Source organism: Macaca fascicularis, chromosome 17 (assembly GCF_037993035.2).
Source record: "Macaca fascicularis isolate 582-1 chromosome 17, T2T-MFA8v1.1".
Taxonomy (NCBI): Eukaryota; Metazoa; Chordata; class Mammalia; order Primates; family Cercopithecidae; genus Macaca; species Macaca fascicularis.
The window spans coordinates 29,764,263-29,908,441 of NC_088391.1; the positions used below are offsets into that span (position 1 = coordinate 29,764,263).

At 39.9% G+C, this 144,179-nt stretch overlaps 1 long non-coding RNA gene across 1 annotated transcript; it reads left to right on the plus strand.

Annotated features, from left to right (window-relative positions):
* Positions 1–66,552: 66,552 nt before the first annotated feature.
* On the plus strand, positions 66,553–111,503 carry LOC102134526 (uncharacterized). Its single transcript, XR_001486425.4, has 4 exons — positions 66,553–66,930; positions 95,592–95,697; positions 97,805–97,920; positions 101,211–111,503. It is a non-coding gene; the product is annotated as an uncharacterized lncRNA (long non-coding RNA).
* The last annotated feature ends 32,676 nt before the right edge of the window (positions 111,504–144,179 follow it).

Genomic DNA, 144,179 nt, shown 5'->3' on the forward strand with positions numbered 1-144,179 from the left:
GGTGGGTCCTGGTGAGTTAACTCCCAGCCAACAGCAGAGCTTTGCCAGCAGCTGTCAAAGTCAGTCTGGGGATAGGCTTTAACAAAAACTATCCTTTTGACCTTTCCCCCCACAGAACTCACATCCAACTTGAATAATTCATCATGGACTTTTTAATGGCAGTTTTGAGAGTTTCTGAGGTTGCTTTAAAAATCTTGTCATTCCCTTTTATTTAAGTGTCTTTGCTTTTCTTCAGAGTCAGTTTGATGATACTTCTTTTATTTTTTGCATCTTGGTTTTATTATTTATGATTAAGAAGCTTTATAGCAAAATCGACAGTGCTGGAATCATTTGATAATTTAGTTAGATACGCTTTGATTATTATTCGGTTTTCTACTACTTCTGGATGGACACCCTTCCTTAGGTTCTCTTCCCCATTTGGAAGAGCACAAGCTGACTTAGGTGTCCACTAGCGAAGAGGCACAAAGATGAACATTACCTAGAAACTGGTGAACAAGAAATGTCAAAGCTTTAGTAGAGCTTCCAGTGGGCACATTTTTTCCACCTAAGGTGTCCAAATTAAATGTTTGCAGGTGACATGCTGTTCTTAAGAGTAGATAATCCCCATTCCAAACCCTGTGAAATCTGACAGCTGCATCATGGTTTCTACAAATGTCTGAAGCTCCTATATCCTCGTGGTCACATTTGGCTCCATCTTCCAGTCTTCATTGCATCCGCTTCTCTGCTGTGTCTCAGAGCAGTTGCTTAGTCTTCTGCCTTTGCCACTGGTTCATGGAATATAGCCCTTTCCCATGATTTCCTCACATACAAACAACAACAACAAAACCCACAAATGAACATATTTATGCCAGACTTTACTGAAGGTTTGGGGAACTGGAGGGGGGTTATATTGCAACAGTGCCCAAAATTCCTGGTGTTAAAAGAGCTCTGGTTCTTTTGCTCTCTCTTTATCTCTCAGGAACATCCGCCCTACTGCTGCTCACCAACTTCCGCCATTTTCTTATGCAGAGCAATTGGCTCCCTCCAATTCTTCCCCCTAATAGTGCTGGGCCAGGTGCATTTCTCTGCCCATTCAAGGACTTTACTATAGCTTTGATATTTCTTGTACAACGGTTTCTAGATAATGTTCATCTTTGTCCCCATGTTCTCTGGAGAAAGGAGTGAATATTGATGACAAGGACAGAAGCTCTAATCTTAATCAGGAATGTGACTCTCACATTTCATGAGAATCACATTGAAGACCTGCTAGGTATTCTCCCCACAAAGTGTTGCTTTTCAGAATTCCTGTCTCCATCCCTCCTCGTCTGCCACCTTGCTCTTCCATTAGGTTAGTCCCTCATAGATAACAATTTCTTAAAAAATTGTATGTCTTTCCAGATTTCTAGGTGTATCTTCAGCAGATACATTGGAGACTGAGTTGGAAACACTGATGTGGAGTAAATCACCACTCAGCCCCTCAGTCGGGGATCTCATCAGTTAGGTTACAAAATGATTGATGAAGTTGGACACGAAACATGTGTTTCTGCTGTCTAGCAAAATAATACATAAAAATACATCACTTTTTAATGGATGTAGGAGAGGTGAATTATTTAATCTGGTTAACACATGAAACAGCAAATCTTACATGCAGTCATGAAGTTATTGCTTTTGGAAATGATCTATTGGCCTGCTATTATCACCAAAATAGAAAGGAATAAAGACAAGGTCTGTAAACTGTTGCTGGAGTTTGGGAGGAGAGGAAAGAGGAGGAAATTAAAATGAGGGGAGAAATCTCACCTGTAGAAAAAGCCCAGCAGTCCTGTTTAGCATATCTCTAATCATTGTTGACAACATCTACTGGCACTTACTATGCGCTTCACACATATTATCTCATTTAATCTCAAATCAGCCCACAAGGGAGGCTGTGTATTTATCTACCACTAAGGTACAGAGAGGTTGGGTAGCTTGCCCAGGGTCATTCAGTCAGTAAGGGCAGAGTCTGACTCTGGAGCTTATGCCCTTCACCTTTGCATTACATTGCCCTCCAGGGAAGTCCAGGAGGAGATTTTCTTTCCCCATATGAATGCATATAAGGATTCCAATGGCTGTAACCATTAGGATATCTTTTTCAGAATGCAAAGCATCATCTTGCTTACAGAAGATATACGCAGACATGCTGTGAAAAGGGTGAAGCATTAGATAACTATTATTGCTGTTAGTGTTGTTACCCCTGTGCATGTCCTTTTACTGTTAAGAAAACTACTTGCTTTGTCTTGAAACACTTCACTCCTATTAGATATTATTCAGTCTATTTTACAAATGATGAAAGTGAACCTGCCCAAGGCTTTTGCTTAATTAAAATTGCTTTGGAGTAATTCAGACCTCTATTCCCATACTGGCTCCACCATTTCTTAGCTGTGGTACCTTGGGCAAATCTTGTACTCTTGCTGGGGCTTATTTTTTCATATGTAAAGGAATAATATTAATACCTTCCTACAAGACTTTTGCGAACATTAGATATCATGAATCTGAAGCCACTGTCTCAGTGTCAGGCACATAGTGGGCCTGTTCTTTGTGCCCAAAAGGTGCAGTGTTATCTTCTTCCTGTGTTGGAAGGAAAGCAGGATCCCTATTTCCTCTTCCAGTCCATTGAACATAACCCTGATTCTTAGGCATGTGGCTATGTGGGACAGCATGCTAGAGAGAAATGGTGGCATCTCTGAGACAACCACTGAAAATAAGTTCCTAAGAAAACCCACGTCAAATGGAAGCCCCAAAAGTCATCATGTGTCCTGTGGCAGCCCTGGATCCTAAGATACCAGCAACAACAGCATCTTGCCTTCAAAGAGCAGATTGTCTTTTGCAAAGCATTTTCCAACACAGCATCTCGCTTGACGGTCAAAGCAAACCTGTGCACTACATCAAGCAGGTGACAGTATGCCCACCCGATGGAGACAAAAAAGGAGTAAGAATAAGTGGAATTCTATCCACAGTGCTGAATGCCTTGGTAAATACTGCTAAGTCATCCAGTAGGTTGAAAATTGGCACAGCTATCATAAAATAGCTCAGAGTTGAAAATGAGATTGAGGAACTAGATGATTTAAATGCAAACATGAATACATCAAATGTACATGTTGGCTATTTTTATGAATTCAATATTAAACAAGTATTTTTGAAATTGTGAAGTCAATTCAAAAATATTTATTGGACATCTTTGTGAAAGACACTTTCAGTGCCTGGGCTTCCATGGGCTCCCTGTCACATGGGGGCTGCCCACAGGCCGGTCAATGCTGTGCGATCTTTATCATCCAGGAGGGAGTGGCCAGAGCTGCCTGAGAGGTCGGGAAAAGCCTCCCTCAGAAGCTAACCCATAAAATGGACCTTGAGGGAAAGGAGAGGGGTCAGGAAGGGGCATAGGTAAGAAACTGGCCCTGGCTCTTCCAGGACCACCTATGCCTGACCTGCGTGTTGCCACCTTCTAACATGCATCAACTCGATGAGCAGTGGGGCTCTCCATCACTTGTCCCCATGTGTCCCAAATAAGAGGAAGAACCATTAGATCCCTGCCATTGTGTGATAATGCCTGGGGCACCCCTCATTCCACTGGACCTGGGTTCCTGCTCCTCCTTCTGCCAAGAATGTTCTTTCCTACCCCTATCCATCCTTTCAAGTGACCTCTAACTTCCTATTCCTTACAAGCCAAGCTGAAAGGTGAGCCATGAGGTGACTCATTTGGTGACTTTTTCATGCATTGATGATCCAGTGCAGGCTTCGCTGCTCCCTCCTGTGTCCACGTGGTGGTGTGGGGTCTGGGCCTTAGGTACAGCACTGTGTGTGTGTGGCTCCTTCCACAAGACCACAGACTCCCTGGGGTCAGGGTTATATTCATGCCTGTTTTCACAGTGCCTAGGACAGTGCTGGCACAGAGGAAGTACTCAACAGAAGCCCATGAAAAGCAGAAATTATTACTAATACGATATTGAGGTTTCCTGCCTGCTCAGAACATAGGCAGCCTCAAAATATTGATTGGGAGATGATTTTCACTGGCCTAGGGGCCTGCTGCCACACTTAGACCCCTGTGCAAAATTTAAAACTAGGATAATTTGTTTCACATGTCTTTCTATGAGCCTTTTTATCCCCCTTCGTTGGCTTTCTAGAAGCAGCTGAGGTTCAAAAATATGGTTTGACTTGCCCAGTGTCACTTTGCACAAGCTCAGCCAGGTACTTGAGGTACTCACTAACTCCCAGGGAGCTGTAGCTGACCAGGGGTTGCCACCTGACCCTGCCTGCCTCAGAGGTTTTCCTTCTAAAGGCTTGCTACCCGCTACTGTAAAGTATAGGTGCACATTTTCTAGCTGCACCGTCTAGCACTTGAAATGTATGTAGTCCAAATGTAAAATACACAAGTGTAAAATACACACCAGATTTTGAAAACTTAGTATATAAAATGAGTGTAAAATAACTCTTTGGTATTTCTATATTTTTATACATTAAATGACAATGCTGTGGATGTGTTCAATTAAATAAAATACATGATTAAAGTTTGCTTCACCTTTTTTGCTTTTGTGATGTGAATACTAGAAAATGTAATATGGCATATGTGACTCACATCCTATTTTATTGGAACAATGCCACTTTACAATATTCAGCATAAGCATGCTTATTCTTCCTTATAGAAGCAACAAACACATTTTCCAAAATATGATCGTATCTAATTTTAGCGGACAAAAAAGCTGTAAGTTAGAAAATAATCATAATGATGATATTAATAATAAATAACAACAGCCAATACTTACTGAGAGCTTCTGAGCACCTCTCATTGCATCAAACACTGTGTGTATGAACATGCTTAACATTCACAGCAGCCTATGGAATGAGTACTGCCATTATCCCCATTACACAGACAAAGAAACTGACATACAGGGAGAAATGATAAGTTACCGCACAGGGTGTGGAAGAACTAGGATTCAAACCAACATTGTCATTTGGCTCCATAGTCCAGGTCCTTAACTCCCCTGGTGTTGTTCTTTCTGGGAGTCACCCTGTGGCTCACATGGCTCTGAAAACATTGCTGGTGACAGAGACTCTCACTTTGAAGGAGGATTTGTCTTGTGTGACATCATTCTGGCTGGCCCACAAAGCTTTTTTGGCCCACAGATGAGAAAAGTCAGTGTTCGCTGTTAATATCATTGACGTCAGGGCCAACTATGACAGCTTCCAACAGGTCAGAAAAGGAGCCAGGCATTTACCCAGGTCCAGTTCCCACCCATCACTCAGGAAAGAGGGGAGGAGAGAAAATGGAGAAGACAAAGGGGATATTTCTCCAACCAGGTTGTTGGAAAAACTTAGATAATACATGTGAAGGAAAGCCCTGAGCACGATGCCTGAAATAAATTAAGGATTTAATGAATATCTGTTCTTTTCCTCCCTGTTTTCCTCACTAAAATCTAAAGTTTAGGATCAGCTATTAACTTTGTTAAACATTGCATGACTCAAATGCATCCATTCTCAAATGCAAACAGACTATTTAGGCATATGCTAAAAATTAAGCCAAATGTCTACAAAATCAGGTAAGGAGCCATGCACTCTGACTCTCTTAGAATTTCCATGCCTTTTCTCAAATACACTATTGCTGTGAGAAATGCCATCATCTTCACAGTTTCCCACATTGAAAATTATTTTTATGTTTTTCTCTCCTAATTTCTACCTCCTATTTTTTTTCTGGAGTAGTTTAAAGCAAATCTCAGGCATATATAATTTAACTTATAAATAGTTCACTGTGTATTGCTAACAGATAAGAAGTTAAAAAAATAATCACAGTACCATTATCCCACCTAGAAAATTAATAACAATTCGTTACTATAATCAATTATAGTACTCATTTTCCAGTTTTCTCAATTGTCTTAAAAATGTCTCATTTGGCTGGGTGTGGTGGCTCCTACCTATAATCCCAGTGCTTTGGGAGGCCTGAGGCATGAAGCTTGTTTGAGGCCCAGAGTTAGAGGCCAGCGTGGGCAACATAGTGAGATTCTCTCTCTTAAAAAAAAGGAAAATCAGCCAGGCGTGGTGGCACATGCCTGTAGTGCCATCAGGGAGCTACTCAGGAGGCTGAGGGAGGAGATTGCTTGAGCCCAGGAGTTTGAGGCTGCAGTGAGCTAATGGCACCACTGCATTCTAGCCTGGGCAACAGAGCAAGACCCTGTCTCTGAAACAAACAAACAAATAAATAAATATACGTCTTCTTAGAGTTGGTTTGCTTGAATCATGTTTCTTGTTTTAAAATTTCATTTCTCTTATCCTCTCTCTCTCTCTCCCTTCCGTCTTCTAGAAATATTTAAAGTATCTTTCAAAGATAACATATGAGAGCTGGGTGCAGTGGCTCATGCCTAAATCCCAGCACTTTGGGAGGCCGAGGCAGGAAGATCGCTTGAGCTCAGGAATTTGAGACCAGCCTGAGCAACATAGTGGAACCTCGTCTCTACTGAAAACCAAATAAATTAGCCAGATGTGATGGTGCCTGCTTGTAGTCCTAGCTGCTTGGGAGATGGAGGCAGGAGGATTGCTTGAGCCTAAGAGCTCAAGACTGCTGTGAGCTATGATCACACCACTGCACTCCAGCCTGGGTGACAGAGGGAGACCCTGTCTTTAAAAAAAAAATACATATGGCATGGTAAAATGAGTTAATTCCAAAATAAATGAAAAAATATGGCAAAAAGTGAGTACAAGAAGAAAAGACAGATGGAGCCAAGATTGTGGTGAGGACACAAAGGCCAGCTATAAAATTGCGTGTCCCTTTTCCGCAGAAGTCATGCATTTCCTTCTGAGCTTCCTAGGAGGAACTACAAAGAGGGCCCATGTGCACCTGTGGGACTCAGAATTGATAACATGCCGTAAAACTGCTCAGGAGCAGCACGACCTCAGAGATATTTTCCCGTGGATCCTGACAAAGGAAACACTGAGTAATTGGCTATACCATATTCTCCATGGTAGCCTTGAACTCTATGTTGGTTGACCCAGCTCACTTCCCTGCCCTCTCTGCCATAAAATATATCTCACCCATAAAGAACAGTCCACATAAAACATTGAGTAATCTCATAAAAAGATGAGTAATAATACAAAAGAAGTTTGCATGGAACATACTGAAAATATATTGCAAGAAAAATAAATGAGAAACATGACAAAAGGCAGACTAACATTCCAGAGAATTATGCCATAATATAGATAAAAATTGTAGAGAAACATTTTTTCCATTAAGAAGGTATAAAAATGGCTTTTCTGAAACAATAATTCAAAGAACAGCTATGTTGGCTCAAGTAAAAGGTAATTACAGAAGTGAAAGTTAACATTAGAAGAAGAAAAAAAGATACTGCTTAAAATAGGGCATGGATAAAGAGAATATATTTGAAAATAAAAAGGAAAATGAAAAGAACCAAATATTTAAAATGAATGAGAAAAGGATAGATATTGAAGACAGGAAAAGGAATTGCAGCTCCCTTATGAATGGCATTCCTAGTAGAGGAAACAGCACAAATATTCAGAAATAACACATAAAATATTTCCTCAAATAAGACTGTAGTTTGAAATGAACCCAGCTGTTTCAGAAAAAAAAAAAAAATCAACACTAAAATATGGCTTAGTAAAGTTACTGAACTTAGAGTAAAAAATCTGGGCTTACAAAAAATATCAAACAGTTATAAGAGGAAAAATTTGTTTGATCTCAGACTTTTTTACAGCAATATTAACTGCTAGAAGATGGAGAAAAATGTGTTCATGTCCTCAGAAAATGTGTGGCCCAAGAATTTTCTACCTAGCCAAATTATTGTTTGATATTTCCAAGCATGTAATAACTCGGGGAAAAATAACTTATGCGTTCTTTCTTTAAAAACAAACAAAACTTGAAGCTGCCAATCAAGTGATCAAGGGAGGAGCCATGGAGTAATGAGGATTTACAAATAGGTGAAGTAAATGGAGGAATTATGATTACAGAATAGAATAAAACACAGAAACAATCATAGAAAAAGGAGCCAAAAATGAGAGGTAGAGAAAAGGAAAAAAGGCAGCGTAAGCATGAGTTCCTTGTTTTTTGTAGTAATGTCTTAGATTTTCAAATCTACTGTGTAATTGAAAAACCAAGGAATAGAGGTATTAATGTATTATTCAAAAGTATAAAGGTAAAAGCTAGAAGCATTAATGATAATATAGTAAGCCAAAATTGGTCAGTGTAGGACAAGCAAGACGGAATAAGTGCAAGTGTAGTAATTTTCTCATCTTTCATTATGACAGGTCATCACTTACTACATAAGAAATTTTAAAATATGGTAAAATAGTACATAAAATTACAAAGATAACCACTAAAAGATCCTAGAATAGACTATAAACCTTTGGAACTCTCAGAATAAAAGCACACAATAAAGAAAACAAATACCATATGGGAAAATAATTTTGTGTGTATATTTGTGTCTTTGTGTGTGTCTTTAATTTGTGTGTGTATAACATGAAGGAAAAACATAACTAAGCATAATCCATATGATTAAATATTTCTCCTATATCCAGAAATGTAAATTTATTGAAAGAAAAAAATTCTGGCGGCCGGGCGCGGTGGCTCAAGCCTGTAATCCCAGCACTTTGGGAGGCCGAGACGGGCGGATCACGAGGTCAGGAGATCGAGACCATCCTGGCTAATACGGTGAAACCCCGTCTCTACTAAAAATACAAAAAACTAGCCGGGCGAGGTGGCGGGCGCCTGTGGTCCCAGCTACTCGGGAGGCTGAGGCAGGAGAATGGCGGGAACCCGGGAGGCGGAGCTTGCAGTGAGCTGAGGTCCGGCCACTGCACTCCAACCCGGGCGACAGAGCGAGACTCCGTCTCAAAAAAAAAAAAAAAAAAATTCTAAGCTTGTATTGCCAAACACAATCCAAATATATGCTATATACACTGGCACAGATGGCTAAAAGCATGCCAGGAAAATGCAGCAAAAAGAATTAGTTCTCTTGATATTAATATTAGTTGCTATGATTGAATGCTTGTGTCTCCACAGAATGCATGTTTAAACTGAACCTCGAAGGTGAGGATATTAAGAGGTGGAGCTTTTAGGAGGTGATTAGGTCATGAGGGATCCACCTGCATGAATGGAACTAATGTGCTTATAAAAGTGACTTGAAGGAGCTTTTTGTCCTTCTACCACCTGAGGATACATAAAAGGTGCCGTCTATGAGGAACAGGCCCTCAGTAGACCCCAAATCCACTGACACCTTGATCTTGGCCTTCCCAGTTTCCAGGACTGGGCAGAATACATGTCTGTTGTTTATACATTACCCAGTCTAAAGTATTTTGTTGTAGTAGCTTGAACAGATTGGGACATTAGTTCAAGGTGAATTAAAGACAAAGTATTAAAGAGAAAGAAGGAAATTTTTATAATAAAAAGGATATAATACATAATGAAACTCTAATTTTCATGAATATGTGTCAAATATAAGGCTAAAGTTATTGGAAATATAAAGAAGACTAAGGAGGAACTTGCTGGTTGAAATGTCTTTAATTCACTTCTCTCATCCCATGATAGCAAGAAAAAAAAGTAAGAATAACCCTAAATAACATAATTAATAAGATAGATCTACTCGAAGCACACACACACGCACACATACACACACACACACATCTATTTTTTCTAATTATGTCACTAAAATGAAGAAAACATCTTCTTAAACTAGGCAACATTTAAAAACTGCAACAAAAGAATCCTCAATAGATCTCATAAGTTGAAAAGATGCCAAACATATTTTCTGAGCCCAGTGAAAAAAAGAAAACCTGTAAGTCATGACAAAAATAGACCAAAAAAAAAAAAGCTCTACCCTCAGATATTAGAAAGCCAAACACAAAGAGTGGAACGTCCTGTGGAAAAAGCATGGAAGGAAGGTATTATTTATCTCACGCCAGTGAGTTGTCACATCTCTTGCCGGGCTGTCTACTTGATTTTCTAAGATTCCCTTATCCCTCCCCAGAAAGGGGAGAATGAAATTCATTTCTTCAGCATGCTGTATCTACACTGGGAATTTCCTAATACACATGTACAGCTAATCTACTGTGTTCATCTCAATTCTTTATATATATATAGATGTGTAAAATTTATTTGGGATTGAATTCCATTTGCCATGTAGTATAAGAGAATAAGCTATTTTAAAATTCTTTATTTGAATGTATGCATTGGTTTATTTGAAGCCACATATTCGTGTACTGCAGAGAGCCGATAGGAGCAGGCTGACTGAGAGGTAGATGAGGTAAGGCTGTCATCAGGGTGGTCCTGCCATTGTACTGTCTTTGGAACCTGAGGACAGAGCTCGTGGGCGAGCCTGCCACCATTTTCATTTGTACTTGGCTTGCCTTCTTGGTGCGCTGATGAAATTTCTGCTCTCCCTTCCATGCCCTATAACTGCAAGGACATTCTTTTCACCTCTAAGGTGCATTCTACTTTGCCCGCTCCTGTGATGCGGAGGCCTTGGGTGCTTAGAAAATACATAATAGCCCACTCTCACATTTGGGTTGGATACGTAGCAGCTGGCTCACACCACCAGCCCCCGGAGAGGTGCCAGGTGTGATGAGTCTGTGTTTTTCTGATTTACTCGAGGCCTTGTCCACTCACTCCCTGGAAGGGGCTCTCCCATGGGCAGAGCTAAAGTCCATGACCCAGAAACATTGCTGAGATGATTTTCTTCAGGGACTGTCATCTAACATTTAATAATGATCCTCTCCTCCTGCAGCCTGATTTGTGCATGTACTATTCAGTTGTTATATTAATCTTTCACCTTCATTTATATGTAAACAGTTGTTTAAAAAATAACATTTGGTTGAGAAAAAGATCAAGTCAGCACATGGCCATTGAAAGCCACCTTGTTTCTGTATAATGTGGTTGATCCTGATTTCTTTGTCCAAAAAACACATCCTCTGACACAATGTACTGTATTCACTACAGTATTCAAGACAGGCATCAATATTTTGGGGAAGTTCTTTGCTACAGAAGCATCCTGGTAGAATATTATGTGTGATAGTGATAAGAGGATCAACTTTCTTATAAAGCCATTGATCTTGAACTTAGTGTATCAGGGGCAGCATCAGTGCAAATTGATTCACATATGTCAAGCATTAACTTACACTTTCAAAGAAAAGCAGTCACTGCAGGACTGAACTCATCAATTCCTTTGTAGTTGTTTGCGATGGTTCACAGAGTAAGAATTCTTTGATCTATTTCTCCTTTAAGTACATCATAAACATGGGACGCTCACCAGAGCCATCAACCTCAGATGGTTCCGCTGAATACCCACATTGAGAGGGCTGGTGTGGATCACATCATTTTCTCAATAATTTACTGACGGTTCTTTTCTGAATCTCCCAATGTTATTTTTTGAGAATCCCTTTCAATGCATGAGTTTTCACTAATTTTTCAACTATTCGAAGAGACTTCTGTCCCTTGCCATACAAGACAAACTTACAACAAATATGGACATCTCAGGTGTCAAACCCAAACATTTCAAGGCATTTCTAGAAACAGTCTTATGTTCAGCTGCATAGCCTTGTGTAGTTGAAGGTTGGACAGCTTTGATGGTTTGAATTTTGAAGTTTGAAAATAATGAATGGCACAAAACACATTGCAGTCTGTAGCTATTGTACAGCAACTCCTAAAGAATACATTCCTGTTCCCATTTGTGTTTCTTTAACATGGTTTACCCCCAAATGTGTGAATATTTCCCTGAGTGATGGAGTTTTGCTGCGTGAATGAGCCCTGGCACTGGCCATATTGCCTGTGGGAGTTTTGTAATAGCAGCTAATCTTTAATGAGCAGTTTCGATGTTCCAGGCACTGTGCTAAGAGCTTTGCAAGTGTTTTTGCATATAAACCCTCACAACAAGCCAGTGTGTATGGATTATTACTATCATCATTTTACAGAAGCAGAAATTGATGGCTAGAAGAGGTTAGAAGATTGGGTTCTTCAAATCTCATTTCCCACTAAAAGGAACCATCTATTATTGAGAAATGTCTAACTTCAAGTTTGGAGCAGAAAATGTACATGATGAGCCTATAATACCTCATCTTACCAGATGGCAGTGGAGCTAGTAAAGGCTAATAAGCTTAGGATGACCAACTTGTCCTGATTTGTCCAGTACTTTCCCTCTTTTAAAATGGGAAGTCGCATGTCACAGGAACCCCCTCATTCTCAGGCAAACTGGGACAGTGGTCATGTTAAATAATAATAAGCTCATTTCAAAAGGACTCAGGAGCCAACTTCAATAGGCTCCCATGGGACAAAAATAAATTGAAATACATCAAATATGTAGACATCCACGAGTTGATGATGACACTAGAAAACGAAACAAATCATGACTAATTGGTCACCACCGGAGAGAACAGACTCTATTGTGAACATCAATCATTCTTCTAGCCTTTCCTAAATAAACAGTACTATTGGGTATCCCGATTGTAGGTGAGGGGAAGTTTGTTTTATAGATATATTCCAGCTAAAACACGAAGAAGGAATACAAAATTAGAATATCACCATTTTGTAGCCCCTAATGAATGTAGACATTGAACATAAACAGCTGCTAATTTCACCAAGAGAGACAAATGAATATGCATTACCTGTTGGAAGAACTAATGCCATGTAATTTATGAAGAATTTTTGTCCAAAAAAGGCCCCCTGAAAAAGCAAAAAATCACCCTGAATCGGCATCTGATCGATTTTTGATCCAAATACAGGAAACCCAAAAGACAAAGGAACATATTAAACACCCAAGAATGCAATCAGCAAAATACAGTCTGTGGAAAACTCTATAGGACAAACTATTTCTTCAGCCAATAATTGCATAGACAAAATATGAAAGTAGAATGCACAGATTAAAAGAGACAAGACAAGATATATCAACCAATTACAGTTTGTGAACATTATTTGCAAAATGATTCAAACAAACTATAAAAATGGGAAATTAATGATAATTGTAAGTTTAAACACTGATTGTATATTTTATGATGTTAAAGAATTATTTTAATTTTTAAAGTGTGATAATGGTACTGTAGTTTTATTTGTTTGAAGAGAATCCTTGTGTTTTAAAGATATATACTGAAATTTTATGAATAAAATGATATATTGCGCATCAAAATAATATATGGTATGTGCTTCAAAGTAATGTATGGTGGAGCCTGGGGAGTGGACAAGATCAGCTGAGTTAATAATTGTTGAAGTTGGGTGATAGGTACATGGGGACCCTGTACTACTGTGACTATTCATGTTCATTGAAAAAATTCCTCTTAGTAAAAGAGAGAGAGAATTCGACTAAGTTTTAAATATCACATTGCTAGAAAATGACTGAGCCAGGATTTTAAAAAAGACAATTTTAGTCTATAATTGATTTCCTAGATTTTCTATACTACCTCAAAAAAATATTGAAATGTCGGTATTAAACACTGACAGAATTGCTGAACAAAAGCAACTTCCCACTTCTCACCTCTCCAATGCTAGTCATTTCAGAGTCCAAGATGGCAGATACAGTGAATTGACTTTTAGAAAACTGAGTTTGCTCTGCAGGCTCTGGTTGAACTGCAATAGTGCCTCTTTATTTACTTTTCTCCCACCCTCTCCTTTCTGAGTTTCCAAAGTCCATTATAGGTATACCCATACTTATAGCTCCCACTTGTAAGTGAGAACATATGGTATTTGGTTGTCCCTTCCTGAGTTACTTCACTTAGAATAATAGCCTCCAGCTCCATCCAAGTTGCTGCAAAAGACATTATTCTGTTCTTTTTTATGGATGAGTAGTACTCCATGGTATATATATATACCACATTTTGTTTATCCACTCATGGGTCGATGGGGATTTAGGTAGGTCATTACCTTTGCAATGGTGAATTGTGTGGCAATAAACATACATGTGCAGGTATCTTGTTGATATAATGACTTCTTTTCCTTTGGGCAGATACCCAGTAGTGGGACTGCTAGATTGAATGGTAGATCTATTTTTAATTCTCTAAGAAATCTTTATACTGTTTTCTGTAGAGGTTGTATTATTTTACATTCCCATCAGCAGTGTATAAGCATTTCTTTTTCACAACATCCACACCAACATCTGTTGTTTTTTGACTTTTTAATAATGACCATTCCTGCAGTGGTAAGGTGTTATCTCACTATGGTTTTAATTTGCATTTCCATGATAATTAGTGATGTTGAGTATTTCTTCATGTTTGTTGGCCATTTGTATATCTTATTTTGATAAATGTCTATTTGTGTCATCTGCCCACTTTTTGGTAGAATTATTTGTTTTTTTCTTGCTGATTTGTTTGAGTTCCTTTTAGATTCCAGATATTAGTCCTTTGTCAAATGCATAGTTTGCAAATATTTTTTCCCATTCTGTGGGTTGTGTGTTTACCCTGATGATTATTTCTTTTGCTGTACAGAAGCTTTTTAGTTTAATTAGGTCTCACTTATTTATTTTTGTTTTTGTTGCATTTGCCTTTGGGGTCTTAGTCATAATTTTTTAGGCCAACATCAGAATAGTTTTCCTGGTTTTCTTTTAGAATTTTCGGGGTTCCAGGTCTTATTTATTTTCAGTCTTTGATCCATCTTAAGTTGATTTTTGTATAAGTTTTATTTTTCTACTTGTGGCTATCCAGTTTTCCTAGTACCAATAACTAAATAGGGTATCCCCTCTCCCTCTCCAGTTTATGTTTTTGTATGCTTTGTCAAAGATCAGTTGGTTTTAAGTATTTGGCTTTATTTCTGGGTTCCCTATTCTGTTCCACTGATCTGTGTATCTACCATGCTGTCTTGGTGACCACAGCCGTGTAGTATAACTTGAAGTCAGGCAATATGCTCCAGATGTATTCTTTTTACATAAGATTGCTTTGGCTATTTGGGCCCTTTTTTGGTTCCATATGAATTTTAGGATGCCAAAATCCTCAACAAAATTCTAGCAAACTGGATCCAACAGCACGTGAAAAAGATAATACAAGTGTGTTTCATCCCAGGGATGCAGAGATGATTTAACATATGTGAGTCAATCAATGTGATACATGACATAAAGAGAATTAAAAATAAAAACCATATGATCATCAATAGATGCAGAAAAAGCATCTGATAAACTCCAACATCCCTTTATGATAAAAACCCTCAACAAACTAGGCATAGAAGGAACATACCTCAAAATAATAAAAGCCATATACGACAAACCCATAGCCAACATCGTACTGAATAGGGAAAAGTTGAAAGCATTCCCCCTGAGAACTAGAACAAGACAGGATGTCCACTTCTATTCAACATAGCACTGGAAGTTCTAGTAAGAGTAATCAGGCAAGAGAAATAAATAAAGGGCATCCAAATAGGAAAAGATGAAGTCAAAATATCGTTGTTCACTGATTATATGATCATTTATCTAGAAAACCCTAAAGACTCCTCTAAAAGATATCTAGATTTGATGAAAGAATTTAGTAAACCTCAGGTTACAAAACCAATGTAGAGAAATTAGTAGCAGTGCTATTCACCAACAACAACCAAGCTGAGAATCAAATCAAGAACTCAGTCCCTTTTACAATAGCTGCAAAAAATAAAAATAAAAATAAAAGATCTAGGAATATACTTAACCAAGGAGGTGAAGGATCACTACAAGGAGAACTACAAAACACTCCTGAAAGAAATCATAGATGACACACACAAATGGAAACACATCCCAAGCTCATGGATTGGATGAATCAATATCCTGAAAATGACCGCATTGCCCAAAGCAATCTATAGATTCAATGCAATTCCTATAAAAATACCAACATCATTTTTCACAAAATTAGAAAAAACAAACCCATATTAGCTCGTAATTTTTGAGGTTCAGGAATCCAGAAGATATTTAGCTGGATAGGTCTGACTCATGGTCTCTAAGGAGCTTACAGTCAAGATTTTGGTCAGAGCTTCAGGCATGGAAGCTGGCTTCCCGCAGACTGAGTGATGCAAGAGCGAACAAGAGACAGTGATCTGAGACAGTGCTGAGGTTGTTTATAATCTAATCTTGGACGTGTCATCCCATCACTTCTCTCTCTCTCTTTTTTTGTTAGAAGGAAGTCATGAGATCCAGTCCTACTCAATGGGAATTACACAAGGGCATGAATGCCAGGAGGTGGGGATCACTGAGTACCATCTTGGAAGCTACCTACTAAACATGGATATGCCCAACACTGCCTGGGCCCCCCAGAAAAGGCTGGACCTGAATGAAACCCTTGCTCCATGACAGGGCTGCTTGGGGAGTTTTCTGATGACATGGAGAGTTCCAGTAAAGAGAGCACATTTCAAAAAGAGAACCATAAGAAGTAGATCTAACACCAAACTGCTATAGTCAATCTGACACAGATAATGAGCAGAAAAAGTTAGTAAGGGAGCTATCCTTATGCCCATGATCAGCATAGCTCTGGCTTGCTTAAACTCAGTGATCCCTCAGCAAATGATGCTAAGTTTTCAGATACTTTTGTTTAGAAAACAGCCCCCCCACCAAAAGACAATGAGGTGGGATATCCATAGAGACTATGCATGTTTCCATGTTTTATGGATTTCTCACAGAGAGACAGCTATCACAGAAAATATAAACCTGCATCACACTGTGGTCAGCTGCCTCTGCATTCACTGGGAATTTCTTAGTAAGTATGTGAAAAAGATTTTGTTTTTAAAACTTTATGGCCTTCTCAAACTATCTGTACAGTAGTGCTTATATTTATTGTAAGACCATTAACAGAAGATACTTTGAAAAGAACACTTCTGCCTTCTGAAGTCTTTAAACTCATGACCAAAACTGACAATACACAAAAAAGAAATACAGGTGGCTGGTACTACCTAGGGTCAGTGGGCAGCAGGTCTGCCTTACCTGCAAGGGCCTTGGAAAGGAATGGTAAATAAAGTTTCCCATTGGGAAAGAACAGGCACTCTCACACATTGCTGGTAGGAGGGTACATTTACAACCTCCATGGAGGTCAATTTGGCAATACACATAAAAATTACAACATACTTTCATCCTTTGACCCAAACATTCTGCTTGTAGGAATTTATCTTAAGAATACATTTTCACACATGTGAAAGGTTGTAGGCACAAGGTTGTTCAATGCAACACTACTTGTAGTGGCAAAAGACTTGGAATAATCTAAATATCAGTGGAGGAATGGTACAAAAATTATGGTGTATCTTCATAGTATAAAATTATACAGCTGTAAAAATGTATGAAGCTGTCCACACAAAAACCTGCACACAAATATTTTTAACAGCTTTATTCATAATTGCCACAACTTGGAAGAACCAAAATGTTCCACAGTAGGTGAACAGGTCAATAAACTGTGGTACATCAGATGATATTATTCAGCACCAAAAAGAAATAAGCTATCAAAACACAGAGGAAACCTAAATGCATTTTGCTAAGTGAAAGAAGCCAATTTGAAAAGGCCATATACTGTATGACTACAACTATGAGACATTCTGGAAAAGGTAAAACTATGGACATAGCAAAAAGATTAGTTAAAGGAGAGGGGTTAAAGGAGAGGAAGGGATGAATAGGCAGACCACAGAAAGGTTTTAGGGCAGTGAAGCTGTCTTGCATGATACCATAATGGTGGATGAATGCCATTATACATTAGTCCCAACCCACACATGTACAACACCAAGAGGCAATGCTAATGCTAACTATGGACTATGGGGGATAAGGAAGAGTCAATGTAGGTTCACAAATTGTAACAAATGTACCACCCTGGTGGGGGATGTTGATGGTGGGAGGGGTTGTTACTGTGAGGGAGCAGGGCATCTGAGAGCTTTCTGCTCAATTTTGTTTTGTGAACCTAAAACTGTTCTAAAATATAAAGTCTATTTTTAAAAAAAGTATGAGAAATATTTCTGTGTAGTAACATGGAATATCTCCAAAATAGGTTGTTAAGTAACAGAAACAAGGTCTCTCCTGTGAGATTATTCAGTGGAAAGAGAATTTCGCAAAGCAGTGTACCAACCTTTTTCAGGTGGCTCAGTAGTATGAGGAAGTATTGGACTAATTTCCCTTTCCTAGTATTCTAAAGGATTTGAGGGGAAAGACTGGCACTCACAGTACAACTGCGTATTTTAATTTTTATTATTTATGTATTATTGAGACAGAGTCCCACTCTGTCAGCAGGCTGGAATGCAGTGGCATGATCACGGCTCACTGCAGCCTCAAACTCCCAGGCTTAAGTGATCCTCCCACCTCAGCCTCCCAAGGATCTGGGACTATGAGCACCACCATGCCCACCTAATCTTTTATTTTTTGTAGAGATGGGGTCTTGCTATGTGTCCAGGATGGTCTCAAACTCCTGGGCTCAAGTGCTCCTCCAGCATCAGCCTCCCAAAGTGCTGGATTACAGGCATGAACCTCTATGCCCAGCCTTAGTTTTAAAATATTGCTTGGCTCCCAGGAATATCAGTGGCAGCATCTGGTGAGGAGTGCAGATGTCACAATTTTAGAGGGTGTCCGTGGGTTGCCCAGAATCAGGTTGCAGTCCCAAAGTACATCCAAATTGGCCAGTTTATCTTGACTCCAAAGCAAACAGTTCATTAATCATAGTGTAACCCCTTCTCACCCTGTCTCTCTATTGCCTGCCTGTAAGGAAAGTTACGTATTTATTTATTGTACAAAACAAAACTCCTGCTTCCAGCCAGTGGGAGAAAAGGTCAAATTGCCAAGCCATGATGTCATTAAAGGGCTAATGGTAAATAACTTGGAGGTCATGTCTATGGTATAGCACGATTTGGAAGAACAGTGGAGTGTTAAGCAGTTAGAATGCCTTTGATGACATTGAGATGGAAAGAATGTGAGCATATTGGCAAAGTTCACTGTATAGGGGCTCCTTTTGGCCATCACCTCAGAGGGTCCAAATAGGCCTGAAATCGATAGGAACTCAGATCTGCTGCCCTTTAAGGAAAGGAAAAAAGGGAAAAGAGGGGGAGGTAGAAGAATGAATCTGTTGTTTCTGGAAGGCATGGGCAGAAACTGCCAAATTCTGATCCTTGGTTTTAGGAGTGAAATTATAAGAAGCTGAAGCAACCTAACCCAGGAGGCAAAGAACATAGTGCCACTGGCTCTGATGCCCTGCAAAATTCTTTCTAGATGCCTGACTTCATGGAAGGGGGAAGAAGAAAGCGGGAAGGAAACATAGGGAGTGACAGCAATAGAAATTCATGGGGGAAAGCACTTTATACTTCCTCAGAAGAAATCATGTTATTTCAGTTCTCACCAAAATTTTATCAGAGACTACTTATTTTTCCGAGACAATATATACAACTTTTAATGATGTGTGATTGCACATCAGAGTAGTGAAAACAATTCATTCACTTTTTACTGATTTCCCTACATCAGGTGCTGAGGTGCAAAGATACAAAAGACAAACCCACACAGAGGACCAGCAGCAAAGCCCCTATAAAATATGGTTTCTCTGAGCATATCCAAGCTGGCCAGGCATGGGTCTGCCAGGACCTCATCTGTTCAAGGCCAGGACCAGCCACTTGGGATATAGAGACTGGATGTACCAGGGCCAACCAGGGGCCAGAGTAGCCAGGTGTCTGGCCTTGGACCAGACAGTCTGGTATTTGAGCTAATTTTCCCTGGAAGAAAAATGGGAAAATACTAGCCATGTTAATGTTGAATATTTTTACACTGGTCAGCTTTATTTTTATCATGTTATGAAATGCTTGTCCCTAAGAATTCTTCTTCATTCTTCAGGTGTGTGGTATGCGCTGCTGCTGCACCAATTTGATATCCTCATGCCAAGAAGCCTGCATTTTGATTTTCATGGGCCTTAGGCACTTTTACCTTGGTGGACCCCTTTAAAAAATTTAAAATTAAATTTCAGAATACTTCAAAATTTTACTTTCTAGAATTGTATTTTATGACAGTATTGCTATATAGATGAATATAAAACCTTTCTTTGACCTAATAGTTCGTTTTCTCCTTCTGATTTTAAAAGAAGTTAGGACATTTTTGTAGGCTCCTAAAGGATGGTGGCCCTAGTACTATGCTTGTGGGGCCTCATGGATGAATTGGACCCAGATGCTACTTAAGCCTCACTGTCAAAGTGACACCTTCCCTAGAGAAGGCAGTAGACGGGCAGAGCTCTGAGTCCACTGTGGCATCATATGCTGACCAGCTGGCATTAGAGATGCCAAGTTATCTTTTTTGTAGACATGTATTCATGGCAGTTTTGTTTCTTATTTCTTGTAGCAGCTCAGGTCTTGTCAACCCACTGCTTGCTCTGTGTTCCACACTGGTATTCAAAGAGGTGAAAGCAAGAAGGCTAGGATGAGCAACACAACAGAATAACTCAAGCAACAGAGCAATTCTGAAACACAAGGAAGAAGGACTTACTCATACTTCCCTCATGGATTATCTGAGAATTGAATGAAAACAATCAGTAATGTATTCAATTAATAACAAATGTCGCCAGTGAAAAGAACAGAGAACTAACAAAAGCTAAAACTATACAAAGTGAGATTTGCTCATGCACAAATGTAAACAGGAAAAAATAAAATCCTGAAGAATTTTAGATCTGCAAAATTTGATACAAGAAAGTTGGATTTTGTAAGAGTAAAATAAAAAGATACAGAACAAAATTCACACTGGCAAAATTCTACAAATTATGATAAATCAGTAATCTAAATCTTGAAAAGGTGTTTAAAAGATGAAATGACAAATCATACTAATTCAAATAACTTTTTGAACACAAATACAAGATAGAAAAGCATAACCAGGCCAGATGTGGTGGCTCAGGCCTGTAATCCCAGCACTTTGGGAGGCCAAGGCAGAAGGATCACCTGAGGTCAGGAGTTCAAGACCAGCCTGGCCAACATGGTGAAACCCTATCTCTACTAAAAATGCAAAAATTAGCCAGGTGTGGTGGTGATTGCCTGTAATCTCAGCTGCTTGGGAGGCTGAGGCAAGAGAATAACCTGAACCCGGGAGACAGAGGTTGCAGTGAGCCAAGATTGTGCCACTGCATTGTAGCCTGGGTGACAGAGTGAGACTCCATCCCAGGAAAAAACAAACCAAAACAAAACAAAAAACATAACCACATCATATAGAAAATGGGCCATATAATTAAAATATGGGTAGTAGAATTCACTTTGAAAAATTAATCAATGTGCATAAAATCCTAATGAAAATGTTGGTGTCATAACATGTACCTAGTATATCCTTATAATTAAAATGATAGAATTAATAAAAATTCTGAGTTAAAATTGTATAAAGAGATATTGCATGTCCTGAAAGTCTTAGTGCAGTTACAAGTTATTAAAGTAATTTATTTTTAAAGTCTAGTTTCCTGAAATATAGGTTTAAAATGTTAATTTAGGTATCCATGTACATTTACTATCACTACTGCATAGGTATAGTCTCAAAGAATAGCCCCTAACAGATACCAGAGGTTGCCTCTGGGGAGGGATGTAGACCCACATGAGATAAAGGTTATGAAGGAAGAATTTTTGTTTTATATTCTGTATAAGGTATTATTCATCCCAGCAGACAGCTAGGACCAAAAAGAGGCATATTCTGTCTTTTTAATCAGTCTCTTGTTGCCCTGCACATGGCTGTTCCCGCTTGTCTACCCAGCAGTATCTTGTGTCTTCATCACTTCCCTTCAATGCTTTACAAACTTACTCTCCTTCATTTTCTGAAGTTGCAGTCAGCTTCCTATTGGTGCTTTCTTTCCCCTTCCTCATATGAGAGCATCCATTTTGATTTACAGCTACAATAATATATACATCTCTGTGTAATAAATAGGACAAGAATTATCCCAACTTACAGATGAGCGAGTGCTTCAGATAGGCAACTTCCTAAGTGGGCAAGTTTAGAAATACGTCTCTCAATGTTATCCAAAGTTATCCAAGTAAATTCACAACCACATTCCCAGCTCAGAGGTCCCTCTATGGAGATTACACTTCTGAGCCTTTAACCTCGTAGGCATAGCACAATGTTCTACTTAAAAGAAGACAGATGCTAGGTCTACCCCTAGATCAAACACCTGTAATAGGTTTCCATTGCCTCATTAAAACAGTCCGACTACAGATATGCAGGGAAAATGGGGACTTACAATCAGAAGAATTTGAAGAAAATTATTCATGTTGCAAAACTCATTGTTTTCTAAAGAATTCCTTTACATATTCAACTCCCTGTTGGAGCTATGTGATTACTTTGTGTTTCACTAATTATAAAAGTATAGTGTAGTCAGAGATGACAGAGAGTAAAGAGAACACAATCCTTTCCCATTTTTAATATTTGAAGTGTGTGTGTGTGTGTGTGTGTGTGTGTGTGTATGTGAAATAGATATAGGTTCTTGCTATGTGCTCAGGGTGGTCTCAAACTCCCGGCCTCAAGCGAATCTCCTGCCTCAGCCTCCTGAGCATCTGGGATTACAGGTGTAAGACACAAAGACACAGCGCCTGGCTTCCTTTCCCATTTCTGAAGATTATATGGAAGAAGGCAGCCTCTAAATAAAATGAAACGCCAATGCTCTAAGACTTAAGACTGCCAGGAATTCTCATAGCTCTGCAGTCTAGAGACCAGCTGGCCCAGCACCCACTCTGCCTTGGTGGAAGGAAAGGGAAGATCTAGAAAATCTTTGGCATACACAGTTATCTCTGCATACTTCCTCATGGGTCACATGTTGCAAATTTGGGAGACATTAGTGTGAAACATGCAGTGGAAATTCGGGTTGTGACATCAGCAAGCTCGTTCTGCACTGACTCCAGTTGGCCATATTGGTTCCAACTGATTTCAGCTCGGTTTGTTATGTTGCAAGCAGAGGGAGTTTCCACATTTCAGCAAGTTTTTCCTTTTCTTATCTGCCATCCTACAAATTTAATAATTTCTGTTAGTCACTGGTTTCTTTAACTGTTTGGGTCACAGTTTCAATACTACAAAATGGTTAAGTTTCTAGCATGAGAGAGGAACCAGAGACACAGCAGTGAAGAGGCCAGATGGCTCATGGAATTTTCCTTCTAGACTATGACATCTCCAAAGTGTCTATAATTTTCCATTCATTTCCCTATGTTCGCTGTAATGCTTTGCTAAAGATACAAAAGGGTATGGATTCTTCACTCCATTTCCTCTTATCTCTATCTCTCTGTAACATGTCTTCTTCTGTAAAGGGAACAGATTGGAATTGACAGACTCTAAGGATCTTTTCAGGGCAGAAGTCTTGTTGTAGGAATGTTATGGTAATTGAAAAGACACCTGGAGGAGAGTCAAATGAAAACTGAACTCAGACGGAGAGCCCTAGGTGGAGGACAGTGGGGAACTGGAATTTCTTTGCCCTCATTTCAGAAGCTTCCAGTTGTTTATGAGATAGCTCTTGAAAAGCTGGTGTTAACCTGGTACTCTCTAGTCATAAACATGCTCAGACTTAGTAAGTAGAATCATGGATGAGGTTCCACAGAATTACAGCGATGCAGGATAGGATACAGGCGTTTCAAGACAATGTGACTTTGAAAAGATGATAAGGCCTTTAAGGCCTGGAAGCACCTGGTGTGACCGGATCAGATGGTAATCTTTGGAAATTGAATCCTATCTTATATATCTGGGTTTCACCCCCATTGCTTTTCCTTGAGAATTAATTAAATTCTGAGAGTGCTCTCAGCCTATCACAGCTATGCTAAAGGGAGCCAATGATATTATTTCTACTCAGATTAACTGGGGCATACAATTTTATATTTTGAGGTAAAAACAAAGCTCTCCACCCCACAGTATCCTAAAGTGCCAGAGTCAGCCTCTGCACTCCTGCTAGAGTTTACTCTATACTCTCCAGACCAGGGGTCCCCAACCCCAGGGCCACAGACTGGTGCTGGTCCGTGGCCTGTTATGAACTGGGCCACACAGCAAGAGGTGAGGACAGGTAAGTGAGAGAAGCTTCATCTGTATTTACAGCTGCTCCTCACAGCTCGCATTACCACCTGAGCTCCAACTCCTGTCAGATCAGCAGGCGGCATTAGATTCTCATAGGAGTGCAAACCCTATTGTGAACCGCGTATGCGAGGGATCTCAGTTGTATGCTCCTTATGAGAGCCTAATGCCTGATGATCTGTCACTATCTCCCATCACCCCGAGACGGGACCATCTAGTTGCAGGAAAACAAGCTCAGGGCTCCCACTGATTCTACATTATGTCAGATTGAATAATTGTTTCATTATGTATTACAATGTAATAATAATGGAAATAAAGTACACAATAAACCAGAATGCACTTCAATCATCCTGAAACCATCTCCCCACCCCAGGTCCATGGAAAAATTGCCTTCCGCGAAACTGGTCCCTGGTGCCAAAAAGGTTGGGGACTGCTGCTCTAGATACTCTCTCTCTCCTGAATGTACAAAATTCGCAGATGGGGCAACTCTGTTCTACCAGAACAGGTTTCTCAAACTCCAAATGCAGAGAAGGAAGGGCTGGGCAAGCAATATGTGCTTACCTTGCACTTGCTCAACTGAGAAGGTTCAGCCGAGGGACTCATGAAGAACAGAAGGTATCTAACCCAAAGTGGCTTTTGACTTTCCCTAGACTGAAAGGAGCTGGCAACGTCACCAGCTAAACATGGATTTAGGCACAGACTCATCACCCAGCGTTCTGTCACCCACTCTGGGACCTGACCAGTGCACTTAAGGAGGTTCCATGGAAGTGACCAGGGTGTGGAGAAAAAGCACAGTGGAAGGCACTGTTAATCTCAGAATCTGCTCCTAAACCTTTTCTAATAAAAATAATGCCTTAAAGTCAGCACAAGGAGACAGATTTGAGCTGAACTTCTGTCCCCATGTTGGTCGACCTACAATAAAAACTTTTATTTTCTCAAATCCCCAGTGTCATAGTATTGGTTTCTAGCACATCAGGCAGCAAGGCCTTTTGCTTGGTAACAATACGAATAAATGACAAACTTTCTTTAAGTAAATTACCTACATAGATACCTAATTGAGGAGACAAGCAGATGAGTATGTAAATAACCCTGGCCTGAGAGCTTCCTGTAGGTTGCCTGGCAACCAAGGTAGCCTGAAAGTCCCACCTCTCCTAGGAGAGGCTACAAGCTCCCACAGGACCAGGGACATTCCTTTCTCCAGTGGAGGGGGCTGTCTCAAACTAACTTCCAGCAGGTTTAGGACCCCTAAGGCCTCCAGGTGTGGGCCTCTGGCATTTCCTAGCAATCCCCTAAACAGCTAGAACCTAAGCTGAGGCAGCTTGGTAGCTGAGCCCAAAATACTGATTTTCTCAGAGCAAGACTGCTCTCACCCTAAGAGGCTGTGATTCAGACACAGATCCCACTCCCATAACAATGGAAAACAGCAGGAAGTGGGATGACTCCCTTGGTTCACGGCCCCTCCGTGTGTCTGTCCCTGCTCTGGCCATAGTCTGACTCTCTGGGGATGCCAACACAAGAAAGGACACATCACCTGCAGACCTGTGAGTTTCAGCCTGCTCGCTGCTGATTACCCGCCCCCTGCCCCAATTCACAACACCACGAATTAAAATACGGTCATTGTCATGTTTAGAACCTGAAGCTATTCTCATTGTACCAATGTGGTAACTGAGGGCCAAATAAATTGAGTGCTGGTCGTAAGTCACATGGTAACAAATGACAATCAGGAGTATAACCCAAGCCTCCTGGGTGCTTCCTCAAATCGGTTATTTGGTCACTTAGGGTAAAAAAGGGTGATTAATGCATGTATTAGGGCTTATGGGATGGAAGACGCTAGACATAAGTTTTGGAACTGCAGTAGCCCTCCCATAGATCATGGGAAGTCCAATACCCTCCCAAGGATTTCTGCAAATTCCTTATGGGCTGTATTTTAAAAATAATCTTCAGTATCCATTTCTGCTGATTAGATCTGTTTCTGCTGATTAGAGAACTCAGTCTTCAAATTTCCAGTGTTCTCATAAATATAATTTTTAAAGTTCAGTTTCTTTGAAATGGGATTCAAATAAACCAAACTTTAAAAATTATATTTATGAGATCACTGGAAATCTTGTGACTAGTGGATATGTTCCTAAATCATTATTAATTAATACGTTCTACTTCCACCTCTTGTTATGTAGTACTTTCAGTTTATCTATTGAATAAACCAGGTTTGTCCTGTAAAGTTTCCCACAGTTTGGATTTTGTCAATTGTATCCTTGTGGCGTTAATTAACATGTTTCTCTGTTAATTCATTAGGGATTTTTAAAATGGTGTTAGTCTATGTTACTTCTTCATTTATTAGCCAGAATAATAACTTCTATAGAGAGAAACTTTCCCTTATTGATATTCAGAACTGTTTCTTATGGGGAAGGCAGGATAGGTGCTTGATTCTCTCCCTTAATTTATCTGTTTTCAATAATGAAAAATCTTTGAAGATGACTAATGAGTTTTTTTAAAAAAAAATCATTATGAAGTCATGAATTTAAATATATTTTGCATCTTTTAGCTAATTGCAGTCTTTATTCTTTTGAATGCATCAATTTCACATCTTTGGCCAGTGGGAGCCTATTTGAGTTGGCTCGTGAATCATTTGGTTCATCTTGTGTATTTCAGATCTGGAATCATCATTTCTCTTGAGAATCTTGGTTTCTTTTACTGAAAAATGGTATCTTGGGGCCACAGTTCAGAAACTAAGAACATTCATTGTTACTAGGTTGTTCATTGTTTCTTGGGATTTTTTTTAGCATGAAGTATATTGAGAGTTCATATTGAGACTTCCAAAGGAAATTTAGTTCTGTAGAGTCTTATTTTTTTGATCTTCCAGCTATGTCTCCTTTCTCTTTGCTAAGTATCTAAGTTTTCCATGACAGTGGGGTTGATGATTAGAGTATCATATAATTACCCACCCATTTTTTTCTATTTTACCATGTCTCTGAAACAGCTGAAATGGCTTAAGAATAACAACACCAAAACGACTACCAACACTGTGATTTCTGAAAACAATGTAAGATTTTCTCTTTTTTTGTAGTTGTTTTGGTTGTAGGGTATATCCCAATTACTGATTTTTTTTTTTTTTTCAGAGACAAAGGCTTACTGTCATCCAGGCTGGAGTGCAGTGGCAAGAACATACCAATTACCGAATTTAAAAATCACTTGCAATAGTTCTTTTATTTTGAGTCAAGCTGGCAACCAAGGTAGGCTTGACCACAAATAAAAGAATTAGTGACATTTAGATTTAAGCTCAGAGGCTCCATTTTATTTTCTATGCTTTGGGATTGCTTTTTATAAAATTTTTACTTTGCTTTATAGAATTATCAGAAATTAATGGATAAAAATCTTTACATGTAGAAATGCTAAGTTACTCCTGTGATATCCAAAAGTCTGAGAACACCCAAAAGGATGATTACATGCTAGAAAGTTCTTCCTATTCTAAGAACACATGTTGAACATATGATGGATGCAAAGATCCAGTTGATTATTTCTCTTTGTGGACATGATGTTGCCCTGATTGCTCTCAAATTGTTTTACACTAGAGAAATTATTTTTCTATAACAGACATAGCAAATCCCTTGAAGGGGTAGGGTGTCGTTGATGTTGTGCCATCAAAAGACATACGCCTAATGGGGAAGAGATTGAATGAGGGCACACAGTGGTGAGAACCTGTCATGCATGCTAGATATCATTAAAGTCTCACAATTGAATCTTTTAAAAAAGTAAATACTGCATTCTGCTCCATAATAATATGCATATTATATAAAGATACAAAATTGCTTTTTAAATAACTTGCCATCACCAAAGTTGGCACATCAGGAAGCTGTATCGTGTTTGAGGTGCAGTTTTCAGTCCTTTATGACATAGTGCTTAATATCCCTCAGTTAGGAGACATATGCAGTGGGCTATCAGGACGGCTTCATCCCATAGTGCTGTAACATATTTCTAGAATCAATTGAAAGTGTTTCTGAATAAATTAAATTGTCTTTCATTTTCAAATTGATTCAGAAGGTCTCCTTTTTCCTGTCATTTGGAAACATCTTGAATTTGGAATCTTGTGTCAAGTTTGATAGGGGGCTGGGTGGGAGAAGGGCAGACAAGAGGAAGAAAGTGTGTCTTTCCTGCCCTCAACCTTCCTGGAAGTTTTTCTTGGTCTGTTTATTGCTGTCTTGGAGTTCAGGCAGCCCTGACCTTATGAACATAGTTAGAACCTGTAGCCTCAGTCATCCATGGTGTCATTTTTGGCAGAAAAAATATAGGATGACTTGCCTTTACAATTTAATAATAATGGCTGCTAGCTTTCTGCTTACTTTTTAAAATGTTCTCTACCTCCCATGTCCTCAAATCACACATTCCTTTCCTGATCCTCTATTCTTTTATCCAAAATTATTTTTTCTCTTGAAATTGGAACTTATTTTTTCAATACCTTCCTGCTTAACCTATGTGATTTCTTTTCTTTCCAAACCACCTATTATCTGGGTGGAGGAGCTTCTTGAGGTCAGATTCCATTTCACAGGTAAACACATATCCAAGCTCTGTTAGCTCAGTTTGAGTAGAATCCCAGCTTTTGAAGCTGAAAGAAACATGGCTATCTTCTAGGCCAGTGGTCTCCTGGCTGCATTTCGAGCTACAGGTCTCCTCGGAGAAAGCAGAGGACACCACAGAAAGAAAAAAGGAAGTTGAATAGGCTTCTTTTTACCTCTTACAGGGCAGTTCTGATTTTATCTGCCTTAAATTTGGAGATCCTTTCCTCCATACTTAATCTTTTTTTTCTTAAAATTTCACAATAATAGACAGTTTGACGATTACTGATTCTAGACCAATTATCTAATTTTCAGACGAGAAACATGAAGCTCAATTTACCAAATTGTCCAGCTCACACAGTTGGTCAATTATAGAATCCAGACTTGACCAAGATCTTTTGACTTCCCCACTTACTATGCCTTCTATGACTTCCTATTTCTATAAGATAACAGAAATCAACATCAACATTGAAAAGCTTTTTATTTATTTTAAAAATCTATTGTTCTTTTTTCTTGTTGCTTGAAGGGCACAATAAATGTCAGGCAGAATTGAGACAAGCAGGAGAAAATTGCCTCAAGATTTTCTGAAATACAACTTGACAAATATTTTTATGTTTGTACTAAATTAAAATATTTTCCAATGAAGAGAAAAAATTCTAGGCAAACTTGTCTGGTTGTGGTAAAAAAAAAAAAAAGAATACAGATGACTAAATCATCATAATTTTTATTCCAAATGCAGAGAATGGTGAATAGGAAGAATATCAAATAGATAATTCATGTTTTTAAAATTAATGTCCCTATTGAAAGCCAGCCATACAGATTTATGACAGATGACAAATACCTTCCAAAAGAAAGAATGGTCCTAGTGATGTTTTTTCCATAATAAATAGACTCAAAATAGAAAAATGGGGAATAACTAATACTTAAGAAGGTATTTTAATGTCTTTATTTTCTTTTTCAACTTTTACTTTAGATTTAGCATTTAGCTACATGGGTAGCTTTGTTACCTGGGTATATTGCATGATACTGAGGCTTGGAGTATGAATCATCTCATCACCTGGTACTGAGCATAGTACCCAATAGTTGGTTTTTCAAGCCTTGCCCACTTCCCTCCCTTCTCCTTCTAGAAGTCCCCAGTGTCTATTGTTGCTGTCTTGTGGGTACCCAATATTTAGCTCCCAGCTATAAGTAAGAACACGTGGTATTTGTTTTCTGTTCCTGTATTAATTTGCTTAGGATAATGGCCTCCAGCTGCACTCATATTGTGGCAGAGGACATGATTTCCTTCTTTTTTATGGCTATGTAACATTCCATGGTGTATATGTACCACATTTTCTTTTTCCAATCCACCACTGATGGGCACCTTAGGTGTTGACTCCATTACTTTGCTATTGTGAATAGTGCTGCAATGAACATTCAAGTGCATGTGTCTTTTTGGTAGAACAATTTGTTTTCTTCTGGATATATATCCTAATGGGATTGCTGGGTCGAATATTAGTTCTGTTTAAATTCTTTGAGAAGTCTCCAAACTGCTTTCCATAGTAGCTGAACTAATCTACATTCCCACCAACAGTGTGTAACTGTTCCCTTTCCTCTGCAGACTTGCAACAACTGTTGTTTTTGAGAAAAGTTTGTTTTTCAAATGATTATTAAGAATCCTTTGTGGAAAAAATCTGCCACATCTAAAGGCCGTGCGTGTGTGTGTGTGTGTGTGTGTGTGTTTGGTCGCAGGTGAGGGTGGCGGAGGCTGGTGGTGCTGGGTATGGGTGAATATGGGTATTTGCAGGGAAACCTTGGGTGGGCTGGGGTAATAGTAGCATTATCTTGCATTCTATAAAATATTCATCTGAAATTCAAATCCCTCCTTTCTCTAAGGAGCTCAGCTTCCTCTATAAGCTAAGCTTTCCCAGGTAGGAAGGAGGAGGCTCTGAGCTGGCTGACTACAGATGAGCTTATCCACATCACTGAATTCCATTATGAAAAAAAGTGTTAGGCTAACTTTCCAATAGAACTCCTGGGTAGAAAGTCCCAGATATCAGGCCTGCCAAAATTGTAGAAATGTAGATCCCAGGAAATGCGACTCCAGGCAACTGGCTCTACCCTGGAAACCAAGATAAGAGTGAGGAGGAACAGAGGAAGCCAACATTGACTGGTGGTGCAGGAAGTTTGAGCCCCCATGCAGATTCCAGAGGGTGGTGGTAGAGATGTCAATGGAGATGAGTACCTATAAATCCAAGAACAGCTACGTGCATTTGCTCACCGTGGAACTCACCAGGGTTTAATACATTCAGTTATTGAATTACTGCCTCCAACCTTTGATTTATCTGCTATGAGGGCAGAGAGAACACATCTGTCTTATTCCCTGTAGTAACCACATTGCTCAGTATACATTTAAGTGTACATGTCTCAACTCACCTGTGTCTGTATTCTGCCCTTCTTCCTGCTACCAGAGGATGAACTGATCCTGCCCCTCTCTCTAGATAGCTCAGTTGGCACACTGGATCTCATCGTCCCTGTCCTGTGCAAGAACTTTGATCCTGCAATTCTTCCCTTTTTCTTTGCATCATAATTTCTCCTTCTATACCGAATTATTCTTATCAGTATCCAATCCCAGTGTAATATTTCCCATTTTAAAATAAAAAAACCAAAACTCTCTTAGATATTGCGTACCCCACACCAACAACTGTTCCATTGCTATGGTCTTCTTAGTAACCAAAATCTTCAAGAGTTGTCTCTACTCACTGCTTTCATCTCACATTCTGCCCTCACCCACTGGTTCTCTGCAACTGTGTGTTGTGGGTCGAATTGTGTCCCCCGAAACGACATGTTGGACCTTATTTGGGAATGGAGTTATCACAGTTGTAAATAGTGAAGATGAGGTCACACTGGAGCAGGGTGGGCCTTTAATTCAGTATGACTTGTGTCCTCATTGGGAGAGGAGAGAAATACATGAGGGGAGAGTGCCATGTGACAATGGAGGCAGAGATTGGAGTGACATGTCTACAAGCCAAAGAGCCCCTAGCATTGGCAGTCCACGCCAGAAACTAAGAAGAAGCAAGGCAGGGTTCTTTCCTAGATCCTTCAGAGAGAGCATGGCCCTGCTGACACCTTGATTTTGGAATTCTGGCTTTGGAGAAAGCTGTGAGAGAATGAATTTCTGTTGTTTTAAGTCACCAATTTGTGGTACTTGGTTACAATAGCCTTAGCAAACAAATGCACTGTGCATATGCGAGTCACCAAGGATCTTCATGTAACCAAATCAAATGATCACTTCTAATACCTTATCTTATGGACCTCTTAGCAGCAGTGGAAACAGCTGACCACTTCCTCCTTGACACCGTTCTCTTGTATCCTGGAACTCTCCATTGGCCTGGTATCCCTCCTACCTCACTGTCCCCACCTTCTCAGGCTGCATTGCCAGCTTTTTCTCCATTTCTCAGCTTCTAAAAGTTTGAGTGGCCCCCAAATTAGTCCTCATACTTGTCTTTCCTATTTGCACTTTGTTTTGCAGTTTCGTGGCTTTACATGCTGTCTGAGGTCAAGAACCGCACGATTTATGTCTCTAGTCAGAGCCTCCCCACTGAACTCCAGGTGCATGTATTTCTGCTGATGTGATATTTCCTCTTGAATGTCTGAGAGAAGCATGAACATTTAACCTGTTGTCTTAGTCCATTTTCTGTAGCTTGCAACAGAATACCTGAAACCGGATAAGTTATAAGGAAAAGAAATCTGTTTCTTATAGTCATGGAGGCTGAGTAGTCTAAGGCTGAGGCACCACATCTGGTGAGGACCCTCTTGCTCGTGGGGACTCTCTGCAGAGTTCTGGGGCAGCACAGGGCATGACATGGTGAGGGGGCTGAGCATCCTAGCTGAGGTCTCACTTCCTCTTATAAAGCCAGAGTCCCACTCCTGCGATAACACACTAATCCATTAACCCATTAATTCATTAATCCATTAACCCTCTGACCCAAAGTCCTCTTAAAAGCGCCACATTGGGGATTAAGTTTCAACACCAGTTCCAGAGGAAACAAACATTCAAACCAAGGCATCTGTCCAAACCTAAACTCTTAATTCCCACTCCCAAAACCTGCTCCTGTCTCAATCAGTAAATTGCGCCCAATTGCTCCAGCCAAAATCCTAGAATTCATCCTTGTTCCTTTTTTTCTTACATCCCAAATCCAGTGCACTAGCTTGTTGTGTTGGTTTTATTTTCAAAATATATCCTGGAGCCAAAATAATGCTCTATAGCTTGGTAATCAATTTATTCAGCAAATATTTATTGAATACCTACTATGTGCCAGACACTGCTCTGGGCACCAGAGTAAATAGCAATGAGTTACAGAGCCAAGTGGAACATATATCCTAGTGGAGAATGTGAGATTGTGAACTGAATAAATATGTAAACATATTTAAGGAAGTGATGATGTAGAGGGAAGAAATAAACCAAGATAACTGGGTGGGAGTAGGGGAGACAGGGACAGAGAAAAACACATACCCCAAATCTGACAATTTCTCACCATCTTCATCATCATCACCCCAGTCTAAGTCAACATTGCTTTAGATTAATGAGGCCAATAACTTATCTTGCCCCAAGCAATGTGAGAGCCTTCATACCAGTCTGTGCTTCCGTGTTTGTTCCTCTGCAATTTAACCTTTACCCTGCAACCAGCATAATCTTTTAAAAATGTTAGTCACATCAAGTCACTATTCCGTCAAAGCCCTCCAGAATAAAATCTGACTTCCTTCCAGTGGCCTGCAGGCCAGTAACAATCTCCTCTAAACTGCAGCTTGCTCAGGCTACCTCAGCCACACCTGCCTTCCGGCTGTGCTTTCTGCACACCAGTCTGGTCCTGCCCCGACCTTGCTGCTTGCTGTTTCCTCTGCCTTCTCCAGGGTTCCCACATCTTCACCTGACTTGTTTCCTCATCCCATTCATGCCTCTGCTGTATGTCAGTGCTTCAGGGGATTGCTCCTGGCCACCTTATTTAAAGTAATACCTGTCCACCACTATTCCTTTAGCTTGGCTCGCACCTCTATAACATCTATTCCTTACCGTTAGATTGTTTGCTCATTATTGTATTACAAACTAGAATGGACACACCTGGAAGGCAAGAATTTTTCTTTGGTCACCACTCTGCTCACAGGACAGTGCCTGACCAAAAGTCAGAATTTAATAATATTTGTAAAAGAATGAATGAGCCTTGACTTCAACATTTCTTTTGAGACATTGCAGTGACCTGCATTTAACCTTTAAGGAAATAAGACTATTCCTCCTTGGCTGCATACTTGTCGTAATTGTCAGACTTTGTTCTCTGAGGATCGTCCAAGTCACTGTTGTTTGTGGAAAATTGTGGGGATCCTAGACTAATACCTTCACACAAGATCGCCCAGTCTAGTCCTTGACTTAAGACAGATGCCCTATCGAGTTGCCATCTTTAACTTACAGTTGGAATTCTCATTCGATTCTACCTGAATTAATTTTCTTTCTGATGGAATCTTGTTGATGCCCTCATGGTCTCCACACTGTCGTTTTTTTTTTTTTTTCCACCACTGGTCCCTCTCAGTGAGGGACCACCAGCAGGTAGAGACTTAGAGACTTTCACCTGTGACAATTAACACCCTCTTGACTTTGCATAAGTATCTTTAACCACCAAATCAGATTACTATTCCTCTGAAGAGGTAGTTAGGATGCTTGGATTTTTTTTTCTAATAGTTGATTTTCACCTGACTTTCTGGAATTCGAAAGAGAAAATCTTGCATGAGGGGAAGGTGGTCCAGTTCTTGCCTGAAGAGAAAGTGAACGACCCCTTTTGGGCTTCCTTCCATTTTCACACTCCTATGAAAACCAATTGGCATTTGTCCCTTAGGATTTTCTCCATACTCATACAAGAATACTTAAATATAGGATTGTTGTTTGATTAATTTTTTTAAAACTTCATATCATCCTACATATGTGACTCTACCTTGCTTTTCTCAATTTATGTTACCTTATGGATAACCCTCTAGTGAAAACAGGTAAGAGCTGTGTTACTGTTTTTAAAAGTTGCATGAGATTCCATCGTACACATATTGCTACAGTTTATTCACCCATTTTTCTATGGAAAGACAGAATTTCACCCTCTGTTCACTGTTGGTTGACATCACCCATTCCATGACTGTAGTTCTATTGAGCATTTTAGATAACTTGATTTGCTGTTGAGTGTTTTTGCAGAAATTCTGACTCATCATCAGAAAATGGAGATTTGCTTGAAAAGGTTTTCTGTGCTTTTCCTTAATGCCCTGAGCTTCCCTTCTCCCTTGACTTTGGTCTCATGAAATAATGTGGTTAGGCAGTGTGAGGTGGTGTGAAGTGTGTTCCATCGGACATAGACTTCTCATGTGTCGTGAGCAGAAAATAGGCACACAGCAAAAGCCTGGCGTCCAATGACTGCAGGCAAATTCCAGCTGTGTTTCCAATTAACTGTATGATCTTGGTTAAGTAATTTTCCCTTTTAGAGCCTAAGTTGCTTCAGATTTGATTAGGGAGTTGGGTAAGATAAAACTTTTCAGTTTAGGGAAACTATGCTCCTGGGTACAGAGCAGCTAAGGATTCTCTAGGCTACAAGAAACAGGGAGCATGTTTCTATGACATGTAATTTCATAAACTTTTAAACATTCATGGACATATTATGACATACAATGAAAAATCTATATGGATAAAACTAAGATATGAGAACCCAAAGAAAATCCCCAGTCATGGAGGGGTATTGTGATGCTCGTTTTTTTTCTCTCATCGTTATTTACAAAGCGCTGAGCAGAAACATCCTACCAGGTCCTTCTAGCTCCAAAAATGATGAGGCCAGGACAGTATTCATTCCAAATGCACCTGCCTCTCAAGTGAGACAGTACCTATGTTTCTCAAAAGGAATGAGAAGTTCAAAATATGCAAGTCAATGAGTATAATTTTTAGTAGGTCAGACCCCAAAAACAGTGATGCTCTTTCCCCCACCATAATGTATTCTTTAGAATAATTCATTCATTTTCTTAAGGTTTTCTTTGTTTTTACTTTAAGTTCCGGGATACATATGCAGGATGTGCAGGTTTGTTACATAGGTATACATGTGTTATGGTGGTTTGCTACACCCATCAACCCGTCATCTAGGTTTTAAGCCCTGCATGTGTTAGGTATTTGTGCTAACGCTCTCCCTTCCCTTGCCCCCTGCCCCCTGACAGGCCCTGGTGTGTGTTGTTCCCCTCCCTGTGTCCATGTGTTCTCATTGTTCAACTCAGGATAGTTCATTTATTTAATAGATGTTTACGAGCGTCAGCTCAAAGAGGAGGCATGCAAGAAGAAAGGCGTGTGAGAGACCAGAGTGAAGCCTCAAAAGGCCAGGAGGGAGACCATGGCACCTGTGGTGAGAGGGGAGGGCAGTAGGAGACGCTGCTGCACAGGGAGCAGAGCCTGCCTGGGCCCCAGCCTGACTAACCCAAACCTAAATGGTGGGACTGGGCCCAGTCATATGTGTTATTTAAAGCTTGTAGATGACCTTGATGCCCAGTGGGAACTGTGAAGCACTGATGTGCGGCCTGATTGGGTCTTACTCTGAGTGAGATAGAAAGCCATCAGTAATTTTTTCCCCATTTTTTATTGTGATAAAATACCCATCACATACAATTTGCCATCATAACTAGTTTTAAGTACATAGTTCAATGGTAATAAATACATTCACATGGTTGTGTAACCATCACCACCATTCATCTCCAGAACTATTTCATCTTCCCAAACTGAAACTCTGTCCTATTAAACCGCAACTTCCCATTTCTCCCTCCCCTGGCTCCTGGTTAGCAGCATTCAACTCTGTGACTCTAGGAATTTGACTCCTTTAGTTACCTCATATAAGTGAATTTGTACAAATTGGTCACTTTGTGACTGGCCTGTTTCACTTAGCACAATGTCTCAAGATCCATTCATGACATTGCATGTGTCAGAACGTTCACTTTTTAAGGCTGAATAATATTCCACTGTATTGATAGACCATGATTTGTTTATCCATTTTTTCAATCAGTTGAACACTTGGGCTACTTCCACCTTTTGGCTGTTGTGGATAATGCTGCTATGAACTTGGGTGTACGCATACCTCTTTCAGTCCTTGCTTTCAAATCTTTTGGCCGTATACCTAGGAGTAGAATTGCTGGGTCATATCTGACTTGGTAACTGTTTGTAAACTGAGTTAATGTGGAGAAACTTACAGAATGTGTTCACTGGGACCTTACTAGTAATTTTGTATTGCAAATAATATGTCACAGTTTTAGGGTGAGTTGAGAGAATGTCCTGGAAAAACAAGATCATATTTGGGTTAGTTTCAAATCTCCTTTACCATGTATTAAATACATTTTGAATTCTAATCATGGATTAAAATTATATACATACTGATATGGTTTGGTTCTGTGTCCCTACCCAATCTCGTCTTGAATTGTACTCTCATAATTCCCATGTGTTGTGAGAGGGACCCGGTGGGAGACAATTGAAACATGGGGGCGGTTTTTCCCATACTGTTCTCATGGTAGTGAATAAATCTTAAGAGATCTGATGGTTTTATAAGGAGCAACACCTTTCATTTGGTTCTCATTTTCTCTCTTGCCACCACCGTGTAAGAAGTGCCTTTCACCTTCTGCCGTGATTGTGAGGCCTCGCTAGCCACATGGAACTGTAAGTCCATTAAACCTCTTTCTTTTGTAAATTGCGTAGTCTTGGGTATATCTTTATTAGCAGTGTCAAAACCAATAATATACATATATACATAATATTTTACATATTTATGGGATAAATGTGATATTTTGTTCCATGCGTAGAGTGTGTAATGATCAAGGCAGGATATTTGGGGTATTCATCACCCTGATTATTTATCATTTCTATGTGTTGGGAAAATTTCAAGTTCTCTTTTCTAATTACTTTGAAATATACAGTATGTTGTTGCTAATTATAGTCACCCCACTCTGCTGTTGAACATTAGAACTCAGTATCAGTGTATTTTTGAACAGATCCTCACCAAGGTTATGGATCACTGTGGACACTACCTTAAGAACTGACCTCAGGGAGGCAAGGGTGGCTGCGGGATAGGAGGCTCTCCTGATAGGAGGCTGCTCCAATAATCCAAGTAAGATTTGATGTGCTTCATTGCCATAGGGTTGTGTTACTGGAAAGGGGTCCCAATCCAGACCCCAAGAGAGAGTTCTTGAACCTCATGCAAGAAAGAATTTGGGGCAAGCCCACAGAGTAAAGTGAAAGCAAGTTTATTAGGAAAGTAAAGGAATAAAGAATGGCTACTCCATAGGCAGAGCAGTGGCTTAGGCTGCTCGACTGAGTATACTTATAGTTATTACTTGATTATACGCTAAGCAAGGGGTGGATTATTCATGAAGTTTCTGGGGAAGGGGTGGGTAATTCCTGGAACCGAGGGTTTCTCCCCTTTTTAGACCATATAGGGTAACTTCCTGACATTGGCATGGCATTTATAAGCTGTCATGGTGCTGGTGGAAGTGTCTTTTAACATGCTAATGAATTGTAACTAGCATATAATGAGCAATGAGGATGACCAGAGGTCACTTTCATCACCATGTTGGTTTTGTTGGATTTTGGCCCGTTTCTTTACTGCCTCCTGTTTCATCAGTAGGGTCTTTGTGACCTGTAAGTTGCACCAATTTCCTATCTTATCCTGTGACTGAGAATGCCTGACCTCCTGGGAATGCAGCCCAGTAGGTCTCAGCCTTATTTTACCCAGCCCTTATTCAAGATGGAGTTGCTATGGCTCAAACACCTCTATCAGTTGTAGTGGCGATAAATATTGCAATCTGGACACATCTGTGAAGGTGAAGCCACCAGGATTTACTGCTGACTGAGAAACAAAAAGCAACAAGTTTATGAAAAAAGTGAACATAGAAAATGTTTTATTTTTGAAATGAACAAAAAATACTCTCTGAAATATCCCAAGAAGCCACAAAGAGCATTAGCTTTTGACCATTGGCGATGTTCCCTGTCTTCTTTATGATGAGAATTCTCATCACCATTTTTGGCCATGGCCACTGGTATTGCAGACTCAGCCCTTCCTCTCCTCTGAGCTGCATTGGCATGATTTGGTCTTACCAGCAGGTAAAGCCTGAAACTACCTTGTTCAATGGGCCTGGAAACTTCCACTTTGGCTGTGAAGATGAAAGCCATGTGCTGCTTCTCAACTGAGAGCTGCTCTGTGATGTTATAGATGTTTTGCAGCAATGGTATTCTCTGGACATGCACAATACCACTTAGAAGACTAAGTTCTGCCCCTTGTCCTTCGGTGGCTCTCCTGAACTACTTTGCTAGCATCAGATCCTCCAGAATTATAGCAAGTGTTTCAGTGTTTTAAATTGTGTTATTCTGCAATGAGTATGTCTTTCCAAAAAGGATTTGACCTACACCTTCAAGCCTGTGACAGTGAAAGCACTGACGCATCTGCTTTTCCCATCTGCGGTCTTGGTATCCGGGCTTTATTTAGGGGTTATCCTTGAGAATCAAGAAATAGCCTTGAAGTCCTTCAAATAAATGAAAAGCAGATTGGGGTTGGGGTGTCCCTTGCATGTGACAGGCATTTTAGGGCATGTAGTTATAATTAATCTTGCTTTCAGACTTCTGAAAGTGAAGCTTAGTAAACAGCGTGAATCACAGAATACTCTCTTTGGCCAGCCCCCTTTCGAGGGTGTTAAATGTCTGGCTTGGCACTTTGTTTTATTTAACTAACTTTTCAGCCTGTTTTAACACGTGGAACCTCCTGAAACCTGAGCCAGAGAGCCTACAGATCTAGCTCCATTTCGTTCTGGTCTGTCACTTTAGTGTTAGCATTTTCCTCACTCTTGTTTCCAGTTTGAGTTATGAAACCATTTCAGTTCAGTTTTAATAACCTCCCTGGCATGGCAAGTGCTGCAAGAACTGCCAAACTTAATGCGTTGACTCCCTGTGATGAGGGCAGCAGCTCTGGCCTGGGGACAGGGAGGTAGACTTTCTATAAACGCATCCGTTTTCCATTACAGCCCTTTCTGACTTGGTAGCAGGCTGCCAGGTGCAGCTGGTTTCCTCTTCTACACGCAATCACTTTTGACTTCGGTTTCTGAATTTCCCTGTCTCCTGACTCATGATTCCTTAACTAAATAAACTACCTCGTGATGGACCTTCCTGCCTGAGGAGTGCATCCCAGGGCTCAGCAGCCTTGAGAGGACTGAACTGCACCCTGAAGGACAAAATTCAAGCTGGTGACTTCCACATGTGTTTTGTGAAGGCTTCATGACCACCACAGAGAAACAGCTGCCCTGGTGCAGAGATAAAGCTGCCTTTGTAGAATAAAAGCAGGATTCTATCCTAAAATGGATTTACATGTGAGCTGCAGGCATGCTACTGAAGAAAGCTCTCTGAATCTCCCCCCGTGACAACTTCCCCCAGCCACTCCTATGCCACAGAACGAAGGCCAGGGTAGGAGTTCAGATCTCTCTTGTTCAGCCTCATCCTTTTCTCAGAATCTGTGTTTATATAAGACACTGGCACACTCATCTCATTGAATAAAAGACACAAATATTTCATTTCTTATGAAATGTTCAATAGACCATAGATTTCATGGACTGGATTACAATATAGAGACACCCTACTTTAACCTGATAAAATACATGAAATGCCAAATTCATAGTTAAGGCAATATACAACACAATTACTTGCTTTATAAAAAAAAGTGGGCCGAGCGCGGTGGCTCAAGCCTGTAATCCCAGCACTTTGGGAGGCCGAGACGGGCGGATCATGAGGTCAGGAGATCGAGACCATCCTGGCTAACCCGGTGAAACCCCGTCTCTACTAAAAACTACAAAAAACTAGCAGGGCAAGGTGGCGGGCGCCTGTAGTCCCAGCTACTCGGGAGGCTGAGGCAGGAGAATGGCGTGAACCCGGGAGGCGGAGCTTGCAGTGAGCTGAGATCTGGCCACTGCACTCCAGCATGGGCGACAGAGCAAGACTCCGTCTCCAAAAAAAAAAAAAAAAAAAAAAAAAAGTCGCCATAAAACACTTTAACTATGTATACTCTAGTAGAGCAATAAAATACTACAATTTCTTTATTCAAATAAGTTGAGCCATTCCCATGATGAAAATAGAAAAATAGGCCGGGAACAGAGCCAAGGAGCTGCCCAAAACAGGTGTATACATTCTCATTTGGGAATGTGGACACCTCTAATTTCCTTTGGAACCTCAGCTTAATCTTATTAAATTTCCACTAAAATTCTCTAGGGGAATTCAATGATGGGGTTAAAGGGTCAAGTTTCCTCTGGGTTTTGCTGCTCCTTAGTGAACATGTGTTTGTGGCCTCTGGAAGTGGAGGGAGCAAAACCTCAGAGAGTGCAGAGTCCCTGTGTGCAGAGAGGGCAGCAGCTGGGTGTCTCATCACCTTGCAATTCTCAACCTTATGTAGTGGGGGATGCCCCCGGGTGGCTTATTCCTGTGGGCCAAGACTGCTGGCTGCTGCATGAATAAAATAGACCGTGAGTGAAGTCTAATTCTGCAGGTGCTGACTGAAAGCCCACCACTTTCTCCCCTGCTCAGGAAAGTGAATTAGAATGTTAATGAACAAAGGAGGTGTTATCATAGGGATGTCCTCTTATTGGAATCTACACTCAGAGTTTTTATGTTTGTTACCTAAAAACTTTGGTATCCTCTAACTGTTTGCAGTGATAACTTACGCATTCCAAACTCCCCCCACTCCCTGAGATCTGTTGGTGCAACCTGTCATCGTAAGAGCATGGGATGGAGGCCATGGAGGCATTTCCTTGTCCCCTCTCATCCAGAGTGAGCTAGGCAGGGGTAGCCTTCCCTCTGGACAGTTTCAGGACCCAGCAGGGTTCCAGGGAGGATGGGAGCAGCAGGAGGGAATATGCCGGGAAGATTGTTGCAGAATCTGGAAAACTGCTCTCAGCTTTCATATTTTTTTGAGCCAGATCCTCTTGCCTCAGGCTGCCCTTGTGCAGGTAAATACCCATCACTCTGACCCTATCACGTTTTGTTTTTGTCTGTTTTTTTTTTTTTTAATTCTGTTGCCAATGGTCTTCAAAGCATAAGACTTTTCATATTTCTGAAACATCACAGAACCTTCTAATTAACAATATCTGACCACAGGGAGTTGCAGCTTCTTCTATATGTCCCCAAAATAGCTAGACTTTTGCAAGTTTTTAAAACCCAAATTTGTGGACATATCCTTTATTTGCACTAAGTTACAGTAAGCACAAATTCTTTTGTAATATTGAGAATTATTTCTAAGTTGACCAAAACTATTCACTGAACAAATATTTCCCTTAAGAAGAAAAGAAAATATTGTGGCAACAACAACAAAAAAAGGGTCTTGAAAGATTAAAAATCTGCTTCTATTCCAGCTTTACTCCTCTCCCCTCCCCTGGCTCCTGGGGCCACCTACAGAATTCTGGCTCCTTCAGTGGGAACTATTCTGGAACATGGAGTGTGGGGTGGGGATTGGGGGCTGCTTTGGTACAGCAAAGCTATGCGTCTATTTGAACAAAGGGAAAAAAATGATTTCATTGTCCAGGAAGTGTCTTCAAGAAAAATAAATCAAGGGGAGGTCTGGGACAGGAGTTTCCAAACCTGGTTTTGCAGAGTCCCTTTGGGGACAAGAAGTGGGGAAGGAGAAGAGAGGAGAAAGGGGGGCAAGAAAAGGTTGGCTGGGGCAACTTCAGTGTCCCTCTTCCGACCAGAGAAACTCCAGTTTCAGGAAAACAGGAATTATTTATTTTTATTCAAACATCTGTGTGTATAGGTGTATAGATATTTTCCAGGCTCATTATTGGATATCAGTGCTCTAAGTATTGTCATCTAATGCCAAATGCAATGCAAAGTTTTTGGGAAAAATCAATTGCATTTCTAAGAAATTGGCAAAATGACCATTCTCCTATCTCCTAATATTAGTTACTGCAGAGAACAGAGCAAAGTCTAGATTATTTAAAAATTGAAAGTAATACAATAATTTTTTTCTAAGTATGGGTAACTGCACTGGCTATTGAGAGCTCAAATGATATGCCCCTTCGGGAACTCTTCAGCAAGAGCTACTCAGTGAGGAGACATTCATCATTAGCACATTCAGAAATTACAGCTCTGGCGTGTTTTCTGTGTGGCCAGATGCAAAGCATCATCCATAGTTATGAAAACTCAAGAACAGGGAAGTCAATTAGTGTATTTATAAATGTGTATTCCTCTCCTGTCAAAGAATCTCCCTGTATATGAATGATAGCTATGTCCTTGATTTGAGTAACTCTTTTTCCTAATCAAAAGAAACTCAAGTGAATAGACCCATATATCTTATCAAAACAAACTATCCTATAATAAACTGGAAAGAGGTTTGGAAAACTTGATTGTTAGTGTGCATTAATATCTTTCAAGTAGGTACATGGTATAGCAGGTAATTATAAATACAGATTATAATGGCAGGCAGTATTATTCTTTAGAAAAGAGAGAATGCGGGCCAGGCGCAGTGGCTCATGCCTGTAATCCCAGCACTTTGGGAGGCCGAGGAGGGCGGATCACAAGGTCAGGAGATCGAGACCATCCTGGCTAACACAGTGAAACCCCATCTCTACTTAAAATACAAAAAATAAAAAAATAAAAAAAATTAGCCTAGTGTGGTGGCGGGCACCTGTAGTCCCAGCTACTCAGGAGGCTGAGGCAGGAGAATGGTGTGAACTCAGGAGGCAGAGCTTGCAGTGACCTGAGATGGCACCACTGCACTTCAGCCTGGGCTACAGAGCAAGATTCCATCAAAAATAAAATAAAATAAAATAAAATAAGAGGGAATGAAACTAAGGAATTCCCTTCTCTGTACTAGACACTTGTTGAAGCAAAGTCTACTACAATCTGAACTCCTCAAAAGTGCATATGGTCTACTAAGGGTGTCTGGCTTTTACAATAGAAAAGGTAGCTTATGATGTAAAACCTGTGCTCAGTAGTCTTTTATTTCTGGTGATTAGGAGAGGCACCAGTGGTAAGAGGCTCAGAGGAATGGCAGAAGGAACATGGGTTTGGAATTTGACTAGTCTAGATTCAAATTCCAACTCTTAACAGAGTTATCTTGGTAAGGTATGAAGCCAAGATTTCATAAGTCTTACTTTCCTCATCTGTTAAATGAGAACAAAACTCCTCATCTCATAACGTCAAATGAAATAGGGAAATCATCAAGTTGAGACTTGATGCCTTGCCTACAGCAGATACTCAAATATATGAGGTTAACTTCTGTCCTCTTCTTCTTACAGGCAGATTAAGAAAGGATGTGTTAACTTATCCAGTGGTTAAGGTTAGGAATCTTGAAAATTCAGCAAGTCTCCCTTTTCGTATTTTTCTGCATGGTCCAGAATTCAAGGCTAGTATGTGGAGAGTGCTTGGGCATTCCCAGGTAGAATATTGATGATAGGGGCTGCATCAGGCCGTTGATCCAAATATCACCTGTTCACTAACAACAATTTGAGCTTCCCATCTTCTGGTTCTGCTGAAATGTGTGAGGTCCCTGGGTGTTAACCTGCCTGGGTGATGGAACTGTCCATCAGCAGTGATGGAGCCTGTAGTAGTGGAAGCAGCTTTTAGAAGATCTTTGAGTTTCATTTCTTTTGGAGATGAAGTAGGGAAAAATCAGTTTGCTTGGAAACTCTTGCCATTTGGCAGGTATTTTGAAAATTGAGGGAAGCATTGAAATTGGCCTAGAATTATCAAGCAGCTCCAGTGTGTTTTAAATATTAGGCTTCCTCATGCAATTTCATTGAAAAAAGATTTCTGTGACCCCAAAGAATTTGCAAATTAGCAGCATACTACAAGAGAGCTGTATGGAGTCTGAGAGTAAAGGGTGAACTGCCCTGGGTCTACCCTGCGTTCTGCCAGTAATTTGCTGTGGGATACTACTGCTCTGTGTTAGTTTCTTCAGCGTCAGAAAAAGAAAAAGAAAATACACCTTAGGGCATCAAAGAACATTTTAAAGTCCTAAAGCAATATATACATCATAGACATCATTAGAGACCAAGTTCATTTTGTCCCCAACAGAAAGATTTTTTATTGTAGTTTTTATTTAAATTATCTCAATATCATAATTACTTTGATGGCCCAATCTCAAAACATAGCTAAAATTAATTAGGTCAGAGTAGAAGAAGCGGAACATCATTTTACTGCTTTTTTTTTTTTTAAATAAGCATTTAGAACATCCCTACTTCTTTCAGTTAAGGAAAGGACATATATTTGTATATAAATTTGCTTTCTTGTCAATTCCAAAAAATATCTTCATGAACCAAATCCCAAAAATAATTAGGAAAAAAGTCGTTTTCATTTCCAGCTAATGAATGTTTCCTGTGAGTTCATTGATTCAATTCAATTGAAGGTGTAAGCTGCCTCTGTTCATTAGGCTACTTGGGATACCGCCTTTACTTAGACCTGTTTTTCTATCAAACACAATGTGCAAACATTAGACAATACAGGCATTGCAAACTTATACTGTGAGACAAGTATCTAAATATTAATGTTCTCACAAAAACTATTTGCCATAGCACTGCTTTATAATTGGGATGCTTGTAAACGTTCATAAGAACATTGTGCAATAAACATAAATATTTTATTACTTTAAAAATGTAAATGTAATGCATAACGCAGGTAACATACACTGATTTAAAAGCTAATATTAATTGCCAACAGAAACTTAATCATGAGCTATTAACTACCGTAGCATCTAGGAATCCTGATTAAAATTCCAGTTATTCAAACAATGATAACCTACTACACTTAATTTGACCATCCTAATTCTGGGCTTTCGTCTTGCTCATAATGCACAGCTCTTCCCAAATACAATCATAGCATGAGGTACCTTTCCTATTCTCAAAAAATGGTAGGTAGAATACAGTTTATTGCCGATATCTCTATAGAAGCCAGATTTGGAGCTGAAGGGGTTGTGGTAAATTCTAGCTTTATGTTTGTTATAAGGGTACAATTTGTGACATTTACATTTTTATTGAAATGAAGATTTGGTTCAGGAAAAAATTGAACCACTTGGGCTGAAGAATCCAGTCATGGGGGACTCTGAAATGGGTTGGATTCTTTGTCAGAAAGAGAAGATAAGGAGGAACATCCTTTTCCTCTGTCCTTCATGTCCCACCTTTATTCCCCAGCCCATAAAGGAGAGCTCTACCCCAGGTGGGAACTCTCTTCATCCCCTCTGATACAGGCAGAGTCGCTAATCTGATTGGTCAGAGAAATTTATGGGACCACATTTGCAGGGAGCAGGGCAAACTACCTGTTGTTCTACCTGTGCCCAGGAGCCCTACAGATGCAGACATAGTTTCTCTCCTCTCCATAGGACACCTCCCCGTAAAGAATTCAAAATTTAGATTCAAGGTAGGAGGTCTCACATTTGCCTAGGTTCTAAGTCATCTCCTACCAGGTTTACCTGAAGTCTTGCCCTTCCTAGTTTTCAGCTACTTACCTAAATTAGTACATTATCTCATTTCTCATCTATCTAGTCATCGCTATTTGCTTCATCAGAACCTGTTGGGGGATGAGGAACAAGTAATTGCCAGGATGTATTTTGAAGGAGAAGGGTTATAGAAAGACTTACTTAATTCTCAAGGAAAGGAAACCTAAGGAAAGCAAGGCCAGAGCATGCCAAGGTGGCTGGTCCTGGAAAGATCTTTTCTCCTCCCTCCTCCCATCTCTCCATCTCTGCCATCTGTGAGAATACTCTTTCTGGAGGTGGCAATTGACAGAATCAGAGCTGTGCCTGACCCAATTACATTTTGCTCAGAGACAAAAAAGAAGTGACCAAAAGAATGAATATCTGGGAAAAATAAATTGAATGCAATCTTTTGTTTTTCAAAATAACATTTTGCCCTATTTTATGAGTAAATATACACTCATATGTGCAAAATGTGGAAAGGAGAGAACAGCATAAAAAGGCTAACATACGTCATTTGTATCCTACCAACCAGGAAGAGCGATTTCTCTTCCTCCCTCCGGCCACCTCCAAGCTGTTGGCACACCCCCACCTGGTTCTGCTTAGACTCAGCTGCTGGTTGGAGTACAGGTGTTAAAGACCTCGTTAGCACAGTTTTGCTACTCACTTGGAAAACTAAATAACCCTCCAGTGACTCTTAAGTTCTCCCAGCACAATCCCTTTCTCCAGCTGGTGAGTTCAGAGTTTTAGAAGTTTGTGTATTACTGCTACCTTCCTCTTGAGTTGTTCCAATTTGCCTTTCAAAAGGGACATCTATAACTGCCCTGTGTTAGGCCCGGGTGTTCCCAAGTTCCTAGCCCCGCTTACTTCGACACAGAGTGTTACAGGGTTCATTTATTTGTGGGGCAGGGAGGCACTATCATTCTTCTTTCTTTCCCACAGTCGAATGTAAACAAAACATGTGAAGCAATGAGTTTAACCCATCTCTTCATAACGTCATCCTAAGTGGTCCCAAGAAATTAGGCTCTCACGCAATACAGAGTTGTTCAACTTCTGATTTCATATTGCTGACTGACGTGGAGAACATCGCTTTTCTAACTGTTGACTATTAGAATGCGGAAAAGCCAGACTCCTAGGCATGGTGTTGGCCTAGTGTGCTCCATTGTACATGTACTCACAGACGTGGTCACCATGTTGTCTCTTAATAAAATCAGAGTTAAGTGCTGAATAACACAGTTTAAACAACAGAGAGTAATTACTTAATGGGCTCAATGTATGTTATTTGGGTGATGGATACCTTAAAGCCCTGAGTTGACTACTGTGCAATGTATGTGTGTAAGAAAATTGCACTTGTATCCCATATGTTTATACAAATTTAAAAAACTATAAAACAAAAACACAAGCAACAGAAAGTGTTTTCTACAAATGTATTTTCTCCCAACATTAGAGTTTTCTTCCAAGCCTTCTCTTCCCCCTCCTACCTGAAGTATCCATATTTCCAAGGTTCTATCCTTGCTTCATCTTTCTCTTTTAAAAATTCCGTCTCAGGGATGTTCCATTTCTCCTCGTCTTCAGTTATCATCGCTCTGTTGAGGATTCCCAGATCCTCCCTGAACTTTCCCGAAAGGCAATTTAGCGAAGCTATGAAGATTGTGCATTTTCAAGCCCAGAGCTACACTTCATTGCCATGTGCCTTTGGGAGAGATTTTCAGCCTCTGGGTCTCAGTTTCCTTATCCATAGAATGGTGAGCAGTGCATGAGACAGTACCTGAAGGCATTTCAATATTAGCAAAGATGTGCTGGCAATAAATGATATTAGGAGCATTTGCTTGTTAGAAAAATGTTTTTATTTTGTTTTGATTAAAATGAATTTAGTTTTCCATTACCTTTTGAATAGGTAATAGATGTACATGTAAAATTTCAAAACGTACAACAGGCTATGTGTGAAAAGTAAGTCTCTATTAATCTTTATCCTTCAATCAACCTTCCAGAAGCAACCACTTTTTTGGACCTCGCTCTTTCTAATTGCTAAGTAAGATGGTAAGTCCTCACTTAACATCATCTGTAAGTTCTTGGAAACTGCAGCTTTAAGCAAAATGATATATAATGAAACCAACCTTTTCTTATCAATGTTATAATGAAACAAGGAAATGATATTATTTGAGGACCTGAGGTATGTTGTTTTGCTTAAAAATCACAGTTTCCAAGAACTTATCAGTAATGTTAAGTCAGGACTTACTGTGTTCTATTGTATGGATATACAATAATTTATTCATTTTCCTATTTGAGAATATCAGGTTATATCCTACTTTATTATTAAAATCAATGGTGAACATGTTTGGATATAACTGAGGATAGATTTCCAGAATTAATATTGGCGGGTCAAAGGATAATAGCATATTTTGCAGTTAGGTTTTTTTGAGCTATAATTTACATACAGTAAAATTCACCCTTTCAGTGTATAGATCTACAGGTTTGGACCAGTGAATACAGTTGCATAACACCAACACAATCAAGATATGAAACACTTCCATCATCTCAAAAACTTCCCCCATGTCTAGAGATGTATTATAGCCAATATGTACTAGCTTGAGAGAGCTGATTGTTAAAGTCTTAGGAATTCTCCAAGCCTGTTAGTAAAAACTTAATTTAAAATTAAATTATATAAACTTCAAATTAATATGTTGTCCTAAAACAAATATGGTACTATATCAATATATTACAACAAAACCAAAAGTGTTACATGCTAAAAACTCGTTACTTCTAATTGTTTTATATTTTGCTATTATCTATACTCATGAAGCTATTTATATCTATTGTATCTGTATGGTGAAAATACTGTACAATATTGTGCTACTGTGCATCTCTTCCCAACTGTACCTTCAGTGTCATCACTTTAGTAGCTTAAAATTGGCCATGTTGAGAATATTTACACTATGGTAATTGGCAGTGAGTTTTGATTTAGAGAACTTGTTAAACATGTACCAATATACCAATGTTCATACCTTTTTATAGTCAACCCTTCCCCCCAGCCCCAGGCCCTGGCAATGACTGATCCGTCTTCTGCCTTTGTAGTATTACCTTTTCCTGAGTAAATGAAATCATACACAGTGTAGCCTTTTGAATCTGCTTCTTTCACTTAACATAATTGATTTGACATCCATGCTGTTGTGAGTATCAGTTGTTCCTTCTTATTGCTAAGTAATATTCCATTGTATGGATGCACACCATGTGTCTGTTCACTTGTTGATTGACACTTGGGTGGTTTCCAGCTCTTGGTGACTATGAATGAAACCATTATAAATATTAACATAGATGTTTTTATGTGAATATTAGTTTTAATTTGCTTGAGTATTAATACCTAGGACTGTTGGGTTGTATGATAAGTGTATATTTAACCTTATAAGAAACTGTCAGTTTTCCAAAGTGACTGTATCATTTTGCGTTTTGACAAGTAATGTGTAAGAGTTCTAGTTGAGTTGCTTTACATCTTTGCTAACACTTCATTTGGTCAGTTTTTAATTTTTAGACATTCTAATAGGTGTATAGTGGAATCTTACTGTTGCAGCAAGAGCATTGGTCTGCTATAATCTATTACAAATTCTTGGAAGTGAAATCCTTTCCCTTTATTCCTGAAGAGCATTTGCACAAAATACATAATTTATAGGCTGGCTATTATTTCCTTTAAGCACTTTGAAGATATTACTTTTCTTTGGCTTTTAGCTTTCAACTTTTTCCTTCAAGAAGACAACTGTCATTCTTATTGTTGTTCCATTGAGGGTAATGTGTCTTATTTCTTGTATCTCTCTAAATTTTTTGTGGACTTTTTTTGTCTTAAGTTTTCAGGTGCTTTACTATTATATGCTTAAGTGTGATACTCTGTGTATTTATCCTATTTGGAGTTTGTGAAATTTCTTGTATCAATGGCTTTCATCATTTAAAAAAGAATTCATAGCCATTATCTTTTCAAATAATACTCTTCCCAGATTCTTTTCTTTTTCTACTTCTGGGACTCCAATTATATAAATGTCAGACCTGTTCATCTTTTCTATTGGGTTCCTTCCTCTATTTTTATCTACTTCTGTGTCTCTTTATCTCTACCCAGATTTAAAAAAATTTTTCAGTTCACTGTATTTTGGCTGTGCTGTTAAACATTTGTTGATTTGTTAATCACAGTTATTCTATTTTTCATTCCATTATTGCCATTTGCTTATTTGTTATAATTTTCCTTATTTCTGAAATACTCCCTCTTGTCATTTAACTCCTCAAACATATTAACGTGGTTAGTAAAAGTCTGTGTCTGGAATTATCGAGACATATAATTCCAGACATAGACTTTATAGTAACTATTATATGAGTCTGCTTATATTGTCTGATTTTTTTTCCCTGATTTTCAGTCAAGAGTTATATTTTTGTGTATGTCTTACTCATTTTGATTCAGTGCTGGTCATTGTGTATGAAACATTATGGAAAAATTTAAAGCCATTAAAATAATGGCTTGTGTCAATTTTGTTTATTAGCATGTGTGATTTGTTCTTAACTAGACATATTTTACACTTGAAGTAACATTTTACTGGCACTACATAAAGCAATTATTACTTTTCCCCAGGGATACTTTTTTTTTTTTTTTTTAGGGAGACAGAGTCTTGCTCTGTTGTCCAGGCTGGAGTGCAGTGACACAGTCTCGACTCGCTGCAACCTCCGCCTCCTGGGTTCAAGTGATTCTCATACCTCAGCCTCCCGAATAGCTGGGGCCTACAGGTGTGTGCCACCACGCCTGGCTAATTGTTGTATTTTTAGTAGAGATAGGGTTTTACCACGTTAGCCAGGCTGGTCTTGAACTGCTGACCTCAAATGATCCACCCACTTTGGCCTCCCAAACTGCCGGAATTACAGGTATGAGCCACCACACTCAGCCAAGAATTTACTTTTGCTTCTGAAAGGCAGCTAAACTAGAATAAGATTCTCTTAATCCAATCAGAGAATGAGATGATTAAATCCAAGCTTCAGTTCTTCTGAGGTCTGGTTTATTTCCAGGCCATCCTTACTCCTAGTGTGTCAATCTTTGGAGTTCCAGATGAAATCCAGTCAGTATTTACCAGGTCCACTCTAGCTTGGTGGGATTTCTACTCCAATTTTCACCATCTCCTTAGCCCCAATTTTAGAAGACTATTAAAAACCCTTCCATTCTCAATCTCTCCGGCACTGGTTTTGAAACTGGCAGTGAATCCTCAAGTGAAAAATTTTCCCGAAATATCAGCTCATCACTCCTGGCTTTCTCCTTCTTTGCGGATCTTGATTCTCCAAATTCTCACTCTCTTTGTGGCTCTCAGATGCTTTCAAACAGATTTTTAAAATGTATCTTGACTAACTTTTAATTTTCTCGCTAGGATAGTGGGCCTAAAACAGTCTAGATAGTTGTTTTTGGCTTCAGTACTCCATCAAAATTTCTAAAACATTTCTAGGTGATTCTAATGGGCAGCTAAAGTAATGGACATCTAGCATATGCTAGATGTCCAGCTAAACCATGGACATCTAGCATAAAGGGAATGCAAGATTCTTCATGAGTTGACTCTTTCAAACCTACGTAGCCTGATGTTTGACCAAAGCACTTTCTCCACTCACTGCCACCAAAGCCCATATGCCTTCGAGACTTACGGAACTACTTCTCATTTCTGACATGGCAGGCCACAAAGCTATCTCTTATCTTTAACCTTTTGCTTCTCTGCCTGGCCCACTCTTACTCATCCCTTTTATTTCTTTTTATGTGTCACCTCTTCCTGTACTGTACTGAACTGTTGTGTGTCCTTTCCATTCATTTGTGAGACAGGATTCCCAGCTTACCAGGAGCTGTTTGCTGCCTATCTTGTAGGGCAACATGAGGTCCTCTGGATGTTCTTTCAATCTGAAGTAATATTTATTTTCCTTTAAGATGCTTCCCATTTCTTCCTATGCTGTCCCCCTACCAGCACTCTAAACCCAGTTATTAAGGCCATAATCTACTGAATGGAAGGACTGACAAAGGTGCTTAAATAATAATTATTGACTTACATGGAACATATTTTTCAAAATTAATAAAATTTCATGAAAGCAAGACTGTCCCAGAAATCTGCAGTCTAGGTTTAACCAAAGCCTTGGTTACATTCACTCCATATCTACCTGAATTAGTAAGAAAAATACTACCTTTCCTACTATGTATGAAAATGATGCTCAATTCTTTGTATATTGATCAAACTCTGTACTAACTTTCCTGGAGATAATATTAGTTAACTTTAGTTGGTCCTCAGTATGTGCCAGGAATTATGCTAAGCACTTCCTATATATTTTCCCATTTAACCCTCACAACATTTTTAGATGCTGCTATTACTCAGGCTGAGATACTAAGTTTCTTTATCAAGATCATATATCTGGTGGTGCCCTGATGCAGGACACAGTCAGGATATATATAACCTTAAAACCCATGCTTATTTGAATCTATATTAAACACTGGTAAGAAAAGCATGGTTCTCTAGGATCAGCTATACTTGAGTTAATATCTCAGTCCCATCACTAATTAATAGTATGTCATAGGGCAAGCTGCTTAACCTTTGAGGTCTTTAGTTTCTTCATCTATAATAACTGAATTCAATTCTTTTCTGAAAAGTTCTGAGAAAAGAGTCTAGTAAGATGTCAATAGTATTATAGGTGCCTGATAAATATGATCACAGACACACACACATATGCACATACTTTGTCCATATTTTTATTTTTCTTATTGCTGCCTATTTCATACCGTCTGTTATTTAATTCTATCTACTTTATTCATTTATACATCATTTTTCTACACTCTCATCAGGGCTTGTGAATTTACTTACCAGTGGTGACATATTTATTATCAATTGCACAATTGCTTTATGTAGTTCTAGTAAAATGTTACTTCAAGTGTAAAATATGTCTAGTTAAGAACAAATCACGCATGCTAATAAACAAAATTGACACAAGCCATTATTTACTGAGCTTAAAGCTGGTGTTTGCTGAAAATCCTCAAGTCATTTCATTTTTGCTGAAGACTCATGTTTAAGTAATTATGTAACATAGACATTCATTACTGTCAAGCCACACTTCTCTCTGCCTTTATGACAAAAAAAAAAAAAAAAATAGCCTAGCTTTAAGTTCATGTTCTACAGAATTATTTCTCATTAGGGAAGAAAAGTCAGAGAGAGTTCTAAGAATCCTGGACTAAAGGTAAAAGCAATGCATCAGTACTGTCCGATATGTTATTTATAAACTGGCCTGAAAGGTGATCATATTTTAGCACATTTGCTTTTAGCCTGTTCATCTAGCTTTATCCTATCCCCTTGATATAAATACATTGCTGATGTAAGTTTCCTTGGTTTGTTTGAATATTGAGGTCTGTTTAACAACCACTTTTGTTCACCCAGGCAGGGAGCCCATCTGTGCCATTGGTGTGGGTGAAGATACCTGCAGGTCATTTGTAAGACCTGTCACCTTACAATACTGGCCAGAGAAAGGGCTGCAGAGAAGGGCTTGGTTTCCTAACTTTTCTGATAAGAATCATCTTGAGCACTTGTTAAACATATAGCTTCGCAGGTCTTTCCCACTAGACATTCTGATTCAGCAGGCTTGGGCATTTAGGGCTTAACAAAAGTCCAGGTAACTTTTCAAACTTATCTTCAGGTAAGTTTGGAAAGCACTGTTATCAAGGTTATACTTTCATAAAAATAAAAGTACCTTTTGATTTGAGGAAATGGATGCCATTTATCCTCCTGTGCTCTGTTTGGCAAGCAGTTCCTAGCATGCCACTGGGCCCTGACCATGGGGTATCAAGCGACCATCTGGTCAGAGCTGCCCATCTGTCAGATCCACCAAGTCATATGGTTGGGTGGCCAGCAGCAATCTATTGTGAGATGGACATGGTGTGTCTGGGATTAGGCACAATAAGCTGCACAAACAGATGACCCTGACCCCAATCCCCATGTCACCCTCCACTCTTACACTGGTGTCTCTTTCAGCACAAACAGGTGGCCACTTGGTGAATCCCGTATTACTAGCTGATGGAGGAAGCAAAAGGCTAAGCTTCATTCAAAGAGGGGATGCTATTCTCTAGGACACAATACTGTACACTGGAAACTAACAACATTATATATGGTGCTGTGACTCCAACAGGTGGACTAAATGTGCCTAGGAACTAAGGGGTAGAAGTAGGAGTAGCCCAATGTACCATCATTCCCAGTGACCCACCTGAGGAATGATGTGGCTTCGCTGTGTTCCCACCCAAATCTGACCTTGAATTGTAATAATCCCCATGTCAAAGATGGGGCTAGGTGGAGATAATTGAATCATGGGGATGGTTTCCCCCATGCTGTTCTCGTGGTAGTGAATAAATCTCATGAGATCTGATGGGTTTATAGATGGAAGTTTCCCTGCACAAGCTCTCTTGTCTGCTGCCATGTAAGACTTAGCTCCTCAATCGCCTTCCACCATGATTGTGAGGTCTTCTCAGGCATGTGGAACTGTGAGTCAACTAAACCTCTTTCCTTTATAAATTACCCAGTCTCGGATATGTCTTTATTAGCAGCATGAGAACAAGTCTGTTCTCATGGGAATTTGTGCTTCCTCTCCCTGCAACTTTAGGCTGTGTGGGTTATCATGCCAAAATACCAGCATTAAAGGAAAAGAGTCACTATACAGGTAGGAATAACTGACCCTGATCACCAGTAGGAGGTAGGGACATGTTACACAAAAGATGCAACAATCTGAAAGTCTGGCATACTGGTTGATAAAATTCGGCTGTGTCCCCACCGAAATCTCATCTTGAATCGTAGTTTCTATAATCCCCACATGTCATGGGAGGGACTCAATAGGAGGTAATTGAATCATGAAGGTGTCTATCCCCATGCTGTTCTTGTGATAGTGGATAAGTTATTACAAGATCTGATGGTTTTATAAAGCGCTTTCCCCTCTTTGCTTGACACTTTTCCTTCCTGCCACCATGTGAAGAAGGATGTGTTTGCTTCCCCTTTCTCCATATTTGTAAGTTTCCTGAGGCCTCCCCAGCTCTGCAGAACTGTGAGTCAATTAAACCTCTTTATTTTATAAATCAGTAAGTATCAGGCAGTTCTTTATAGCGGTGTAAGAACAGACTAATACACTGGTGATCCACTGGACTAGTGTGTTTTAGTATGACTATATGCAATTTTGGCAATATGTAAGCAAATACAGTAGCAACATCCTGAGAACTTGCTAACAAAGGATTAAGACCTTCAAGAATGATGGTTTGGTCATTCCATCTGTGAACCACCTAGAACAGCAGACGTAATGGGTAAGAGTGAAGGGAATCTAGAATGGGCAGTAGAGAAGAGAGACCATGAGTATCAGTTGCAGCCTAAGACCATTATATCAGTGGGGGCTAACGTTCATATGCTTAACCTTTCTTTTATATATTTTCTCAAGCGATGAGACCAACCAGAATCCTGGAGAAACTGCAGATGGGGTAAATAGTGTAAGTGGGTCTGAGAAACTGGGTGCTTATTACTGGGCTTTGGGGATCTGCAGTGTGCCATCCACATTCACCCGTCAGGACCCAGGGACTGACTTGCCCAACTGCCAGGAGAGTTGACCTCTGATGGCTGTGTCTGTATCTGAAAATTGCCCTTGACTGATAAGAGCCCACCTTGCCCAAAGTATGTCCTGGTCTGGGGGCAGCCCACATACAATGACTACGAGGTGTGGGGAATATCATATTGGTGTCATTTGTCTCAGTTGGAGACAACTCTGAATGGCCTTCCCGGCTCTTGTGGGGATTGGTTGAGATCTCTCTTGCAACTACATTGAAGTCCAACTTTTCCCTCTGCCCAGTCCTGCTTCCACTGTTTCTTCTGGGTGTTGTTCCTGAGAGCAGCCTATGATAAACCTTCTGTATGCCAACCTTTGCCTCAGAATCTGTTTCCAAGGAACCCAACCTAAGACATGATGTAACTTGATTTCTAATCTAGCTTTCATGTAGTGCCTCTGACTGCAGTCTACAAGGCATATGAAATGTTATCTGGAAGAAATCTGAGAAATGTAGTAATTTGCCTTGAAAACTCTGAATTAATGGAAAGCATGCCAGAATAGGGACAGACCACATGCAAAGGAAGCAAATCAGATTATCAGCTAAACCGGCCCATGAAGATACAACTAAGAAGTCCAGGGTGCTGATTGACATCTTAAATTAGGAAATGCTGGCTGTTAACTGCCGTCTCTCAGAGTGGAGAGAATGCTTGCTTCCACTTCAATGTCTTTGTTCCCCTAGTTGTCAGCACAAAGTGGTTTCTCCTTTGGAGTTGACTAAGCATGGCCGACAGGCCAAGTAGCATATTCTTCAAACTGTGTGCTTTGAATAACTCTCATTCATGCACACTTTGGGGCTTTGTGACAGACACTGACATTTACTGATGGTTTACTCAATGCCAGGCATGGTGTGATTTCCTGAAAAATGATCACAGTGACTTTATATTTTGGGTATAAACATATAGAAAAATGGGAACAGAGACTCAGGAGTTTATGGCATTTGAACTTGCCTCTAACTCCTGAGCCAAGTCTCTTTCCACCATACTGCAATGGCCCTTGAAAAGCAGAGCAAGTCTTCCTTTCCCACCAGAGTCCAGTTGAGCTAATTGCTCTGTGGGTCTGATGAAACAAAGGGTCTTGGTTTTACATTTCCCCCAAAGATGCTTATGTGTGTGGTCTCACTGCCATGGAGCACATCCTGGGTAGCAGTCCGTCCCATGTGCCACCAGAAACAATGAGAATCAGTTCAGATAGACTTGGAAGGCTGGACACAGCTCCAACACCAGTCCTGTAAGAACAGCTTGGAGGTCAGGACCTGCTGAAAGCAGGGCAGGAAGAGAGCCGCTGTGTCTTAAAAGCAGTGCACTGTCCTTCCCATGTTCTGCCGAGATGGCAAGCTCACAGCTAACACGTGCAGCTGCAACATCTTAAGCGAGTTCCTCATACCAAAGGACACGAAGTGGAAACCTCTGTTGGCAAATTAGAAGGCAACTTAAACCTTTTCAATTATTTATCTGAATGTATGGAAATAATTTTTTAATATCTGTTTAATCTGTTTAATTAAATGAGAATTGCATTTATGGGACAGGAACTAAGATTTACCCAGTGCTTACTGCACACTAGATTCCAAGCAAGGCAGCTCTACAAATGAACTCTCTCCATCACCCTGTGAGTTGGGCATTGTTAGCTGACACTTATGGATAAGGAGATCAAGAACTTGGGGAAATTTAGTAAATTACCCAAGGTCCCCACACTAAGGAATACCAGGCAGAATTTCTAATGCAGTCTGCCTGATCTGAAGGCCACACTTTGTCTAATGCAAAATTTAAGAAGACAAGCCAGACAAGGTGAACATGGCTGAGCCAGTGTCATCTGTGGAGCTCACATTCCCTCAGAACTCCTTTGCTGAAATGCACTTGCCTTGTCTATCTCAGGAATCAAAGGTGACTTTGCAGTCTTTATGGAGGAGATGCACTCACAGATGGTGCATAGATTTCTCTGCCAAGGGCTCTTAAATATGCTGTGAATATATTCTCCTGAGGAATTCACCAAGTACACTGGGTTTTCGAGCCATAGACTACACAGACACCTGCACACACAGGACTCACACTCTGCCCTGCATGTTCTCACGCACAGATGTACATTTTCTTCCATTCTCTCTTGAGCTTTCTCTCTCACAACACACCTGTTGCTGCCTCTCAACAAAGGCAGTCTTGTGCTGTGAAAGCACCAATTCAGAAGGAAAACATAAACCAGATGGAGAGAACGGCAGAAGGGAAGTTCTTAAGCAAGTAAATAACATAACATGTCTCACGAATTTTTCCATTTTCCCTTGGGGTAAAGATGAAGTAAAGCGATGCAGTGCCCACCTGTCCCAGTGTTCTTGCCAATTGCAGATCATTTCCAATTTTAACAGAGGAAAGTGGCCCCCTAGGATTGTCCAGTCAGTGGCAGAGGAAGGCAGTGCCTGGAAATGTTAGTTGCTAGAGGAACTGAATATGATGCAGCAGATTTCAAAATATTGAGGGAAGTTGTGATGTTCCTTTGCTGACAATCAAGAGAAGATGTAAATTTGGTACCAGTTCATTTAATTTTACAGTTATAATCCTAGCAAAACTATATATATCTGTAATGTACAACTTGGCAGTAAATATATATATGTGTGTGTGTGTGTGTGTGTGCGCGCGCGCGCACGCATGTGTATGTATATATATTTTAACTATCTCACTGGATGGAAAACACCATAGCTAGTTTGGGTTTGGTTTGTTTACCTCTTTCAAATCTCATGTTGAAATTGGATCCCCATTGTTAGAGGTGGGGCCTAATGGAAGATGTTTGGCTCCTAAGGACAAATCATTTATGAATAGCTTGGGTTCCTTGAGGTGGTGAGTGAGTTCTTGCTCTGTTAGTTCCCATAAGAGATGGCGGTTAAAAAGAGCCTGGTACCTCTCCTCCCCACACCACTCCAGCCCAACTGGCTTCATGTTGCCTTCTCTGTCTCCGTGTGATCTCTGCACGTGCCAACTCTACTCTGCCTTCAGCCTTGAGCAGAAGCAGCCTGAGACCCTCACCAGAAGCCAAGCACATGCTGGTACCATGCTTCTTGCAAAACCTGCAGAACTGTGAGCCAAATAAACCTCTTTTATTTATAAACTACCCAGCTTCAGGTATTCCTTTATAGCAGCAGTCCCTAACCTTTTTGGCACCAGAGACTGGTTTCCTGGAAAACAATTTTTCTACAGATAGAGTGGGTGAGGGCCTAGGAATGGTTTCAGGATGATTCAAGTACATTATATTTATTGTGCACTTTATGTCTATTATTATTACATTGTCATATATAATTAAATAATTATACAACTCACCATAATGTAGAACAAGTGGAGAGCTTGTTTTTCTGCAACTAGACTGTCCCATCCGGGGGTGGTGAAAGACAGTGACAGATCATTAGGCTTTAGATCCTCATAAGGAGCACACAACCTAGATCCCTCGCATGTGCAGTTCACAATAGGGTTCACGCTCCTAGGAGAATCTAATGCTGCTCCTGATCTGACAGGAGGTGGCGCTCAGGCGGTAATGCGAGCAATGGGGAGCAGCTGTAAATACACATGAAGCTTTGCTCACTGGCCCACCGGTCACCTCCTGCTGTGTGTGACCCTGTTCCTAACAGACCACGGACTGACTGGTCAGTTGTGGCCTTTTTGGAACTGGGCCATACAGCAGGAGGTGAGTGGCAGGAGTTGGGGACCTCTGCTTTATAGCAACCCAAACAAAGACAACCATGATGACATCTTGAGTTTTCCTTATAAAAATGTTCTGAAAATCCAAGTGCTTACTGGGAGATGCTCAATTCAAAACTGAATCATTACAGGGTTTTACTTTTGTTTTCCTTTGTCTTACTTTCCTTTTCATAGAGGAGAGAGAAAAATCTGAGCAAGGTAAATAAACATAGATACAATGGCCAATGAAGAGTGAGAGCCATAGAGTTGCGGGAGATGAATTTTTAGTGATCATTTCCCATATTTTACAAATAAAGACACGAGAGGCCCAGAAACATTGCCCACAAAGGCTCCAGGTCCACAGCTGTCAGGAAGGAGCCCCCTATGTTTTCTGACCCCATGTCCAGCATACACACCACCACATTACCCTGCCCAGAGGGAAAATATTAGAGAGAGTAAAAAGGAAGCCGGGAACTTTTCCTACAGGAGTGATCCACCTTAAGATAACATCCAAAACAATGGTTACACTGACATCACCTTCAACATGGTTCCTGTTGCCTGGGGTTCACGCAGTTGTGACTATTTTGGAGCAAATTTGGAGAAATGTTAATTCACTCTCTCTAGTGTCCTGAAATGGATTGAATGGTGCAATATATTGTATTGCATGGCTCCTAACCCAATTCCAAGGAGTTTCTTGGGCAGCAAGAGGGCTGAAAACCAACATTTAATATTTCTGTATCAAATTACATTTGCAGGGTTCATGAACATCTCATTTTCTAATTCCGTTTCTCACAAAACAAGCCAACATCTGCCTTTTGTTATTTCTATCCCTCATTGTTTTTGAAATATTTGTAGTACATTTTGAATAAAACTCCCTTGACAAAAACTGCCTGGCAGGCTCTGGGCACAGTCATACCCTTGGTGAAAAGCTCGTATCTCCCAGCTTCTCATCATTTCCAATACACCCATGGGTTTATAAGCACCCATAGGGCAGGATGCTTCCTGAGGCTACATACGGACTTTGACCAAAAGGTCAGACCAAAGATCTCTGGGAATTATGAAAAAGAAAGAGTAAACCAGGCAATCTGTGGAAGGGGGTGATCTTATAGGATTAGGTGGGGACAAAGGTGAGAATCTTCTTGCCTTTCCTTTTCACACTTTGCCAACTTCTTCCTCTCTGCCTTCTATTTTTTGTGAAGAGACTGTGAGAAGAGACAAAAGAAGTGCTATTAAGGTGTTTGGGGTTAGGGCCAAAATTAACAAGAAAACTGAAAGTCCTTCAAAGATGATCTAGGATAAGTTCCACTGTATCCCACTGCTTTAAGGAGGGCAGAAGGAGAGAAGGGAGGATTTGTTCTGTGTTAGTCAAATGGAAGTGGAAGGAGACCCAGCAGATGAAGAAGAGGGCTTTAAGCCACAATTCTTCACCAAGAGTTTGGTGAATCTTCCTAGTATATAGCACAGTGGCCCCTTTATGAAGGAGATGCTTTAGGTCAAATTTTTAATCTATCTTTTCAAAATCTCAAATCAATCCACATTCCTTTGAAACAAGTGAGTCATAATTGCTAGCTGGGTCATAGGGAAACTGTGGCCTTGAGGCACAACTGACCCAAGAAAAGGCACCCCCGCTACACAAAGAGTTGCATAATTTTCCCTCTTAAAGTCTCATTGCTGCTTCATAAATCCCAGCTAATTCACGTTGCATGGGGTAGAACATATAATAGAAAATAAGAAAGCACATTTGGAGTCCAAATATTAGAATTAAAATTCTGCCCCTGTTGATTTCTAATCAGATAGACTGTGATTGCCTGAACATTTCAAGCCTCAGTTTCCTTATTCACAAACGAGAGGAAATGTATGAGATTTAGTTGAAAATCAAATAGTAACAAATGAAAGCACAACAGGATGTTCAATAACTGTGACGGGCAGTGCACATGAAAGGGTCATCATCAACGCCCAGCTTGTGGCTGACCGCTCCTCAGGGGCCAGCTCTCTCCCATGAAAAACCAGGGAGTCCTTGTACTGATTTTTTAAAATTTATGAAACATGAGCTCATTGGGAAATCTTGAACAAACAGAAGCTTTCCCACTCTTTTAATTCAAAACATTTCTAAAAGGTTCATTTGGCCCATTTTCTGGCCTTATTAAGTTAAACATAAGGGACAGAACAGAGTATTGATTTCAGCACTTGCAGGAGTTGCAGCATTGCTCATCAACACTAGAGACAGGAACATGGAAGAGGAGGTTGCACTGGGAAGGAGACAGAGAAGAAACTCGGGTCCAGGGAGGCCAAGACACGTCCTGTAGGCCCATCTGTCTGTGCACACCCAGTTAGGATGGTGCTGATTGCCTAATCCCTTCAAGCCTGCTCCTTTCCTAGTTCTCTCTGATTCAGTCAATGGCAGTTCCCTCTTCTACTAGCTCCAGCGAAGGCCTTGGGAGCCCTCCTGGGCTCCTCTGTCACACCCTCCATGTTCACTTCATCAGCACAGTCTTGGACTTTACCTTGATTTCAAACTGAGAATCCCACTACTCCTCTCCACTGCCCCGCTCCATCCAAGCTGCCATCCTTTCTCCATCGATTGGTTCAATAGCCTCCAAATGGATCTCCTCACTCTGCCCCCGACTTTCCCACTCCCCTTAAGTTTATTCTCAACAGGGTACTGAGAGAGATCCTGCTAAAGTGTGTATCAGATCAAGTCACTCCTCTATTCAAACTCTCCAAGGGCTTCCCCACTTTAGAAGCAAAAATCCTTTCGATGATCTGCAAGATTCTCCACACTGTCACCCCTTGTTTTCTCTGTGCCTCACCTTAATCCCCTCCCCCACCCCTGGCCTCTCTTTTTTAACTCTTTTCTGGCCTCTTCACTGTTCCTTAAACACACAAAGTAACCTGTTGCCTCGGGGCCTTTGCAGTTGCTGTTCTCTTTCTTGGAACGTTCTTCTTCCCCGAGACACCTGCAAGGCTGGCTCCCTCAGCTCCTTTCGGTCTGGATTCAAATGTTACTTTCTCAATGAAGCCTTTTCTGACCACATGGCCTAAAATAGTAACCTGCTCTCCACTCTCACTCTTCCGCATATACTTTCTATAACTGTTTTCTGCTTTATTTCTTATTAGCATTTAGGATTATCTGATACATTGTATATTTGACTTATTGTTTTATTTTTCTTCCCTATAAAAATATAAGCTCTATGAGAGTAGGAAGCTTACATTTTGTTCAGGACAGTGCCTAGCACAAAGTAAGTACTCAATAAACAATTTTTAACAGATGAATGACTGAAATGACCAAATAAAAATAAAATCCCAACCACAGTTTTTATTTTTTCTTTTTCTAGAGACAGTATCTCGCTCTGTTACCTAAGCTAGAGTGCAATCATAGCTCATTGCAGCCTTGATTCCCTAGGCTCCTGTGATTCCTGCCCCCACCTCAGCCTCCAAAGTTGCTGGGGCTACAGGCATGCACCACCACACCTGGCTAACTTTTATGTAGAGATGTAATCTCACTGTTACCCATATTGATTTCAAATCCTGGCCTCAAGCAGTCCTCCAGCCTCGACCTCCCAAACTGCTGGGATTACAAGCATGAGCCACCATGGGCCCTTGACTACAGTAGTTTAAACAGAGAACAGAAACCTAACACAACTAGAAGTTTCAGATTAGGCAGTCTAGGGCTCTACAACGATGCCATCAGAGGCCTGGTTTTTTTTTTGTTGTTGTTGTTTTTTCAATTTCTTTTTTTCAATTTTTTCATTTCATCATACTTAAGTAAGTTTTTGCCTCATGACTGCAAAATGGCTGCTGCCCCACCAGACAACACATGATCTTTCCAAAGCAGGGGGAAGAAATGCAATGCAAAATAGGAAATGGCAGCATTTCTATTAGGAAAGCAAAAACTTTCCCAGAAACTCTCAACTTATATCTCATTAATCAGAACCTTGTGGCATGGCAACCCCTTGCTACAACACTAAACAAAAACTGGAATTTTGTTAATGAGGAATGGACACAGGGCAGGTGGCTCCCAGTATTTGTCATAGAGCAAAAGTCTCTGTCACCCTTCAACTTCAGCTCATGCTTCTCTGCTTGGGATAAGAAGGCACTTATGAGACCCCAAGTCAAGGGAATGAGTTTGGGGAAGCCTTAGATCTAGCTGTTGTTGGAGAGAAAACCTGAGTCCTCCTCTGGCAGAGGAGCTGTGGAATCAGACACCTACGACATTTTGGCAGCCATGTTCCCAGTGTAGGAATGAAGGTGACCCAGAGGATAATGAAAATGTCCAGAAAAGGCTCACATTGTCCAGAGAGATAGTCCCATCAGCCTTCACCTCTTTGCTTCCAGGGGTTACGGAGGCCCCACTGCAAATTATTCTAGCTGTGGTGACAATGATGCTTTTATTGTGTGCCTTGACATACAGGAGAGACACCTGAGTGTAGACGTGGCTCACTGTACCCTCTGAACCAGTGGTTCTCAACAAGGAAAGATCGGCTGGGAGATATGGCAGCTTCCACCTGCCCCCAACTACAATAACACATAGAGAGCAGAGAGCATCTCTGTGCAAACCCACTCCCTTTTCCCTCAAGGGAAGAATATTTTCAGCATCTCCCCAGGCAATTCTGATACCCAACCCTCTGGACAGGAAGTCCCTCTGTTCTCAACCCAGAAGTTTCAGTGTCAAGGAGCAAAGTGACAGGGGTTGATCCTATTCCATTTTTTTTTCTTTTTTATTGATACATAATATTTTTACATATTTTCGGGCTACATGTGATATTTTGTTATATGCATAGAGTATGTAATTATCAAGTCAGGGCATTTAGGATATCCATCACCTTGAGCATTTATCATTTCAATGTGTTGAGAACATTTTAAGTCCTCACTTCTAGTTATTTTGAAATATATAATCTATTGCTGTTAACTATAGTCACCCTACTCTACCATCAAACATGAGAACTTATTACTTCTATTTAACTGTACATTAGTACCCACTAACCAGTATCTCATCACCTGCCTGTCACCCTCCCACCACCCTACTCCATCCTTCCAAGCCTCTGGTAACTATCAGTGCCAGGAATATGGGCTTGGCTCACTTATGGTGTGACTGTAGACCTGCACCTCCCAGTCACTATCCTGTCCCAAGACAAAGGCGAACACCTTTGCAAGCTGCAGAGGCCACCCAGGAATGGGCTGTATGCAGACCCAGAGCTTTGCTAGCCCAAAACATTAATGATTCTGCAGAGCCTTGGGTGGGAAAGCAGTCACTGGACTTCTTTATTCAGTTTCTTTTTCTTTGCTGAAAGGCCAGAATCCAAGACTTAGAGACAAGGTCTGATCCCTTTGGGACTCTTGTAAGAGAGGCCTACAGCCCTTCTTCAGAGAGGAGGAGATCTATGCCCTGTATTTGCTATAATTATAATGACGGGAAGCCAAAAACTTCAGCCTCCTCCCCCAGTGTTCCCACGATGCTGAGGATGGAGGATGGGACCCCAGTTTATTCACCTCTTCAGAGACCACTGCTCAGGCTGCCCTGAGAGACGTCCTTGTCTTTGCAACTCCAAGCCGGTTATGGGCAACAGAAGCCCAGCTTGTGTGTTGGTTTGTGGGGAAAAGGAAAGGTGGGGACCTACATGCTGTGATTGTAACATCTAGAAGCCTTGAGAAAGGTCTCAAAACCTGTCATAAAAGAGTTGGTGGAAAGGCCTGAGAGGCTGACATGAGAGAAGATTGAGGGCATTTAATAAGGGACTCTAAATATTTGAAGGAAAAATTAGGCATATTCTTCAAAGTATCAGCAGGAAAAGCAAGGTAGAAGTTACAAGAAGTTGCACAGGTGTTTTCTTTCTTTTCTTTTAATCAGCAAGAGCTGTAAGACAATGGAACAGATTTCCCCTGACGGTGGTGAGTTTCCTGGTTCTGGATGTGTCCGAGCAGAGCCTTATCTAACAGGCATGTTGCTGAGTTGACTCTCATTTCACGGAGGCAAAGACTAGATGTCCTCTTCCAGCCTTGAGATTCCTTAAAGGTGTGGTATCCCCTTTGCCCACCCCCACGTGACCCAGGGCTCCGCGTCCATCACTGCAGACGGCAGATCTCTCCCTCTTTCCCACATTGCCCTTTGAGGGAACAAACATTAACAATTCTCACCACAGTGTGAATGCTTCAGAAGGTTTTCTCCTATGACAGTGGCAATGACTCAGGGGAACTTGGCTGGGCTTCAGCTCACTCCTAGCTCAGTCAACTCTTACAGATTAGTGGATAGCTTCAGTAAAGCCAGTGTGGTTACTCGGCAGGCTGGCTTTGGGACAAGTTCTCTAACTCTTACAAAACAGATTTCCGATATCTCTGATGCAATGTTGATTCAGCAGGTCTGGGATAGAAAGTTGTAAAAGTGCTCCCAGGTGATTCTCATAGTCATGTTTGGGAACACTTTCCTAAGCTTTTCCTCAACCAAACCCCTAAAGATCCACTGGGAAGAATTATTTTGACCTTATTTGATCAAGCTTGAATCAACAGGCACTATGCCCCATAAGGATGGCTAAAGTTTTTCAATTCTTTCTACACAATGTTCACCTGGGATTTGAAACTAACGTACATGTTTCACTGGATGGTCATTGTTTGTCTGCACATCCTCCTTCCCTCCTGTCCCAGCCCCTACAATGCTCTAGCTCTGCCAGGGCCAGAACTATGTCTTTCTTCTCGGGATTTCCTGCATCCAGCACAAAACTAGGCATAAACCAAGTGTTCAGTATTTGAGGAAGGAAGAAGGGTAGATGGGAAGGCAGGATATGCTTGTCCAAAGGATCATGTCAATTTCAACAAAGATTGCTTGAGTCCTGTGCAAAAAAATGCAAGGGACAGAGTGGGTTGGGAGTGGTTCTGTACTTGTGCATGTGAAATGGGCACTGAGTGTTACTAGTTTGTTTCTATGTCTCACCAAAGTCATAAGGCCTCCCAGTGCTAAGAGTGCAGTTCGCCACTCTTGCCTTTCCTCAGGCTCTTCAGCATGTTTTTGAGTGTTTATGCCGTTCCTCATAAAGATAGCTGCTGCTATCCTGACTGCAGATTTTTCTAAAGTCATTCACTTGCACTTTTATTTTAGTAAAAACCACGAGTACCTTGAGATGAATACATTATGGAGACAACTGTCATCACGACCACATGTGGTATTATTTACTCATGTCAGTTTGAATGATTAATGTGGAAAAATGGCTGGGGAGCTAATATGATTGAGGGCTGGATAGGACAATGTCTGTGTGATTTCAAACAATGCCCATACTGTGCGTGGTGAGTCGCAGAAACATGAATAGCTGGCACTACTGCCTCCTCTCTCTGCCGACTCCCTTTCTTGGCTGGATTCTCCCCCAAACTCCCCACCCCCAGAGACTCCAATTTTCCGTCTGCAGCCAAGGAGGAGAAAGCAGGGACCCTTTAAACTTTACCAGACTGGGGGTTGTGTGTGGTGTCAGCCATCTGGCTGATGTCATTGGTGACTCCTCAGCCAGCCAGAGGGCAGAGGAGACTCACGAAGCCTTGAAAGAGAATCCTGGATTGTTGGTTGGTCTTGGCTCTCTTTAATGAGTGGACAATATCATAAACCAAATGACGGTTTGTTCTTCAGAGAAGCATCGTTGCAGTGGAAGAGTTTTGTTGAGAACAAGGCGCTACAAATCAATCAGGGAATTGTTCTGTAGGCCTGCCAGGTCTATAAATATCTAGACTCCTGCTTACCAAGTAGTGGATGGATGTACTTCTCCAGGTAATAAGAATTTTCTGTGTTCTTTTTCTTGTGGCAAGCCTGAGAGACCACAGGATGAAACCTTTTCTCAGCCTCCATTGTCATTGCTACCTGTGCAATTGTTAGTTGCCTCCCTTTGGCTGAGATATTGGGGTGGAGAGCTTGCTAGATCCATGCTAAATGCCTTGAATGTGTTGCCTCATTTAAACATCAAAGTTGATGAAAAAACTGAGGTTCAGGGGGTTGAAATAACCAGCTTGAGGTCACACTGTGGTGAATGACCCAGTGGAACTGGAATCCAGGGCTGTCTGGCCCTAGAACCTGAGCTGGTCACACATCTGCCTTGTGTGTCATCAGCTTTAATCCCATTCTTTTGGCTTTGTGGTGTGTGTGGGAGGAAGGGTTCACTGTTAAGAGAGGAAAGTAGAGGGAGTGACAGAGGGCAGCCCCCTTCAGGCTGCCTGCTACAGAGTGACCAGCAGGCCCGGGGGTGGGAGGGATGATGGGCAGGCAGGCTAACAAACAAAAGAGACAGTGAAAAGAGACTGTGGCTTTTTCTGTCTGGGTTACAAATCATGGTGCCAGTCTCAGCAATGTTGGTTAGGGAGGGTTTTCTGTGATGTCACTTCAGCTTTGAGGCACAAGTTGTCTAGTGCATAAGATATAATGAGAGATTCAGCCAGCATGGAACACTGTGAATGTCTCCTAGAAATGTTACTGCTTTGATCCTTGTCAAGAAATTCCCTCACCTTTTAAAAGGGACCTCATGCCAATGTGGGGCACTTGGGGCTCACATTTGGCCGTGGCTATGCTGCCCTTGGGGTCCTTGGTTCTGCTACGGTATGCAGATGGCTGTCAGGCTTTTCCCCACTCCTATAGAATAACCCTGTGCACAACACTTGAGGACATGAAGACAAGTTTTCTGCAGAGCGCTGACACCAACAGCCCCTTGTGTGTGGTCTGTGATATGGTGTCAGACAAGACCTGAAATCAGGTTCAGCAGCTTGTTTTCTCACAACATGGAAAAGCTCTGTCTTTCACACCAGTAGACACCAAGAAACAAAAAACAAGACTATGATTCTGCCTGAGAAATTTGTAAAAATGTTCAAGCAGGGGTGTAAAAGAAAACCAGAATGGAGCGACAATGTGGGATCTAAACATTTGACCTGTGACACTTTTATTTTTTTCATTCCTATTATTTTAGAGTTGCTCATTTTTGAAATTCCTGTCTCCTTCCTGTTCTGATTTTTGATCCAGCATTAGTCATTTTGACCCAGAATAATCTCACACCATATTGCATCAGCATTTTCCTATCTTTATTCTACTTCGGGGATAGGGCAGGAATCCATATATACCTTATAAAAAGAAAAGTGATTTTGTACTTATTTCATTTCACTAAAATGTTCTGGCTAGAACTGCCTGATTTGACCTCCATTCTTTTTGATGTCACCTGACTTGAAGACAGCCCCAGGGACAGGCACCAGATAGTAAGGGATGGAGGCATAAATGGTCACTGGAAATCCACACTACTGGTCAGAGCATTAGTTGAGCCAGCATCCCAGGTTCTTTACTCTTGATAAAATTTTAGATGAAATTTTAATTAGTAATGTGACCACATCTCTGAATGCCAGTGATCTATCTGGATTGGATACTAGAGCTTCTCTCAAACTATGCTACAACATCTTCTACCCATGATTTGAATGTGGTGTTTTTCAAAAAATGTCGTTTCAGGAGAAAATCCTAGGGTGCTAATAAAAATGAAGATTCCTGGTCCCCACTCTAAACCTACTCAATATGACCCTCTGCAGATGGGCCCAGGGATATGTATATATTTTTTAAAAGCCCTGAAAGCGATTTTTGGGCATACTGAAGTGAAAAAACTACAGGTTTAGACTTAAGGTGACTTAAGCAACACTTCTGTAGTTCTGCATAGTCAACATTAGTGATTAGGAAAGGTTCAGATGTCCTGAGAACTGGCATTCATCTACTCATTCATTTTGCAAGTCTTTATTGAATACCTTCCGATATTCAGTCTTGAAAGGAGAAGACAAGTGTGTGTCTAGGATAGTGGTTCTCAAACTTGTGTGTATGTCAACATCATGGGGAGCTTTATAAGAATAGTCTCTCTCTAAAACAAACACATACAACTCCCTCACACACACACACACACACACACACACACACACACACACACATACACACAGCCCACACACACACTGTGCCTTTGTAGGTCTGGGATGAGACCACTACATATTTGAGATGGTGATTCTGATATGCAGTCAGCATTAAGGAAACATTTTATTAGAGAAACTCTCCGTGCACCAAAATACCAAGTGAACAGACTTTTATAGGGAAAGACTTTCCTATAATTGTGGGAAAAACATGTGGCACATGACTTCATCTTGAGCAAAATCAATTATAGCTTCCTTGCAGATAATATTGGTCTTACACAAAACTAAGTCATGACAGTGATAGAGAGAAGGTGGGTGAAAAAGAGGGGCCACCAGGAGCCCCCATGGGCCTATCGAGGCATGTTTGAAAGACAATGGGAGTATCTATTTAGTTAGATGCAAGAGATACAAATTGTCATGTTTTGGTTGGTGTAAAAATACTACCATCCTCGTGACTTAATAATATTCATTATACTTCTGCCACTATTCATAGTACTATCTATGTTCACAAAATGGAAATAATTGCAACAAATATAATGGTAGCAAATTTTAATCAAACTTCCAAATAGAAGTATTGGTTTAGTGAAATATAAATTTCAAGCTTTTTTCTAGAAACTTTGGAACACATGGGGGAAAAATCACCCAGTCTTACCATTCAGAAATGATTATAATTAACATTTTCATAGGTAACCATTTTTCTCAGTTGATGTTACACTGTGATAATTTTCATTTTATTAAACATGATGCCTGAAAATTACTTTCAAATGGTTCAGCAGAGAAAGATAGAAAGAATGAGATAAAGCAGCTTTGTAAGATTTTAACAATTAATAAGACTAGGTGAAAAGTATACATTATATTATTTCAGCTTCTTGGTAGGTTTGAAATTTTCAAAATAAAAGGCTTTTTAAAAAGTTTGAAATTTTCAAAAAAATAGGAGAAATCTATTCAGTGCAAGAAGTAGACAAGCAACAGGATGGATTACTCTAAACATCATGTGGTTAAAGGCTGGAACTAAAGATAATTTTTAAATAGTTAGAAAACTAGCAAGTCAAAAAAGTATAATCTATTATGGTTTAGTGGGGAATTTAACTATAGGGAATATGATTCTACATTTTTATCAGTATTCATGCAATAGCCCCAGTGAGCCTTCTTATTTTTATCTATCATCTTACTGACATTGTCAATGAACTGAGAGTCATGGTTTCAAATGTACACCATTAAATAATGATGCCCAGCTGAGATCAAAACAACAAAAGCCAAAAGACTTTTAAATAAAAGAGTCATCTGGTTGCAAACTAAATAAAGCCAGTGGAGTGCCTGCAAACATTCTCTCTCTCTCTGTCTCTCCATAAACATGATTTTTTCCCCCAATGGGCACACTTTAATTCTTCTGTGGAATAATATAAAATGTAAATAGATAACCCATATTATAATTAATTATCCCACTATTGGTCAAGTTGATTGAGTTCAATTTTTAGGTTCATAAATAATACCATGATTTTTTTCTAATTTCAACATTCCTTAGGACAGACATCTAGAAATGAATACTCCATGTGGTATTGAAAGTTGGCTTAGCTCTGCCTTTCCCACTGTCAATGACAAAGAGAAAGGGTGAGTCAATGTCACTAGAGAAGCATGAATGCATCTTTTGGCCAGACTCTGACCCCACACCATGGGGGTAGTTAGTTTGGGTTGAAGTAAGCTGCTATAACAAAGAGATCCTAGGATATTGTGGCTTAATTAAGTTGGAAACTTTTTTCTCTCTCACTTTACCACTCAGATGTGAATGGTTCAGAGCTGATGGGGAGGCACTACTGACATTCTCAACAAATGGCTTCCATTTCTGGGTCCAAAGTGGCAATGCTTGTTCTTGCTGTTTTACAGACACTGGGAAGGGGTAAATGATCTGGGGAATGTATGTCCAGTTGTTTGAAGGGCGAGATCCACAAGTGAAGTACATCATTGTAGGTCACATCTCATTGGTCGGAATCTAGTCGTTGGTTTTACCTACCTACAGAGCTGATAGAAAATGAAGTAGTTACCAGGACAGCCATGGGCTCAGCTAAAACTGGGAGAAGAGATCTGGCAGCACAGTGAATGGATCTGCCTCAGCTTCTAGCTGAGTTCTTGGAACCCAGAGGGTGAGCAACTGAGACACTGTGTAATTGCTCTTTTTTTCATACGATTTCTGTCTCCCTCAACATTGAGCCTCTGAGATCTAAGCATTGGAAACATTACAGTCAGATAGTGAAAAGTTTGCTAATCTGACAAGGAATCAAGGTTCATTAAACTCTTCCATGTGCATTTTTATAGGGTATGGCCAAACCAGAGTTAGATAAGTGCAGATGTCGCTAGCTACAGGTTCATTTGAACTCCACAGTTCAATTCCCGCCCCCCACCTCACTTCCCCTCTCCCTCTCTCTTTCTCATCCTCTACATTTCCTTTGTGCTTTTGGAACTCTCTTTTTTGTTACAGATAGGTACACAAATACAAAATTCAGGGGTTCAGTGGAAACAAACAAGCTTTAAAGTAGAATTTACAATGAGATGCCTAATGAACAATGGTCTATTCGCACAGCTGAAAGCTCTACTCACAAATCTCTTTCCCTTTTAGATTTGTGAGGAACAAGGGATTGTATTCTCTGCATGGGATTTTGCTTCTGGGCTAGGGTTGACTGCAAGTTTATTGGACTGAGCACTACGTTTTGTTTTGTTTTTACCATAAGGGACTTCTGCAAAGAGCCCCAGTTCTCATCATGTGCTGCGAGAAAAATGGAGACGGTTTGCAGAACAGTTCTTTCTCTTTGTTCAAAATTAGGTTCAAGCTGAGAACCACTGTGGATATTTCAAGTTCTGTTTCGGATAAAATAAGCAGACGTGTTTGAATTAATTAACTTTGTAAAGCAACTCAGCACCGAGACTGAATTAGTGCTGAGGGAAGGAGCACTGTGTCAGGAGTCCCAACACTTCTGTCTCCACCTTGGCCTTGCCACAAAATCTTCATAGGACTGTGGAAAAATACCCAACATTTCTGTGCTGTGGTTCCCCAATTACATACATTCAGAGATACTTACAGTTCTAGAAGAATGATTTTATAGATACTGCAGTCTGCCTTTGTTATGGTAACAGGAAGACTTAGTTGAGCCTATGCCAATCCTTCCCTCCACAAACCAGGTACCATCAATCATGCATTTCTTGGAGACCCCTGGGACCTACACTCAAGCACCCCACACTGTAGATCCTACAATATTTTGTGGCTTAGATTTTATTTATGGGTCTGCTTCCCCAAGGGCTTTTTAAAATCAGAGCCCATTTCTTATTCATCTGTGTTGTCCCTGAAGCGCCAGTACTATGCTTGGCTACGTACTGGATGCTTGATAAATACATGAAATAAAAGTATACCTGATATCAGAAGGTTGGTTAGTGGCAGGGCTGGGTCAAGAATTCAGGTTTCTTTAGTTTCACATCAGTCCTTCTCATGCTTGACCTCTCCCTTCCCTTAAAAATAAGGATAAAACGTAATACCATGTGCCAGAAGTTCTTGGGCACTAGAGATGCTGGTGTAGAAAGAGATGACTGGTGTCCTCATCCTTTGCTCAAGATTGTTTTGCTTTTTCAGTCTCTTAGTCCTTGATGATGATTTATTCTCATAACATGTTTGTCTTCTTTCTCTCTCAAGAACCTCTGCTTAGAGTGGTCCAGGGAAGACTATATTGCAATAGGGCCCAGAGCACTTTGTAGGAGCTTTGATGCCAATATCAAAAGCCCAAGATGTCCACTGTCTTAGACGAAGGCTAACATCTGCTCTCCAAGGTGTAACCCTCACATGCTGCCCTAAATGAGGCAGAACACCTCATGCCTCTGAATTAGACACAAGGCACCGAGAGGCAAGTGCCTGGGGCCGTCACCCAGGTCATCTATGCTTGACACTGCTCAGCCTGCTTACAAATGGGGTTCTTGCTATAGCAGTCAAAATAACCACACAAGGCAAGGAAAAGACACAGACCAGAGTCTGGGGAGGTTCTGAGTGGGGCTGATTTTAGCACACAGAAGGGAATGAGACAACCACAGCCACGGCAATGGGCCGGGAGGAAGGAAGGCCACTGTGGGTCACCAAGAGAAACACTTCCTGCCATTGTCTGGCTATACAGGCTCAGATGAAAATAAAAATAGGTGGACATTGAAGATATGCATGTGTACATCTTGAGCTAGACCCACACAGAGGATCCACTGGGGCTGTGTTTGGAGGCCATAAAGAAATAATTCAGGGCATTTTGGCTCAGTGAAAATGGGATTTAAGAAGCCATGTGCAAGTCAAAGACCCAAGGAGCAGGGCTGATGAAGCCCTAACCATGCTCTAAGGCGTCTGGAGAAGAGTTTCACATCTACGGGTCTCAGGTTCTCAGCCTGAGAACCATATAATAAAAACAGTATGGTAGAAGATACAGGGCAAAGCATGGGGGCACTATCAAATACTCTTTCATAAATGCTGGCAAAAAAAGTGGAAAGCCATGTTTCTAAAAGATTCTCAAACTCTTACCCTATTTCCCTAAGATTTGTTGATAGTCCAGAGAGGACTATTAAGGGATCTTGCATTCTTCTCAGGCACTTTTTTTCCTTCAGTTAAAATAAATTGTATCATGGAAAATATCAACTATGAATACAAAAATATGCATAGTAATTTAATGTACCCCTGTGTACCCACCAATCACTCTTCAACAATAATCAACTCACAGCCAATCTCACTTCATCGGGACCCACATCTACTGTCTCACTCCCATATTATTTGGAAATGAATTACAGATAATATATAATTTTATCTAAAATGTTTCATGTTGTATTTTTAAAACATAAGGACTCTTCATAGAAACATAACTATCCATTCTGAAGCTTAGAAAATTAGAATTCTGTCGTGTCATCAAATAACCAGTACATGTTCAAATTTCCAGTCTTTTACATCTAATAATGTCTTCCTCATGGTTCCCTTCAGACCTGCTCTACCCCCATCCAGAGAAAAAAACCAAAGCAGACTTACACAAGCAAAGAAGCTCTGATACCCTGGCCCTTTGGTTTCTATGCTATAGTAATGTAACAAACACATGATATGCCAGGAACAGAGAGGTGACCCCCAAATTGCAGGCAAGCACACTGGCAGCATAAAGAGAAAGTAACTGACAAATCCCTAATTCTGGAAGATGCCCAGAGCAGCTGGGCCTGGAGCCAGGAGCTTAACAAATTTCCATTGTTATTGGCAGCCGACAAATGTAGAAGCAGACAGGGGACCTTCTTATCATGGGGAATTTTGTTAGCTGAGGCTATATGCATTTAAAAAGCACAATCAACCTGTAGTGAGTTGAGGGATTAAACATGATTTTTCTCAACTTGAATGACCCCTTTCCCTAAATTAAGCTGCCTATTTAGCGCCCTTAATAAATACATAGATAATTTAAACCATGTGGCAGCAAATTGAAAACATGGGCTTTTTGAACTATGTATTTTCTTTCTCATGTTGGAACACTTCCCTCGAGAAAAATCTCAGGTCTCATGATTATGGAAAAGAAAGATCTGTATATCTTTCTGATTAAGTGTCTCAGGATACACACATACACGTTGATCAAGTTTTTTCTTCTTTCTTGGCTGAAGTGAAGCATATGCTTCTGAGAAAAGTGTTCCATCGACACTTCTTTGGCGGCTGCCTGGTCTATTTGTCAACAAAACAAAATGTGAAAGGATTTTATTTCTATAAAAGTAATTACATTTCAAAGCAGCTTGTCATTATATACCATGAGGCATTACATTGAACCAAGATACAATTTTCTGCCTGATTGTTAGAAGTAACAATCTGTATTCACAAGTCAGTAAAATACTCAAATGTGTATCTTCTCTGTTGCTTGATTGGGAAAAATAATACTCCCAGCTTGAGTACCTTGAGGTTGGGACCACATGATTTGACATGCCAGTTTTAGGACCTCTGTATTAATCTGATTCAAAATACAGCTCCCACCAAAAACAAATCACTATTTACTTTCATATTAGGCATCTTGATTTTGACGCCCAAAAATGTTCAAAAGGTGACAAAGATTTTCCTTTCTTTTAAATAAATGAGTGTCTCAACTTTTAGCTACAGTACAACTTGCTTTTTGCCTCTTTTATGTGTGCCCCAAAAAAGTTCATAAGCGTTTCAGTGTTCATGGGCCCGTGAGACTCATCTGGTCTCCTCATCTTCTCTGTGGTTAGAGTGCTTTCTGAGACATTTCTCACCACAGATTCTCAGAGATAAAGTCTACAGCTTCTTTTTGGTTCCCTGCTTTTAACCTCTCCATTATTGAGCAAAGAGTCTTAAACAAAATTCCATAATAGGACACATCTTTTTCATTTCCTCCCCAAACCTTTTTTTCCCAACTTTTACTTTAGATACGGTGGATACATGTGCAGGTTTCTTAGACTGGTATATTGCACTCAGGTAGTCAGCAGAGTGCCCAGTAGGTAGTTTTTCTACCCATATTACCCTCAATTCCTCCTCCCTCTAGTAGTCCACAGTGTCTGTTGTTCCCATGTTTATGTCTGTGGGTGCTCAATGTTGAGCTCTCTCCTATAAGTGAGAACTGCGGTATTTGGTTTTTTGTTCCTGCATTAATTCACTTAGGATTATGACCTCCAGCTGCATCCATGTTGCTGCAAACAACGTGATTTCATTCTTTTTTTTATGGATGTATAGTATTCCATGGTATATGTGTACCACAATTTCTTTAGTCAATCTAATGAATTAGTGCCACCACTAATGGGCAACTAGGTTGATTCCATGTCTTTGCTATTATGAATAGCATGGTGATGAACATCCGAGTGCATATGTCTTTTTGGTGGAATGATCTATTTTAATAGATCTTGAACTTCCAATTTCAAACTACACTGACTTTCTCTTGCTACAGATACAAACAGAGCATCCTATGGGTAGGCCGTTCTTGGCTTATGCAAAAGGACATCCAAGACATTTTTTAAAAAGGTGATTCAGTCACCCCAGAATGGGGGAAGTAGTCACATGGGTAGATTTTGTCTGGTTAAAACTTTGTTTTGCCTTGGAAGATAGACATTGAAAAACAAGTCGTGATGGCCAGATTTCTCCAGGATGAGAAGCCTAATTGTCTGAGAGAACATTGGCCTTTTGAGCCCATTAAGGAGAAACATGCCATGGAGCAAGCGCCCCCCTTTGAATTTGTTTTCAGAGTGTCCACTGACTGACTTCTCTATGGCAGACTGTCTGACGTCCGGAATCAATGGTATCGTTTGAAGGAGCCGGTTTTTTAGACAGAGGCATGTGAACTTCTTAGGGAGTCTTTATACTGTATTAGTTTGTAAATCTAAATATTGCATGCAGCTCTTGGTTCAACAATGCTCCTCTTTTTCTAATAATTTGATGAAACTAATTGAATACAGGACACAGCTCACTGGTGGGCAAGTGAAGATGTTTTACTTAGCTTCTAAGGCAACATATAGCTAAAGAAAGCAAAACTGCCTGGCCTAGGTTTTAATGAGGTGATTAACTTAGCGTATATCTCTACAAAGGATTATTTCACTGTCAAGAGGGTGAAAGATTGGCCTTTACTAATTATTTAGAGGTTATATTTGGAATAAATAATTAGTATTCATTTTATAGATCATCTGAATAGCTAAAAAATAAAAAGATGCAAGAGAGTTAAATATAGCTACTACACATTTCCATGTTTTTACTTTTTTACCAGGATTACAGAAATCTTAGACTTAGTAGGAGCAAAATAACTATTTGTGATGGCTTGACTCTTAATGTTGGATTTAGTGTTACTCATTTAATCACAAATGCAGATGATTTTTCTGTTCACTTTGTTATATTGAACTCCTCGAATTTGTAAAACATACATACTGCAATGTTGTAACAAGTGGTATATTTTGGTAGTTTTGTCATGCTCAAATCCTAACTGAGGATAGTACAACAAGGCCAGTTAATGGTATAACTAGATTCGCTCTCTAGAGCTATGCTATCCAATATGGTGGTCACTAGCCACAAGTGACTACTTTGATGTAAGTTAACTTTAATTTAAATTAAAGTTGAAAATTCAGTTCCTCAGTTGCACTAGTGCTTCAAAGCTACCGTATTAGACATTTTCACCATTGTAGAAAGTTCTAGTAGAAGGTGCTGCTCTGAAGAATCCTAAATTCACTGAGTGATTACTCTAGCTTGATCTCTGCGTTTTGTCACCTAGGAAATAAGTAGGTGAGATCACCAAGTCTCTAGGATCCTCCCACTTCTGAGATTCTCATCGCAAGCATTTTCCTAATACCTGGGGGCCACATCTGTACAACTCTCAGGAAGCCCCTGTGGTGAGAAAAGGCACTGGTGACCTGGTGAAAACTTCTTGGAACTTAGAGGACTTGCATGTAGTCCCAGCCCTTCAATGCAAGCTATATAACTCTGGAAAAGTCACTCAATTACTTTGAGTTTTTTTGCCCATTTATCTAATGAACGGACTCTGCTGAACAATTTCCAAGGCCTGATTTACTCTAAGATTCTAGAATGTCATTTTAAAAATACTCCTCCCTGATGATGCTGGGTCAAGCAGATTTTGGTACTGCGTCGTCTGTGATGTTTTCTTTGAAAACATTCTGAATTCTCACAACACCCGTTCAAGGAAGGGGAAACTTATTACCATTTTCCTTTTGCTGCAGTGGAGCCTTCCCTGCACCCAACAGTTGGAAGACGTGTGAAAAATTGCCAGTCAAGCAGCTGTTTTCAATATAAAGATTCTTGGCATGTGTGCAGGGTATCAGAGGGATCAAAGTTTTCACTTTTTTCCCCAAAAGTTTGGGTGTCTTGTAGACTTACCATGTGAAAAATACTTAGTTTAGTATTTGTGTCTGATCGTTAGCTAAAAAACTATTATCTTGACTCTTCAATATTATGAGCAATATAGAAAAAAAATTAGTCATTTGATTTGAAAGTTTTGGCATAAATGTTTCCATCAGGATGGCCTTTGTTCAGTTGATGTTAAGTGATTAATTATAGAATACTTTAATTTGAGGAGTTTATCTAGAACATTAGAAGACTAGCGCTAAAATGAAGGAGAGAGATCTATATATTCATTTGAATACTTTTTAATGGCAGCCTTCTGTATGGAAGGCACTGTTCTAATGGTGAGCACTCAGAAATAAACTAAAGAAACAGAAAATTCTGTTCCAAAGGTGCTTCTATTCTAAAGAGTCTCCTGTAGAGTTTTCAAAGCATGTTCCAAAATTAGAATTTTTCAAGACATTAGAAGAGACTACACGAGCAAACACAGACTATGCTCATATAAAGTTAGGAAATTGAGTGTTAAACAAAATTAAAGTTTTGTTTGTTTATTTATTTATTGTGGCAGGATTTCCAGAGTTTTAAAAATGCTAAGTGCACTATGAATTTCTAAGACTAAAATATCATGGGCAGTGGAAAATAAACCATTTTTATTCCCATAAATAAACACTTTTTTATTTCCCTAGAATATTTCATTAACATGACTAAAGCTCTGTTGAAAGAAAATAGCTTGGTAGAAAGCCTTTATTGCTAGATAATGGGCTAAGTCATTAGGACTCAAACCTATTACATTCCTTAGATAGAGTCCATCTGATACTTTTAATTCACTACTAGTCTCCCCAGCGTGGGGTGTAGACTGGATTCTGTTCCAGGCATATTAAATGCTTGGACAGCCCATCAAATGCACAGCTGGTGCTCAGTCATCCTCAGCAACCAAAGGATGCCTGAGAAGGGTCACCAGGGATGATGGGGATTTTGCTTTGTTAAATCAGAGCTGTAGCCAACACCATGCCAACAGTGTGGGGTACCCAAAGCTCTTGGATTTTAGACTCAGAAGGCCTGGGTTAAAACCTGAACTCTACTCCTTATTTGCTGAGCATCCTCAGATGAATTGTTGACTTCTCTGAGCCTATTGCGCTGTCTATAAGAAAGAGGAGATTATAGCGGCTCCATGGGTTCATTATGAAGCTCATATGGGATATTGTGTGTGAGGGTGCTTTGCAGTTTTGACTCTGACTACAGAGCAGGCCACACTGGCATGGGCCACGTGGATGTACCCCTCATCTAAAGGGGTATTTTGGCAATGGAGGAAGCTGGGATCCACATTGTCTTTTTACATCTAACTGATAGAACATGGCTCTTCTGCTGCTTTTAAAGGATTCTTACTCCAGCCAAAACACTCAGCATTGAGGATTCAGTAATAGGTACAAGTAATGTTCAGATTTATGTAATTTGGGTACAAAAAGTATGCTTATATTCCCAGTACACTTTCAAATATGACATTGCTTATCTGTCATTCTTCTTTTTTCTTTTTTTTGGTTTGTTTGTTTTTTTGTTTAGAGACAGGGTCTCACTCTGTTGCCCAGGCTTGAGTGCAGTAGTGTCATCATAGCTCGAACTCCTGGGTTCAAGTGATCTTCCTGCCTCAGCCTCCCAAGTAGCTGGGACTGCAGGTAGGCACCACCACACTAGGCTAATTGCTTTATTTTTCATTGTTTTATAGAGACAGGCCTTGCTATTGCTCAGGCTGGTCTTGAACTCTAGGACTCAAGCAGTCTTCCTGCCTTGGCCTCCCAAAGTGTCATTCTTTTTTAAAAAGGGAGCTTGATTATTTCTGTATGAATTATGCTATCACCTGATTTTCCTCAAGTAGACCAGTGCAATGCAGAAAAGATCACATAAATATTCTTATCATTCAATTATTAGAAAAACCAGAATTTCCTTGGATTATTCTGTGGAATTTACCATCTCCCAACCACTATTGTAATTATTTGGTCAGCTGGTGGCCTGTCTCAACAGAGAGGTCAGGAAAACAAACAGCAAAACAAAACTCTTGAGTAGAATTCTCTTATCAGTCTGAAGTGGTTAAAGCTGCCATGCAGGGCCCTCTGTATAAAGAAATAGTTCTCCCCCTTCAACGACTCTGAAAAGTAAAAGAACAAAAGTGTGCTGTCTCCAAAAAAGGCATTAGTGACAGTTAGAAGGCCGAAGGGGAGAGATCTGCTGACTTGACAAACCATGATTACTTTTTACAGCTCATGAAACTGTCTTTTTAAGAGCCGTGCTCTATGACCTTAAGTTTATTGCACTCACGATTCTAGAAATGTCATCTTTTGGAAAGATGAGAAGCCTCAATGAGAAAAGACAAGATTAACAGCATGGCTTTTGCCCAGTGCTAAGCATCTTAGCATTTGTTGCCAAACAGGGAAGAAAATGGAGAGCAAGTGTGCTGGGGGACTGTGCCATCTGTCCGCACAGACAACCCCTAACCCCACTTCATTCCTTAATAGCAAGGTCTGTTCGTCCCCTCTGCTTTATAAACTGATATGTAATGGCCTAGATTAAATCACAGCTTCCTTCCCTCATAGATGGTGACCTGGAATACATCACATTTCTTTCTGTGAGTCCCCATTCCTTCTATATAAAAAGGGAGTAGTAACAGCCTTCTCTCTGAGAGTTGGGATAATTGGCAGCTAAAAAGATCTTGATAAAATATAAGTCACATAATGTCACTCCTTTATTCAGGATCCTGGAATGGCTGCCTGTGTCACTCTGAGTAAAAGCTAAAATCCAGACAGTGGTCCACCAGCAAGACCAGGCAGGATATGGTGCCCCATCCTCTCTGACCTTTTCTCTGACCTCTTTATCTCCAGCCGTGTTGGCCGCCTTGTTGCTCAGGCAGGCCCCTGCTCGCGGTTCTGCCCCAGGGCCTTGACACATACTATTCCTTCTGCCTCGAGCTCTTCTCCCCTAAGTGTTTGCATGGCTTAGATCCTTAGCTCTGAGGACCTCTACCCAAATATCACCTTCTCCGGGATCCTATCAACCCTATTCACAATTGCAAACTCTTTTCCCAGCCCCTTTCCCACTTTTCTGCTTTATTTTTCTCCAGAGCACTTGTCACCAGATAACATGTGTATTTTACTCATTTATTACGTTGATTATCTGCCTTTCTCTTCTTGAATGAAAGCCAGTGAGGGTAAGGGTTTCTTTCTGTTCACTGCTATATCTCAAGCACCTGGAATACTGTCTGGCATATAGCACTCAGTAAGTATGTGTTAGATGAATGGATATTAAATAATAACAAAATTAAAGCATGTAGCATTGTGCCTTTGGTTAAAAAAATGGTGGGAAGAGGTAATAGAAGAGGCACTTGAATATGTAGCATGTTCTACATTTTATTCCCATGACTTGTTGCAAGTGTTAAAGAATCAGCCCAGATTATTTGCTAGTCACAAAAGGAACACATGTGAAAGGTGTTTTTTTGTTTTGTTTTGTTTTGTTTGAAAGAAAATGCTTCTTTACGGAAGAACACCGTCTGATAAATACAAAAGGAATGATAGAATTAAGAATCACCATTTTATAATCCCTAGTGAAGTCACTGATTCTGGTATGGGTTTACAATAGATGCTAAAACCATAAGATGAAAGATGGATGGAAAAGTGGAAGCTGAGTGAGGCTAAAATATCAATCCACTGATTTCTCACTAGCCACATAGGTTAAAAACAAGTATCCTGTTGCTTTCCTTTGCAGCATCGGAAGCCCCAGGAGATAAAAGGGAGGCAAGGAGGAGGAGCTCCTGGAAACCCACTTCCACCCATCCTAGAGCCACAAACAGAGACCCTGAACTTTTTTCAGGACAGGGCTCCTGACACATGACACTGGTATCTGTTTAGAGCAACTTGCAATCTTTAAACTTAGCAATGGAGCTTAGGAATGAAATTATATTAGCTAATGAAAGCAGTGAAATACTGAGCTATATTGTCCCATTTATTCTATTTTTGCTTCTACTTTTCCTTTCATTACTAGACAATTTAATTCAAATTCTATTTAAGTTTAAAAAGAAAGCAACCAGTTACCAATTTCAGTGGTCTCATCTAGCCCCCTTGTGCCTTGTCATGCTTATCCTACAGTGGACCAATAGTCCAGAAGCCACTGCTGAGGAGGGAGCTTTGCGAGCCTGATTTGTCCACCCTCCCTCTCTATAAACTGTCAGTGAGAGCCTGGAATAGGTATTAATATTGCTGGTAATTGCACAACCATCGAGTGCTTAGATTTTTTTGCAAAGAGAAAGACAACAAAATTCAGTTGTAAAGTAACTCCTGAGGAAACCAGGAATTCAGTGCCCACCCATAAAGAATGGAGTCATCCTGCCCTAGGCATCCTGACGATTAAATACTCTATGAGGAGGTCCCACTAAGCTTAGTTCCTTTTTCTTTTCCCCATGTTCTGTTTATTCCTTTTGAAAGGAAAAGCAAAACTAGCTTTCCATACCCAGTGGAGAGTTTATCACGGGGAATAAGATGTCAACAAGTCTTGAGAGTAGCTGGACCCTAGACGGCATGGGGACTGGCTTGTAAGTGATAGCATTTTAAAAACCCATGTGGCATTTCACAGGAAAGCAATACAACATCCCAGCGCACAGTGCAGCGAGGCTGGCCAAGCCCCAGAACAGAGCGGCCTCACTAACCACATTCCTTCTTCCTCAGGCCAGCCTTGGGAATTTCTCCTCCTGGGTTTGGCAGGCTGGCTTTCCACTAGAAAATTTGCATAAAATTTAAAATAAAGAAGAATACAATTACTTTATAGATTTAAGTTTGCTGGTGTTAGAAAACATGGACAGTGAGAGACCAGAATGCACTACCCCAAAATATGAAGGATTGCTGAGCTGATGGCATTTAAGAAAGAGCAATTACAAGAAAACTCTCCTCCCTCAGGAAAATACTTTTACAGAGACAAAAAGGCATCCTTTTCCCTCTCTTCCCCACTCTTCTCCCACGGAAAGCAAAGGCCAACCACTGAAGACAAGCTTTACTAACTAACCCTTCCTCCAAGTTGACACCACCCCATACAAACTCAGAATCCTTTCCCTCTGTTTCATCATTTCTCTAAAGATTTACTGTTCTTTGTTGAAGATGCTATATAAGCTGTACTTCAAAGCCATCTCTTTGGGATGAACTCATTCCCTCTGTGTCTCCTATGTATATATAAAATATACATGTTAATAAACTTGTTTTTCTCTTATTAATCTGTGTTTTGTAACAAGCTGGCTGGGTAGCCAGCTGAGAAATTAAGAGGATTATTATTTTTCACCTACAAGACCAAAGGTGTACTTGGTGTTTCTGATTATGTCATAGCCAGAGGGCAATTCTGTGGAGGCCCCCATACCATAGATCCCCTAGTCTCTGGCTTATTTTCTTTCCCTCTTTGAGAGTAGAACTCCCAACTTTTATCTCCATGGACTCCATACTTAAAAACTTGATTTTTAAGCTTGCACTGTGTCTTAATGTCTTAAGTGATAGCCCAGATGGCCTTCTGGTTTTCATCTAACTTTATAAAATAGGCCTACCTCATATTCTCCTTGGATGAATGCACTGGGAAGTCTAGTTGATGAGGTCCTGGAGGGCTAGTCTGAGCATAGTCAGAGGTGGGGTGGAATGATCTGCCAGACATCGTTTCCTATGAGTTCTCATGATCAGAATCAAGGCCTAGAATCAGGAGGGAGCCCAAGAGAATCAGCTCAGAATGGGGAGCCACATGGTCAGAGTATGAGGCAAATGATCAGAACAGAAGGTCAGGCTGAGACCTGGGGATGCTCCCTAGATCACAGTGTGTCATTGCAGAGTCTTTTAATGTGGCACCCAGTGCCTTGAGCCTGAATGGGTGGACTGATGAAAAGAGCTAAGAAAGCAAATATCTCCAGGCACCAAATACCAATTTTGAAGACCTGCCCCAGACCAGGAAAATACACAAATGGACAGTTGTCAACCCGTACATGCCTGTAGGGCTGTGACCCATTAATGAAAAGAGTCAAACTCTGTAAGATATTTGAAAAGATTTATTCTGAGCCATATATGAGTGACCAAGGCCCATGACACAGCCCTTAGAAGGTCCTAAGAACATGTGCCCAAGGTGGTTGGGGTGCAGGTTGGTTTTATACATTTTAGGGAGTCATAAGACATCAATCAAATACATTGAAGATATATACTGGTTTGGTCCAGAAAGGTGGGACAACTTGAAGGAGGTTGTGGGGGCTTCCAGGTTATAGGTAGATTTTAAAATCTTCTGATTGGCAGTTGGTTGAAGGCATTATCAATAGAAAGGAATGTCTGGGCTACCATAAGAGGTTGTGGAGATGAAGGTTTTATTATGCAGATGAAGCCTCCAGATAGCAAGCTTCAGAGAGAATAGATTGTAATGTTTCTTATCGGACTTAAGGTCTGTGTTGATGTTAATGCTGGAGGATATAGTGAGGCAAGTCTGACCTCTACTTCCCCTCATGGCCTGAACCAGTCTTTCAGGTTAAATTTTAGAGTGCCCTGGCTTAGGAGGAGGTCCATTCAGATGATTAGGGGGCCTTAGAATTTTATTTTTGGTTTATACCCACAACTTCTGCAGCAATTGACGCAGAACAATAAGGACTTGATCAATGACGGTCAGCTTCACTATTTTTTTGCCTCCACTTTCAACTCTAAACCACTCAGAGAAGGTCAAATATGGTCCCCAAACCAATCACATAAGATGCACCACTTCTATTTAGCCTGACTCTGAATGGCCTATGCCAGTGACCTCCAATCAGAGCATGCCTGAGGCTTCTCTTTTCACCATGGAGGATGCCCACTCTTCCACCTGTCTGTGAGTCTGCTAAATATTAATACAAGTGATGCAGCTGACTCTCTTACTATAGACTTACGTGTTCTCATTTGGATAGTCTTCATTTCCACAAGATCTATATAATAGACATATGAAGATTCATTATTTAAACAAATATCCCAAGAACCCACACATCTAAATAGTGCCATCCTTTTCAAGTAGTCTCTGAAGAATTAAAATATACTCCAATGATACCATTGTTGGGGCTTTTTCACTCCCGTAGTTTGGCAAGCAGGAGGGAGTGGCACTCAGCAGTTTCTTCTCTCCTGTTATTTGTTGAGCAGGAGGGAGGGTTACAGCTCTTTTATTCCTGCTGCCTGCAGCTTGGCAAACAGAAGCATTACAGCTCTTTCACTCCCACAGGTTGGTGAGTTCCAGGTTCTTGTCCTGCATCCAAAAGGAATAAGGTACGCAGACAACAGAGAGTGAGCAAGGCAGAGTAGAATTTTATTGAGTGACAGAAAGAAAGCTCTCAGATGTGAGAGGAGACCCGGAAGTGGGTAGCCATCTGTGAGACTGAGTCCAGGGTTTTTATGGGCTTACAATGGGGGAGTGCATGCTGATTGGCTCATGGGTGGTCTTGGAAAGCACCATTCGATGGGTTAAAAGGCATCATTCAGAAGGAACCAATAGAGAGAGAGGGAGTAAGATAGGGACGGAAGTTCTCACTCTGGTCAAGGACTCTATCTGGAAGTGGCAGCTTGGTTTTCAGGTTTTAAACTGTTCTTGGCTTGAAGGTCAGGTTTCACCAGGGACTCATCCCTGTCTGCCTAGGAATTTGTCTGTCTCCTGTTGCTATCACCATCATTTCTCAAAATATTTTTGGCACTTTTCTTTTTAGCATTGAATTTGGAGCCGATATAGAATTGTGTAGTGAGTTTACTCTTCATCTGATGCTTTCACATTTTCAATCATTCTCCCCTCTCTCTCTCTCTCTAACATACAGTAACATACAGTATCCCTGCACCCCTGTACTTTTCATTTCTGGCCTAGAATATACCTTCTGCAAGTGGCATTATTAATCTTATTCACCACCCTTGTCTCCAAAATAACTTCTATTTCCCCGATTAACCCACTCCCCTGCAAGAGTTTGTACTTTACCAAAATGCTATTCCAAAGAGTGACTCAAGGTTTTTCCCTCTATTTGAGAGGAGACTTGTCACAGACTCTACCTGTCTTTGCATTTTGCAATACGGGAGAATACAGGCAAATATTTAATCAATTTTGCTTTGTCTCAAATACTCCCTAAGTTCATTCTCCACCATGTCCTTCCTCAGATGGGGGACACTTTCAGTGTGCATGCCAGAGTGGGGAGAGCAGACCCTCTATCACTGGCAAAGCAGATGGTGTGTTCTCATTTCTTTGACACACATGTGGGACAGGCTTTTTTGTGCTTGTTCTGTTCTTGCCCTGCAAATGGTGCAGCAGCATCTGTGGCAGAGACTAGTTTGGGGGAATTATAAACTGCATGAACCCATGTGAGTTGCAAGCAATCACTTTTCTCAGTGTGAATTCCTACCATTAAATGGTACTTGTCCCTATACATCACTGCTTTTGTTAGTAAGGTTCAAACATCAGAAGTCTGCCAAGTGATTCTCTCAGTTCAGGTGAGTTTATAATGATTCTTTCTGGCTCTTGTAAAGAAACTGAACAAAGCAGCTCTGAGTCAACTCTGGGGTTGCACAGACAAATGTCCAGGGCATGCTGGAGTGTTTACTATGTACGAGGCTGTAGAGCTGAGAGCCCGCTGAAGCACAATTGCTGGAAATGGTCTATAAACAATTCATAATAAGGATATTCAAAAGGGGCACTTTGCTTTGAAGTGATAAAATCATTGAATTGTTCACAATGTCCACATTGATCCTTTGTAATTCTTCAGTCATTCCCCTAGTATGGTATGCTGTGAGGTTGGAGATGCCTGGCAGGATGTTTGAGCAGTTCCATTTTAATTCTTTACTCTATATTAGCTCTTGGGGGTGGGTGGGTGGAGAGGAAGTCTTCCGAATCCTTCTCCTCTCATTCTTGTACCTCAAGAAATTTCCTGCCTTGTCATTCCTTCGAAAACATCAATTAGTGCTCAGAGATGTGTATTGACACACCCTTCCCGTCTGCACAAACGACCTTGGGGCTAACAGGAAAAAAGAAGCCGACCCAGAGTCTGGTGACTGCCAGTCTGCACATTATCTCCTCGCTGAGACACCACAAGGTAAGGACATTTCACCACAGATGTCACCTGAGCGGGAGATGGCAGCCATTTTCAAGGGCCCAGGCAGCACTGTGGAAGAGGTCACCCCCAGTCTGCTGTCCCTAACCTGTGACTGAATACCTGTCATCTATTCTGTAGCACTCTATGCTGATCTCCCTCATGAGGCATCACTCTAATTCCTTGTTTACACATCAGTCTCCCAAGAGGCTGTAAACTCCTTAGGGCAGGGGTTGTATTTTAGCATCGCTTTATGACCAGCTGAATCAAATCAGCAACAGTGAAAAGCGACCAAAATCAAAATTTGATGCCAAGCATTTTAGGGAATCAGGAAATAAAATATGTAAGTATATACATATATATGTGTGTATCTATCATGTATATACATATATATGTGTATATCTATCATGTATATACATATATGTGTGTATGTATACACATGTACATACATACATTAGATGTGTTGGAATGGCATGGTTTTAGTCCTCTGGGAATTATTTGTAGAAGAAATAAATCTGTGTAAAATAAATCAAAGTCAAAATTTGCCATAAAACTAATGATCACTTTCCAACTGGCTTCTTGTGAGACTCAAAAAACTTCACAGATATGAAAATCACTTTGGAAACATAATGCTTTTTAGCCATAGATAATATGTTATTGATAATAATAATAGATATAACTATATCTATATAATCAATATTGTGACATGTCACTCATAAGTACTTCAGCATGCATTTTCTAAGAATAAGAACATTCTACTACGTAAATAACACTTTCATTATGATAGCCAAGAAAAAATAGCATATAACATATCTAATATACAGGCCTTATTTGAATTCCCCAATTTTCCCAAAATTGACTTTCATATATTTTTTCTCTGATCCAGGATCCCGTCAAGATTCACACGTTATATTTGGTTGCTATTATCTCTGTGATCTCTTTAACTATAGTATAGTTCTCAGTTCTCGTGTCTTTGCACTTTTTAAAAGTTTTTTGTAGAGACAGAGGTCTCACTTTGCTACCCAGGCTGATCTCAAACTCTTGCTTCAAGTAATCCTCCCGCCTTGTCCTCCCAAAGTTGGGATCCTTTGTACTTTTTTTTTTAATGATGTTTTTATGAATTCAAGGAAATTGTCTTCCTGAATATCCCATTGTCTGGCTTTATATGATAGTTTTCTCATGATTGGATTCAGGTTAGCCTATTTGGTAAGATATTGCACATAATTTACATTTTTAAAAAATTATTTTAATCATAAATATACTATAGTACTGTGGCAGAAAACTTGAAAAGTAGAAAAGAAAGAGAAGCCACCAATAATCCCACTGACCTGACTCACACAATATCATTCCAATGCATTTCCAGCCTTTTCCTTATTATTCTTTTTAGCATAGTTTTAATTCTGCCAATCCAACTTTGTATTCTGGTGGTTTTTTACATAATATCACATCCTAAGCAGTTTCACTATAAGTAATGGCATCAGTACTAACAATATTAACTGCCATTTATTGAGTGCTTAATGAGTCAGAAGCAGTATCAGGCAAACTATATTTATTATTTATTTATTTTAAAGTTCATGACAGCCTTATGAAATAAGTTCTATTATTATCCCTGTTTTAGGACTGAGAAAACTGAGACTCTGATACCACAGCTGGTAATGAGTAAAGAAGATATTTGAAACTGGGTGAATGTGATTATATTCCACTCTCTGTTTCCTACAATTTCTATTGAATGTGCTTCGACCTGTTCATTTCATGTAAACACACTAGTAGCCCTTATCAGCTTAGGCCTGCCCTGCTGTTTTAGAATATTTCACAAACCCTAACATTTTCTTTGGACTGCCCCTTCAACTTATGAGCAAAGCCCTGCACTGGCTTCAGAGACTAGTGCTATTTTTTGCCTAAGAACTTAAATCTAAACCAAATTTAGTTTACCCAGTCTATTTTTGTTTCTCAAGGAGGCAATGCAATAAAGTCATCAAAAAGACTGGGTAAAGGTGAGTGAATAAAATCAATCAAATGAGACTACTGCTGAGGCCAAGGTCTCACGCATTCCAGGCCACCATGGGTGGTGGTGGCAGGTTTCTGTCCCTGGGCCCCAGAGGCCCCTCTTCGAGGAGGTATTGCCCTTGACAGAAGCATGGCTGTGGGTTGGGGATCTGTCTTCTCTTTGGCTCTCATAGGAGACCCTGAAATTTAAGCTGTGCAAAATGATCCTGATGTAAAGGGCCTCTAACCCAAGCACACCCCAGTGATTAGAAATGTGTCAGATGTGAAAGCCTGGAGAAGCACAAATTCTAATACTTCTCAATGCCTTTTAATGTGGGTTATATGCCTACATTTGTCTTATAGCCCATGGTGCCATCCAGGGAGGAGGCAGCAGCAGTAACAGAAACCTTTGCTAGTACAGCCTTTGGGAGGGCTGTGAGCACAGCAGAAAGTAGCCTAATGCATTTCAACTGCAGCCAAGTTAGTGGTTTAGACTTCATAAACCTGTCTTAAATGTTATGACTCTTATCTTTATGCCATGGCATTCCTACTCCAAAGGATAGCTGCTTAAAATTTTAAATATATAAAAAATTAAAAACCCCAATTCAGCAAACAGTTCAACAACTTTGATGAGAAGAAAAGTTGATTAATCACTTTTTTGTTGCTTGCCTTTCTTTTGGCCTTTTCCTGACCTTTTCCAAAACCATTACACATCTGGGATGCTCAATCATTTACTAAAAGGGTTAAGGCAATATAACCTCCGTGTGATTAAGAATAAAAATGAAGTGGAATGGAGTTCGTCACAGTTTTACAGTTTTACTTGACTCAGGGGTTGGAGGTGGTGATCAGGACCTAGAAAATTTCTATTATAATAATTTTCTTTAGTATTTGGTATTGAGAATGATGGAAAAAAATCAAGAGATGTGATTAACCCATGAAACTAGCTATATTTGGTTAAAGACTGCCCTAGCCCTATAAGTTATTTTGTGATGCTGTCTGTAATGAATTTAAAGAGCCTGTTGTTACCCACATGTGTCAGTTATCTATTGCTACCATGATGCTTCATAAAAAATAAACACAAACGTTCAGTGGAATACAATAATAGATGTTTATAACGCCTACATTTGGAGTGCTTAGCCAGGCAGTATGCTGATCTTGGCTGTGGACATTCACATATCTGGGGGTAAATTGGCTGTCAGCTGATCAAGGCTTCCCTTGACTGGGATGATTGGGGCAACTTGGCTCAGTTCCAGTTGTCTTTCATTCTCTAGCAGACGTATTCTTGAGGCGATGACAGAGGCACAAGAAAGCAAGCCTCAATGTACAAGACCATTTCAAGTCTTTGATTGTGTCATACCTCCTAAATTCCATGGGACAAAGCTAATTTTGAGCCCGATTTCAAGTGGTGGAGCAGGTTACCTTATCCACGGTAGGAGGACATTACAAAGTTACCTGCAAAGACCTTGTTAAAGGGATGGTAAAAATCTGGGTCCATATACCAGGTGATACTATGTCATGTAGGGTTAAAGTCAGTATGAATTGTTTTACCAACAGCTAACATCCAGTGCAGATCCAGTCATGAGGACAAGCTGTGTAAGAACAACAGGCGCCTTGGTGGTTGGCTTCATAAGCCAAGGTAGAAGAAATAAATTAGTATCAAAAAGTAGCCAGGGCTGGGTAGTGCCTTACTTCTGTAATCCCAGCACTTTGGGAGGCCAAGGCAGGTGGGTTGCTTGAGCCCAGGAGTTCAAGACCAGCCTGGGCAACATGGAGAAACTCTTGTCTGTCACTACAAAAAAAAAAAAAAAAAATTAGCCAGGCTTGATGGCATGTGCCTGTAGTCCCAGTTACTTGGGAGATTGAGGTGGGTGGTCTGCTTGAACCTAGGAGGTCAAGGCTGCAGTGAGCAGTAGTTGTGCTGCTGCACTCCAGCCTGGGCAACAGAGCAAGACCCTGTCTGAAAAAAAAAAAAAAAAAAAAAAAGGTGGCCAGAAATGTCAATCCTTTCTAAATTGATCCGTAGATTTGATGCAGCCTCAATCCAAATCCTAGCAAGATCTGTTGTAGAAATCAACAAGCAGATTCTGAAATTTTTATGGAAAAGCAAAGTAAACAGATTAGTGAAAAGAATTTGGAGAAAAAGCAAAGTTAATCTGAAGAATTAACTGTAAAGCTACAGTATCAAAAGCATGCATGTTGGTGAAAGAATCAACACAAGTCAATGGAATTAAACTGAATCCAAAATAAATCCACAAATAAAAGGGTAATTGATTTTCAACTAAGGAACTAAGGAAATTCAATGGAGGATAGTTTTTTTCAACAGATGTCAGTGAAACAGATACCACTATGCAAAAATGTGATTTTCAACCCATCCCTTGCCTCAAATACAACTCAAAATGGAACATAGGCCTACATGTAAAACCTAACAATAAGAAATTTCTAGAGGAAATCATAGGGAAGAGATTTTTGGAACCATGGATAAGCGCTACTTTCTTAGCTAGGCCACACACACAAAAATAAGTAGGACTTCATTGAAATAAAAAGTGCTGTTCTTTGAAATATACTGTTAAGAAAAAAAAATAGACAAGACACAGACTGGGACAAAATATTTATAAAATACATATATTATGAAAGACTTGTTTTCAGAATATATAAAGAACTCGGACAAATAATAATAAAAATAAACTAACAACCTAATAAAAAAATGGGTAAAAGAATTGGACACTTCAGCAAAGAAGGTATGTGGAAGGCAAATGAACAAATGAAAAGATACTCAACAGTATTCATCATTAAGGATATGCAAATTTAAAACAGTGAAATACCGCCATACCTCTTTTTAACAATTGAAATTTTAAAACGACAAGGTCAAGAGCGGATAAAGATGCAGAGTAATTGGAACGCTCAGGTATTGCTGGTGGTAATGCTAAGTGCCACTTAAGAAGTCAGTCTGACAATTTCTTGTAAAGTTGAATGTCACTTACATGACTGAGCATTTGGATGTTTACCCAAGAGAAATGAAAACATAAAGCATTTGAGTATCTACCCAAGAGATATAAAAAATCTTCATGTTTAGCGGTGTTATTCATAACCTCCAAAAAATTACAAACAACCCAAATAACCGCCCAGTAAATAAATGAACAGACTCTGGTACATTGATACAATGGAATATGACAGCAATTAAAGAGAATAACTTGTGATATATGTAACAACATGGATGAACTCAAATGCAAAATGCTAAGTGAAAAAACGCCAGACTTAAAAGACCATCTGCTCTGTTCTTTCATATGAATGACATGCCACAAAAGGCAAACTATAGGGACAGTGATTGCCAGGGGCTGAGAATGGAGAGAGAGGACTGATCACAAAGGTGCAGAGAGAATGCTCTAGGTCTTGATTGTGGTGGTGCTGACACAACTGTATGTCTTTTTCAAGATCCATCAAATTGCACACTTAAAAAGGGTAAATTTTACCGTATATAAATTATACCTTGAAAAACCTGACTTTAAGAAAAGGGAAGCCAGGGAAGCAAAAGGCAGAGCCTTAGTGATGTACGTCATACATCACTAACTAGGTGTGTAGCTGAAGCCTCCGTTCCAGCCGCTAAGCATGTGCTGAGCCACGTGCCACCTTTTCTTAGTCTTTCCAGTCAACAGCTATTGTTAGAAAAGACATCTTGAACCAAAAGCTTAGACATTTTAGTACTCTTTTCCCCAGATTCCTTTTCCAGAAATGTGTCCTACAGAATGAATCTTAAATTACTTAAGTGCTGATGATGCCTGTTGTGCAGCTCTCTACAGCAATAGATGTAAGAAGTGCTCACTTTCTGAGCTTTGAGGTCGTGTGTCTAACCTCTTCCGTTTCCCTTTAGAAAGAATATGTGCTTGAGGCAGGTCGATCTGCCACACCTGAGCATTCCACACTCTCTGTCTGTAGTCAAATCTCTGGGGTGATAAAATTGATTACTGAGGAGATGATAACAAGATGCTTAACTCCAGATTCCACAGACTGCCTTGTTCTCCATCATAGACTATATCTCAGGCCGTACCCCCAGAAGGCCATGGCAGCTTAGAGGGCTGCCTTGTAGAAACTTTGGTCAAATCAAGTCACAAGTCAAGAGAAGAAAGTGGCTAAGTTTTAGAAATTGCTGAAACAAATCCTTCTATGACTAGAAGCCACCCTGAATGGTTGCTCACTCACCATACAGCCCGGAAGAAACCAGGGTCTCTCCTAAGTTCCTATGGAAAGAGGTCAGGGTGTCTAGTCTAACTCTCATACTCACTTAAACCACCAAAGAATTTACCCTCAGTTCAGATTTGGCTTTATGGCAGCTGATTGGTGGTAGTACTAAGGGCAGGGGAGGTAATTGCCTCACTTCCCAAACTTTCAGTCCTATTGGAAGGTGACACAGCTGTAGTTTTACCCATCTTGAAGATGAGAAGGTGATTGGTCCCATCCCCTCTTACATAGATGAGGAAATGAACCCTTGAGGTCTAACTTTAAAGCCAGTTAGTAGCAAGTGGTGCCACTGATTAAGCCTCCTGATATTCAGTTATGTGTCTGATCAGCTAGCTTCAGACTAAACTGAGTCTTTTGCTTAATAATTTGCCTAAGAAAAACAGATACAACATACACACACACACACACGACAGAGAAAAATAACAACTACCATGCGTCATGTACACATCTAATATTACGGAATCCAAATCAATTCTTCTTTTTTTTAATTTATTTTTATTTTTTTGTTTTGTTTTGTTTTGTTTGAGATGGAGTTTCGCTCTTGTTGCCCAGGCTGGAGTGCAATGGCGCAATCTCGGCTCACTGCAGCCACAGCCTCCCGGGATCAGTGATTCTCCTGTGTCAGCCTCCTGAGTATCTGGGATTATAGGCGCCCACCACTACGCCTGGCTAATTTTTGGTATTTTTAGTAGAGATGGGGTTTCACCAGGTTGGCCAGGCTGGTCTTGAACTCCTGACCTCAGGTAATTTGCCCATCTCAGCTGCCCACAGTGTTGGAATTACAGGCGTGAGCCACCACGCCCAGCCCAATCCTTCTTCTATTGGGGTTGTTATTAGAAGTAAATAGGAGAAAAGAAGGAAGTCTTAAGAGCCCAGGCTCTGGAGTGGGCTATTGGGATGCAAAGTAATTTAAAGTATTCTGTGCCTCAGTTTCCTTATTTGTACAAAATGGATGATGGTAATACCTCTACCATAAAGTTGTTATAAATATTTAACTGGTTGCTATATATAAAATGCTTAGAATGGAGCCTGACACATCAGTGGAAATTCACTATTACTCTCTCCAGTGGCCTGAAGCTTTACAATTGCAGCTGTTCACATGCCATAGTTCTCCTTCCTGGTGCAGCTACCTTCTTTGTGGCTCTTCTCTTTAGATCAAAGCAGCACCAGATAGTGCAGTAAAAGATCATGTTCATGTTAGAGAAAACTGGTTCTTTACCTCAAATAGCTTCCCATATGTTCTGTGCAAGGTTGGTGCTATAATTTTTTAAGGTACCTGCAAATTGTGTTCAGAATAACCTTATTTAACTTTTCTCATATAAATGTGGTGGTTGTTCTGGAATAAGATTTAACTCCCTATCTGTTTGGGTCCTTGGACTGGGTTCACAACTTCTCAACAGCTGTCTTCAAACACGCAAGAGTCTACCCTGCCTAGGCTGACTCTCTCAAACATGGCCCTAGGGTGTTTGGAGCTATGCCACCTCAAGCAGGGTATTTTCTTTCTTTCTTTCCTTCTTTCTTTTCTTTCTTTCTTTCTTTCTTTCTTTCTTTCTTTCTTTCTTTCTTTCTTTCTTTCTTTCTTTCTTTCTTTCTTTCTTTCTTTCTTCCTTCCTTCCTTCCTTCCTTCCTTCCTTTCTTTCTTCCTTCCTTCCTTCCTTCCTTCCTTCCTTCCTTCCTTCCTTCCTTCCTTCCTTCCTTCCTTCCTTTCTTTTCCTTCCTTTCCTTCCTTTCCTTCCTTTTCTTTCTTTCTTTTTTTCAACATAGGGTCTCACTCTGTTACCCACACTGGAGTGCAATGGCATGATCATGGCTCACTGCAGCCTCGATGTCCTGGGCTCAAGCAATCCTCCCACCTGAGCCTCGTGAATAGCTGAGACTACAGACATGCATCACCATGCCCAGTTATTTATTTATTTTTTAAAAATTTTTGTAGAGATAAGGTCTCGCTATGTTGCCTAGGCTAGTCTCAAACTCCTGGGCTTAAGTGATCCTCCCACCTCGACCTCCCAAAGTGCTGGGATTACAGGCCTGAGCCACCTCACCTGGTTGTATTTTCCTTTAATCAATGACATTCAGCTTCCTGCTGTCCCCTCCAAGAGTGTGAAGGGCTGTCGTCAGGTTGTTGCTGGAAATATTAAAGCAATCAGAAGGCTGGATCATTCCTGTAGCAGTATTGGCTGAGTGTCTACTGGGCTGGAGCCATTGGAGAAGCCAGTTCTGACCATTACCCGGGGCTTACATCTGAGTCCATGGACTTCACTCAAGTTGTTGGCGTAGTTTGGATAGTAAGCACTTGAGTTTATGACTTCTAGATAATTTTTCACTATAGCAGCCAGAGCTCAGGGTAAGCAAAAGGGAAAACTATGATATATTTATGGTTTCTCTCTGGCAGTGCCTTAGGACTGGAAGGTGGTACATTCTGGAAGGTGCTGGAAGTTGGGCCAGTAGGAACTGAAGGGATGTGAATAAAGCACTGATAGCATCTGCCACAGTCCCGGGTGAGTTCATTCTCATACTTACATCCCTCTTAATTTCAATCTGTCTTGTCACTGATTCTTAGTGGGGGTGACTGTCAATACTTTTAAAAAGGAAAATAGGTTGGGCACGGTGACTCATGCCTGTAATCCCAGCACTTTGGGAAGCCAAGGCTGGCGGATTGCCTGAGGTCAGGAGTTCAAGATCAGCCTGGCTAACATGCTGAAACCCCATCTCTATTAAAAATACAAAAATTAGTTGGGCATGGTGGTGCACGCCTGTAGTCCCAGCTACTTCGGAGACTAAGGCAGGAGAATCACTTGAACCCAGGAGGCAGAAGTTGCAGTGAGCCGAGATCGTGCCAGAGCAAGACTCCATTTCAAAAAAAAAAGGAAAATAATTACTGCAGAAAGGTTAGTGGGCCAGGGTACAGTCCCTACACAGAAGCTGGTTCCTAGGTCATAATTAATATTTATGACCCCAGACCTTAAAGTCTGAAGGGTCTGAGACCTCTGAGTTACTTCATCTCTATTAGTCCATAGTTTCTGTAGCTGCACATTTGGTTACTACCAGGAAAGAAAACACCTAGAGACATGCCAACAAATCCCCTTAAGAATCAGCCTCTGTAATATATCAGCGACTCTATCTCTTCCTGATAATCAGGTAACTTCTTTTTTTGCCTGTTGCTCTACAGGCATGAGGAACCCGAAATAACTAGATGGCAGCCATCACTTTAGGGCTAATGTAGTACTTCCTGTGTCTGCTGGCAGAAGAGCTCCCCATTTCCCAGTGAGAAACCATAATCTCTGGTCCAGCAGACCCTAACACTGGGGAGGGGGTGGGGGGACAAATTCCCCAAGTAGATCATGGTGTCAGGAGCCACTCCTCCTCTTACCCCTCGTTTCCTAAACCCATGAGTTCTTGCTGCTGGGGGCATTGTACCCTCAACAACATTGATCTAGACAATATGCCGCATTTTGAATGACACCACCCAAACCCTGCAAGTGACATCCTCAGGCTGGAACTCCAGTTGTACCTTTAAAACACCATTCAAATTTTCTACCAGACTACCTCTAGGGTGATATAGTATAGAGTAGGACCAGTGAATACCATCGCTGTGTGTCAATTATAATGCTTCCTTCCCTGAGAAGCAAGTCTGTTGGTCCAGGAAATGTTAGGTGGGATCCTGAAAAGCTAATCAGACCCTCTATGAGTGCTCAAATATCTTTCAAATGCTAGTGGTATTACAGAAGACAATCCACCAGTATCCCATCCAGATCCATCGCGAATACTACAGTACACAGGATAATTACCTGCCACTTATATCCCATCCAAATCTATCCTCAATGCCACATTAAGCTGGGGCTTGCCACCACACCACTTACCACCAGCAATGGGATTTGCTTATTGCTACTTGTCAAGCAAGTGATGTAGCTCCAGACTGTATCCCAAGGATCTGCTTCCTAGGATTACTTCTGGTACCAATTGTCTTAGCTTGTGTTCTACCAGAAGCAGATGCTGAGCTCAGTTTTTGAGTGTAAGTGGTTTATTGCGTAATTGACCCCAGGAAATGTCAGTAACAGCATGGAGAAAGGAGACAGCAAGGCTGTCTATAAAGGGCACATAATCAAATGAGCTTTGGCAACCATGAGCGACTGGAGCAAAATGCACTAAGGGGAACTCTGGAAGACCAAGTGGTGCCCATTCCTGAGTTATCTCTTCTGAGGGGCGAGGAAGCTGGGGCATTCGTTTATCAGCTCCCATCTGTCACTGGTAGAGGCAACTCCCGGGGGAAGAGAGGAGGGCTATTAACTCCCCCACATTTCCAGCCTGCCACAGTGTATAGGGACTGAAAAAACTGGGTGTAGGAGAAAACTTTCAGGCAAGACTCACAAGTGCTGGCACTCAGAAGTTGATCCTGTATGCCCAGATGTGGCAAAGGCTGAGGCACTGTGGGAGTGGTCTGCTACAATGTGCAGGAATTATATATGGATACCAATTAATAGTTAACACTTATTGAGTGATTACTATGAACCAAGGGTGGCTCTATGCGCTATATGTGTATCTCATGTATTTCTCACACCATGAGAATAGTAATAGGGCTTAACTATCACTATCCTCATTTTCCAGATGGAGAATCTGAGGCTCAGAGGTGTTAAGCAATTTCTCCAAGGTCATTCAGCTTGGATTCAAAATCAGGAACTCTTCACCTTTCCAGAATATGGAGGACTATGATACAACTGATAGTAAGTCACCAACAGACACTGGCTGAGTGAGATTTTCTTTAATACCGAAGGCATTAAACATCACAGAGGCAACTAAACAGAGCAGAAAACCTCATAGCATGCTCTTGGTTGTAGGTACTGATTTGAGCGCTCGTGAGGATTTACAGCAAATAATAACAACGATCTGGAATTAGGCCTTTAGCAGGCATGAGAAGCTACTCTGTTCCATGTGCACAGGCGTTTTATAACCTCCACATCCCACCCTTATGCTATCTAAAATGATTCTAAGGTCTATAGCTATATATTTACCCCAGCACATTTCTGAGGACTGATTGCGAGACTGGATGAATCAGTTGTCAGTTTTCTAGGTGTCGTGTCATTCAGCAGGTCTAGGCTTCAGGCATGCATGCGATTTGTCTTGCAGAGGGGAAGAGTGAGGAAGTGAGGGTAAATCTCCTGAAGCAAAGAAGCCTTAGAGAGAGAGGACTCAATAAGAACTAGAAAGGCAAATGTCTCAGAGGCCAGCTAAGTATCAGAAAATGAGGAAAGCAGGCTCAGTGCAAGGTAACAGGGAGTGTGGCAAAAAGGCCAGTACATACCCTGTCTAAAAGTGGCAGTTGCTACTCAGCTCAGCCAAGTACAGTAGTATCCCTTTATCTAGAGAGAGATGTTCTGAGACACTCCCCTCCCAGTGGATGCCTGAAACCATGGATAATACAGAACTCTATATATACTATGGCTTTTTTTCCATCTAATAACTGAAACAGCTACTAAGTGACCAATGGGCAGGTAGCACCTATGCTGAGCAAAGGGGTGATTCACATCCCAGGCAACACAGAGTGGGACTCAGAGATTTCATTACGCTACCCAGAACAGCGTGCAATTAAAACGTATACGTGGTTTATTTCTGGCATTTTCCACTTAATATTTTCAGACTATGGTTGACCCATAGGTGGCTCAAACTGCAGAAAGTGAAACTGTGGGTAAGGGGGTACTAGTTTTACTATTTGGGAAAGTGGCCCATTGCTTTCACAGAATCAACAATTAGTTGAAAATACAAATTTCTATGGGTAGTTTTCTAATTTTCAAATGTCAGTAGCTAATTTACAATTATCTAAAATACTATGTGGGCTAATTTGTGAGCTTTGCCTTAATGTTTGTAAGACTAATTGCCACTGGAAATGGAATTCTGCCTGGCTGGAACCCTTAGTGATAGAAATAGAACCCGTAAGTGGCGGTTACAGAGAAATAGGCCTTGGTCCAAAATAAGAGCACATTTTCCATTTAATATTATTCAAAGGCAGAGTGGTCTGCTGTGGGGCATGAGTTGCTCATTTCTATAGATGTTCAAGTATCAATTGGTTGACATCTTTGCCAGAGCTGTGTAAAGGAAGACCAGCCATCAGATAGACGGGATGTTAGGCTTCACATCTCCCTTTCAAACCTGAGCTCCTTTGAATCAAAAGCACTACTTTTTCATGAAGGTTTCAGTTCAAAGCTGGACTGGGCATTCAGAATGAGCCTTTTGGTTTTACGTTCTGTGTCGTATGTAGAACACATGTGTGTCTCTTCTGGTCTGTTAATATAGGATGGGACTGAGATGCCTTTTCCAAGGGAAAATGTTTCAAAGGCTGATTATTACTATTTTAGACTTCCTATCTCTTGGGTTTGTCTTGCTCTGAGTTGGCCTGTGTTTCTTCAAATCCACTCAGCAAGGTTCAGCTTGGCTTGGCTGTGTCTCTGCTGGTATTATTTTCTATGGAAATGAATGCACACAGACTCTGATAATTTATACACATTCAGATGTAACCATAAGGAGAAACCAACACTTTACTATATATTTTTAAATTGCCATAAATCTGGGATGTGGAAATGAACAATTTTTCTTCTTCTGAACACATGTATTTGCCAATATTGGTATTTTCTGTACCCTCAAAAACATTGACTGTATCAGTATAACACTGAAAATGCGGACATTTAAGCAAAAACAATTTGGCCAATTAAACCAGATACATCAATTAATTCAATGACAAAAATAAGTCAAAGAACTCAGCTTTGGCACATGGAGGCATTCAAGACACCAGCATCTGTTTTATTTTTGACAGCAGCGTCTGGTCCTTATATATTCATCTAACACTTTCAGTAGATCTTGACTTCAGTATGAAACTTGCTCACATTTTCAGATCTACAAAGGACAGATTTTAACCATGATTCTGAAAATCTTTCCTTTCCATAAGAAAATGAAGAAGAAAAAAGCCTGCTTTATATTAAAATGCTTATTTTAGCCATGAAGATAAGCCCTAGCCATTCTCAGATGCTGAAATACTTTGGTTTGGAAGATCTTTACTGCATGGTTCTTGGCCTGGCGCCTCATCACGCTAGAGAATCCAATCTACGTGAATGTTCTGTTTTTCAAGCATTTGTTTGCAAAGTCTAATCTGGAAGGGGAATTAATATTATTAAGGACCTTTTATGTGCAAGGGCTGTGCCAGGCATTTAACATGTATTACCTTGTTTAACCCTCACAATGACCCAGCGGGGTAGGCATTACTACCCATATGAGAAAGCAGGCTCCGGAGCATCAGAATCAAATCAGAGCCTGGGACTCAGGGCAGCCAGCTCCAAGGTCACACAGGTTTTGTTCTTTTCGTTTGTTTGTTTTTTTCAGCATAAGAAAAATGATGGGGGAAAGGAGAAGAGAAACCCATTGTAAACTTAGGTAATCCAAAATTAAATTTCAGGGACCATTTATGAAATTATCGCTTTGAATCGTAATTCCAGTTACAAATTAAATTTAACTGTAGGGAGACCTGAGTACAAACATTCATTGATTCTTAGCCTTACAGTAAATTTGTGAGATCAAAACTTCCTAAATCCTGTTGCACATGGTACTAGCTACTACTGACTTTGACTTTCAGTTGTTAGACTGATCATTAGCAAACAACTTCTGGGCCAAGTGCCCACATCAGCTTTGAGTGAACTTCGGGATTTTTCTTTGCTCCGATTTGTAACAATCTGTGTATGCCTTCTTTGGTAACCCTGATGAGTGCTCAAAGTAGGACTTTCAGCAGATATCCTAAGGCTGATATCCCAAATCTGCGTTTGTTTTTTTCCTTGAGGTTTAAACAGTATGTTGAATCAACATTCTATCAAGAGGCTTTGTAGTGCTTTTACCAAGAAGGTTTTAGTGAGAGCTGCATTCAGTTCAACTTTCTTTCTCAGTTCCTTCTCCTACCCTGGTTTAGTGTGTTGAAAAATCCTTTCACATCAGCATTTATGCAGCATATAATTTTTTTACTCTCATCCAACAGGCACATTTGGATTTACTATTTCACTTGAACAGTTGGTGTTTACTGGCAGCAACAAGAACAAAATTTATAGCAGCAAATGGAAGCTGAACTCGCATGCTGGCTTTGCACTGAAGAACTTTGTGTTTGCCATTTCCTAATTGTGAAAACAATATGTCCAAGATTTTGCAGTCATCAGCATTCTGATGTAACGACTTCCATCTGGTCAAAGGAAGAAATTCAGAACCTCTATCTTCTTTTGAATTCTACTTCAATGCAAAGGTAACTGGCTTGGGGGAATGTTGGAAGACAGAAGAAATTCAGACAATACATTCTGAAAAGCAACTATAACATCCAGTTTTCCAGGGGATAATTTTCCTGAAGAGCAAACAGGCATAGGGAGAGAGTTTGTTATGATCTTCTTGATGGAAGCGGCTCTAACTGGAGCAAGATGACAGGATTACTTGGAGGTGAGAGAGGATAAAGAAAGCAGGATGATTTGTGGCGCATTCCAATCAGAGGTAATAAGAAGTCAGAGATCCACAGAGACCATGCAATTGGAGAACAATACGGAGGCAATGGAGGCCAACAACGTGGTAATAAGAAGCGGTTTAACATCGCATCTCATCCCATCTGGCATTCAGAATTTGGCGCTGGTTATTGAAATATGAAGCTCCTGATGGTCCTCACACTCCTACAGTGACCTTCTTCACTCATTAGCCAGGAGTTGAAGCTGAAAGAAATGTAGCATATCTCAAATGCTTGCTTTGCATTTTTATATTCATTGATTCAACAAATATTTACTGAGCACTATATTACATTTTAGGAATGGCATTAGGTCCTGGAGATATGGGCTAACACACATTTCTTGGCTACCCATTATAGATAATTACATGAGAAACACAAAATATGCATAGAAGGGCCCTAATTTTGAGCTCAAACAACCCAGGAAGAAGACTTTTCTATAGCTATCTTTATACTTGATATTAATCTTTTTCTCTATACTTTATATTCATCTTTTTCTTCCTGAAATGAGAAGGGAAGGAAAATAGAATTCTAGAAATAATCTTACAGCTGCCCTTCACTCTATGGAAAAAGTGAGCTCTTGACAGGAAAGGGATTCTATCCATGATCTGACAATTCCTAAACAGCAACAGCATCATGGACATATTTGTTCCTAGAGTCATAAACCTTCATACAGTAGGCATTCAGTTAATACATACTGATTGGCCTAACAGAGGAAGCTGGGCTTGATCATGAAATAAACTAGGCTATGAAATCATGGCTCCTAAAAGCTCATTAAAGGCAGCAACATGGAATGGGGACTGTAAGGAAGTTGCCTCCCGTCTGCCTTCTTCCTCAGACACATCATCCTGCAGATGTGAAAACGACCCAGACTCTGCCTGCATGCGGCCTCCAGGACCAGGAAGTAGGGCCTTGCCCCACCCTCATGAAGATGGCGGGCTCTGTCACAGAACTGCTGCTCTGTCCCTGACTCCTCTCACTCCCATGCTCTGTTGGAAACTCAAGCTGTGAAATCACAAAACGCAGAGAGGAAGTGGTCAACTATTGCACATACTCAAGCTACGTAGTCTCAGTTTATTCCATTCTTGCAGGATCATTGTAGGAAGGCATAAGAGTCCTGCTTACTGGTGAGCCACTGAACACAAACTCCCTTATCACCTCTGCCTCGGATCCCACCATGCCTGAGGTCTAGGGCTAGAAGCGTTGTTTCATCCACATTAATTCAGGTCTTGGGCAACGTGGCTATTTTCTGACCTGTCTTCCTTCCCACCCTAGTGGTGAATTCTCTTTCTGAGATCTCAACTCCTCTCACCCAGCTTTTTCCAAGCAACCCTAATCTATCCAGCATATCGTTAGAATGTTAAACCTAAAAGGAAAAGCCATTCTGTGAGTACGTTTATGTAACAGGATATTAAAATGAGACCTTTCCTGTCGTCTCAGTGCTAGCTGACATCTTTGAACTGAGAAAAAAATGTTGTTAAAAATACTTATCTATGGCCGGGCGCGGTGGCTCATGCCTGTAATCCCAGCACTTTGGGAGGCCGAGACAGGCGGATCACGAGGTCAGGAGATCAAGACCATCCTGGCTAACACAGTGAAACCCCGTCTCTACTAAAAACATACAAAAAAATTAGCCAGGCGTAGTGGCGGGCACCTGTAGTCACAGCTACTTGGGAGGCTGAGGCAGGAGAATGGCGTGAGCCTGGGAGGCAGAGCTTGCAGTGAGCCGAGATCACGCCACTGCACTCCAGCCTGGGCGACACAGCGAGACTCCATCTCAAAAAAAAAAAAAATAATAAAAATTGCTCATCTATTCTCAAAAGATGTCATCTGCTAAGGAGTGACCCAAAAAATGGTCCAATAACCCTGAAACCATCGCTCAAATCTTAGCTATATAAGGGGAGACTTGTAAATTAACGAGGAGGGCAAGGATTTTATCAGACAGAGCTTTCAGGCTGCTAAAATGCTTCCTCCTCCCTTCTCATGTGTTTTCCCCTCATGTTATACAAATAAGAGGGGGCCAGAGAATCACTTGCAGAGCTGACCTAGGACCCTTAGGCTTTGGGAAACATAGAATGTATTAGTGTCTATTGCTGCTGAAACAAATTAGCACACATTTAACAGCTTATACCTCACAGTTCTCTAGGTCAGAAGTCCAGTGGGCACGGCTGGTGTCTGGGCTTCAAGCCTCACAGGGCTGAAATCAAGGTGTTGGCCAGGCTGCACTCCCTCCTAGAGGCTCTAACGGAGCATCTGTTTTCAGACTTCTGCAAGTTGTTGGCGGAATTCAGTTCAATTTGCCTGCTGGACTGAGGTCCCTGCTTCCCTGCGGGCTGTCGGCAGGGACTGCCATTGGCTCCTTGCAGCCTCTCTCTGATTCTTGCACAAAGGCACCTACATCTCAGAGCCAGCGAGAGTGTGTGGAATCCTTCTCATGAGGCCACGTCTCTCTGACTTCAGTCGGGAAATGTTCTCTGCTTTTAAAGGCTCATGTAATTATTTTGAGCCTACCCGATAATCCAGGATAATCCCCTCATCTAAAAATCTGTTACCTTAAACCACATCTGCAAAGTCCCTGTTGCCGTGTAATGTAAGCTATTCACAGGTTCTGGGGATTAGGGCAAGGACATCTTTGGTGGGGGCCTTATTCAGCCTACCACATAGAGATTAGTACCTGAAAAGCCAGAAGGTGAGAAGCTAGACAGAGCAGCCGGTGGCAGCTAAAGGAGAAAGGGGGCGAGAGCTGGAGGAGTCGCACTTCCATGCCGATGGCATGGCAAAGGGGATGGTGCCCCGGAGGACTCGGAGAATGGAGCTGGGCTGTCAGCCAAGAATGGGACTCCACTCAAAAGGAGGAACCGCCAGGAGACGCAAGGAACCCCCACAGGAAGAAGTCAGAGATGGAGGAGGGGCAGTCATAGCTGGAGGAGACACGTGTGTTAGGAAGCTGCAGTGGCAGTTCCCTAGTGGCGGTGTTTCGGAAGAACTCTGAAGATGCCCCTTGAGAAAAGCATCGGCCTTCAGACAACGTTTACACCGGATAACGCTACCAAATCACAACCTTGCCTTTCTTCCCTACTGCTGTTCCGAAGTGGGAGGACCCAAAGGCAGCAGAAGAGTCAAAGAAGAACAGCAGAAAGGCAAGGTTGGCTGTCATGCCCTGGCACACCTTGCTGCTACCCTGCAGCTCCCTGCCACCTGGCCATGTATTGCTTCCCCTCTATACCCTGCCTAGGCAGGTCTGGGCTGGGGACACAGGAAGCTTTGAGTTGGGTGAGCAACTGAAGCTTTGATTTTAGACTGAACTGGACCTTCAAGATCTCAAAACACAAAGTATTTGTTAGCAACTGAAAGGTGGCATAAATTTTAGATCACCTCGGATTTTGTCGCCAAATAAGGAAACAAGTTCATTGGGCAGCTCTAAGAAAGAATAGAATTGCTTCCTGCTTGGTCTTTTTTGTTTAATAGGTCAGATTCACAAATTCCCCAACCCTTCTCTAGCAATGTGTAGGTTCTGATTACCAAGGGCTCTCTCAAGAGAAGGGCCAAACATCTCCATTAACAGGAACTCAAGCCCTTGTTTCATTGAAATGTTTGGTTACAGCTTAATGACCACAATTGCAAAGCCAGAATATTGAGTTTTTATATGATATATTATTTACATGGAATAATGCCCTCTTGGTACCATATTGAACATAGTAAATTCTCTGGTAATTGACACTATACAGAAAGAGTACTTTGAGAGATCAAGGAAGGCTAATGTTTTTTGATCTCTAATCCTTGGGCTACCTTTTCCGTGATGTCATGGAAAGAGCATTAGACTAGTTATTGTTCTAGAACTGGATCTCTCACTAACTATATACACACGGGCAGATCATTTTACATTTTTGAGCATCAGTTTCTTCATGTGTAAGGTGGTAACAACAATGTCTTCCCTGCCTTGTTCATAGGATTGTAGGGAGAATCAAATGACATAATGGTCGTGAAAATATATTTCTAGTTGTAATCTGTATAATAAGGTATTACGAGTAATTGAACATTTATATATATTCTGTAACAGGTTGTAAACTTTTAAAGAGATCTAGTACACCATGCTTAATGGCCTAGTTTTTGAAAGACACATCAAAAACTGTTGACAATAATTGCTTCTCGGTAGAGACATGATGAGAGTGATGGGAAAGAGGCAGACTTATTTTTCACTCAATTTCTTTTTGTATCTCTTGAATTAATACTATATAAACACATTATGCATTTAATTTAAACCAATGCAATTCAATAACTATTTGAGAAGTTAAAGAAAAAAGATATATCTATTCTGAATAATAAATTGAAAATAATCTAATCTTTCTGTAAAATGGCTCTTTAGGATCTTTAATACTTTAGGTTTAAGTGAGATGATTTAATTGATGCAACCAACACAGAACTTGGCACATAGTAGGTATTCAAAAAGTGGTAGAGCCCTTTGCCTTGAGGCCATGATATGACTATCCACTCCCAGTGAATTTGCTATATACAAGGATATAGTTAATGGGATGCTGGATATTAGAAAGTTTATTGGATTTTACCAGGATGTTGGACACAGATGGTAAGTGGAAAATGCCAGAAAGTTGATGAATCATCTGGTAAACTAGTGGAAAAGGTAAATGGAGCCAGAAAGAGGCCAGAGAGGGCAAGGAAACAGAACAGGTCTGGAGAAAGGCAACTACACTCATTATATCATGTAACCCACTTTTCAGTTGCTGATGTTTCCAAAATGGTAAGTACATTTTGCAAACTGGAGTTATTCTGATCTTCATGCTATTAAATGCTTATTAATTAACAAATAGCATGAAATCTCATTAGCTAGGCTGTGGGGTTTTTTTTGTTTTGTTTTTCAAATTTAGGATTTCTCTTCATTTTATGGTAGGGAGCAGTGAGTCCATAAATCAGAACACTTTATAAGAAGTTCTAACACCTAGCCCTAATGCCAAGACTGAGAATCTGATAGCATAGCTATTAAATATTAAGACCCCTAAAAGACTTCCATTTCTGCTAACAGCAATGCCCAAGGCAGCCAGACACTATGTCTCCCTTTCTGTTTTAATGTAGTTGCATCAATTCTGCTATTCTGTTATAAAGCAAGCACCTATAATGACATTTACAAAGCAGGCAAAATGAAAATGGAATAAAAACTCGAACTATCACATGCAGAAATCACCACTGATGCTAAGACACTATAGGTAATATTGACATAGCTATGGGAAAATGTTAAATCTTGCTGCTCAAAGTGGTTCTTAAACAGCCTCATCAGCATCACATGGGAGCTTGTTTCCAATGCAGAATCTCAGGCCCTCCCCAAAGACCTACAGAATCAGAATCTTTAGTTTCACAAGATCCCTAAGTGATTTCTATGAATATTGAAATTTGAGAAGCACTCATTTAAATGTATCAGTATGCTCCAGGTTTAAAACAAAATGTTGCTGATGAAAAGATAGCAATTGTTTTATCTCGGAAATGAGAAATGGTCAACTTTGGATTTTTCCTTGAGAATAAATAATTAATACATAAATTCAGCCCAAAACATAACATGGAAACACATTTCCAAAGAAAAAGCTTTGAGACAGTGGAACCATTTGGGAGCCATGGAAATTTAAAGAAGAAAATAGAAGAAAAAGAAGATCAAAGATGGAGGCTCTAAGTCTTGGCAACTGGTTGAATATAAAGTCCTGTGAAGACTGAAGATTCCCCTCTGGTGATTAGAATGAGGGGCTATTGGCTGAAAAAGGAATCTACTAACTAGTGAGGTACCAACAGAATGGAGCGCCAAACTAGGACATTTAAAACCTGGGATTTTTCTTCATGGGATTGTCTGTTTTCTGAATCAGTCATTCTGTTTGACAACCAAGAGTTGCTTTTATTGCTTTCCCCACCATAGGCCCTTGATTTAAAAGGCTTCATCTATCAAACACTCCCTTTTGCTAAATAGGAGCATTTCCCCATTTTTATTCATTAAAGTCCTTTTGATCAGTGTGAGATAATGTGTGTGACCATTAGATTTGCTGTAATTCTAGACAGAAGCAAAGAAACTTAATCATTTAGTTTGTATATATAGTTTTCCATATATGATTTTGGTTTAGTTAGAAAATAACTCAAGGACTTTCCCTAATTGTGCACATGAACAAGAATCCATTGCTAACCTGAGTGAAATTTCTCAGGACTAAGGTAAGAAGAAGGACTAAGGTCAACAGGGGGGGTTATAAAATAGGAAGAGTTTTCCTGCTGTTTCTGTAATGAGGTCTTCCCATTAACAATTCAGTTAAAGTCACTAGGAATTAACCTACACACCTAGAAATATTCAGACCTGCCCCACTTGGAAACAAACTGGAGAAACAGTAGACATCAGCAATCAGCAGGTGACTCTTTATTTTGAATTTGGGAATAATAAAATAAAGAAAAATCATTTGTAACTGTCACTTGCGATGTAGAAGGCCCTCATCATTCTAATTGCAGGGGCCGGGTTATAATCCATTACCATGAGTAATTTCTTCTGGAAAGTGCCTAAATAGTAAACCAGACATAAAGCCAACTTTATGTTAAGTTTTTGGTGATTTAAGGAATTCTGTTACAACAGACGACATTTTTGAGAGTGGAAATATACTTCCATGGAACTAAAGTCTTAACTCCATGAGTAACTTTTAGTTGGCAGAGGTGAAAATTCTTCTTGAGCATTTAAGCATGGAGATTTTTAGTAAAGTTTTCAATTAATTAAAAAAATTTAAAAACTCCTTCCTCATATAGAGTAATTTTAATAGGTACCTAAACTAGCTTAAATATTGAGCTCTGTGTTGACACTTTTGGAGAATAATGTGGCAGCTGTTATGTTTGAATGTGTATTTGGATCCCAGCATGAACAGACAGGAAACAACTGTTTAAAATCTCTTTTCTCTGTGTAGGTTTAGGTGCGGTCATCTTGGATTTGAGTCGTGTTTGTGAATTTTCATGTGTTACAACAACCAGGTGAATATACTGCTGTGGTTCAATGTCGGTAGGAATTAATACGTGCTTTAGTTAGCAAGTTAGAATTGGCTCACATTAGATGTGACTTTCGACAGTGTTATAAGAAAAATGGAATGAATTGAATATAATCATTTGAATTAGAGTATCTTTTACAGTTTCTCTATTCCTTTGGAGCTGATGGCAAGCCTGGAGAAGCATGCTAAAACAAGCTGACCCGAAAATCAAAATCTTCTAGTTCTCACTTTGTGGAGTAGGCACAATTCAAATATTGTAAAAGAATATCTGTTGACTTGGGGATTTGTTAACAAAGTTGAAAAACAAGCAAATTATAAACCAGTATCGTGTAATAGATAATATTTTTATGGCTATCTCAGTGGTTTCGTTGGTTCCTCCTCCTGGGCTGGCAGCTGATCCTGGGCATGCTCTCACATTAGTGCAGAAACACAGGAGACCAGGCCAACCCCCAGGACATCATCCCTGTTGCCTTCTACTTTGGGCCAAAGCACATCATGTGGCAAGCTGAGAGTCAAGGGGCATAGATACAACCTCCAATATGTTTCCGTGTGTTTTCTTTTTTCCTTTCTTCCCTTCCTTCTTCATATGCCAGTCAAACTTTGTAAGATCTTTAAAAATGGGGCTCTTGCAAGCCTAATGACTAGATCAGGGCAATATCAGGCTGAAACATCCTTTAGGTGAGCCAGATCTAGTGCTTTGCCTCCTGCATTTTGGGAATGTGATGCTGTATGTGAGAGCACCACTAAACTGCAACATGTAACCGGTGTGAAAGACACACAGATACCATCCCAGACTATTAGACAGTTTTGTGGTTGTTATTGTTTTATTTTCATAGAGAGGAGCTATTTAATTTACTTAGCAGATTAACAAATTCTCAAACTAAATTCTATCCTAATATTCCTCTTAAATTTGTCCTGTAGACATGTGACACCATTTTCTCACTTATTTCTTAACAGAGAGGAATAAGAACTGGTCACAATCCGCTCTATACTTAATTTGACATGATAAATTTTTTAAGATGAAGAAAAGTAGCTCCCTAAAATTATAGAAAAGGTGAGCAAATAATTGTATAAATCAGGAAAGGGAAGCCCTTTCTAAGTAACTTAATGTCAAAAGCAGGAGCCCTAAAGGAAAAAAAAATGTAGATTTGGCTATATGTGAATTCAGAATATTTATATATTAAAGCCCAGTGTGATGGTTAATATTGAATGTCAACTTGATTGGATTGAAGGATGTAAAGTATTGTTCCTCGGTGTGTCTGAGGGTGTTGCCAAAGGAGATTAACATTTGAGTCAGTGGACTGGAAGAGGCCAACCCAGCCGCAATGTGAGTGGGCACCATCTAATCAGCTACCAGTGTGGCCAGAATAAAGCAGGCAGAAGAAGGTGGGAGAAAACGACTTGCTGAGTCTTACAGCCTTCATCTTTTCTCCTCTCCTGGATGCTTCCTGCCCTCAAACATCAGACTCCAAGTTCTTCAGCTTTCGGACTCTTGGACTTAGACCAGTGGTTTGCCAGAGGCTCACGGGAGGCTCACGGGCTTTCGGCCACAGACTGAAGGATACACTGTCAGCTTCCCTACTTTTGGGGTTTTGGGACCGGGACTGGCTTCCTTGCTCCTCAGCTTGCAGACGGCCTATAGTGAGATTTCACCTTGTGATCGTGTGAGTCAATTCTCTTTAATAAACTCCCCTTCATATATACATCTATCTTATTCTGTCCCTCTAGAGAACCCTGACTAATACATCTAGCATTGAAAAAAAAAAACAAAATGCAAGTGATAAACTGGGAAATAATATTCATAATATATATGACTTAAATGTGTGTTATTTTTTGTTATATTATTTATGTTAGTACCAAAATGGCAAAAAATGAATAAAAATAATACTAAATTATAAACAGAAGAAGAAACAACAGACAAAGGAAGTCAAATTTTTGAAAGATGGAGAACAGGTAAAAAGATCAACAGAACTGAAAACTCGACCGTCAAATACCTGTGAAGGAAATGCCAGTGAGAAGCAAGCCAACTCTTGCAAGGCAGCACTGGAAAGTCTAGGAATGGGAAGTACTAGCTAGTGTGGAAGGCAGAGTATTTCACAGCAGGAGCAACACAACATCCAATAAGTATGAATAATACCTTCAAAATCACTAGAAAAGAAATGCAAATTTTAAAGAGATTTATATCAGGCTCCAAAGGCTGAAAATATAATATCCAGCATTTTTTTTCCATTCATTCATCAAATATATGCCAGAAGCCAGACAACCCTTTTGAAGAACATTTCTGTAAAGGCCATTTACATTTCCTTCACAGAGAAAGGTGACAGCAAGTAGAGAAGAACATGGGGCTGTGTGGATTGTGAGAACGACCCCGTTTCTTCACTCATCTCTAGAATTAAGCCCTTTATCAGGTAACTTGCAGTGTCCTCCCAACATGGCTGGAGTGACCTGCCCCATCCTTGACTCTCAGCTTGCCATGTGACATGCTTTGGCCCAAAGAATAAGGTGGAAAGGATGATGTCCTGGTTTTAAGCCCAGAGGTAGGCCTGGGCTCCTGTGTTTCTGTTTCATTGTGAGAGCGTGACTGGGCTCACCTGCTTTTCCAGGAGGAGGAACCAGTGGGAACACTGAGATGGCCATAAACGTCTTCTCTATTACACTATACCCTTTTCTAATCTGTATTTTCACTTTGTTAACAAATCCCCAAGTCAATAAATATTCTTCCATAATACTTTTTTGGAGATTCTTGCCACTATATTTCTGGTAAATAAATGAACAAATTACATTTTCTATGTATTATTTTTCTGCTTATTTACATTAAATAAAAAAATTTCACAAAACAAGAAATACGCTATTGCAGAGTGGGTTAGGCAGTGGAATTACTTTTCCAAAATATAATTTTATCTATTTAAAGCACACTTAGCAACATGCTTGGCTACTTTCACAGAATTCTCTACCGTAACATTAATCTATTTAGAGTTTCAGAACAAGAATTCATCCTCAAGTACTATTGTCTTTCATAAACCATTCCCACAATTTTTTTTCATTATTTAAAAAATTAAACTTATTTCAAGATGATTATAGATTTGCATGTAGTTGTAGGAAATACTACAGAGATTCTGTGTACCCTTTACCTAATTTCTCCCAATAGTAGCATTTTGAAAACCCACAGTACAACCTGGCAACCAGGATATTGACATCATAGCATTCCATTGATCTTATTCAGATCTCTCCAGTGTTACTTGTAGTCATTTGCAAAATAACTTTAGAGGCTATGGAATATTCTATTGTATTGATAAATGTATCAAATTTTCTTAAGCAATTCCTTAATGCTGAACATTAGTATGTTTCTAATTTTCAGTGCAATAAAGGTTTCATAAACATTTTAATATACATTTTATTGCATACATCTGTTTTACAGATTAAATTTCTTCAAGTGGAAATATTAAGTCAAATAAATTACCTATTTCTAATAATTCTTGTTAAAGAAGTGAAACCTAGCAGGAAGAATTGTATTTGGTAACTAGACTTTCAATTGTATTTGATAATTAGCCTATCAATTTTATTTGATAATTAATGTATATTCTTCCCAATATACGTTAACATCCCCTAGTTTAAAAAAACAACAAGGATTGTGGACCTCTATGTCTATTAGCTATCATTGCATAATATTCTTCAGTAGTTTTAAACAATAATTGTACACATACACACACACACATATTTGTCATCTCAGGCTTCCATAACTAAATACCATAGACGGGGTGGCTTAAACAACAGAAATTTGTTTTTCATGGTTCTGGAGGTTGGAAGTCTGAGACCAGGGTGTGACTGTGGTTGGGTTCTGCTGAGCGCCTCTTCCGGTTTACTGACAGTCACCTTCTTGCTGGGTCCTCACGTGAGGGGAAGCAGAGAGAGAAAAACCTCTCTGGTGTCTTTTTTTATAAGGGCACTAATCACATCATGAAAGTCCTACCCTCAAAACCTCATCTAAACCTATTTATCTCCCAAAGGCCCCATCTCCAGATTCCATCACATTGGAGCTTAGGGCTTCCACCTATGAATATTTCTGGGGTGCAGTATAGTTCAGTCTATAGCAATAAAAAATAAAAAATAATATATATATATGTACACACACACACACATATATATATAATTTATATTCATATATACTTATATAGTTGAAAGTCTCCAAGATCATGAACAAAATGCTGAATGGTTATTTCTGGGTCATGGAAGGAGAGCAAATTCTAGAACTTTTTCTTTGTGTTTCTCTGTGTTTTCCAGGTTTTATTCACTGAGCATGTACTACCCTTGTGTTTATAAATTATTAAATTTTTAAAATAAAAAGATGTTTTAAATTACGAGGTACAGAGGGTCAATACATTTAATAATAAAAGTTGGAATGGCACTAGCCCATCACTAATTGAAGAAAAAGCTTTAGGTTATGTAGTCCTTTAAACAAATTAACCTAAAACTAATGAAATCCCCTTGTTCGTGATGATAGTTGCTATCACTCTCGTCTTACTGTTTTTCAAAATAATGCTCAAAGGCTGAATCTCTTTGCCACCAGTGTTCTAGTTATTAACTTATATTATCAAGTTGCTTTTTTCTTTTGTGAATGCACACCATACTTCATCTTTTATCTCTGGGGCTGCAAGGCAACATCAGAGTGAGATCTTTTCGTTAGTCTCAGATATTATTAAAAAGATGCTGTGGAGGGTTGATGAAAGCACACAATATCAGCTCCTCTTCCTCTTTTCCTACTGATGAAATCTGGCAGGAAAAAAAAAAGCAAAAACAACAAAAATTAAAGGACTCCCCGAACAAGGTGAAAGTGAATTAGAGGGAAAGTTGGGATAGTGAAAGGGAAGAAAGGCACAGAGAAAGAGTCAATTGCCTTGGAAATGATAGAGGAGATTCTGTCAACCAGGATATGTTGGGTGTTGCTGCAGTAACAAATGCCCTCCAGATCTTATAGCACATGCCTCACTCACTCAAGCAAGTCCATTGCATCAGGGTGAGCTCTGCTCATCAGCATTACTCAGGAGCCCAAACTGTGGGAGCAACCACCATTTCAAATGTCACTGGTTGCCACACTAAAAGCAAAAAGAAAGCGACTCTGAGGGTCCCACACCAGCAATTAAATGCTTCGGTCTAAAAGTGGCATACATTATTTCTGCTTGTAACATACATTGCCTCAAACTATTTATATGATCCCACAACAAAGGGCAGAAGGCCTTCCTACCACAGGTCTTCCAGAAGACATGGAAATACTTTCCAAACAGCACTAATATCAATAGCCCATGGTCTGGCCTGACTGTATGTATGTAAGCCAAAGTCAGTTGACCACAATGCCCAGCTCCCCGTTTGCAATGTCCTTGAGTCTCTGCCTGGTGCCAGCAGTGAGCTACCTTGCCTCCACTGGCCACAGGTATGAAGTGTCTGCAAAGGAAAGCCCACTGACCCAAAGAGAAGGGAATCCAGATCCCAATCTCTGCCAGCCAGTCAAGTGGTCATGGACTGTGATTTCCTCATTGACAAAATTAGGAAATTCCTAAAATCTCCTTCTGTTCTAACCTGCTTTGATCCTTAGTGATATGCACTTGTGCACCACTTTGCCAGATTGTAGGAGGATGAGAGGCTGTGTGCTGCTTAAGATCTGAGGTTTGGTTTTTCCTTCCTTAATCAAGACAGGCTCTGCGTGCATGGAGCTCCTGCCCAGCTCTGCCTCAGGTCTGAGCCCAGACAGCAGCTGCTCCACCCCCAAGGCTTGTGGAAATAGCTATCTACGAGATTACAAAGGAATTAGCTATCTATGAGATTCAGAATGAAAAGTGAGCCCATGTAGCATAATTTCATGTTTTCATCAAGAGCTAGTAGAGTTTAAAAATTAACAAAGAGAAGGCAGGAAATCAAGTAGTGATCAGGAGCAGGGGCATGGGAGGGGAAGGAGATGCTGTGTCCACCTAGAGCCATGGTTCAGCTGCTGGGTTAATCTGACAAACTGAACAGAGTTTGACAAAGTTTTTCTATTTTATTTTATTTTTCTGTACTACATCAACCAGTGGATTTTTTTTTTTATTTCAATAAGTCAAACAATTATTTTACCAGTTTGAGAGGTATTCTACAACTACTAACAAGGAACCTTAATCATGAAGGTCTTGGTGTAGACCTAATTAGTTTTTGGTGGTTTGGATTGGAAATACCTTATTTTTTTCATTTACTTATCATCTATTTTTGCAGCATTTTTACAGCATCATTTGTATGCAACTAGGCATTATGTCAGGCCTCAAGGATACAAAGATCAAGGCAGTGTGATTCCTGCCTTCGAGGGACCTGTCAGCGTCTTGGAGAAGTAATGGTGAAAATCATAGTCAACAAACTACATGACTGCTTTCCCTAATCCTGTCCTGTGACCTCAGGACACTTAAGTAACATGGCCTTGATAACCTCTGGGTGCTATTAGACTCATGAGATCCCCAGCCAGGCCTCTCCACCTCAGTACTTTGTTGATTTGCCTTCTTTGACCATCCCCCAGGGCAACGTGCCCATTCCTTTTTCTGTTTTTCTAGCTCCCCCACACACCCCTCCTCAGCTGACAGTTTACTTCTCCAACTTCAACAGCTTCTACCCAAATCCCCCTGAGAGCCAGCCTGCAACAGCCACCTGACTTTCCCCCCTCCTCCTTTCACAGAGCACAGGCTTCCATTTAACCAGAAAGATTTAAGTAAAAAACATGTTTTTACTTAAATTTCCCTTGAAAATACACAAGGGTTTAAATTAAGGGTAAATGTTGCATTTTCAAATCACAAAAGTTTTTGCCAAAATTCACAATGTTTGAAAAAAATAGGTTGAGACACTTTCTGAAAGGTTTTCCCATCTGCAGTGAAATTTGTGGATCGCACGGGAGGTCTTCATGTATGAGTGTCATCGTTCTGAGAGCCCACTGGCTGTGCCTTTTACTTCTCTAGGCCTGGGTGCACCTCGGGGATGGGCTGAGTACCTATGAGTCTAGGTGGCAGTTTCTAATTAGGGCTGTGACCTTGACCACGCCCCCTACTTTCCTGGCCTTAGGGAATGAAGATGGAACCAGCTTCACTCATAACAGCCTGGAGATTTTACGTTTCTAGACTTACTGAGGTTATTGGATGACACATGCCAATTAATCCAGTTAATCTTTTTCTTATCGGCAAGAGGCAAGAGGAAAGTGGGGGTATGGGGAAGGTGAAATTATTTATATCCTCAATTTTATATGTTTCTCTGGCAATGTTCTAAGCACTGCACATACCGTACATCTGCTAGAGGTACCCAGCAATATGAGACAAAACTCATAGCAGGCAATGGAATGAAGAGCCACCTCCTCCGAGCTACAGAATCATTGCTATGCTGATGACTATAATCCTGTGAGGTCTATGACTTTTTTGTCCTTAATATGTGCTAAGTGTTACCCAAAAAAGAAGTTCTGTACACCCTTGCATACATGTGTGCGTGTGTGTGTGTGTGTGAGCAAGGAGGTTTCCGAATGTATGAAGATGCAGAGATTGAGAAATTATCTTGTGATATTCACAAGTATGAGCTCTAGGTATTTTTTTTTCTCTGTTTTTAGTAAGCATGTGTGCATGCATATGTGGGTGAGGATTGAAGAATTAACAAAAGCTCCAACCAAATACTAATTTGTTTAGTGAACGTGAAGGTAATCCAGGATGAGGCCTGATTCCACATTTGCATGCAATCACAGTATTTTCTTTGCTACCGAGTTGGTCATCTGGGAGGTGGGGGTCATTAACACCCAACTGGTTTGAGGTGCCACACCTGTGAAGGGCTGCTCCCATCATTCTCACCTGACTCTTATGAGAAGCTACATTCCCCAAGGCCTGGGCTCCCTGTGATTCCCGAGGAATCACGTCGGGAATACCTGCAGGGTTCCTGTGTCTGTTGGTCTCAGTTCCCTGGGCCAGTCTTCTTTCAGTTCCCTGAAGAGATTCCAAGTTATTCTCCTGGCTTTTATCAGACCCTACACTGATCCCCACTACACCCTCAAGATGTGCAGAGCCACACATTGCTGTGACTTCGGGTTATTCTGCAAGGAAACTCAGTGTCAAAGCCAGGCAAGCTGGCTCCGCAGCCTGCACCATCTTCCAGAATGAGACATGTTCTCCCTGCTTCTCCCCTGAGGGCGCTGGATGACTGCATGTAAGTCACCTTGGGAATTTGGTGAAAATAAAATTTCTTTCTCAGTAGATCTGGGGTGGTGCCTGAGAGTTTGCATTTCTAACAGCTCCCAGGTGCAGTCCTGACTTTTTGAGAGCAAGATTTTGAAGTGCACCTCAGGCTGCAGATGTTCATACCTGGCAGGGTCACCTTCTTGGCCTCTGGGTCCAGCCCTGGCCGCAGGAACACCTATCAGGAGATAGGAAGAAGCTAGTCCTTAGGTTGTAAAGGAATCACATGAGATTGGGCTTTGGTGGGGGCGGGGATGGGTGTCTGCAGCTTTTTCCAATTACAGATAAGAAACTAGTTATTTTAAAGACAAGAAATATAACAGACTAACATTGCAGTTCCCTAGATATAGTCTAAGAAATATTGGTCCTATGTGATGTTAATAGGTCTTATGTGCAAAAGGGATCTCTATGCTCAAATGAGTTCTAGAATTTAAAATCTAAACACAAGGTCAAACAAAGTTTAATAGGTTTTATACTGTAGAACTTTTCAAAAGCTTTAATAAGTGAACTTACATTATAGATCTCCAAGAAGGCCATAAAGTATGCTACACTCCCTAAAAGTATTTTCCCAGGAAATCCCTATTTTTTTTCAGTGAGGTTAATAGGACTAAATCTCCATGGGGAAGGGTCAAGTTCTTTGGGAAAGTGTATCATAGGCACCCACCAAGCGTTGACTTCATCAGCCTTTCTCAGCTCTTCTTTTGCCTGCCCCAAAGATTACAGAAGTGTTTGTTTTCTCAGATTTATTTGTGATAATTTAGTCATTTTAAGGATGTTCATGAGTCCATTGACATTTTTTTTCTTTACAAATAACACACCTTTGTCTCAAACGCTAAGCCTGGAATATAAAAATTATGTCATCATGTCACCTGTTCATGTGCACATCATACTCACTACTGAAAGGTATTCTTTACCACTGTCTCCCCTCCTTAACATACAGTTGACCCTTTACAGGGGTGAGGGTTGGGGCAGTGACACCCACACCTGCACAGTTGAAAATCTTTGTATAACTTTTTTTTTTTTCAGAATCCTATCAGATATATTTATTTATTCGTTTGTTATTTTTGTTTCAGAGGGACATGTGCAGGTTTGTTACATAGGTACATTGGTTTCACGGGTTTGGTACACAAATTATTTAATCACCCAGGTATTAAAATAAGCATAGTATTCCATAGGCAGTTTTCAGATCCTCACCCTCCTCCCACCTTTCACCCTCAATTAGACTAACGTGTTTGTTATTCCCTTATTTATGTCTATGTGTACTCAGTGCTTAGCTCCCACTTATAAGAAAGAACATACAGTATTTGGTTTTCTGTTCCTTTGTTAGTTCACTTAGGATAGTGACCTCCAGCTCCATGCATGTTGCTGCAAATGACATGATCTTGTTCTTTCTCATGGCTGTGTAGTATTCCATGGTATATATGTACCACGTTTTTCCTATTCAGTCTACTGTTGATGGGAACCTAGGTTGACCCCAGGTCTTTGCTATTGTGAACAGTGCTGCAATGATCACTTGCTTGCATGTGTCTTTATGGTAGAAATATTTCTATTCCTTTGGGTATTTACCTAATAATGAGATTGCTGGATAGTACTTCCGTTGTAAGTTTTTTGAGAAATTACCAAGCTGCTTTCCACAGTGGCTGAACTAATTTATAATACAGTGTGTAAGCAGAGTATTAGTGTTCTCTTTTCCCTGCAGCCTTGCCCTCATCTATTATTTTTTGACTTTTTAATAATAACCATTCTGACTGTTGTGAGGTGGTATCTCACTGTGGTTTTGATTTGCATTTCTTTAATGATTAGTGATGTTGAACGTTTTTTCATATGCTTGTTGGCCGCACGTACATCTTCTTTTAAAAAGTGTCTATTCATGTCCTGTGCCTACTTTTTAATGGGGTTATGTGTGTTCTATAACTTTGGACTCCCTGAAACTTAACTAATAGTCTAGGAGCAGAAGCCTTCCAGATAACATAAACAGTTCAATTAACACATATTTAGTATGTTATATATGTTATATACCATATTCTTACAATAGATTAAGCTAGAAAAAAAGAATGTTATTAAGAAAATCATAACGAAGAGAAAATATATTTACTATTCATTAAGTGGAAGTGGATCATCATAAAGGTCTTTATCCTTGTTGTCCTCATGTTGAATAGGCTGTGGAGGAGGAGGCAGAGGAGGGGTTGGTCTTGCTGTCTCGGGGTGGCAGAGCTGGAAGAGGTGGAAGGGGAGGCAGGAGAGGCAGCACACTCAGTGTAACTTTTACTGAAAAAAGTCTGTAAGTAAGCAGATCTGAGCAACTCAAATCCATGTTGTTCAAAGGTCAACCATGTAAGTAGAATGGCTGAGGTGGAGCAGAGGAAAGGTAAGAGAAAGAATATTTAAAACAATGAGAGCAATATATTTCCCTCATTGCTTATCACTTGCAATTAGAAAAGCCCAGCAGATTGATTTGGTTAAACATTTTTGAGTAAGCTTAAGAATTTTTCTTTCAGATTCAGGAGTTCGGGTGGATAGTAGAAAAAATATAAGATAAGTGAACTCAGAGAGCAATGCTTCCTCTAGATTCTGCTGAGGGGTCTCCATCCAGGTGAATATTTCCTTGAACATAAAAGTAAAAATATTTTCTAGGGAATCCCCTCTTTTTAAAATCAGAGTGTGGCATGCAACTGGAATTTCTGTGGTTGTGTTTCAGGCAGGCAGAAAAGGCATTTTACAACTTCAAATCTGTAGGCAGGGTGGAAGACTTCAGTTCACTCGATGGCTGCATCCCAAAATTCTGCATCCCAAGATTACCAAAATTCTGTTGGTAATCTTTGAGAGAATTAGATTAAAAAGATGGAGCAAATGAAGGTGTGTGTGTTTGTGTGTGGGTGTGAGGTAGGAGAATAACTAGAGTCTGGAGACAGGGATTCCAAGGCTGATTCACTGCCTTCCTAGAACTGAATCAAAAGGAAAACCCCAGCTCTCCACACCCACATAACAAAAGGATCAGAGGCTACTCCCTTTGCACTGCATAGCAGATGAAAAATTGAAAGTACCCCTGATTGGTCCCCTCCTGCAACCAATCGGATGGGTCCTGTCCCAAGTCTTCATGTCTAACTTTGTAACTTCACTCAGCCTCTGATTGGTCACCTCCTGTGACCAGACTGGTCGTCGGCCAAGTCTTCATTTACATAGAGTGTAACCAAGTAACCAATGGGAAACCTGTAGTGGGTATTTAAACATCAGAAAATTCTCTAACCAGTGCTCTTAAGTGGAGTGTACTTTCGTTTCAATAAATCTGTGCTTTCGTTGCTTCATTCTTTCATTGCTTTGCTTGTTTTGTCCAATCCTTTGTTCAAAATGCCAAAAACCTGGACAACTTGTAGTCAAGGCCCTCCACCGGCAACATGTGTATGTGTTTTTGAGGTAGTAGGTAGCTGAGATTGAAGGTGAGTGGATTTATGAATTGAGTAACAATATCCTACTTAAAAACGTTAAAAGTTGGAAATCATCTCTTATTGTGATAACATATTTCTCCTCCCTGGGAATCTGTTGGACAGATTGGAGCTGGCAGGGTAGGGCCTGTATTGTTGAAGTTGCCATGGCTACTGCAGGAAGTGAGCTTTCTTCTAAAAACCTCACTGGCCCAAGAACAAGCCCAGGCAAGTCTACAATTCAATAACTTAGAAGTATTTCTTATTCTAAAATGTTGCAGTGATAATTGCTAAGAAGTATAAACAAAGGAAAGGGAGGCTGTTTGTGTTTGCCTTTCTTCCTAATTAGTCCCTTTTGTTACATTTTCCTTAATTACCTACACACCTGAATACAAGTCCCTTCCAATTACAAAGCCAATGCCTATTTTCTGAAACAAAATTTTAAAAACATTTTTTGCAACTTGAACATATATTTAAGCCTCTAAATGAAATCGTTAAAAATCTACTGATAATATTCCATTTATTAATATACACATATGTCTATTAATTGCATAAAACTGAAAAGAAAATTATATATACTCATACTTTGCAATATTGCTTTATTATACTCTGATATTTCATGAAACAATCTGTTCCCATGTATTATGTGCGTCTTGCTGTCAGCAACTTTGCCATCACTGGAAACCCTTTCTGATTTTTTCAAACAGTTTTCCAAAACACACTATCTTCTCTGCCACCCACGTTTTTATAACACAGCAATTTTTAAATACAGATGTAATGCTATCACGGAAAATTTTATCCCAAACCACAAGTATCCATTTTTTTTTCTTTTTTTTTTTAATTATATTTCATGTTCTAGGGTACACATACACAATGTGCAGGTTTGTTACGTATGTATACATGTGCCATGTACAAGTATCCATTTCTACAAGCTAGGACAGGTTTTCTTTTTATAATTCATCATCCATGTTTTAGTGATCTCCATCATGTCTCACTTACTGTATTGCTTTTTTAAAAGAGCTTATGTTCGAGCTGGGCACAGTGGCTCATGCCTGTAATCCCAGCACTTTGGGAGGCTGAGGCAGGCTAATCATGAGGTCAGGAGTTTGAGACCAGCCTGGCCAACATGGTGAAACCCCATCTCTGATAAAAATACAAAAAATTAGGTGGGCATGGTGGCAGGTGCCTGTAATGCCAGCTACTCAGGCCAAGGCAGGAGAATCACCTAAATCCAGGAGGTAGAGATTGCAATGAGCTGAGATCGAGTCACTGCACTCCAGCCCGGGTGACAGTGTGAGGAGACTCCATCTCAAAGGAAAAAAAAAAAAAAAAAAGCTTGTGTGCGTATGTTCAATGGCACGCAAGACTTGAAAGAATGAGTTTAAATCCCAAAGGAAAAATGATCATACTATGTTAAATTTCTTTGATTCCTTTTTTTTAAATTCAAAGTGAATTCTATTAGATGACCTAACAAAATAGCAGTAGTAACAACAACTAACATTTCCTGAGCCTTTGTCATCTGCCAAACACTGTTGAAACACACTATGCATAGTAACTTACGTAAGGGCCTCTTTCTCAAGAGTGCTTCCAGAGTGTGGCAGAGTAGCCTCCCTGAGCAGATATGGCTGTGGACCAGACAAAACATCACTCACTGTGGTGTCCTGAGGGCATCAGATGACTTCTACTTGTGTGTGCCTTACTGCTGCTTAATCTGCTGGTTATCAAACACACACGCATGTATGCACACTCTCACACACAGTTGACTACCTTTTCTTTTTCTCAGAGGAAACAGAAGATCTCAACAGCATGCCATTGTTTTAGATAAGTGGTTCTCAGCACTTGTCTGCATATTAGAACCATCTGAGGAGTATTTTAAAAACAGAGATGATGCTCAAGCCTCAACCCAGAGCAAATACATCAGAATTTATTTCTGGTGGAGCCAGAGCATCAATAGATTTGAAAGCTCCTCAGGTGATTCTAATTTTTAACCAGCCTGAGAACCAATGTATTAGATTATTGCACACAAACCAGATGACCTCATATTTCTTCCTAGATGAATTGAATGTCCTGTGTCTACTAGGAAGTTTGGAAACACTAACCATACTCTTTCAGTATTCAGCAGCTTTTCAAAAGTTCTGCTTCGAGGAATGCCTGGTGGAATCATGGATCTTACCTGTATGCTTAGAATGCATCCGGGTTCTTCTGGACTCATAGCACCACCTGAAGACTGGTACAGGGAATCTATCTCCCCACCAGCTTCTCCCCACTCATTAAGGGGGGCACCCAACTCCTCAACTCTGTCCCCGACCTGCCCACACTCACACACACACACACACATTTCCTGTCTCATATCTCTCAATCTTTAGTTGATCACACTAGAGACATTCTCTTTCTGATCTAACAATTCTCCTTCCACAGTTTTTTCTTCTAATAAAGCCCACTTAACAAAATAATAATAGTAACTTCCGCTTTGACCATGTTAAGTATCACATATTTACTAGGTAGGCATTTTATACAATGATCATTTAAGCCTCACAACAAACCTAGGATAGACTCATTTTGCAGATAAGGACACTAAAGGCTGTAGAGAAAATACAGCCTCCTTAACATAACCTAGGTAGCAAGTAGCAGGTCTGGGATTCCGACTCTGATATATTGATTCCAATTCTGAAAGCTCCAAGCTCTATTACCACACTCTCTTGCTTCACTAATGTGCAACTTATATAGTCACACTGTACAGGACATACTGTCCTGTGCTCAGAGGGCATCAAACTTGGTGTAATGCTGTCTGTCACTGTCTGGAAATTCTGAATAATTTTTGAACAAGGAGTTCCACATTTTTCTTTTGCGCTGGACTCCACAAATTAGGAGTCCTGCTCTTCTGGTCCTGCCAGAAACAAATCAAGGCAAGTCACTCTATATCTTTTGAGAACCAAAAGTGTATTCAAATCATGACCACTTAGAATAAAAGGAGTGTAGTAAAGAAAAAAATATGTTTTATTGTGAAATTAGACCTGATAGAGAATTGGTACTGCTAACCTTTGAAGTTCCAGAAAATGTTCAAAATCTTCACCAAGGCTGCTTTCCACCTTATCCTCTGAGTAACCTAATTTTACTCATATTGGCCCTCAAAATACATTGTTTTAAAACTTAATGATCTAGTTTTTTGTTATTTCCATTCTGTAGCTAATCCCATCTCCAACTAATACCCCCACCTCCCCAAAAATAAAGATCAGTCATTTCATTTCCTTTGGGAACCAAAGTACACTCAAATTGTGATCATTTAGAAAATAAAAGGAATGTTAACATTTAGAAAAAGCTATGTGCTTAAAGATAGATTAAAAATACCCAATCTGAAGAACAGAGAGAAAAAAGATAAAAAGAGGAAGAAGATGAGGAAGAAGTCGAGGAAGAACAACAATGAAGTGCCAGGGACTGGTGGTTAATATCTAAAAGTCTGACATGCGTATTACTGGAATCCTAGAAGAAAATAAAAGAATAGGGTAGAGAAGTATTTGAAGAAATAATATGTAACAATGTCTAAAATTTGGAGAAATATATAGTTTTACAACTTAAAGAAGATTAATAAACCTCAAACAAAATAAAGATAAGGCATACCTACCCCTATCTATAAGAGATAAACTCTAAAGAGACAGGAAAGTAAATGAATAGAAGAATATATACCATGCACACAGTAAATCTTAAGAAAGCTATATGACTATATTAACATTAGGCAAAGTGACCTCAGGACAAAGAATATTGCCAAAGTAAAAAGGGACATTTCATAATGATAAAATACCCAATTCTCCAGGAAGATTTTTAGCTATAAATGTGTATGTGTAATAACAGAGCTTCAAAATACCTGGAGCAAGTATTGAAAGAATTAAAGGCAGAAATGGACAATACCACAATCATACTCAAGGAATTTAACATCCTTCTCTCAAATAATGGTAGAGCGATTAGACAAGAAAATTCAGTAAAGACATAAAACATATGAGTAACACTATCAACCTTCTTACCCTAATTGGTATTTATAGAGTACTTCATCAAGCAACAGCAGAATAAACATTCCTTTCAAGAGTACATGTTCACCAAGGGAGACTGTATACTTGGCCATAAAGCAAGCATCAATAAATTAAACAAAATTAAAATTGTAGCAAATTCACTCTTTATATACTATGGAATTAAATTAGAAATCAATAACAATAGGATAGAAAACCCCCAAAATTTGGAAACTAAATAACAAATTTCTAAATATTATAGTTATGTCTCAGAAAAGAAATTACAAGAAAAATTAGAAAATGTATGAAACAAAATGAAAATATTATAAACTATGCATCTAACAAAGGTCTAATATCCAGTATCTATAAGGAACTTAAACACATTTATAAGAAAAAACAACCTCATTAAAAAGTGGGCAAAGGACATGAACAAACACTTTTCAAAACAAGATATGCATGCTGTCAACAGGCGTATGAAAAAGGCTCAATATCTCCAGTCATTAGAGAAATGAAAATCAAAACTACAATGAGATACCACCTCACATCAGTCAGCATGATTATTACTAAAATGTCAAAAAATAACAGATGCTGGCAAAGTTGCAGAGAAAAGGGAATGCTTATACACTGTTGGTGGGAGTATAAATTAGTTCAACCATTGTGGAAAGCAGTGTGGCTATTCCTCAAACAGCTAAAAACAGGACTGCCATTCAACCCAGGAATCTCATCACTGTATGTATACCCAAAGGAATATAAATAGTTCTATCGTGAAGATACATGATATGCATCTTCCATATGTATATGTTGTATATGTGTATATGTATGTATACACATATACATGCATGTATATGTTGATTGCAATACTATTAACAATAGCAAAGACATAGAATCAATCTAAATACCCATCCGTGGTAGACTGGATAAAGAAAATGTGGTACATATATATCATAATATTGAATACTATGCAGCCACAGTAAAAGAAAGAAATAATGTCTTTTTCAGGAATATGAAGGTCACCATCCTTAGCAAATTAATGCAGGAACAGAAAACCAAATACCACATGTTCTCACTTATAAGTGGCAACGAAATAATGGAGAACACATGGACACCTAAAAGGGAACAGACATTGGGGCCTACTTGAGGGTGGAGGGTGGGTGGAGGGAGAGGAGTAGAATAAATAACTATTGGGTACTAGGCTTAGTACCTGAGTGACAAAATAATTTGTAAAACAAAACCCTGTGACACAAGTTTACCTATATAACAAATCTGCACATATACCCCAAACCTAAAATAAAAGTTAAAAAAAAAAGAAAAGAAAGATGTATTTAAATTTGTGAAATGTAGCAAAAGCAATCCCTAGAGAAAAGTTTATGGTTTTTAATGTTTAGATTACCAAAGAGGAATGATCTAAACTTGGTGCCAAGATTCTGTTTCAAGAAGAAAGAAAATAAAAACACAATAATTTCAAAATAAATAAAAGAAAGGAAATAATTTTAAAAGTAAAGAAATTTAACACAGCTGATATTTGGAAAATACAAAAATTGATAAGCACCCCATTGGAGAGAAGGGAGAAATGCAGAGGGAGAGAGACAACACAAAGTATTAATACCTCCAAGAATTAAGGAAAGATTGTTACTACAGATCCTACAAATATTAAATGGATGAGAAGAAGTATACACCAAAAATTTAGCAACTTAGTTGAGGTTAACAAATTCCTTGAAAAATGCAACTTACACAATGTGAAATCTGACACAAGGTGAAACTGAAATCTTGAATGGCCCAATATCAATGCAGGAATTATTTTAAAATAATTCCTACAACGAATTTAAAATAATTCCTACAATGAAAATTTCAGGATAGCTTTCCCGATAGTTTCACAGGAAAAAATTTATCCAACATTTAATGAGTTTGTGGGGTGGGGGAACTCCAATCTCATACAAAATCTCTCAGAAAATGAAGAAAGATCACTTCCCTATTTATTTTGTGAGGTCAATAAAACCTTAATACAAAAACCTGTCAAAGACATTTAAAAAGAAAAAACTGCTACACTGATATCTCTCATGCACATAAAAGCAAAAATGTTTAACAAAATATTAGCAAATTGAAATAGTCAAAATATAAAAAGATAATATATTGTGACCAAATGGAGTTTATCCTAGGAATTCAAGATCGGTTTAACATTTGAAATTTAACCAATTCCAGGCATACCTCATTTTACTATGCTTCACTTCATCGTGTTTCACACATATTAAGGGTTTTTCTTTACAAATTTAAGTTTTGTGTCAACCTTGCATCAGCAAGTCTGTTGGAGCCAATTTTTTCAACAGCGTGTGCTTGTTTTGTGTGTTCACATTTTGGTAATTCTTCCAATAATTCAAGTTTTATTATTATTATTATTATATCTATTATGGTGATCTGTGATCAGTGATCCTTGATGTTACTATTGTAATTGTTTTAGGACACCATAAACGGTGCCCATAGAAGATGACAGACTTGATGGATCAGTGTTGTGTGTGTTCCGACTGCCCCACCAACTAGCCATTCCCCATCTCTCTCCCTTTCCTTGGCCTCTGTATTCCCTGAGACACAACAATATTGCAGTAAGTCCAATTAGTAGCCCTACAGTAGCCTCTAAGTGTTCAGATGAAAGGAAAATGTCTCTCTTCCTTTAAATTAATGTCTCTTGCTTTAAAGTAAAAGCTAGAAATGATTAAACTTAGTGAGCAAGACATGTAAAAAGCCAAGATAGGCCAAAAGCTAGACCTCTTGCACCAAACTGTAAACCAAGATGTGAATGCAAAGGAAAAAAATTTTTGAAGCAATTTAAAAGTGTTACTCTAGTAAACACACAAATGATAAGAAAGTGATTGCTTATTGCTGATATGGAGGAAGTTTGAATGGTCTGGATAGTAAATCAAACCATCCACAACATTCCCTTAAGCCAAAGCCTAACTCAGAGCAAGGCCCTGACTCTTTTCAATTCTAAAAGGCTGAGATAGCTGCAGAAGAAATGCTTGGAAGTAGCAGAGGTTGGTTTATGAAGTTTAATAGATGAAGCAGTATAACATGTTAATGGTAGAATTTAGATGGTGAGTTCTTAACGTAAAATTATTTCAACTTTTCTATATGTCTGAAATTTTTCATAATAAAATGTTGGGGAAAAAAACCTCAACAGTAAGCACTGCCATTGTTTCAAACCTAGACTCACAAAAAATTTTTTGGGAGAGGAGTATTTTATCACTGACATTGTTTAGAATTGCCAGTACATTGTGGTAATAAAAAGCAGATCAACTTTCAGTCAGGCTTATTCTTGTTTTTAAATTCTCAATGGCAATGCACACCTATATTGCCTGCTCCCAGGGTGGGCCCTCCTACTGCTTTTGGTACATGATTAGTGTCATGGAATTGGAAAAAGTGTAATGACAAAAACCTGCCTGATTCCAAAGTTCTTTCCATGCTGACAAACTCTTTCCACATTATTCTGCTACCTACACAGCAAATCATTCAAAGATGAAAAAGATACAGATCTTGCTCCCAAAGAGATCATAGTATAGTGGAGACAGATCCATACTTATATATTTGTGATACAAGATGAATATTATATATTTTCAAATAACATGCTGGAAGAAAATGGGGGAAGTCTCTTGGAAGAGATAGTGTCTGAGGTATACTGTGTTTGCTACTTAAACTCATGCGGTGTTCATAAGCTTACGTTCAAAATTCTTAACATGGTCTACAAGTTCTTAGGTGATCTGGTCCCTTTATACCTCTCTGTCCTCATCCTGGACATCTCCCAGTGAGCACCCCCTAAAAAATCACACACACACACACAATCACTGGCCACACTGGCCTGATTTCTGTTCTTATCATGTTCTTTCCTGCCTTGTGGCTTTACCAGGGCACTACCCTACCTGGAATGCTCTTCCTTTATTTCCTTCTCTCCTCCCACCTTCTACTTCACCTAGCTCAATGCTACTCATGCTTCAGCAGTTAGATAAAAGACTGCTTTCTCAGTAAATTCTTCTCGGACCTCTCAGGCTGGCTTGCTTCCCCTTTTTTCTTCTTTGGGACACAGAACACAACTGTTACTAAAGCATTTCTGTGTAAATTTCATTGTGGTCCAGATTAGAAGATCTGCGTCATCTGGAACCAAGTTTGACTTGTTTCCTACAGTAACCCAGTAGGCATTCAATAAATATTTGTTGACTGAATAGACCTGGATGGCCTAGAAGGTAAATCCATGAATGAACAAAGGGCAGACCTTTAACACTCAGTTATGAATGGAGATGAAGGCGAATACCATCTGGAGACAGGCAAACCTTGAGCCAAAACCCAGAGTGGGAAGGAATGAGAAGAGAAACAAAGACATGGGCTGTAGGTACTTTCTGAGAGTGATTTTTTTAATGGAATTTTAACAATCAACTCTCAAGAGTCTTTTGTGCTTATCCTGGAGGGGACCAGACATGAACTACCTTTTGTAAGAAATAGGTAGATTAGAGGAATGAGAGAGAATCTGCAAAAATTCTCTCACCAGCCATATCTCTAATTAGAGTTTCCAGGGAATGTTCTTTTTCTGCTACTTCTCACAACACCAAAGAGACCCAAACTGGGATGTGGCCAGATCCCTGAGAATTCTCACTTTCTCATCAGCACAGTCCAACCCTACCTAGTCCCTTTTGGCCAAATGCTTAGATAAATAATGACACTAGACTCCCTGTTGGGGGCATGTAAAGCTTCCCAAATAAATGATTCTAGATGCCTAGATTTTTTTTTTATTAAATCAGAAATGGGTTAATGGTAGGGCATATAGAGAGAGAATGTGTAGAGAGTTGATCCCTGCCTTGTTATCGAGACCACACACTAGTTCATTGATTTCTGCTCCATTTCCTTAGTGCTGACAGGGATTTAAATGTTTCAAGTTCTTTTAAGCCTGAAAATGTTTCAAGTTCTTTAAGCCTGAAAATGTATGAAAATTCCAAAAAGGTGCTCACACATTTTTTCCTGGAGTATTTAGGCTTCTATTTATTGATCCCTTGGTACATTCCATCCTAATGATGGGCAAATAGGAAAAGGATGAAAACTAAAACAGTATGCACAACAACCCCAAACCATAATAATGTAACAGTAAACTACTCTCTCAACATCTGCAGTACTGTGGGCAACTTTCCTAATAAGAAAATCAAGTCAATTTAAATCCATGTCCACACAAAGACTTACAAACCATAAGCTTATTTCTTTTAATCTTTTCTGAAATTTCTCTGCAACTAAACCTGAATTTCAATTTCCTGGTGTGCATAAAATTAGGATATTAGACTAATGGAGTTCTGCCTACTCCCATGACAGATAAAACAGGCATTGCTAATCACAGAAAACTTCACAACACAGTATACCAGGCAGTCACTACCATTCCACTCAAGACTATATATGAGCTGAAATCTATTTGCTGTCCTGGAACAAAGAGGTCCCTAAGCCTTTTTATAGCTAATCTCTCAAATCTATGGTTCTAAACCAAGCCTATATGAAGCGATCATCTCAAATACAGAAACATATAAATTTACAAGCTCTCAGCTTAAGAACTTTCATAGATGCAAACAAATGAACCAAAGCAAAAATGCACCCACTCTATTAAAAACCCTTATATTAATATTACTTTGATCTTGTGAGTAAATGAAACCCCCATCCTTTTTGTACTATACCTGCTTATAAGTGAAAAGCCTTCTGTACACCACACTTTTCTTTTCCATTATCCTCCTTACATCCTCAATTCTTCCTAAACTCATAAAAACACTTGGAATAGTCTTGTTCATCCTGGGCACCTCTCCCCTCAACACTCTGGGCAACTGTGTCCCTACCACCACCTGCTTCCCCATCAAAATCTCTCTCAGAGAAGATCTAACAAAGTCAGCCAAACTCAGATATAGTTGAAAGCTAACATTTAAACGGTGTTCTCTTCTCAAAGAATTTCTACTGTATTAGGAACAATGCTCCAAAGAGAAGGGATGCATTTCTAGTTGTATAATTATTTTGTTTTCCAATTAGAAGAGTTAGAAAGTTATTTGGAGGAGCAACAAGGGAGAAAGGCCTTCTCAGTTCCCCTAAATTATTCCCTGAAGATGTATGCCTAATCCTCCTCCTCAAATGCCAGCTTTATATCCATCTATTAAAATACCTGGAACATCTCTTCTGAAGATATGGCTCATGAACCACCTAAATCAGAAAGCCATGGGTATTTGGTAAGTATGCAGATGATTGAGCTCTTTCCTCAAACTAAAAATCTAAATCTCTTGGGCTGGGCCCCAGGAATGTGCAATTCATCAAGCTTTCCTACACTGACCAGGGCAGTTCTTATACAAAAATAAATTTGAGGACAACTGTTTCAAAATAAAAGCTCAGCACATATATCTACGTCAACATTTACACTTTTCCTGTTTTATTGCTGTTTCCCAGCCAGATTATAAACTGCCTGAGAGCCAACACTGTATCTCATACTTGAAGAATTCCCCAATGCTGTTCCTACCTTAGCTTTTTAACGATTTTACATTTGAGGAGAACTTTCCCAATTATTATAATAAAAGAAATAGCATTTCTCACTAGAAACCATGATAATTCAATGAAGTGGACATTAATCAGACACTTAAATTACATATGAATTAAATAAGAATCCAAAAACACAGTAACTCATTGGCCTTTGTCCATTTTAGACTTTTCTTTCAGTTTTTCCATAGGAGGGCCAAATGCACAGTACATGCAAATTGTCAAACTTAGTATGCTCTTCAGTGCATTACTATGATTTTATTATGTATTGCAGCCAAATTGACTTTCTTCAAAACTGGAAATGATCTCACATATAGATGTTCACTTTCAACACAATTCCATGAGTACATCTACTCAGTTAAATAAATTAAGCAATATGTATTGTGCCCTAAGATATTCAAAAAAATTTTCTAATATTACTTAAAATTTCTTGTCCCAGAATTGGGACAAGTCTATAAGATTGACAGAGAAATTTGGGTACAAGAGATTTTTATGGTTTTGGAAGAGTAATAGTATACAGATATATTTGTGTTTTCCAATTTTCTGGAAAAAAAAAGGAATGCAATCAATGAATCAATAAAAGAGCAAAATTAAAAATTACTTGCTTTTTTGTGTAAGAGCATTTGTTGGAAAGCTTATTGTCCTCTTATGTGTACTCTTCGAAACTGAAGACTCTGGCATTTGCTTTTTTCTTCTTTTTGTTTAAAGAAACCCTAAAATGTCATAATTGACCCAAGTTCTTTAGAAATCAGGCAACACCTTCCACTTACCCAAGGAGTGTATATTTCTTGGAGTAGGGAACACCATTTTAAGGCTAACACAGGAAGCCACACTCAGGGTTCAAGGATTATGATTTGTATTTAATGTGGTTTGCAGCCCTGTTTTCTTTATGAAGGTGATGACTGAAGAGAAACTCTTCAGCCCCAAGGCACCAAGATGAACTAGTTGCAAACACTGATGAGGTGGATGAGAGATCAGCTGGGTCATTGTTCTGGTAGCAGGGGCCAGAAAACTAACTGTAAAGGGCCAGATTGGAAATATATTTGGCTTTTGGGGTTAAACAGTCTTTGTCGTAACTACTCAACTCTGATGTTTTGTGAAAGCAGCCAGAGACAGTGCATACAAGAATGAGACTGTTTCCCAATGAAACATAACTTACAAAAACAGATGACCCATGGGCTGAAGTTTGCTGACCACCTATATAGAGTATAAAACCCTTTTTGTGGGATGAGAAAGAGTCTAGCACTGATAAAACTCATGTCTGGAGTTCAGGGCAATACAGGATGCACCTCCAGAGGAGAGTCACTCTCCCTAAAAGGTGGCAAAAAGTTCTTACTGAAAGGGTTATATACTGAGTGATCAGTGCTGTTGCTTTTCATAGTGAATAATTCTTTCTTCCCTTTAAATAGCCCTGTGGCTGAATCATTAATGGCATCTGTAAGAAAAAGGATAGAGAGGGAGAATAAAAGAGAAAGAAAAAGGAAGGAAAGAAGGAAGGAAGGAAGGAAGGAAGGAAGGAAGGAAGGAAGGAAGGAAGGAAGGAAGGAAGGAAGGAAGGAAGGAAGGGTGGGAGGGAGGGAGGGAGGGAGGGAAGGCAGGCAGGCTGGCTAGATTATCCAAGGAAATGAACATATTCTGGTGGACAGGTTCTATATGCACAGGCCTGTGGGACCAAGCAGGTTTGCTGACAGGGCATCTAAACAGAAGAGAAGGCTAGAGTATCTCTGTGAATGTCTTTATAAACAGTGGTCGATACTGTGGGAAGGACTGTGAGCATGTGAGGTTAGTGGTTAAGAGTATAGGCTCTGGAGACAAACAGACCTAAGATTTAAATCCTGGCTCTATTCTTTACAGCTGGTAGGTCTTGAGCATGTCGCTCAACCTTCAAGCCTTAGTTTTCTCATCTGTAAAATGTGAGTGAGAATACCCTACCTTGCAGGATGTTTAAAAGGAATAAAAAGTATATTGTACCTTGACCCAGTAAATGGAAACCACTGTAATTAATTAGTTTTTGAGCAGGAAATTTATATTGAGAGCAACTAAGAATTAAAATGTAATTAAGGTTCTAAGAGAGTGAAGAACAAAGCAATAAGCTCATACATTATACTTCCTTTCTAGAATTTTGTTTTCAAGGTTTGTTCATTGTTTCATTCAGCAAATGTTTCTGAAGCACCTACTATATTCCTGGTACTCTGCTGGGGTTACAAAAATCAATAAAGTTTCCTCACTTCTGAGGACAGAAAGTTAAAAGTGCTTTGGTGTCTATGCCTGTTATGAAGCTATTGTGTGTTTGAACTGCAAACTCATCCTTCCATACTCTGCTTGGTGATGCTGGGAGTGATACTCAGAAAACCACTTTTCTCATTTGCCAGCTGTACCCTATCGGGCTCTGCCAATGGGTATACTAAAGGGAGACTGGAAGGCGCGAGGAAGGAGAAGGGATATATGCTTTTGTTCCCATTTGCTTTGTGTCATATCAGCATCACCACCAGAAGGCTTCCTCACTCTGGCAGCAGCAATTTACTTGCAGCGTTTCCACACTCTTAGACCCACTCATTGCTGATCTCTGATATATAAGCAAAGGTCTGAGTCAACCCCACAAGCCCTGTCTCCCACATTCTAAATTTTATAAATCCCAACCTCTTAACTTGATTCCTCCAGCCCTAAGGATGGTAGCTACTTTCTACAGTTACTATCTCTATGCTATCTAAGTTTTCTTTCATTTGTCTTTTCAGTTCTCTAGCACCTGCTTAATGGTTCCTTATATTAAATTCACTTTGTTAAGGTTATTGGTGTAGTTTCTAACTCCCGACTGGATTTTGACTGTGTAAGTGTTCAATGTAAGCTCACAAAGTCCATTAGCAATTTCACAAACTCTGTGTCACAAGGAATAGGCTCAGTAAGCATACTTCTGTGGGTGAACACTTTAGACAAGGGAGGAAATCTTGTCAAGGTACAACACTGTGAAAATAAAAAGCCAGTTTATAGAAAGGCAGAGTGAAAAGGCAATCCATGGAACTGGAGAAAATATTTACAAATTATATATCTAATAATGAATTAATATGCAAAATATAGAACTCCTATGATTCAGCAACAGCAGCAACAACAGTAACAACAAACAACCCAATTAAAAAATGAGCAAAGTACTTGAATAGACATCTCTCCAAAGAAGATATACAAAGGTCGGTCTAAAACACACATAAAAAGGTGCTCAACATCACTAATCATTTGGGAAGTTCAGATCAAAACAATGTTGTACCACTTCACACCTATTAGGATGCCTATTATCCATAAATAGAGACTAAAAAGTGTTGGAGAGTATGTGGAGAAGTTGGGACCCTTGTGTACTGTTAATGGGAATGTAAAATGGTGCAGCCATTATGAAAACAATATGGTGGTTCCTCAAAAAAGGCAAAAATAGAATTGCCATATGACCCAGTAATCTCACTCCTGAGTGTATACCTAAGAGAACTGAAAGCAGTAACTCAAACAGGTGCTTGTACACCTTTGTTCACAGTAGCATTATTCACAAGCGGCAAAAGAAGAAAGCCACCCAAATGTCCACAGATGAACAAAATGTGGCATGTACATAAAAAGTGATATTATTCAGCCTTAAGGAAGAAGAAAATTCTGACACTGCATCATAGATGAACCTTGAGGACATTATGTTAAGTGAAATAAACTGGTCACAAAAATACAAATACTGTTTCATTCTACTTATATGAGCAAGTTAACATAGTCAGATTTGCTGACAGAAAGTAGAATGATGGTTATCAGGGGCTGGGAGGTGTGGGAAATGGGGAGTTACTGTTTAACGGGTACAGAGTTTCAGTTTTGGGAGGTGGAAAAAATTCTGGAGATAGATAATGGTGATAATGTGAACGTACTTAATGCCATCAAGCCATACATATACTTAGAGGTAGTAAATGTTATGTATGTTTTACAATATAAAAAAGGAAAAAATATATACACATTTGTGGTGGTTCTTCCTATGACATCCTTGTTAGATGGATTATCTTGTCAAATATCCAGGCCTCAAATTTAAAATGCTGAAAGAAGTCAAGACGAGCTTAAATGAAACCGAGTGACAGCACTGAAAGGAAATTTATCTGCCTGGTCTCTTTTTCCGATCCCCTTTGGGATGGGTATTTATGCCTGTGGTGGGTGCTCTCTGAATGGCAGTGAATTTCCTGATTCTTTCAATCTATTTAATAGGAACGACAGGATATATATTCAAAGGGAATTCAAATTAGAACAAGAGAAACAAGCCAAAAGTTTAATTGTAGTTATAGCAAGGCAAATTTTTCAGATGGAAACTGAAACAATTTAATAAATATTTTGAAAACCATCATGAAGCCGACTCTCCTGTATATTTAGGGAACTGTAATGCCTGATAACTGTGTTCTAGACCAAGGCCATAGACAGCTGTGCTCCATCAACTTATGATCTGTGGGCTTTGGTTTCCTTATTCACACAATGGAGATAATAGCAATCAATACTTCTTAAGGTCTTTAGCAGAATCAAGCTCCTAGAGTAGTACCTGGCACACAATAAGTTCTGTGCAAGCATTTGTTAAAACAAACAAATACATATTTATTTCATAGCAATCAATACTGGCTAGGTATTTTTTACAACCCAATTTCATGTCCATTAACTCTTGATTCTTAAACAATCCTACAATGACAGGAAAATAGCTCGAGAAATGCTAAACAATAATTGTCGCCTCGTTCAGCTGAGTCAATGTGATTTAAGCCTTACTGAGCCTTACTTTCTTTTACTTCCGAATTAGCTATCCTGTGGCCTTATTCTTCTGTCACAGGTGTCAATGGATAAATTTAATTTCCCGATAGAATAGGTAAGCTATCAAAATCCAGTCATTTTTATTTAAATAGAATCAATAAAATAAAGACATTTTGAACATTTGGGCATTTTTGACTAATACCTCCCTCTCTGAGTATGAATCACTTTTCAGCATTATACATGTACACATACACACCGCTTTCATTGGTGCAATTGGTACTTTTTCTGGGAAAGTTCTATTTCAGCCATGTGAATTTTCACTAGATTTATCCCTCTATGATACGCTTTTCTACTTCCACACTGTTTTTCAGAGCTTTCTAGGTAAAGATGGCACAAAGATGAAGAGAGGCAGCCTACTAGAAAGGACAGACATGAATTTTGACATCAAAAAAGGACCGACTTTCAAACCCAAGCCTTGTCACTCAGCTGCAAGGCCTTGGGTGAGTTACCTGGCTTCTAACCACAGTTTTCTCTACATACATACATATGTATTGTTATATAATTATTATAAGCATCTTTTTGTGAAACGTACACACACGAACATATATATATATATATAGTGAATATAAGCATCCTTGTGAAAAATAAACCCTAAAACTACCCACAGACATAAATTCTCATGCAATAGAACCAAAAGGTAATGATAATAAGAACCAGAATTCACAAAAGATAGAATTTTGATAATTTCTGAATGGGTTAGAATTGTTACTGTTAAGTAAAAGCAATCATAGATGATTAAATCAATGCTTTCCAGGGTTAATTCTCAAGTTATTTTGGCTGCAATCTGTCTGCAAGTTGGGAAACTATATTGGGGAAAGGAGTGGACTTTGTATATAAAACTCACATAAAAATATGAGGCATTCCGTTTATGCTCTCCAAACAATACATATTTTAAAAAGAAAAGAAAAACTGTGTGTGTGAGAGAGAAAGCGAGAGAGAGGGAGAAAGAGTGTGTGTGTGTGTGTGTGTGTGTGTGTGTGTTTAGGGGGCACATAACATGGATGAATAAGCACAGAGAATGTGTTTTAGGATCACGAAATCTGGAAGATGAGAGGGACTGTACAGATGATCTCTCTCCCTCACCTCCTTTCATAGATGGAGAAGCCCAAAATTTCACAGCCAGGTCAAACATCTAGTTGGAGCCAGTCACAGGAAACAGGTTGTCACCACTTCCCATTCCGCCACCCATCTGACGCCCCTCTAGTGTCCTTGTCAGCCTGTGAGCCTGGGCTGTGTTTCTGTAAGTGATGATTTTGCATCCACACTCCCCCAGCCTATCCCAGCGAGAAAGATGGGAGTTGTAAACTTTGACTTATGCAGTTGAATGAGACATTGTTTGATGGAAGTGTGTGGGCGGGGAGGTTAACAAACAGCCAATTGCCAACTCTTGAAGTAAACATGCTCTCTTTATCCCCCAATGTAGTTTTTGACATAATGAGCATGGCTTCCAATTTTTTTTTGCAAATGGGCATACTGGTGACCATGGCAACTGGCATGCTCAAAAGATGCCCCGTCAGGGGCTCGAAAGGCCTAAAGACATTTGTATTAGGTGGACATAGCCATCCTGACTAGTGCTTCACAAACACCCCACTAGACCATGCTCCTCAAAATCAAGCGCACAAACATTTGTGTTTCATTAAACAGAAATTAATAAGACTCCAAGAGGAAGAAGCAAAGAGACTTTTTGTGTGTACACAGCTGTGTTATGAAGTAATACAGAGAAGGCTCATATGAATAATGATTGCACATGTGTGTTCATTTATTTCTTTTACCTCTTACACAGACTCCTTAAATAATTTTTTTTTTTTTTTTTTTTTTTTTGTATAGGTTGTTCAGAAATCAATCACAGGTTTCACAGCTGACCAGGACAGGGATCTTGACTGCTCCTTTCACAGGACAGGGCCCCAACAGCTCTTCTATATTTAGAAGCCACCCTGGGTCATTAGTAAATTATACTTTAAAAAATATAAATATTTTATTCCTTGATTATAAAGGACATGAGTCTAATAGTTTGACTCTACTAGAGAGGAAAATAAATTTTTAAAAGTCCATGTCTAGAAATAGAGTCTCTAATTTTTTAAAAAGGATAAATATGATTTTCAGAACAAATAAAGATGGAAAGAGTCACAAGCCATGCGGGTGTCCTCAGGTGACGGTCCTACCTTGGGTGCCCAATCCACCTTTTTTAAAGGATTGTTTGCTTCCTTATTATAGAACCCAGTGACGCTGGTCTAAGAGTCTGTGAATGTTTTTGAAGAAGAAAATGAGGAAGAGAGAATGAGAGACAGGGAGACAGGGAGAAAGCAAGAGAGAAGAAGTGGAAGGAGAATGAGAAGAAAAAGAGAGAAGAGAGAATTGGAGAAAAGAGAGGCGAAATATCTAGCTATTCTTCAGTATGCTGATTGTCTATGCTTCATGAGGCTGTAGCAGTCTCCTCTTTCATGTCTTCAGGCAGGTCAATCTACATGCTTTTTTCCCCATAGGTTATTGGGGTACAGGTGGTATTTTGTTACATGAGTAAGTTCTTTAGTGGTGGATTTTGGTGCACCCATCACCTGAGCAGTATACACTGCACCCTATTTGTAGTCTTTTATCCCTCGCCCCCTCCCACCCTTCCCCCCGAGTCCCCAAAGTCCATTGTATCATTCTTATGCCTTTGCGTCATCATAGCTTAGCTCCCACATATCAGTGAGAACATGTGATGTTTGATTTTCTATTCCTGAGTTACTTTACTTAGAATAATAGTCTCCAATCTCATCCAGATCGCTGCAAATGCCATTAATTCATTCCTTTTTATGGCTGAGTAGTATTCCATCATATATATATGTTTATATATCTATTTTTATATATCTATATATATAGATATTGTGCTGCTATAAACATGCATGTGCAAGTATCTTTTTTGTATAATGACTTCTTTTCCTCTCTGTAGATACCCAGTAGTGGGATTGCTGGATCAAATGGAAGTTCTACTTTTACTTCTTTAAGGCATCTCCACACTGTTTTCCATAGTGGCTGTACTAATTGGCATTCCTACCAGCATGTAGAAATGTTCCCTGATCACTGCATCCATGCCAACATCTACTGTTTTTTGATTTTTTTTTTTATTATGGCCATTCTTGCAGAAGTAAGGTGGTATCACATTGTGGTTTTGATTTGCATTTTCCTGATCATTAGTCATGTTGAGCATTTTTTCATATGTTTGTTGACCATTTGTATATCTTCTTTTGAGAATTGTCTATTCATGTCTTTAGCTCACTTTTGGATAGGATTATTTGTTTTATTTCTTACTGATTTGTTTGAGTTCATTGTAGATTCTGGATATTAGTCCTCTATCAGATGTATAGATTGTGAAGATTTTCTCCCACTCTGTGGGTTGTCTGTTTACTCTGACTGTTCCTTTTGCCATGCAAAAGATCTTTAGTTTAATTAAGTCCCAACTATTTATCTTTGTTTTTATTGCATTTGCTTTTGGGTTCTTGGTCATGAAATGCTTGCCTAAACCAATGTCTAAAAGGGTTTTTCCAGTGTTATCTTCTAGAATTTTTATAGTTTCAGGTCTTAGATTTAAGTCCTTAACCTATCTTGAGTTGATTTTTGTATAATATGAGAGATAAGGAACGAGTTTCATTCTCCTAATGTGGCTAGCCAATTGTCCCAGCCCCATTTGTTGAAAAGAGTATCTTTTCCCCACTTTATGGTTTTGTTTGCTTTGTTGAAGATCAATTGGCTGTAAGTTCTTGGATTTCTTTCTGGGTTCTCTATTCTGTCCCATTGGTCTATGTGCCTATTTTTATACCAGTACCATGCTGTTTTGGTGACTATAGCCTTATAGTATAGTTTGAAATCGGGTAGTGTGATGCCTCCAGATGTGTTCCTTTTGCTTGGTCTTGCTTTGGCTATGTGGGCTCTTTTTTGGTTCCATATGAATTTTAGAATTTTTTTTTTTTCTAATTCAGTGGGGAATGATGGTGAGATTTTGGTGGGAATTGTGTTGACTTTGTAGATTGCTTTTGGCAGTATGGTCATTTTCACAATATTAATTCTACCCATTCATGAGCATGGGATGTGTTTTCATTTGTGTTATCTATGATTTCTTTCAAAAGCATTTTGTAGTTTTCCTTGTAGAGGTCTCTCACCTCCTTGGTTAGGTATATTCCTAAGTTTTGTTTTTTTGGTTTTTTGGTTTTTTTTGCAGCTATTGTAAAAGGTGTTGAGTTCTTGATTTGATTCTCTGCTTGGTCACTGTGGTGTATAGAAGAACTACAGATTTGTGTACATTAATCTTGTATCCAGAAACTTTGCTGAATTCTTTTATCAGTTCTAGGAGCTTTCTGGAGGAGTCTTCAGGGTTTTCAAGGTAAATAATCATATCACCAGTAAACAGGACAGTTTAACTTCCTCTTTACTAATTTGGAAGCCCTTTACTTCTTTCTCTTGTCTGATTGCTCTGGCTAGGACTTTCAGTACTATATTGAAGAGAAGTGGTAAGAGTGGGCATCCTAGTCTTGTTCCAGCTCTCAGAGGGAATGCTTTCAACATTTCCCCTTTCAGTATTACGTTGGCTGTGGGTTTGTCATAGACAGTATTACACTGAAGTATGTCCCTTCTATGTCAATTTTGCTGAGAGCTTTAATCACAAAGGGATGCTGGATTTTGCCAAAAGCTTTTTCCACATATATTGAGATATCACGTGATTTTTGTTTTTAATTCTGTTTATGTGGTGCATCATATTTATTGATTTTCGTATGTTAAACCATCCCTGCATCCCTGGTATGAAACCCACTTGATCAAGGTGGATTATCTTTTTGATATGTTGTTGGATTCAGTTAGCTAGTATTTTGCTAAAGATTTTAGCATCTATGTTCATCAGGGGTATTGGTCTGTAGTTTTCTTTTTTGGTTATGTCCTTTCCTGCTTTTGGTATTAGGGTGATGCTGGCTTCATAGAATGAATTAGAGAGAGGTCCCTCTTTCTCTATCTTGTGGAATAGTGTCAAAAGGATTGGTACCAATTATTCTTTGAATGTCTGGTAGAATTCTGCTGTGAATCCACCTGGTCCTGAATTTTTTTGTTGGTAATTTTTTAATTACCATTTCAATCTCACTGCTTGTTATTGGTCTGTTCAGGGTATCTAATTCTTCCTGATTTAAGCCAGGAGGGCTGTATTTTTCCAGAAACTTATCCATCGCTTCTAGGTTTTCTAGTTTATATGCATAAAGGTGTTCATAGTAGCCTTGTATTTTTTGTATTTCAGCGGTGTCAATTATATCTCCAATTTTGTTTCTTACTGCTGATGTTATTTGAATTTTCTCTCTTCTTTTCTTGGTTAATCTTGGTAATGGTCTATCAATTTTATTTATCTTTTCAAAGAACCAGCTTTTTGTTTCATTTATCTTTTGTGTTTCTTTGTTGTTTCAGTTTCATTTAGTTCTGCTCTGATCTTGGTTATTTCCTTCTACTTGGTTTTGGTTTGGTTTGTTCTTGTTTCTCTAGTTCCTTGAGGTGTGACCTTGTGCCGATTGTGCTCTTTCAGTCTTTTTTTTTTTTTTTTTTTTGAGACAGAGTCTTGCTCTTTTGCCCAGGCTGGAGTGCAGTAGCACAATCTCGGCTCCCTTTTGGTGTCCATTTGCATAAAATGCCTTTTTCCACCCCTTTACTTTAAGTTTATGTGAGTCCTTATGTGTTAGGTGAGTCTCCTGAAGGCAGCAGATAGTTGGTCAGTGAGTTCTTATCCATTCTATAGTTCTGGATCTTTTAAGTGGAGCATTTAAGCCATTTACATTCAATGTTAGTATTGAGATATGAGGTACCATTGCATTCACTGTGCCATTTGTTGGCTGTGTACCTTGTTTTTTTTTGTTTTTGCTTTTTAAATTGTATTTTTGTATTATAGGTCCTGTGTGATTTATGCTTTAAAGAGATTCTGTTTTGATGTGTTTCCAGGATTTGCTTCAAGATTTAGAGCTCCTTTTAGCAGTTCTTGTTGTAGTGGTTTGGTAGTGGCAAATTCTCTCAGCATTTGTTTGTCTGAAAAAGACTGTATCTTTCCTTCATATGTGATTCCTAGTTAGGCTGGATACAAAATTCTTGGCTGAAAATTGTTTTGCTTGAGGAGGCTGAAGCTAGGGCCCCAATCCCTTCTAGCTTGCAAGGTTTCTGTTGAGAAATCTGCTGTTAGTCTGATAGGTTTTCCTTTATAGGTTACCTGGTGCCTTTGTCTCATAGCTCTTCAGATTCTTTCCTTCGTCTTAACTTTAGATAACCTGAAGACAACGTGCATAGGTGATGATCTCTTTGTGATGAATTTCCCAGGTGTTCTTTGTGCTTCTTGTATTTCAATGTCTATGTCTCTAGCAAGGCTGGGAAAGTTTTACTCTATTATTCCCCCAAATACGTTTTCCAAACTTTTAGATTTCTCTTCCTCAAGAACACCGATTATTCTTAGGTTTGGTTGTTTAACATAATCCCAGACTTTTTGGAGACCTTGTTCATATTTTCTTATTCTTTTTTTCTTTGTCTGTGTTATATTGGGTTAATTCAAAGACCTTGTCTTCAAGCTCTGAATTTCTTTTTTCTACTTGTTCAATTCTATTGCTGAGGCTTTCCAGAGCATTTTCAATTTCTATAAATGTGTCCAATGTTTCCCCAAGTTTTTATTGTTTTTTCTTTATGCTATCTATTTCCTTTAATATTTCTCCCTTCACTTCTTGTATCACTTTTTGGATGTCCTTGCATTGGGCTTCGCCTTTCTGTGGCGTCTCCCTGATTAGCTTAATAACTAACCTCCTGAATTCTTTTCCAGGTAAATCAGGATTTCTTCTTGGTTTATATACATTGCTGGTGAGCTAATGTGATTTTGGGGTCGGGGGGAAGGTTATTAAAGAACTTTGTTTTGCCATATTACCAGAGTTGTTTTTCTGCTTCCTTTTCATTTAGGTAGGCTCTGTCAGAGGGAAGGTCTAGGGCTAAATGTTATTGTTCAGATTCTTTTGTCCCATGGGGCGTTCCCTTGATATAGTACTCTCCCCCTTTTCCTATGGATGTGGCTTCTTGTGAGCCAAGCTGCAATGCTTGCTATCTCTCTTCTGGGTCTAGCCACCCAGCAAGTCTCCCCACCTCCAGGCTGGTACTGGGGGTTGTCTGCACAGAGTTCTGTGATGTGTACTGTCTATGGATCTCTAAGCCACGGATACCAGCACCTGTTCTGGTGGAGGTGGCAGGGGCATGAAATGGACTCTGTGAGGGTTCTTAGCTTTTTGGTGGTTTAATGTTCTATTTTTGTGCTGGTTGGCCTCCTGCCAGGAGGTGGCACTTTCCAGAGAACATCAGCTGTGGTAGTATGGAGAGAAACCGGTGGTGGGTGGGGCCCTAGAACTCCCAAGAGTATACGCCCTTTATCTTCAGCTACCAGACTGGCTAGGGAAGGCCCATCAGGTGGGGGCAGCACTAGGCGTGTCTGAACTCAGACTCTCCTTGGGTGGGTCTTGCTATGGCTGCTGTGGGGGATGAGGGTGAGGTTCCCAGATCAATGGAGTTGTGTACCTAGGAAGATTATGGCTGCCTCTGCTGAGTCATGCAGGTTGTCAGGGAAGTGGGGGAAAGCTGACAGTCACAGGCCTCACTCAGCTCCCACACAATTCAAAGGGCCGGTCTCACGCCCATTGTGACCCACTAACAACCCTAAGTCTGTTTCCAGAGAGTGGGTGAGCAGGGCTTGAGAACTTGCTCCAGGCTACCTGCCTCCCAGCTGTGAAAGAACACAGCTTTGGTTCTTCCCTTGCATGTGGAGTCTGCACACCAGATTTGTACCCGCCCCTGAGTTCCGGCCAGGAAGCTTCTCGCTGGGTTCAAATGGTTACAGATTTCGGCGGGAAACTTCCTTTTCCCTGTGGTGTTTTCCTCCACACCTCTGGCTGCCCTCCCGAAGGATCCCTGTAGTGCCAGGCAGGAATGGCCTGCTTGGGGACCCAGCAAGCTCCTGGGGCCTTTCCCGCTTGTTCCTTTACCCTTGTATTTTGCTCAGCTCTCTAAATTGGCTCAGCTCCAGGTAAGGTTGAAAACTTCTCCCACTGGCGGGGCGCGGTGGCTCAAGCCTGTAATCCCAGCACTTTGGGAGGCCGAGACGGGCGGATCACGAGGTCAGGAGATCGAGACCATCCTGGCTAACACAGTGAAACCCCGTCTCTACTAAAAATACAAAAACTTAGCCGGGCGAGGTGGCAGGCGCCTGTAGTCCCAGCTACTCGGGAGGCTGAGGCAGGAGAATGGCGTAAACCCGGGAGGCGGAGCTTGCAGTGAGCTGAGATCTGGCCACTGCACTCCAGCCTGGGCGACAGAGCGAGACTCCGTCTCAAAAAAAAAAAGAGAAAACTTCTCCCGCAAACTAGGCCTTCGTTTACTCCCGTGGGGGTGTGTGTTCAGGAGCAGACGGTCTCCCTTTCCCAGTTCTGCAGTTTGGGCACTCACAGTATTTAGAATGTCT